The sequence below is a fragment of the Bubalus bubalis genome, chromosome 24 (genome assembly GCF_019923935.1).
Source record: "Bubalus bubalis isolate 160015118507 breed Murrah chromosome 24, NDDB_SH_1, whole genome shotgun sequence".
Lineage (NCBI taxonomy): Eukaryota > Metazoa > Chordata > Mammalia > Artiodactyla > Bovidae > Bubalus > Bubalus bubalis.
In genome coordinates this window covers 14,120,859-14,250,008 of record NC_059180.1, presented here as the reverse complement: position 1 = coordinate 14,250,008, position 129,150 = coordinate 14,120,859, and the positions used below count along the sequence as shown (strand labels likewise).

Genomic DNA, 129,150 nt, shown 5'->3' with positions numbered 1-129,150 from the left:
GTGGCTAAGACGTCACACTCCCAATGCAGGGGGCCCAGACTCGATTCCTGTTCAGGGAACTACATGCCACTTGCTGCGACTGAGAGTTTGCACCCCGCAACTTAAAGGTCCTGTGTGTTACAACTAAGATCCGGCACAGCCAAATAAATGAGTATTTTTAAAAATTGCTTCTCCAAGCATTGAAACATATACGTTACCATATGTAAAACAGATAGCCAGTGGGAATTTGCTGCATGATGCATGGAGCTCAAATCAGATGCTCAATGATACCTAGGGTGGTGGGATGAGGTAGGAGTTGGGAGGGAGGTTCAAGAGGGAGGGGATATATATATATATATATATATATATATATATATATATACACACACACCTATGGCTGATTCATGTTGGTGTATGGCAGAAACCAACACAATATTGTAGTTATCCTTCAATTAAATAAATAAAGAAAAATTGCTACTCCAGTGAATACATAAATGATGAGAAAGCAAAACAGCCTTACTGCTGATATGGAAGAAGTTTCACTAGTCTGGTTAGAAAATCACATCAACCACAACATTCCCTTAAGCCAAAGTCTAACACAGAGCAAGACCCTAACTCTCTTCAGATCTGTCAAGGCTGAGAGGTGAGGAAGCTGCAGAAGAAAAATTTGAAGCTAGCAGAGGTTGGATCAGTTCAGTTCAGTTCAATTACTCAGTGGTATCCGACTCTTTGTGACCCCATGGATTGCAGCACGCCAGGCTTCTTTGTCCATCACCAACTCCCGGAGTTTACTCAAACTCATGTCCATCAAGTCGGTGATGCCATCCAACCATCTCATCCTCTGTCTTCCCCTTCTCCCACCTTCAATCTTTCCCAGCATTAGGGTCTTTTCCAATGAATCAGTTCTTCTCATTAGGTGGCCAAAGTATTGGAGTTTCAGCTTCAACATCAGTCCTTCCAGTGAATATTCAGGACTGATTTCCTTTAGGATGGACTGGTTGGATCTCCTTGCAGTTCAAGGGGACTCTTAAGAGTCTTCTCCAACACCACAGTTTAAAAGCATCAATTCTTCGGCGCTCAGCTTTCTTTATAGTTTAACTCTAACATGCATACACGACTACTGGAAAAACCATAGTTTTTGACTAGATGGACCTTTGTTGGCCAAAGTAATGTCTCTGGTTTTTAATATACTGTCTAGGTTGGTCATAACTTTTCTTCCAAGGAGCAAGTGTCTCTTAATTTCATGGCTGCAGTCCCCATCTGCAGTGATTTTGGAGCCCAGAAAGATAAAGTCTGTCACTGTTTCCATTGTTTCCCTATCTATTTGCCATGAAGTGATGGGACCAGATGCCATGATCTTTGTTTTCTGAATGTTGATCTTTAAACCAACTTTTTCCCTCTCTTCTTTCACTTACATCAAGAGGCTCTGTTGATGAGGTTGGCTCATGCAGTCTTAAAAAACAAGCCAGCTCCATAACATAAAAGTGCAAGGTAAAGGGTAAGGGCTGGTGTAGAAGCAGCAGCAAGTTATCCAGAAGATCTACCAGAGAGAATTGATGAAGCTGGTACACTGAACAACAGATATTTCAATGTAGACAAAACAGCCTTCTCAGGGAAGAAGACACTATCTGAGATTTTCATAGCTAGAGAGGAGAAGTCAATGCCTGGCTTCAAAGCTGCTCTTTTAAGGAGTTAACACAGCTGGTGACTTGAAGTTGAAGCCAATGCTCATTTACCATTCTGAAAATCCTAGGGCCCTTGAGAATTATGCTAAATCTATTCTGCCTATGCTCAGTAAATGAAACCATAAAACCTGGAATAACAGCACATATGTTTACAAATATTGAATATCTTAAGCCCACTGTTGAGACCTACTGCTCAGAAAAAAAGGATTCACTTCTAAATATTACTGCTTATTGACACTGCACCAAGTCACCCAAGAGTGCTGATGGAGATGGACAATGAGACTGATGTATTGTTTTCATGCCAAGGAGTAATTTCGACTTTCAAGTCTTATGATTTAAGAAATACAGCCATAACAGCCATAGATAGTGATTCCTCTGATGGATCTGGGCAAGGGAAATTGAAAATCTCTGGAAAGAATTCACATTCTAGATGCCATTAAGAATATTTGTGGTTCAAGGGAAGAGGTTAAAATATCAACATTAACAGTTTAGAGGAAACTGTTGATTGATTCCAACCCTCATGGATAAGTTTGAGGGGTTCAAGACTTCACTGGAGGAAGTAGCTGCAGGTGTGGTGGAAAGAGCAAGAGAACTAGAATTAGAAGTGGAGCCTGAAGTTGTGACTGAGTTGCTGCAACCTCAATATAAAACTTTAATGCACAAAAAGATGCTTTTTCTGGATGAGCCAAAAACGTAGTTTCTTGAGATGGGAACCTGCTCTTGATGAAGGTGCTGTGAAGATTGTTGACCAGACAATAAATGATTTAGGATGTTATATAAATTTAGTTGAGAAAGCAGTGGGAGAGTTTGAGAGAATTGACTCCAGTTCTGAAAGAAGTTCCACTGTGGGAAGGGTGCGATCAAACAGGATTGCATGCTACAGAGAAATCGGTCATGAAAGGAAGAGCCAGCAGCCTACATCATTGTCTTATTCTTAAAAAACTGTGCATTTTGAGACACTTCACTTTCTGTCTATGGAATGTGTACTGCTACTGCTAAGTCGCTTCACTTGTGTCGGACTCTGTGTGACCCCATAGACGGCAGCCCACCAGGCTCCCCCGTCCCTGGGATTCTCCAGGCAAGAACACTGGAGTGGGTTGCCATTGCCTTCTCCAGTGCATGAAAGTGAAAGTGAAGTCACTCAGTCATGTCTGACCCTCAGCGATCCCATGGACTGCAGCTTTCCAGGCTCCTCCGTCCATGGGATTTTCCAGGCAAGAGTACTGGAGTGGGGTGCCATTGCCTTCTCCAATGGAATGTGTATCTCTCTAAATAAACCTGCTCTCATTTTACTATGGTAACTCTTGAATTCTCTCCTATGCAAAGCCAAAGACCCTCACCTGGGGCTGGTCCCAGGGACTTGCCCGAGACCTGGAATGAGACCATTCTCCCGCAACGGTTGCACATCCCAAAGTGCGATTTTTGCTGCTCCTGGATTAATCCATTTTGCTGGTAAAAATAACTTGGTTGGTGCTGCTGCTGCTAAGTTGCTTCAATCGTGTCAGACTCTGTGCGACCCCCATAGACAGCAGCCCACCAGGCTCCTCTGTCCCTGGGATTCTCCAGGCAATAACACTGGAGTGGGTTGCCATTTCCTTCTCCAACGCATGCATGCATGCTAAGTCACTTCAGTCATGTCCGACTCTATAACTTGGCTGTTTTATTGTTAACAAATGTAATCCAAAGGGCATTGGAGATTGACTTGTTCACTGCTCTGTGCTCAGCACTTAGAAGAGTGACTGGTGCTGGACGTTGTTAAATTGCATGTGCTGGAGTCCCCCAGATCCTGTAGGAGTAGCAGGTAAGCGACCTGGGAGGGTGGCAAGAAACTGGTAGCCTGCGCAGCCTCTTTAACCAGGGAGGGAAAACCAAAGTCACAGGAAAGAATGTGCTGTTAATGTGTTAAGTTGCTTCAGTCGTGTCCAACTCTTTGTGATTCTATGGACTGTAGCCCACCAGCTCCTCTGTCCATGGAATTCTCCAGGCTAGAATACTGGAGCAGGTTGCCATTTCCTCCTCCAGGGGATCTTCCCGACCCAGGGATTGAACCTGCCTCTCTTATGTTTCCTGCCTTGGCAGGCGGGTTGCTCACCACTAGTACCACCTGGAAAGCCCCTCCTAACTGCCTTCTGTGTAGCTTTTCTCTGCTGAGGGTCACAGACTTGCTTAAGAAGGGAGGCAGATCCTGTACCTACTCCAGCCAATACTCGAAAGCATCCAGCCTCTCTCTCTCTCTTTTTTTTCTCTTGTTGCAGAGCACGGGCTCTAGAGTGCAAGGGCTCAGTAGTTGCAGTGTGTGAGTTTCTAGTTATCCTGAGGCTTGAGGGATCTTAGTTCCCCAACCAGGGATTGAACCCACATCCCCTGCATTGGAAGATGGCTTCTTAACCACTGGACCACAAAGGAAGTCCCCCCTAGCTTCTCTCTTTTGTGTAACCTAAACCCTTCATCCTGAACCTCCAGCTCAGGTCTGAAACCTGGTAGGGGAGCAGGATTGACCTGGGAGCTTTTTTTTCCCTCTTAAACTGAAGTGTAATAAATGTACAGAGAAGTGCACATGTGTGTATAGTTTGATGAATTTTCACAAAGTGAACAAACCAGATAGTCCTCAATTCAGGAAACAGAATATCGTCCACCAGCCTTTCTGATGTTCCCGAAGTGCCACCTCCCCGTCACTACCCCCGCCTCTTTCCCTTGGGATTCAGGGGGATCCTTCCCCCAGAGCCTCTGCTTTATGAAGCTGACCAGAGGCCCGGTGTCAAAGCTGCACAGGTGGTTTACATGCATAGCGAGGTTTGGCAACTACTCCTGGAAGTCACATCATCTCTGTTGCAAGTGGAATCAGAAGCTGCTCTATTCCCAGTCTTGGGCTCAGCACCAGTAGCTGTCTGGCTAGGTTTCCCCATGAGGCAGTGGGCATTTCCTGTATCTGGGGCCTGCAGAACACGGGAGGGGCAACTCCTGGGCTCAGGAAGGCCAGTGGGTTAGTTCCAGCCTGGGCATGTGGCCCTCCTTCTCTGGCAGGAGGTGCATGAAGAGGTATTTTTGGAAGGTGCAGGAGTTCTGTAGCCATTTGGAAAATGCCTGCTCATAGGCTGGGCTGGATTTTCATTTTAAAATGATGATGTGGCTGAAGGGCCTGACCTGGCCAGTTTTCCTGGATCTACGGGTGGGGAAAGCGAAGAGACATGCTCATTTTTTTCCCCTTTTTCTTTAAATTGTGTCACCATTTTCTTTTTGTCTCAAATCCCTCTAACCCACAAGTTTCAAGAGAATCGTGAAGTGTCTCCTGCAGTTCATTGGCTCTTTGATGCTGTTTGCAGGTAGGTGTTTCATCTTGTCTCAAATCAGCCAGGGCTCTGGGGTCACTTTAAGTCGAGTGAGAGTTTAACCTTCAGTTCTCACCAAGGATTTCTGGCTCTGGAGCCCTCACCTGGAGTCCCCTGCGCTTCCAGGCGGGGCCCTGAGTGCCCTCCTACTCTCTCCCCTGCGTCTCTCTCTGCTTTGCCCCGCTGCCTTCATCCTCACTGAGAGCTGCAGCTTTTTTTTTTTTTTTTAAATTGTAATTGATTTACAGTGTTGAGCTAATCCCTACTATATAGCAAAGTGATTCTGTTATATATATGTATGTACATCTTTTTCATGTGTTTTCTATTATGGTTTATCACAGGATATTGAATAGAGTTCCCTGTACTGTACAGTCGGACCTTGTTGTTCACCCAGTGTATATATAATAGCTTACATCTGCTAACCCAACCTCCCACTCCGCCCCTTGCCCAGCCCCCTCCGCCTTGGCGATCACCAGTCTGTCCTCTGTGTCTGTGAGTCTTTCTGTTTTGTAGATAGGTTCACATTTTAGGTTCCGCATGTAAGTGATGTCATACTGTATTTGTCTTTCTCTTTCTGTCTGACTTAGTATGATCATCTCTAGGTCCATCCATGTTGTGGAAAAGGCATTATTTCATTCTTTTTTATGGTTGTGTAGTATTCCATATGGAGAAGGCAATGGCACCCCACTCCAGTACCCTTGCCTGGAAAATCCCATGGATGGAGGAGTCTGGTGGGCTGCAGTCCATGGGGTCGCCAAGAGTCGGGCAGGACTCAGCGACTTCACTTTCACTTTTCACTTTCCTGCATTGGAGAAGGCAATGGCAACCCACTCCAGTGTTCTTGCCTGGAGAATCCCAGGGATGGGGGAGCCTCGTGGGCTGCCGTCTATGGGGTCGCACAGAGTCGGACACGACTGAAGCGACTTAGCAGCAGCAGCAGCAGTATTCCATAAATATATACTACATCTTCTTTATCCTTTCATCTGTCGATGGACATTTGTTTTCTTGTCTTGGCTATTGCGAATAGTGCTGCTGTGAGCACTATTATAGAGGTGCATGTATCTTTTTGAACTGTGGTTTTGCCTGGATATATGCACAGGAGTGGGCTTACTGGACCATATGGCAACTCTAGTTTTAGTTTTCTGAGGATCATCCATACTGTTTTACGTACTGGTTGTACCAACTTACCTTCCCACCAACAGGGTAGGAGGGTTCCCTTTTCTGTACACCCTCTCCATCATTTATTTGTAGACTCTTTTTTTAATTGGAGCATAATTGTTTTATGAGGTTGTGTTAGTGTCTGTTGTACAATGAAATGAATCAGCTATATGTATACATATATCCCCTCCCTTTTGGACTTCCCTCCCCAACCCCCCATCCCACCCATCTAGGTCATCAAAGAGCAACAAGCTGAGTTCTCTGTACTGTATCACAAGTTCTCCATTTTGACCGGTATGAGGTGGTACCTTACTGTAGTTTTGATTTTCATTTCTCTAATAATTAGCAATGTTGAGCATCTTTAATGTGCTTATTGGCCGTCCATATGCCATCTTTTGGGATACCCTCATAGCTCAGTTGGTAAAGAATCCGCCTGCAATGCAGGAGACCCCAGTTCAATTCCTGAGTCAGGAAGATCCCTTGGAGAAGGGATGGGCTACCCACTCCAGTATTCTGGCCTGGAGAATTCCATGGACTGTATAGTCCATGGGGGTCACAAAGAGTTGAATACGACTGAGTGACTTTCACTTTCATATGCCTTTTAGAGAAACGTCTATTTAGCAGCTGCAGGTGTTTTTTATTTTAAATGCTTTAATTTATGGATTTATTGGCTGTGCTGGGTCTTGTTGCTGCTCAGGCTTTTGCTGTAGTTACTGTGAGCGGGGGCTACTCTGCAGTTGTGGTGGGCAGGCTTCTCATCACAGCGGCTTCTCTCGTTGCAGCACAGGCTCCAGGGCATGTGGGCTGCAGCAGTTGCGGTTCCTGAGCTCTAGAGCACAGGACCAATAGTTGTGGCACACAGGCTTGGTTGTTCTGCTTATGGGGGGTCTTCCCGGATCAGGGATCAAACCCATGTCTCCTGCATTGGCAGGCAGATTCTTTACCACTGAGCCACCTAGGAAGCCCCAGTTGCAGTTTTTGCTAATCATCTATCCATTCACTCACTCATCCATTCATTTGACCAGTGCCAAGCCCTGTCCTGGAAACAGGATGGAGGATCAGGTAGACAAATGACTTTGTATCATCACCATTTTTGCCTTCACCCTTGAGAACTCTTTGTCCCCACTTCTCCACTTCCTCCCAAGGCCATTTCCATGCTCTCTGAAGAACCTCTGCTCCTGCACTTGCATAGCAAAGGGAGCCTGTCCTCCTCATTATCTGTGTCCAAACCCCTTGCTCAGTTCAGTTCAGTCACTCAGTCATGTCTGACTCTTTGCGACCCCATGAACTGCAGCACACCAGGCCTCCCTGTCCATCACCAACTCCCAGAGCTTACTCAAACTCATCTCCATTGAGTTGGTGATGCCGTCCAACCATCTCATCCTCTGTCGTCCCCTTCTCCTCTTGCCTTCAATCTTTCCCAGCATCAGGGTCTTTTCCAATGAGTCAGCTCTTCGCATCTAGTGGCCAAAGTATTGGAGTTTCAGCTTCAACATCAGTCCTTACAATGAACACTCAGGACTCATATCCTTTAGGATGGACTGGTTGGATCTCCTTGCAGTCCAAGGGACTCTCAAGAGTCTTCTCCAACACCACAGTTCAAAAGCATCAATTCTTCGGCGCTCAGCTTTCTTCACAGTCCAACTCTCACATCCATACATGACCACTGGAAAAACCATAGCCTTGACTAGATGGACCTTTGTTGGCAAAGTGATATCTCTACTTTTCAATATGCTGTGTAGGTTGGTCATAACTTTTCTTCCAAGGAGCATGCGTCTTTTAATTTAATGGCCGCACTCACCATCTGCAGTGATTTTGGAGTGCAAAAAATAAAGTCTGCCACTGTTTCCACTGTTTCTCCATCTATTTCCCATGAAGTGATGGGACCAGATGCCATGATCTCAGTTTTCTTAATGTTGAGCTTTCAGCCGACTTTTTCACTCTCCTCTTTCACTTTCATCAAGAGGCTCTTTACTTCTTCTTCACTTTCTGCCATATGGGTTGTGTCATCTGCATATCTGAGGTTATTGATATTTTTCTCAGCAATCTTGATTCCAGCTTGTGCTTCATCCGGCCCAGCATTTCTCATGATGTACTCTCAGTTCAGTTCAGTTCAGTCACTCAGTCGTGTCCGACTCTTTGCAACCCCATGAATTGCAGCATGCCAGGCCTCCCTGTCCATCACCAACTCCCGGAGTTCACTCAGACTCACATCCATCGAGTTAGTGATGCCATCCAGCCATCTCATCTTCTGGCATCCCCTTCTCCTCCTGCCCCCAATCCCTCCCAGCATCAGAGTCTTTTCCAATGAGTCAACTCTTCGCATGAGGTGGCCAAAGTACTGGAGTTTCAGCTTTAGCATCATTCCTTCCAAAGAAATCCCAGGGCTGATCTCCTTCAGAATGGACTGGTTGGATCTCCTTGCAGTCCAAGGGACTCTCAAGAGCCTTCTCCAACACCACAGTTCAAAATCATCAATTCTTCGGCACTCAGCCTTCTTCACAGTCCAACTCTCACATCCATACATGACCACAGGAAAAACCATAGCCTTGACTAGACGGACCTTTGTTGGCAAAGTAATGTCTCTGCTTTTCAATATGCTATCTAGGTTGGTCATAACTTTCCTTCCAAGGAGTAAGCGTCTTTTAATTTCATGGCTGCAGTCACCATCTGCAGTGATTTTGGAGCCCCAAAAAATAAAGTCTGACACTGTTTCCATTGTTTCCCCATCTATTTCCCATGAAGTGATAAGCCCGGATGCCATGAGCTTTAAGCCAACTTTTTCACTCTCCACTTTCACTTTCATCAAGAGGCTTTTGAGTTCCTCTTCACTTTCTGCCATAAGGGTGGTGTCATCTGCATATCTGAGGTTATTGATATTTCTCCTGGCAATCTTGATTCCAGCTTGTGTTTCTTCCAGCCCAGCATTTCTCATGATGTACTCTGCATATAAGTTAAATAAGCAGGGTGACAATATACAGCCTTGACGTACTCCTTTTCCTATTTGGAACCAGTCTGTTGTTCCATGTCCAGTTCTAACTGTTGCTTCCTGACGGGCATACAGATTTCTCAAAAGGCAGGTCAGGGGGTCTGGTATTCCCATCTCTTTCAGAATTTTCCACAGTTTATTGTGATCCACACAGTCAAAGGCTTTGGCATAGTCAATAAAGCAGAAATAGATGTTTTTTCTGGAACTCTCTTGCTTTTTCCATGATCCAGCAGATGTTGGCAATTTGATCTCTGGTTCCTCTGCCTTTACTAAATCCAGATGCCATCTCAGCAGCAGATGCCCTTGCTGCTGACCCTCATTTCTAGCTCTCTTGGTCCGAGACAGAGAATAAAAAAGTGATACCTTTGGCATGAGTTTCTTCCCCAGCTTTCCCTTTCTGAGACCCTCTCTGTCCCCCATCCTCTCTCTATGCCAGATCCTGGAATGGAAGTGCCATTTGTGGGCGCGGCTGTACTTTTGTCCTTCCAGAAACCAAAGCAGGGAGTTCCCCAGTTGCCTAATGGTTAGGACTCAGAGCTCTTACTGCCCAGGCCCCAGATTTGATCCCTATTTGGGGAACTAAGATCCCATAAGCTGCATGGCTCAGTCCAAATAAAAGAAACCAAAGCAAAACCAAAGAGTGGTGGCAGAGGTGAGAGGAAGGGATGGAGAGGGTCTCAGAAAAGAAAAGCTGGGGAAGAAAATAAAATAAGAGCTCTGAAGGGCTGGGCTGCTTGCTGGGAGATGACTCTCTGAGGCAGGAGCAGGGTAAAGGTTGACCTCGAAGATGGCAGTGGCTTCCGGGTGCTCACCGGGGTGTCAGTGAACACTCGTCCACTTCTTCTCTTTTCTTGGACCTGCCAGACTGTTTGAAAGAAGCAGTCTCTGAGTCCTTTGAACTGCCTATTGGTCAGAGGGAGAAGCTGTCTAGGCTCTCAGGTAAGGTCTCTGAATCTGAGCTGATCACCTGGAAGAGGTATATAGCTGGGGAGGGAAAATAGATCCAGGGCATTCAGAGAATATGTGCTGAACCTGAGAGTCACTAAATGACACAGAGCAATACATATGCCATGTGAACTGGATGTTCATAAAGGCTTGATCAGTGAGTTTTCCAGAAAAGAGTCTTTTAAAAAATTACATATTTATTCATTTCAAATAGATAATCCAAGCACAGGGCACAACATTTCAAAAAGTGCCAGAAGGTATGCATAGTAAAAAATAGATGTCTTTCCCTCTTCTGTGCTCAAGTTCTTCAGTTTCCTTTGCAGAAACAACTACTGTTGTCAGTTTCTATTATTGTTGTTCAGTTGCTAAGTTGTGTCTGATTCTTTGCAATCCTGACATGGATTGCAGCACGCCAGGCTCCCCTTCACTATCTCCCAGAGTTTGCTCAAACTCATATCCATTGAGTTGGTGATGCCATCCAGCTTATCCTCTGTCACCCCTTCAATCTTTCCCAGCATCAGGGTCCTTTCCAATGAGTTGGTTCTTTACATCAGATGGCTAAACAAAGTATAGGAGCTTCAGCTTCAGCATCAGTCCTTCCAATGAATGTTCAGGGTTGATTTCATTTAGGATTGACTGATTTGATCTCTGAAAATCACAAGTGTGTTTGTGTGTCTGTGTGTACTTGAAAAAATACAAATGGGCATATTATATATACTGTTTTTAACTGTGTTCTTTTAAGAGTATATTTTGGAGTCTATTTTCTTAACATATACTGTATGGGTTGGGGTAGCTTTGAAAAGCAGAAAAACTTTGTTCCCATACAGCTCTGGAGCTTTACTTCAGATCAAACAGCTCCTTATTTGCAGCTGTTTTTTGTTTTTTTTTTTTTTTAACAGACAGTGTGGTCCCTGGGCGACCTGAAGCTGTCTTGCTCAGGGAAACATCCTGGCATGGGACAGGCAAGGAGCTAACATCCCTGCCAGATTTCACTGGGATTCACGTCCACCATTCATATGGAATTCCCTACATCTGGAATTTGTTCTCAGAGTTTATATAAGAGATACCAGCACCAAGCTCCTACCTGGCTACTCAATTTTTTTCCCCCCAGGTCTTATAGGTGGGTGAAGTGTTTTCTGGGTGTTGTGGAGGTCATTTCACAAAGCTGCATTTCTGGCTCATGGAGAGAGGCTGGCAGGGGCTGTGTTTAAGGGATTAATGCCCCATGGTGCTGTCTGTGGCTTCAAGATTACTCAGGTCAGGGTGAGCTGTTTGCCTGAAGCGGTCTGGAATGCAGGAAGTGGAATGGGACATAGCTCTTAATGTTAAAAGACTGGTTAATCAAACCACTTTGGGTGCAGGTGTATCTGAATCACCTTGTAGAATGCTGTGTCCTTTCCCTTTCCTCTTGCTTTCTGCCTGCCAACGTTGTTCATTTTCTTTTCTTTTTCATATTTATTTTATTCATTTATTTGGCTGTATTGGGTCTTAGTTGCATGGCACAGGGAATCTCTGATCTTTGTTGTGGCATGTGGGGTCTTTAGTTGTGGCCTGTGGGATCTAGTTCCCTGACCAGGGATCAATCCCGGGTCCCCTGCATAGGGAACAAAGAGTCTTAGCCACTGGACCACCAGGGAAGTCCTGCTCCTTTTCTTTTGATGAGCTTTCTAATACTAGTGGTCCATTTCTGCTGCCCCAAAGCAGCTTGGGTCAGATTAGATCAGCTTCCTATTTGATTTAATGTTCCAAAGAAAAAATATCATGGTGGGTAGTTCTTTAAATTTCGTCAGATCGAATTGCTTACAAGATTTTGTCAATCAAATAAAGGGAAAACAACCAGATATAGTGATCCCTTGTTCTTAGAGTGGCACCATAGCCTGAGGCTCTTGGAGGTTTATTACCTTATTTGCTCTTTAAAAAAAATAACAGCTTTATTCAGATATAATCCACATACCATGTAACTCACCGACTTCAAGTAAACAGTTCAGTGGGTTTTTTTTTTTTAATATATTCAAAGAATTGCACAACTATCACCTCAGTCAATTTTAGAACATTTTCATCAATCACTCCCTCCCATCAAAAAGCCCCATAGCCATTAGCAATTACTTCCCCCTCAGTCCAAGGCATCCACTAATATATTTGTTTTTTCCTATGGATTTGCCTGTTCTGGACATTTCATATAATGGGGCTCATATAATATCTGGTCTTTCAAGACTGGCTTCTTTCATCTAGCAGGACATTTTCAAGATTCAGCCCTGTTGTAGCATTTATCAGTACTGACTGGAAGAAACACAAGCTGGAATCAAGATTGCCAGGAGAAATATCAATAACCTCAGATATGCAGATGACATCACCCTTATGGCAGAAAGTGAAGAGGAACTCAAAAGCCTCTTGATGAAAGTGAAGGTGGAGAGTGAAAAGGTTGGCTTAAAGCTCAACATTCACAAAATGAAGATCATGGCATCCGGTCCCATCACTTCATGGGAAATAGATGGGGAAACAGTGGAAACAGTGTCAGACTTTATTTTTCTGGGCTCTAAAATCACTGCAGATGGTGACTGCAGCCATGAAATTAAACGACGCTTACTCCTTGGAAGGAAAGTTATGATCAACCTATAGCATATTGAAAAGCAGAGACATTACTTTGCCAACAAAGGTCCGTCTAGTCAAGGCTATGGTTTTTCCTGTGGTCATGTATGGATGTGAGAGTTGGACTGTGAAGAAGGCTGAGCGCCAAAGAATTGATGCTTTTGAACTGTGGTGTTGGAGAAGACTCTTGAGAGTCCCTTGGACTGCAAGGAGATCCAACCAGTCCATTCTGAAGGAGATCAGCCCTGGGATTTCTTTGGAAGGAATGATGCTAAAGCTGAAACTCCAGTACTTTGGCCACCTCATGCGAAGAGTTGACTCATTGGAAAAGACTCTGATGCTGGGAGGGATTGGGGGCAGGAGGAGAAGGGGACGACAGAGGATGAGATGGCTGGATGGCATCACTGACTCGATGGATGTGAGTCTCAGTGAACTCCGGGAGTTGGTAATGGACAGGGAGGCCTGGCATGCTGCTGGGAGGGATTGGGGGCAAGAGGAGAAGGGGACGACAGAGGATGAGATGGCTGGATGGCATCACTGACTCGATGGACTTGAGTCTGAGTGAACTCCGGGAGTTGGTGATGGACAGGGAGGCCTGGCGTGCTGTGATTCATGGGGTCGCAAAGAGTCGGACACGACTGAGCGACTGATCTGATCTGATCACTCTTGTTTATGGTCAAGTAATATTCCATTGTGTGGCTATGTCATATTTTACTTATTCATTAATTAGCTGATGGACATCTGGGTTTTTTCCACTTTGTTGGCTATAATGAGTAACGGTTCTATGAACATTCCTGTAGACATTTTTGTGTGGACCTCACTTGAACTTGGACATCCCCAGTGACTCAGCGGTAAAGAATCTGCCTGCAATGGAAGAGATGCGGTTCCATCCCTGGGTTGGGAAGGTCCCCTGGAGGCGGAAATGGCAACCCACTCCAATGTTCTTCCCTGGGAAATCCTATGGACAGAGGAGCGTGGTGAGCTACAGTCCATGAGGTCACAGTCAGACATGACTGAGCACATAGGTACACTTAATCTTTACAGCAACTCTCAGAGGTTTACAGACCTAGTTCTATAGACAACAAAACTCATTCCAAGATTGTAGACAGAGCCCATGCTTTTTCCAGTCTATGTACACAGAGCTGAAATAACTGCTTCGACAGAACGTGCTGTGGATATGTCCGCAGGAAGGACCTGTGAACAGGAATGGTTATTTTTCAGTTGTGAAATTTCAGCCCTCTCCCCAATGTCCTCCTTCTCTTTGCCTTTTCCCTCCTCTCCTAGTTTTCACTTTCAGGTATCGGGGTTTCCGCCTCTCTGGTGGGTACAGAATCCACTCTCACTCATTTATACTTTGGTGTGGGATATAATTTTGTGCGAATGTGATATTTGCACTTTCGAATCACCCCGATGAGGTGAAATCTCCTCTGCTAGTAGCAAGCACTGAGGTGCTATTTGAAGCAGGGACAGGCAGAGGGAGGATTTCTTGGAAAAGCTCCTTCTCCTGTCGGGTCCCAGGTTTCCAGGATGAAGGCCACCCACCGTGGGGGTTGGGGTTGCGTGGACCGCCACCTGTCCGCGGCCTCCCCCCTACCCCCAGCTAGGCCGCGCGCACCGTTGCTCGGCAACCACCCGCTCACGCAGGTGGCGGCCCCAGAACCCCGCAAGGAGCGCGCGCACACACCGGGACTCAGGGCCGCCCGCGCGGCCCGGACGTCAGACCCACCCCTCTCCTCAGTGCCTGCCGGGCCCGGCGGGAGGCCGAGCCCCGCCCCCCTCGGAGGGCAGCCTGTGGAACCCACGAATCAGAGAGACCGACACATCGCCCGGCTGGGAGCCGGGCAGCCAATCGCCGCACGTGTGTGATCCCGTGCCCGCCGGGGAGGCCGGCTGCGGGCGCTGAGGCGGCGACCGCGGGAGTCGCTGCTGAGGCGGCCGCGGTCGCGGGTCGTGTCAGCGCAGCTCCTCTGGGCCGGGCCAGGCTGGCAGCAGCTTGCGCCTGGCGGTGAGGGCGGGCTCCCGGGGTGGGCGGAATGGCCCCCACCTAGGGCCGTGGCAGTAGTGGCTGAGCCCAGGATGCTGAGGAGGCGGCGCGGCGGCTCCTCGCTCATTCCAGGTAAGGGGGACGCCGCGCTCGTGGCGGCGCGCCGCCCCGGCCCCGCTGTCTCCCTGCCGCCGCTCACCTGGCTCCGAGTCCCGGCCGCGTCTGTCCTGGCATCCCTCGGCCCCAGTCACCGCCGGCCCGCGTATCTCCCCTGGGGCTACTCCAGCCCCGCCCCCTCAGCGCGGAGCCCCGTGTCCCGGCCCTGCCGGGCCCGGCTCCGGAGCCCGCACCCCTGTCCTCGGCGCCCGCGTTTCCCGGTCTCGGGCTTCCCCGTGGCCCGACTCGCCCCCGCCGTGGTCGGCCTCCGCTCTCTCCCGCCCCCTCCTCGCCTTCCTGTCCCTCAGGCAGGGCCGGCACAGTTTCCCAGCCTCCGCAGTCCTTCGGGGCGCCTTCCGGGGATGAGCCGCCAGGGCGCCCCCCGGATCGGACTTCTGCCCTCGTCTCTACCGGGACTTCCCTTCCCCAGGCTCACCCCATCCTTGCCCCCCTGTACGGGGTCCTCTAGGCATTTCACTAGCGCCCTCCCGCCCCCCACCCCACGCCCTGTGTCCCTGGGTTTTGCCCTTTTGCCCCCAGATGCTTTCCTTTCCCAACTCGCCCCTTCTCTCTCCATTTTCATCCCCCACCGTCGCTAACACATCTTTTCCTCTACGCTTAAGCCTTCAGACATTGTTCCTCTCCTGAGTGCCCGGTCTACAGTTTTAGCGTAAGTCGTCTTTAAATGAGCTACACCCATAACATGTAAAGTGTGTTGCTTAGAGTTTGGCACACGGTAGGTCTGGTATGTGGTAGATGCTCACGCGTGTTACCCTCTTCCTCCTTTGAGGCCTTTGTGCCCTCCAGATAGTGGTAGCAAGACGTCCAGTATCCAGTACCTCAAGAGTAGAATGGGAGGTGGCAGGATGAATTAGGCACCTCCAAGTGTGATGATGAGATAGCATTGTCAGTTATTTACTTACAGCAGTCATTCCGAAGAATTGAATTTTGCCATCTTTGTGCCATGTATTGTTTTCTAATAATTGGCTTTGTAAAGAGTTCTTAGTAAGGTTTGCAACTTAGTCCCACCACCCCATCTCCTTTGCTGAACTTTTATTTTTAGGGAAGGAAGAGCCCCCACCTCCTAGTTGAAATTGCATTGTGTCCAAGAAGGGTTTAGAGTGTTTATCTCCCAGCTGGATAGTCCAGTCCCGCAGTGAATTTTCATCCTTTAAAAACCTAGAGAAATCAGGTTTAGATTTCTTGGAATCAACCGTGGAAGGGATCAGAAATGCTTAGGAGTGGAAGTTCTGACAAGTTCTCTCAGAGAGAAGGAGGAATTAGCCACTCCTGCCCCCCTTTCTGGCTATCAGAGGAAATAACTAGAGTCGATTTTTAAAAAGAATAAAATAAGTTTGACTTTTGAAAATTATAAGCCGTGTTACTGGCCTCCAGCCATTCTTGCTCATTTGCTCTGATGATTTCCAAGCCTGGATGAATCCAACAGTTGGCTTTTTCTGCTCCTGGAGGCTTGAGGAAAGCTTGTGACTGAACTGCTGGTGCTGTTCTAAACTTTTGGATTCCAGCTTTGCTTGAGCTGCCTGGAGATCCTTTGACTGACTCCCTATGTACCTCTTATGTACCTAGACCTCATTGCTATTTCTAGATCTTTACCATTTTCCTCATCTTGACTTGACTTATCTTACTCTTGATTTCTTTACATTTCTTATTTTGCCTCTTACTTCGCAGAATTGGTAGGCATCAGCCCTGAACCCTTAAGGGTCTGTCGTTTATCTGTGTGCTTGTACCTATCTGATTTCTGATCGCCTTTTCTTTTATCAGAGGAAGAAGGTATTATTTTCTGAGGCTAACATCTTTCATGTTCTATGTTCTCTTTTTTTCTCAGCTTGCACACATGCTCAGGTTTTCACCATCCAAAACAAACCAAAATGAAACATTGCCTTGATGTTCTTTCCCTCAGATTAATGTGGTATTCATTAGGATTTTGTTTTCTGTTCTTTCCCCTGTCCTCTAGTTTGTGTTATTACACTTTCATTCATGGCTTCTAGTAGCACCTGTATATTTTTGGTTTCAGTTCAGTTCAGTCGCTCAGTTGTGTCCAACTCTTTGAGACCCCATGAATCGCAGCACGCCAGGCCTCCTTGTCCATCACCATCTCCCGGAGTTCACTCAGACTCGTGTCCATCCAGTCAGTGATGCCATCCAGCCATCTCATCCTCTGTCATCCCCTCTCCTCCTGCCCCCAATCCCTCCCAGCATCAGAGTCTTTTCCAATGAGTCAACTCTTCGCATGAGGTGGCCAAAGTACTGGAGTTTCAGCTTTAGCATCATTCCTTCCAAAGAACACCCAGGGCTGATCTCCTTCAGAATGGACTGGTTGGATCTCCTTGCAGTCCAAGGGACTCTCAAGAGCCTTCTCCAACACCACAGTTCAAAAGCATCAATTCTTTGGCGCTCAGCTTTCTTCACAGTCCAACTCTCACATCCATACATGAGCACTGGAAAAACATGACCAAAAAAAATATTTTTGGTTTACAATGGTATATATTCAGTCCTCATTTTTCTTGACCTTCAGGTATTTCATATGTTTGTCTGTTGGATAACTATACTTGGATACTTGTACTTCAAACTTGGGTATTTTTTCCTTTCTCTTCTTACTCATAGCTGCCTCAGGGACATCCACAAACCTCCTATTTTAAGTTCTGTACCCTAGAAACTTTAGAATCCTCTTCTTCTCTCCTATCATTATATCTGCCATAGATCCTGTTGTTGCTACCTGAGATCCTTTTCTTTTCTCTCCTTATTGCCAGAAGATTGCTTGTGGCCTGGGTTATGTTTTTCCTGAACAGATTTCAACCCAGGCTCTACTTTAAAACCACCTGGGAGTTTCAAAGGTTGAGGATGAAGGGATCAAGGCCTCCATAGAGATTCTGAGTCTTGGTCTGCTGTGGGGCCAGACCTTTTCATTTAAAAAATCTTTCTCATGCAGCAGTAATAGGCAGCAAAGGCTGAGAACTGGCTTGAGAGCTCTAAGAGGGACTGAGAATGGTGAGGAGCTATATGTAGCATTTAACTCATCCTTTAAAAATCAATGTAAATGTCACTTTTGTTGGCATGGTTACTTTCCTGACTTTGTACATTTACCTGTTAAAGTACGTATCACATTAAAAAAATTTTTTTTTAAATTATAGGGTAATTTCTTTACAATGTTGTGAGTTTCAGCCATACAACAATGCAAGTCAGTCATCATATTTATATGTATGTATATATCCCTTTCCTCTTGAGCCTTCCTCCCACCTCTCATCCTACCCCCCAAATTTTATTTAAATCATTTCTCATGGGCCCATTTTTCTCATAACTAGGATTTTCTTGAGGCCTGTGATTATGCCTAAAGGTAAATTATTGTTTCTTACACTATTCACAGCACTTCTGATACCAAATATGTAGATTTTTCCCTCACATTAAATAGTTCTCCAATTCTCCAGACAGCAACTGAGTATTCTACACTTTAACTTAATTATTACTATTAATACCTGGATTTAGTGTAGACCCCATAGATTAAGGACTCAGTCCCACAAGACTCCTCTCAACTTCAGACCAATTCCAAGTCCTAGGTTGTGACCTGTACTTGAAGCCAATTGGCAATAAATTGAGGCTTCTCACAACTCCCTCCTCAGGTGTGTATAATTTGCTATAAAGGCTCACGGAATTCAGGAAAGCTCATTACTTCCTTTTACCCATTGACTAAACAATGAAAACAGTGACATATTTTATTTTCTTTGGCTCCAAAGTCACTGTGGACTGCCACCATGAACTTAAAAGATGCTTGCTCCTTGGAAGAAAAGCTATGACAAATCTAGTCAGTGTATTAAAAAGCAGAGACATCACTTTGCCAACAAAGGTTTGTCTAGTCAAAGCTATGGTTTTCCCAGTAATCATGAGAGATGTGAGAGTTGGACCATAAAGAAGGCTGAGCACTGAAAAATTGATACTTTTGAACTGTGGTGTTGGAGAAGACTCTTGAGAGTCCCTTGGACTGAAAGGAGATCCAACCAGTCAATCCTAAAGGAAATTAACTGTAAATATTCTTTGGAAAAACTGGTGCTGAAGCTCCAATACTTTGGTTACCCGATATGAAGAAATGACTCATTGGAAAAGACCCTGATGCTGGGAAAGATAGAAGGCAGGAGGAGAAGGGGATGACAGAGGATGAGATGGTTGGATGGCATCACCAACTTGATGGACATGAGTTTGGGCAAACTCTGGGAGATAGTGAAGGACAGGGAAACCTGGCATGCTGCAGTCCATGGGGTCACAAAGAGTTGGACACGGCTGAGCGACTGAACAACAAAATTCTGGAAGCCATTCCATATGCTATTAAGAGGTTCCAGGGAAACTGAGAATCCATTGTTTCCTGGGTTAAATTTGTGGCTAAACACACTTTTATACTGGCTTTTGATGACTGACTTTTGATTGTATCCTGGACCTTTGTGGTATTTTGTTAGGAGACTCTGGATCCTATTTAAATCTTTTATAGGTGAGGGAGATTAAGAATTCTAGTTATAAAATAAATTTTGGGGATGTAATATATAGCATAGGAAATGTAGTCAAATATTCTAATAACTTTGTATGGTGACAGGTGGTAACTAGACTTATGGTAGTGACCATTTTGTAATGTTTAAAAATATTAAATCACTATGTTGTACACCTAAAATTAATATAGTAATGTAAGTCAGTTACCCTTCAATAAAAAGAAAAGTCTTCTGTTTTAGTAGCAGTTGCCCTAAAAAGTTTCATGCATAGGGCCCAGTCTACTTTCTTTTATTTTTGGTAGCAGCTTTATTGAGCTATCATTCACATTTCATATGTTCGCCCATTTAAGGTATAATTTTTTTTAGTATGTTTGGTATATTTTAGTTGTTTAGTTGCTATAGTTGTGCCAGATTCTTTTGCAGTCCCATGGACTATAGCCCGCCAGGTTCCTCTGTCCATGGGATTCCCCAGGCAAGAATACCGGAGTGGTTTGCCATTTCCTTCTCCAGGGGATTTCCTGACCCAGGGATCAAACCTGGATCTCCTGCATTGGCAGGCAGATTCTTTAGCACTGAGGCACCAGCGAAGTCCTGTGCAACCCTTATTACAGTCAACTTTAGAACGTTTTCAAGAAACTGTGCACTCCCTACCTGTCACTTCCAACTCCCATTTGTCATCCTGTCAGTTTAGGTCAGTTGCTCAGTTTTGTCCGACTCTTTGCGACCCCATGGACTGCAGCACTCCAGGTTTCCCTGTCCATCACCAATGCCTGGAACTTGCTCAAACTCATGTCCATCAAGTCGGTGATGCCATCCAACCATCTCATCTTCTGTTGTCCCCTTCTCTTCTTGCTTTCAGTCTTTCCCAGCATCAGGGTCTTTTCCAATGAGTTGGTTCTTCGTATCAGGTGGCCAAAGTATTGGAGCTTCAGCATCAGTCCTTCCAATGAATATTCAGGACTGATTTCCTTTAGGATGGACTGGTTGGATCTCCTTTCAGTCCAAGGGACTCTCAAGAGTCTTCTCCAACACCACAGTTCAAAAGCATCAATTCTTTGGTGCTCAGATTTCTTTATGGTCCAACTCTCACATCCACACGTGACTACTGGAGAAACCATAGCTTTGACTAGACAGACCTTTGTCAGCAAAGTAATGTCTCTACTTTTTAATATGCTGTCTAGGTTGGTTATAGCTTTTCTTCCAAGGAGCAAGCGTGTTTTAATTTCACGGCTGCAGTCACCATCAGCAGTGATTTTTGAGCCCAAGAAAATAAAGTCTTTCACTGTTTCCATTGTTTCCCCATCTGTTTCCCATGAAGTGATAGGACCGGATGCCATGATCTTAGTTTTTTGAATGTTGAGTTTTAAGCCAACTTTTTCACTCTCCTCTTTCACTTTCATCAAGACGCTCTTTAGTTCTTCTTCGCTTTCTGCCATAAGGGTGGTGTCATCTGCATATCTGAGGTTATTGATATTTCTCCCAGCTGTCTTGATTCCAGCTCGTGCTTCATCCAGCCTGGCATTTTGCATGATGTAATAAGCAGGGTGACAACATACAGCCTTGACGTACTCCTTCCCCAATTTGAAACCAGTCCGTTGTTCCATGTCTGGTTCTAGCTGTTGCTACTTGACCTGCGTACAGATTTCTCAGGAGGCAAGTCAGGTGGTCTGGTATTCCCATCTCTTTCAGAATTTTCCACAGTTTATTGTGACCCACACAGTCAAAGGCTTTGGCATAGTCAATAAACCAGAAATAGATGTTTTTCTGAAACTGTCTTGCTTTTTCCATGATCCAGCGGATGTTGGCAATTTGATCTCTGGTTCCTCTGCCTTTTCTAAAACCGGGTTGTACATCTGGAAGTTCTCAGTTCACATACTGTTGAAGCCTCACTTGGAGAATTTTGAGCATTACTTTGCTAGCATGTGACATGAGTGCAATTGTGTGGTAGTTTGAACATTCTTTGGCATTGCCTTTCTTTGGGATTGGAATGAAAACTGACCTTTTCCAGTCCTGTGGCCACTGCTGAGTTTTCCGAATTTGCTGGCATATTGAGTGCAGCACTTTCACCGCATCATCTTTTAAGATTTGAAATACTGGAATTCTATCACCTCCATTAGCTTCGTTGGTAGTGATGCTTCCTGTGGCCCACTTGACTTTGCATTCCAGGGTGTCTGGCTCTAGGTGAGTGATCACATCGTTGTGATTATCTGGGTCATGAAGATCTTTTCTGTATAATTGTTCTGTGTATTCTTGCCACCTCTTCTTAATATCTTCTGCTTCTGTTAGGTCCATACTGTTTCTGTGTTTATTGTGCCCATCTTTGCATGAAATGTTCCTGTGGTATCTCTAATTTTCTTGAAGAGATCTCTAGTCTTTCCCATTCTTTTGTTTTCCTCTATTTCTTTGCATTGATCACTGGGGAAGGCTTTCTTATATCTCCTTGCTATACTGTGGAACTCTGCATTCAGATGTGTATATCTTTCTTTTCTCCTTTGACTTTAGCTTCTCTTCTTTTCCTAGCTATTTGTAAAGCCTCCTCAGACAACCGTTTTGCCCTTTTGCATTTCTTTTTCTGGGGATGGTCTTGATCACCGCCTTCTGTTGTGCAGTGTCACGAACGTCCATCCATAGTTCTTCAGGCACTCCGTCTATCAAATCTAATCCCTGTCCCTTGGCAACTGCTAATGTGTTTTCTCTCTCTACAGATTTGCTTGTTCTGGACATTTCATATGAATGTAATCATACGACATGTAGTCCTTTGTTACTGGTTTCTTGGACTTTGCGTGTTTTCATGGTTCTTCCATGTTGTAGAATGTATCAGTATTTTATTTTTTCTTGCTGGATAATATTGTTTTGTGTGTAGACCACATTTATATATTAATCAGCTGATGGGTGTTTGGGTATTTGTACATTTTGACTATTACGACTAATGCTGCTGTGAACATCTGTGTACAAATTTTTGGGTGCGCATGTTTCATTTCTCTTGGATATACACCTGTGGGTGGAATTGCTGGGTCATATAACTCTAGAACTGTAGGTCTAATATCTTGAGCAACTGCTAGACTGTTTTCCAAAATGGCTACTCTGTTTTGCATTTCTGTTAGCAATGTATGAAGGTTCCAATTTTTCTACCTCCTTGCCAAAACTTGTTATTGTCTGACCTTCATGTTCTAGCTATCCTAATATGTGTGAAGTAATATCTCATTGTGGTTTTGATTGCATTTCCCTGATGGTTAAAGATGTTGAGCAACTTTTCATGAGCTTTTTGGCTATTTGTTTATCTCTGGAGAAATCTGTGTTCTTTGTCCATTTTCAGATTGAGTTATTTGTCTTTCTGTTTCTGAGTTGTAAGGTTTCTTTATATATTCTGGATAGTAGACCCTTATCAGATATGATTAACAGATATAAATCTCCCATTCTGTAGGTGTCTTCACTTTCTTGATGGCATAAAGTTTTTACATTTTGATTAAGTCCAATTTGTCTTTTGTTCTTTTGTTGCTTGTGTTTTGTGTTTCATATTTAATATTTAAGAAACTGCTGCCTGTTCAAAGTCATGAAAATCTCCTCTTATGTTTTCTTCCAGGAGTTTCATAGTTTTATTTAGATCTTTAATCCATCTTTGTGAATTTGGTATAAGGTATGAGACAGGGGTCCAACCTCATTTTTTGCTTATAGATATTCAGTTGTCTTAGCACCATATGTTGTAAAAATACTCTTTTACTCTTTTACTTGATTTGTCTTGACACCGTTGTCTGATTGGAATTTTGATAGAGATTGCGTTGAACAGTTTGGGGAATATTGGCATCTTAATTCTTATTAGTCTTCTAACTCATGAGTGTGTGATGACTTTTCACTCATTTAGATCATCTTTAATTTACTTCAAAAGCGTTTTCTGTTTTTCAGTGTACAAATTTTGTATTTTTTCTGGTTAAATATTTTTCTTTTGTTTGTTTCATTTATTTTAAACTAAGGAGCATCTTAGATTAGTCATTACATACATGTATTTTTATCCACTTTCCAGTTTTTCTTTTTTTTTAATTTTTGTTTTGTTTTGGAGTATAGTCAATTAACAATGTTGTGATAGTTTCAGGTGGACAACAAGGGGATTCAACCATACATGTACATATATCCATTCTCCCCCAAACCCCCTCCCATCCAGGATGCCACATATCTCTGAGCAGAGTTCCCTGTGTGTATTTCTTAATGTTTCATTCTTTTGGTGCTATTGTGAGTGGAATTCTTTTGTCAATTTTGTTTTTGGATTGTCAGTGATAATATATAGAAATATAATTGAATTCTTTATATTAGTCAAGTATCTTAAAATCATACCGAACTCATGTAACAGTTCTGATAGTTTTTTAGTGTTTTATTAGAATTTTATATATATGATCTATACTCTCTGAAGAGAGGTAGTTTTACGTCTTCCTTCCAATCTGGATTGCTTTCTTTTTCTTACCTACTTGCCCTGGCTAAAATTTCCTGTATAATACTATTAGAAATGGTGAGAGTGTACATCTTGTCTTGGTCCTGATCTTAGAGGGAATTGTTAAATGTGAAGTTATCTGTGGGTTTTCTTAGTTGTCATTTTTCAAGTTGATGATGTCCTCTTCTATTTCTAGCGTATTCATTGTGTTTATTGTGAAAGAGTGTTGTGGTGGTGGTTTAGTCACTAAGTCGGGTCCGACTGCATGACAGGCTCCTCTGTCCATGGGATTCTCCAAGCAAGAATACTGGAGTGGGTTGCCATTTCCTTCTCCAGGGGATCTTCCCGACCCAGGAATCGAACCTGGGTCTCCTGCACTGCAGGCAGACTGAGCTATGAGGGAAGCCCGAAAGAGTGTTGGATTTTGTCAAATGCTTCTTCAGCGCCTATTAAGATTTATCAGGTGGTTTTTGGTCTTTTATTCTATTAATAATGGTGTGTGACATTAATCGATTTTCATATGTTAAGTCAGCTTTACACACATGGGATATACCACATTTGGTCATGGTGTTTGATCCTTTATATATGTTGCTGGATTGATTTGCTGCTATTTTGTTGGAGATTTTTGCATTTATATAGTGAATATTTGTTTATAGTTTTCTTGTATTGTCTTTGTCTGGTTTTGGAATCAGGGAAAACTGGCTTCACAGAACGAGTTGAAAAGTGTTCCTATCTTTTCTGTATTTTGGAAGAATTTATAGGTTGGTGTTCATTCTTAATGTTTCATAGCATTCACCAGTGAAGCCATCTAGTCCTGGACTTTGTGGGAAGTTTTGTTTGCTAATTCAATTTCTTTACTTGTTATAGCTTTATTCAGATTACTTCTTTGTTAGTTCATTTTAGTACTCTGTGTTTTCTAGGAATTTGTCCATTTCATGTAGGTTTTGTAATTTGTTAGACTATAGTTTTTTATAGCATTCCCTATAGCCCTTTATAATCATTTATGTAAAGTCAGTAGTTATTTACTGATTTTAGTTTTGGGTCTTCTCTCTTTTGTTCTTGTTCAGTCTAGCTAAGTGATTGTCAATTCTTCTGATCTTTTCAAAGAATCAACCTTTTATTTTGTTGATTTTCTGTATTCTTTTATTCTCTTCTGTATTTATTTCACTAATTATTTCCTTCTGGCTTTGGGTTTAGTTTGTTCTTCTTTTACTAATTTCTTGAAGTGGACAGTTAGGTTGTTGATTTGAAATCTTTTTAATTTTTAAAATTTAAAAGTTGAAAATGGAGATATAATTTACATAACATTGTATAAGTTTAAGATGTATAACATGCTAACTTGAGATCTTTTTTTATGCCATAAGTTTATTTACAAACATAACAAGGCTGCTGAGTTCAAATGTTTGATCCTTTTTTCAGAGATGGCACCTCTTAAAATGATCCTCTTCATAACTGTCTCATGGATAATTTTTTAAGCAATTAATGTCTTACTATAAAGAAAAGTGCAGCAAATCCAGTCCCAGAACACAAAATCATGCTAGTAACTTACACTTGTTTTCCACTGAAAATGGTATATTCTTCCCTGGACTTTCTTCCTAGTGGCTCCTACAGACCACAAAGATTGTGAACCTCTGAACGCTGTGTCCCATCATAGTGCCAAAGGCGCAGAGACTGAAGGCACAAGAAATGGCAGCAGCGTACCATGCGCTCCTTTCCTCACGACCTTGTTCCCCTGAGTTGAGTTTTTTTTTTAACTACAAGTGTTTACAGCTATAAATTTTCTCATAGTGTGGCTCTTGCTGCTTTTGTTGCATACCATAGGTTTTGTGTTTTTATCTTAAAGTATTTTCTAACTTCCCTTATGATTTCTTCTTTGGCTCATTGGTTATTGGCACCCCACTCCAGTACTCTTGCCTGGAAAATCCCATGGACAGAGGAGCCTGGAAGGCTGCAGTCCATGTGGTCACTGAGGGTAGGGGACACGACTGAGCGACTTCACTTTCACTTTTCACTTTCATGCACTGGAGAAGGAAATGGCAACCCACTCCAGTGTTCTTGCCTGGAGAATCCCAGGGACGGGGGAGCCTGGTGGGCTGCCGTCTATGGGGTCGCAGAGAGTCGGACACTACTGAAGCGACTTAGCAGTAGCAGTAGCAGTGTTTATTTTCACATCTTTGTGTGTATTTCCTAAGCTTTTTTTCTGCTGTTGTTTTCCAGTTTCATTCCATTATCTTTGGAGAATATACTTTGTATGATTCCAATCCTTTAAATTTACCAAGACTTCTTTTATGGCCTGTTTTAGAGAATGTTAACATGTGCACTTGAAAACAAAATATATTCTGCCATTGTTGTTTGGACTGTTTTATAGATGTTTGCTATATCTAGTTGACTTGAGTGTTGTTCAGGTCTTCTGGTTCCTTGTGAATCCTTTGGTTATGTTATCCATATTGAAAGTAGAGTATTGAAGTCTCTAACTATTATTATTATTGAATTATCTATTTCTCCTTTCAATTCTATCAGTTTGTAGTTGTTGCTTCTTATATTTGGGGTTTCTGTTAGGTGCATATGTGTTTACATATGTACCTAATATGTTGACATACTTTCTACAAGTATGTCTTAATAGAAAGCATAGATTTGGATTTTTTTAAATTGTTTTTTATTTCTGTTTTGATCCATTCTGCCAATCCTCACCTCTTGAGTGTTTAATCCATTTACATTTAATGTGATTACTGGTATATTAGGATTTATTGGGTTGACCAAAAAGTTCATTCAGGTTTCCTGGTAACATCTTATGGAAAAATCCAGTGAACTTTTTGGTCAACTGAATGTGCTGTACTTGGTTGCTGAGTCATGCCCGACTCTCTGTGACCCCATGGACAATAGCCCGCCAGTCTTCTCTGTCCATGGGGATACTCCAGGCAAGAATACTGGAGTGGGTTGCAATGCCCTCTTCCAGGGGAGCTTCCCAACCCAGGGATCGCAGCCAGGTCCCCGCACTGCAGGCAGATTCTTTACTGTCTGAGCCACCAGGGAAGCCCTGGCCAATCGAATATGTCTCCCATTTTGCTATTTGTTTTCTATATGTCTTAACGTCTTTTTAGTTTCTCTATTCCTCCTATTCCTGTACAAGAAATAAAGGGAGCCCTTAGTGCTGAAATGAAAAGACACTAGACAGTAACCCAAATCCACACGAAGAAATAAGCACTAATAAAGGTAACTGCACAGATAAATACAAGAGACAGTGAACATATTTTTGCTTGTAACTTGTTTCTATTTGAAAGAAGACAGCTGCATAAAACAATAACTATAACACTGTTGACAGGATTAAATTTTTTTGTATTAAATATTTTCCAGTGTATGTTTTCATTAGCTTATTTCTTTTATTATAATATTTTTTATTTTTCTGGAGATTATAGTTAATATCTTAGAGCAATCTACTTTGGATTAATATCAATTTAATTTCAATAGTACACAAAAACTTTGTTTTAATAGAGTTCTGCTCATTTCCTCTTTCTTTGTAATCTTATTGTCAAGGTACATACTTTGTATTACAAATCCTGTCAACAGTTTTATAGTTATTGCTTTATGCAGTTGTCTCCTTTCATATAAAAAATAAGTTACAAGCAAAAATATGTTTACTGTCTTTTGTATTTATCTGTGCAGTTACCTTTATTAGTGCTTATTTCTTCATGTGGATTTGGGTCACTGTTTAGTGTCTTTTCATTTCAGCATTGAGGGCTCCCTTTATTTCTTGTATAGGAAGAAATCTACTTTTTTCCTTAAAAAATATTTTTAAGGAAAGGAAGCAGCCCTTCTAGCATTGAATTTTTTCCGTTTTGTTTACTGGGAATGTCTTAGTTCCTCCTTCATTTTTGAAGGATAGTTTTACTGGATATAGAATTTTTGATTGATATTCTTTGTCATTTAGCACTGTGAATATGTCATCTCACTGTCTCTGGCCTCTGGTTTTGACTGAGAAGTGAGCTCATTATCTTACTGAGGATTTTGAATGCAGCAAGTCACTTTTTTCTTGGTATCGTCAATATCATGTTTTTGGCTTCTGACAGTTTGATTATAATGTATTTAACTATACATTTCTTCGATTTATCCTACTTGATGTTTAGAGATTAATATTTTTGAATTTAGGGTGTTTTCAGCTATTTCTGTAAGTCTGATTTTTTGTTTTTGTCTCTTCTGAGACTTTGGCATATTTTGGTATACTTGATGATATCCCACATATCTGAGGCTGAATTCATTTTTGTTCATTCTTCTTTCTGTTATTCAGACTGGAAGATTGATCTCTCTTTAAGTTTGCAGATTCTTCAGCTAGCTTGAATCTACTGTGGAGCCCCTTTAGTGAATTTTTCATTTTAATTATTGTACTTTACAACTCCAGAATGTCTGCTTTTTTTTTTTTTTTTTTGCATTTCAAAATCTATGTATTTCCATTTGATTGGGGTTTTTTTGTTTTTTTTTTAAACTTTACATAACTGTATTAGTTTTGCCAAATATCAAAATGAATCCACCACAGGTATACATGTGTTCCCCAACCTGAACCCTCCTCCCTCCCCATTCCATCCCTCTGGGTCGTCCCAGTGCACCAGCCCCAAGCATCCAGTATCGTGCATCGAACCTGGACTGGCAACTCATTTCATACATGATATTTTACATGTTTCAATGACATTCTCCCAAATCTTCCCACCCTCTCCCTCTCCCACAGAGTCCATAAGACTGTTCTATACATCAGTGTCTCTTTTGCTGTCTCGTACACAGGGTTATTGTTACCATCTTTCTAAATTCCATATATATGCGTTAGTATACTGTATTGGTGTTTTTCTTTCTGGCTTACTTCACTCTGTATAATAGGCTCCAGTTTCATCCACCTCATTAGAACTGATTCAAATGTATTCTTTTTAATGGCTGAATAATACTCCATTGTGTATATGTACCACAGCTTTCTTATCCATTCATCTGCTGATAGGCATCTAGGTTGCTTCCATGTCCTGGCTATTATAAACAGTGCTGCGATGAACATTGGGGTACACGTGTCTCTTTCCCCTCTGGTTTCCTCAGTGTGTATGCCCAGCAGTGGGATTGCTGGATCATAAGGCAGGTCTATTTCCAGTTTTTTAAGGAATCTCCACACTGTTCTCCATAGTGGCTGTACTAGTTTGTGCTTATTTTTTTTAAAGAATAATTTTTATTTCTATTGATACTCTCTATTTGGTGAGAAATCATTTTCATAATTCCTTTTAATTCTTTAGACATGCTCTCCTTTAGTTCTTTGAATGTATTTACAATAGCTTATTTAAACTCCTTATCTACTAAATCTAACACCTGGGCTTCCTCGGGGATAGTTTTTATTGACTGCCATTTTCCCCCTGTGTTTGGGTCATACTCTCTTGTTTTGGTGTGCCCTTCATGGTTTTTGCTGAAAAATGGACATTTTAAATATTGTAATGCAGCTACTCTGGAAATCACCCTCTCTCCCAGGGGTTTGTTGTTTTTGCTATTTGTTTTTTACTTTTTTGGACTAATTCTGTTAACTCTGTAGCCTTTGTCCTGTGTAACCACTGAAGCCTCTGCTTGGTTTTCTTAGTGGTTAGCAAATGATTGGGCAGATTTCCTTAATGTATTCAATCCGTAAGTCCCCCAGCCTAGTGGAGGGGCTCTGTGTGTGTGTGTGTCTCTCCGTGTGTTATGGCTCCCTTCATGCACCAGCAGTTTACATTGACCTTAGCCTTTACTTTCTGCTTGTGTAGAACATCAAGATCAGACAGAGGTGAGAATAGGGCCTTCCTAGGCCTTTCCTGGGTATGTACTGCCTTCCAGATTCCTAAAAATATGTTGAAGCTTTTCTGAACCTTCTATGTACATCTCTTTCCTCAGTTTTTCCTTTTAAGTTTTTGAATCAATGTGTTTGCCCCAGTTGTTGTTGCCACTGCAGACAGCTGTGGCATTAAAAAAAATGTCTCTGATAATTTTAACAAATGCCCTGGGATAGGATTGTTCACATTGAGGGTGCTCTGATTCAGGTCCAGTAAGGATAAGCCCTGAGAATGGAGTTTTTCCAGTGAGCTGCTGGACAGGTTAAGTAGTACAATTCTTTTTTAAAATAATTTTATTGATTTATTTTTGGCTGTACTGGATCTTTGTTGCTGTGCAGGCTTTTCTCTAGTTGTGGCAAGTGGGCGCTACTCTCTAGTTGTGGTGCTCTAGCGTCTCAATGCAGGGGTTTCTCTTGGGTCAAAACAGGCTTTAGAGCACGTGGGCTTCAGTAGCTGCAGCTCCCGGCCTCCAGAGGGCAGGTTCAGCTGTTGTGGCGCCGGCTTAGTTGCCCCACAGCATGTGGGATCTTCCTAGACCAGTGATCGAACCTCTGTCTCCTGCATTGGCAGGCAGATTCTTTACCACTGAGCCACCAGGGAGGCCCTAAGTAGTACAGTTCTTTAGAGATGTGGTTTTGAAGGGGCCTGCTAACCTCTTCTGCTCCTTAAGTGGCTTCTGGGCTGCTGTTATTCACAGCTGCCATGTTTACTGGTTGTTGGTTTCCCAGGCTTCCATGGAGCTGGGAAGAGGGAAATAGGGCAAATTGAAATGCCATAAAGCTTGCTTTGCTTACTGAAAGTCAGCTGCTTTTCATGAATAAATGTTTCTTAAATTGTTGCAAGCTTTTGGTTAGTTTTAAGATCTCTGAAAAAGTTGGTTTTGACCATTTGTGCCAGGCTTCTCATCAATTTTATTGAAGATCACGCTTTTAGAGGTCTTTCCTCTGCCATGCTGGATGTGTTACCTTTAGCCTTTTCTTATATTTATGTCATAGAAGTGTTTCATACGTTAGTTTTAGCACAGTTTTTAGGTTACTGATAACTTCAAGACATTTTTGTTTTTCCTGTTTGCTTTTATTTTTCTGCACTCTGATTAAGCTGACTACTTGTATTATTTTCTGAATACATGCTATCCCTTTCTAGTTTGAGGCTTCTTATTATCTTATTTTCTCTGCTCAAAACACTCTTTCTTCCATCACTCCCACAGTGGGAGTTCTGTTTATCTTCTAAGATTCATTTATGAGCCTATGGATGTGATCCTTTCTTGGAAAACTTGTATTTTTTCACATCTTTTGTATGACCTTATAATTCCATCATATATATATAGAGAGAGAATATGCATCCTAATTTCTTGTCTTTTCCACCCTCCTGCTAAATGCTAGTTCTTTGAAGGCAAATGATGAATCATACTCATTTATATGCTCAGTAAATATTTGTTTAATTGAAGTGTAAGAGTAAGTTTTATAGCAAGAATGCTCCACATTTGGAGTATTGTTACTGGGAATTGCATTTTATTCATTTATTATTGAACTAAAGGAAGAGGTCTACTCTGGAAAAATATACCAACCACACCCTATACTATATAATCTTTAGCAAGGTACAGGAATATAAGAGTATAAAGGCAAAATTCAATTTTTCTCATAGAAATTATTTTAATAGTGATTTCTAATCAAAGATTTGATACCCAAATTTTTATGAAGAAGGTCGCAGAATTCCAGCTCTGAGTAACTTTGTGTCAGACACATAATTTCTCTTGACAGAAGTGGGGATTTATTTACATTTGAGAGTGATTGTACTGAAGCAAAACTAAACTGCAGAAAAACACAGGAATTGTAGAGCTACTTGACGCCTTTCATGTACGTCTGTTATCTCTTAGGACCAGATCTAGCTCTCCATTCTTGATCCCATCTTGATGAAGTCATCAGGGACTTGCAGAAAGTGTGCAAAAATGCATGGTATTCGTTTATGCAAATAAAGCAGAATGCGTACATGGATTTAGAGTTTTCTTCTAACATTCTAATTAGATCTGAGATGACAGAAATAGGATAATTCAAGAGCTAGGTGCATTTTTTAAACCATAGGCTGATGAAAGCCTTATAACACTGCCAGAGTTTTAAGTTCACTTCATTTGCATATTCATGTTGTCTATGTTGCTTTTTGTTTATGCCAAGCCTAGGGAAGCACTATGGAATTGTCATCATAGTTTTAGAGCCAGACCTGGGTCCAGCTTGGTTTGCCAGGTATTGATATCTTAAATGAGTTGCTTATTCTTTCTGAGCTTCAGTTTCCTTGTATGTAAAATGATTCTGGGACAGAAGTGTTACTTTATCTTCTGGTTTGTTGCAGTGAGACTACGAGAGTACAAAAAAAAAGTAAGATTCTGATTTATTCATCAATGAGAGTGTGAAATGATAGATGAAATAGACTGATCAATAAAGAAAGTGGATTAGAAGAGCAAGGGCCAGAGGGGGAAAAACAAGAATTGAACTTTGTACTTTAGTCTTTCTGAATATAGTCAAACTGTATTTTCACATTGGAATCAGGAAGAAAGATTGATCAATATTCTAATTATAGTGAAATGTTAGCTGTCTGGGATTTTAGTGAGAAAAAAAGTTTAGTGGGTTCACGCAACATTTACTGATGCTCAATATGCAGGTAGGATAAAGATGTAGTCAGTATCTTTATAGCTAATTACACTCATAGAATCTAGTTATATTAACTTGTTGGCAATCAAGAATCCATTAACGCATTCAAAAGTCCCTACTTTCAAGGAGTACACAATCTACTGAAAAAAGACGAATTACTTAAGAAGAAATAAGATATGGGTAAGTACAAGGGCACTAGGAAGGACACCTGTGTCGTATGAAGCAGAGAGCTGTGAGGAAAGCTTCCTAGAAGGGATAGTCTTGAAACTGAATATTGAAGGACGAGTGGGAGTCATAAGTGGTGCTTCAGGTTGTTAAGATGAAGGCAGCATTGGGTGAGAGAGAGAGTGTGTGTGTGTGTGCATTGGGGGTGTTGGTGATGTGGAGTAGTAAAAGCAGAGGCTGAGGGCCAGGTGAGGACTAGATCATGAAGGGCCTTATGTTATGGTGAGGACTTTTTTCTGAAAGAAGTAGAAAGCCATTGAAGAGTTTTAAGCAGGGGAGTGTCATAAGTTTATTTACATTTTAGAGAGATCTCTCCTGAAACAGGATAGTGAATGAATTGACTAAAGGAAGTCAGAGAGTACTAGTCAGTAGGCTGTGGAGTTATCTTTGAGAATAAGATGAGGGTGAGAATTAAAGCCATACCAGCAAGGGAAGAAAAGGAAGAAAAGATTCAAGAGCTATAAAGGTGGCAGAATTGATAGGACTTTACTTGCTGTGTATGAAGAGATTAAGAAAGGAGCTACAGAAAGGCTCCCAGATTTTTAGCTTGTGCATTTGGGAGGAAGTGGTTCATTTACCAGTAGAGAAAACTGAAGAGGAGGATTGATTTACTAGAGAAGATATGTTCCATTTTGTGTTCTTTGAATTTGATAGGCCCGGTGGAAAATCCAGATAGAGTTTATCCCTTGGTTTTTGAATGATCAGTTCTTGGGATTTAGCATAGAAGTTTTGGCTGCATATAGATTTGTGAGGCATCAAAAAATAAATAGGGGGCTGCCATAGATGAAGCTGGGTGAGTGTAGGAGTGTGGTTGAGGGAACCCAGTTGTTCTTTGTTGTTCAGTCGCTAAGTTGTGTTCTGACTCTTTGTGACCCTGTGGACTGGAGCATGCCAGGCTCCTCTGTCTTCCACTGTCTCCTGGAGTTTGCTCAAATTCATGTTCATTGAGTTGGTGATGCATCTCATCCTCTGCTGCTGGCTTCTCCTTCAATCTTGCCAAGCATCAGGATCTCTTCGCATCAGGTGGCCAAAGTATTGGAGCTTCAGCAGCAGTCCTTCCAATGAATATTCAGGGTTGATTTCCTTTAGGATTGACTGGTTTGCTCTCCTTGCAGTTCAGGGGACTCTCAAGAGTCTTCTCCAGCACTTCTCCAGTTTGAAAGCATCAGCTCTTTGGTGCTTGGCCTTCTTTGTGGTCCAACTCTCACGTCTGTATATGACTACTGGAAAAACCAATGGTGGTAGTGGTTTAGTCACTAAGTCGTGTCCAACTTTTGCTGCCCCATGGACTGTAGCCTGCCAGGCTCCTCTGTCCATGAGGTTCTCCAGGCAGAAATACTGGAGTGGGTTGCCATTTCCTTCTCCAGAGGATCTTCCCTACCCAGGAGTCAAACCTGGGTCTCCTTCATTGCAGGCAGATTCTTTACTGACTGAGCTACAAGGGAAGCCCCAGAAAAACCAATGCCATAAGGTAAATGATGTTTTGTGACTGGTTTAAAAATTTATATACGTAGTTGGGGCTGTTTTTTGAGGCTTTCTATTTTGTTCCATTGATTAATATTAGTATCATAACAGTTAAAATATTTTTGCTACCACCTTAATATCTGTATGGTTCTTTCCAAAGTGTTGGAAAAGTTGTTTTCCCTATCTTCTATGAATTTTGTAGATTCAATTGAAAAAACTCAGTTGGAATAATGACTGGGATTGCAAAATTGTTTCATGGCCTCCAGATTACTTTGGTTTTGTTTATTTGTAGTTCCTGGTTTCATTTTTGACATTATTTGTTGAACATTTGCTTTCTTTCAGATGACTCTGTAGGCATTTTAAGGAGATTTAAGAAAGAAGATTTCACTAGTGCTTATTCATCTATAAATTCCTTTATATTTTATTTGATAATAATGCACCTGCTGCATGAGTGACGAATGGGTTTTAATTTGTGCTCTAAGGGAGCTTATAGTTTAGTGGGGGTAAACTAACCACAATACAGTGTGTGAGTGTGCAAACCAATGTGTTTTTACCAAGGCTTGAGGTTACAGAAGAGGAAGCAATTGATTTTGAGGGGAAGGGGAATGAGTAAAGAGCACTGAGGAGGCATGTACAACAGAGAATGGGGCTTGACACAGGAGGCAGCAGCGTGGGCAGGGGCCAGGTGTGTGTGGAGGGCCTGGTGTGGATGCAGGGTGGTCCTGAAAGGGGCAGGCTTCTGGGGGGAATGCCAAGACATGAAGCTAGAGGAAGAGCCAAAGCCAGTGTATGAGGGGTGCCACAGGCCTGTGTTCTTTAGAGGTCCTTTCACAGGGTGTTCACCTGATGGTCACAGCAGCCTGGGAAACAAGAGAACTTGCAGGTGTTCCTTTATCTTTGCGTTGTCTCTTTGGTCTTACTTCTTATACTTTCTACTCTAATTACATCTGGAAAAGAGTTTATCATTATCCCTGTTTTATGAATGAGGAACTTGATGCTCAGTGATTTATCTAGTTCCATGTGGCTAAGATAAAATGAATTTCAGATTAGAGCCCAAGTCTTCTTTCTAATATACTAGGCTGCCTTTATATTATTTCACTGGCATCTTCTTTTCTATTTTTCCTATTGTAGTTACTTGAATAGTTTCCTATTCTAAACTTGAGAGGTTGGTGGGAAAATTGCCCAATTGAATAACTGAATAAGAGTGTATAGTTTGAGCAGAGTTGTTTTTTCTTTTCTTTGTGTTCTCATGGGTGACTTAAAAAGACAATAAACGTAAGTGAAGAATCTAGGATAGGAAGGTTAGCCTGCCATGGCCCTCTGATTTATAAGTCTGAGAAGGTTAGAACTTGGTAACTTGAACTTTTTATTTTGTTTTATTTCATTTAACCCTTTTATTATAAAAATTTTCAAACATACACAGAAATAAATTATGTTGAGCCCTCAAGTACTCATCGCTCAGCTTCAACAGTGATTAACTCATAGTCATATAATTTCTCTCCTTCCCACACATCTGCCTTCAGATATTTTTGAAGTAATTCCCAGACATCATTTCATTGGATTTGAACTTTAGAAATGCCATGCTTGAGTTTAACATGTGCTCTTGTCTCTATTTGTGTCCTAGACATTCAGTTCAGTTGCTCAGTTGTGTCCGACTCTTTGCGACCCCATGAACTGCAGCACGCCAGGCCTCCCAGTCCATCACCAACTCCCAGAGTCCACCCAAACCCATGTCCATTGAGTCAGTGATGCCATCCAACTATCTCATCCTCTGTCATCCCCTTCTCCTCCTGCCCTCAATCTTTCCCAGCATCAGGGTCTTTTCAAATGAGTCAGCTCTTCACAGGTGGCCAAAGGATTGGAGTTTCAGCTTCAACATCAGTCCTTCCAATGAACACCCAGGACTGATCTACCCCAGGATGGACTGGTTGGACCTCCTTGCAGTCCAGGGGACTCTCAAGAGTCTTCTCCAACACCACAGTTCAAAAGCATCAATTCTTCGGCGCTCAGCTTTCTTTGTAATCCAACTCTCACATCCATACATGACCACTGGAAAAACTTGGCCTTGACTAGACGGACCTTTGTTGACAAAGTAATGTCTCTGCTTTTTAATATACTGTCTAGGTTGGTCATAACTTTCCTTCCAAGGAGTAAGTGTCTTTCAATTTCATGGCTGCAGTCACCATCTGCAGTGATTTTGGACCCCCCCAAAATAAAGTCAGCCACTGTTTCCACTGTTTCCCCATCTATATGCCATGAAGCGATGGGACTGGATGCCATGATCTTAGTTTTCTGAATGTTGAGCTTTAAGGGAACTTTTTCACTCTCCTCTTTCACTTTCATCCAGAGGCTCTTTAGTTCTTGTTCACTTTGTGCCATAAGGGTGGTGTCATCTGCATATCTGAGGTTATTGATATTTCTCCTAGTGATCTTGATTCCAGCTTGTGCTTCCTCCAGCCCAGCGTTTCTCATGATGTACTCTGCATATAAGTTAAATAAGCAGGGTGACAATATACAGCCTTGATGTACTCCTTTTCTATTTGGAACCAGTCTTTTGTTCCATGTCCAGTTCTAACTGTTGCTTTGAGACCTGCATACAGGTTTCTTAAGAGGCAGGTCAGGTGGTCTGGTATTCCCATCTCTTTCAGAATTTTCCACAGTTTATTGTGATCCACACAGTTAAAGGCTTTGGCGTAGTCAATAAAGTAGAAGTAGATGTTTTTCTGGAACTCTCTTGCTTTTTCGATGATCCAGCGGATGTTGGCAATTTGATCTCTGGTTCCTCTGCCTTTTCTAAAACCAGCTTGAACATCTGGAAGTTCACAATTCACGTATTGCTGAAGCCTGGCTTGGAGAATTTTGAGTATTACTTTACTAGCGTGTGAGATGAGTGCAATTGTGCGGTAGTTTGAGCATTCTTTGGCATTGCCTTTCTTTGGGATTGGAATGAACACTGACCTTTTCCAGTCCTGTGGCCACTGCTGAGTTTTCCAAATTCGCTGACATATTGAGTGCAGCACTTTCACAGCATCATCTTTCAGGATTTGAAATAGCTCAACTGGAATTCCATCACCTCCACTAGCTTTGTTCTTAGTGATGCTTCCCTAAGGCCCCCTTGACTTCACATTCCAGAATGTCTGGCTCTAGGTGAGTGTGAACGATCACAGCATTATCTGGGTGATATCACATTATCACAGTGATTATCTGCATTGTGAAAATCTTTTTTGTACAGTTCTTCTGTGTATTCTTGCCACCTCTTCTTAATATCTTCTGCTTCTGTTAGGTCCATACCATTTCTGTCCTTTATTGAGCCCATCTTTACATGAAATGTTTCCTTGGTTTCTCTAATTTCTTGAAGAGATCTCTAGTCTTTCCCATTCTATTGTTTTCCTCTATTTCTTTGCATTGATCACTGAGGAAGGCTTTCTTATCACTCCTTGCTATTCTTTGGAACTCTGCATTCAAATGGGTATATCTTTCCTTTTCTCCTTTGCTTTTCGCTTCTCTTCTTTTCACAGCTATTTGTAAGGCCTCTTCAGACAACCATTTTGCTTTTTTGCATTTTTTTTTTCTAAGGGATGGTCTTGATTCCTGTCTCCTGAACAGTGTCACAAACCTCAGTACATAGTTCATCAGGCACTCTGTCTATCAGATCTAGTCCCTTAAATCTATTTCTCGCTCCCACTGTATAGTCATAAGGGATTTGATTTAGGTCATACCTGAATGGTCTAGTGGTTTTACCCACTTTATTCAATTTAAGTCTGAATTTGGCAATAAGGAGTTTATGATCTGAGCCACAGTCAGCTCCTGGTCTTGTTTTTGCTGACCATATAGAGCTTCTCCATCTTTGGCTGCAAAGAATATATAATCAGTCTAATTTCGGTGTTGACCATCTGGTGATGTCCATGTGTAGAGTCTTCTCTTGTGTTGTTTAAATAGAGTGTTTGCTATGACCAGTGTGTTCTCTTGGCAAAATTCTATTAGCCTTTGCCCTGCTTCATTCCATACTCCAAGGCCAAATTTGCCTGTTACTCCAGGTGTTTCTTGACTTCCTACTTTTGCATTCCAGTCCCCTATAATGAAAAGGACATCTTTTTTGGGCGTTAGTTCTAAAAGGTCTTGTAGGTCTTCATAGAACCCTTCAACTTCAGCTTCTTCAGCATTACTGGTTGGGGCATAGACTTGGATTACTGTGATATTGAATGGTTTGCCTTGGAAACAAACAGAGATCATTCTGTCGTTTTTGAGATTGCATCCAAGTACTGCATTTTGGACTCTTGTTGACTATGAGGCATTAGGTCCAGCATTTTCCCTTCTGGCCATGGGGTTTATTGATACCAAAATCCCAGTACACTCCCAGAGTCCCAGTAGATTCCCAGAGATCAGCAGTTGTGTATACTGTATTCTTCTTACCATTTGTTTTAGTGCCAGTCAGTCACCAGGGGGTGGCTAGAAAAAGATGTTCCTATGTTGGTACTCTCATCATGAGCAGACATAAAGATTGGTTTTACAGCAGTGGGTTTATTTGAAGTTTCTGCTAAATGACAAAACTCATTCAAATTAACCCCTGGACACTTACTAATCATCAAGTTCAAAGACATGAATTTTTCCTTTTGCTAAAAAGCTGGAAGCAAATAGAGAAACCATCTCTGGACAGGACTTTGGACAGGAGGCAAGGTAGCATTGGCTGTTTCTGTTTGCCACATTGGTTGGCATGAATAAGCACAGAAACCAAGAAGCTAATGATTAACAAAGGAAAGAAAGCTTTTAGGGGATTGTTGCATTCCTATAATTTATCTTTTGCTGGAAAATCTACCCAGAATATCTTTGTATGTAGCACATGGCTACTTTCCGGATTTTAAAGGAAGGATGTAAAGAATGTGCTCATGAGCACATGTGGGCCTGTGTGTATGTGCCGAGTGTTGGGCATGGTCTGCTGACTACCAGTCTCTTACACCCCTATGTTTGTTGACTGAAACTGTTTGCTTAGAAATCTTTATAAAATTTACAGTGATCCAAGTATGAAGTATAATGTCAGCCTTTTCGTTTTCTCCAGAACTTTATTTCTTGGAGTCTTTCATTTGGCTTTCTGGGGAAGAGAAGTCTTGTTAATAGTAATTTTTCAGATATGTCTGAGGCTGTGCTTCTTCTTCCTCCTGGAGATAAAAATGAGACTGAACTTTCTCATGTTTCCTTCTAGCTCAGCCTCAGCTTTGTAAATGTCCCATTTGAGAAAATGTTGAGCCTCCTTGTCTAAAAATACAGTGATGTGGACTTTAGGAAATGGAAAGAGGCCAGTGTAAGAGTGCATGTGTGTGCATATGCAGGCGGACAGTGCTCAAATATGTAATGGTAATTATCAGACAAGCTTTCTTCTTAAATTATAGAGCTACTTTTTCCCAGAGATTGAGAAGACTCAGTATTGAGGTATGAATAGAGGCCTCAAGCTCTGCAGAGTCTCTTTTCTATAGATGTTTTCTTCTGAGTCTGAGTAGTTTAATGATGCTTTTTGAAGGCTCAGTGTACACTGCGACCTTGCGCTCTGTGAAGCATGCTGTGGTAGGGAACGGGACGTAGACAAGGTTTCTGAGCTTCAGGACTTTAAAATCTTTTGGAGTAAGTAAAATATACCCAATAAATGAAGAGTGACCTTTGAAGAACAGGTAAGATTTAAAGAGGTGGTGAGAAGAATGTGCTACTTGGGCCTTGGACCAAATGATGTAAAGTAGCATTCATGCTCTATGATTCTTCAAGTTAAGAAACATCTAAAGGACAGGACCTTAGGCTTCATAAACTTAGTAAAAAGTAATGAGAATATTTCTGGGGAAGCCGAGAATCCTCTTCTTTTCCTTTTCTGTATCTCTTACAAGGCCTTTGACTACTGTCTTACTTGCTTTTGAACATTTGGAAGGGGAGATAGAACATACTTTTTTTCCCTAAGTGTGTTGGGGAAGACAGTGTTCAATTTAAAATACAACATTAATGAAGGCTTGAAAAAAATCACCTCAAATTATGTTAATTGACTCAACCATCAAGTTGTGAGGACACATGCTGGGATACATGGCAGGGTTTTCTTTACCCCAAACTGTCCCTTAGTGAAGAGGAAGTTGCCTTCATTTGAGTCCTTATTAAGCCTCTAATGTGAAGAAGCCTCTACTATTTCACTTTGAACAGCAAACTACTGTTTTGGAATAGTGTTAAGAAGCCTGACTTCCATCAGTGCTTTTGATGACTATTGACAGAATCAGTAGAATGAGACAGAGGAATTTAACATGAGATTTAGTGTTGGATGTCTTCAAGTAAACCTTTTCAAGACCATTTTGAAGGATAATACCAGGCTTTGAGCAAAGGATTGACACGTTCTGACTTAAGTTTTGGAAAGATCTCTTTGGCTGTTGAGTTGAGAACAGACTGTGGGGGGCAGGAGCAGAAGTAAGGGCACCTTTCAGAAATCCTGGTGGAGAATCTGGATGGTCCTAGTGGAAGTGTTAAGTGGTGGGATTCTGACTATATTTTGAAGGGAGAGCTGGCAGAAATTTTGTCAGATTTGAATGTAGGGTAATGAGAAAGAGGTAAATAAAATATGTATTAAAAGTTTTTAAATAAAGCACATCTTACACTCTTTGACCTAGCAATTCCTCTTTTAAAAATTCAGAGTAGAAGGACTTCCCTGGTGGTCCAGTGGTTAAGAATCTACCTGCCAGTGCAGGAAGATCTCACATGCCACGGAACAACTAAGCCCGGGCTCCACAACTACTGAGCATTCTGGAGCCTCAGGCCGAAATGTAGGTTTCATTTCTATAGAACTCAGGAGTGCACTTGTTAGGTTGTATAAGTATATGTTTATATTGATTAGACTCTGCCAGACTCTTTTTTTCTTTAATTTTTATTGGAGTATTGTTGATTTGCAATGTTGTGTTAGTTTCTGCTGTACAGAAGAGTGAATCAGTTATGCATATATCCACTCTTTTTTAGATTGTTTCCCCATATACGTCATTCGACTCCACAGACTCTTTTTTATAGTGGACGTACCATTGTGCAATGTATGAGAACGAGTTGCTCCTTATCTTTGTCAGCACTTGATATTGTCTGTCAGAATTTTTTATTTGAGCCATCCTAATAAGTGTGTAGTCCTTTTTTTTTTAAGCTGTATTATTGAGATGTAATCCACAAACCAGAAATTTTCCCACAACCTGGGTTTAGAACACTTTCATCACCCCAAAAAGAAACCACATGTTTGTCACTGCCATCTTCCTTTTCCCCTCAGCCCCAGGAACCTACTAATTTTTGTCTCTACAAGTTTGCCTTTTCTGCATATTTTGTATAAATGAGATCATACAATATGTGATCTTTTATGAGCTTCTTTAGTCAATTAGCATAATGTTTTTAAGGTTCATCCAAATTGTAACATGTATCAGTACTCATTTTTATGACTGAATAATACTCTATTGCATGGATACACCATTTATTATTTACTCATTTATCAGTTGATGGACATTTGGGTTGTTGCTACTTTCTGGTGATGAATAATGATGCCACGAACATTTGTGTACAAGTTCTTTTTGTGGGCACATGTATTCAGTTCTCTTGGGTGGAATTGCTGGATGGTATGGTAACTCTATGTTTAATTTTTTGAGGAACTGACTTACTGTTTTCTGAAGTGACTATGCCCTCACCAGTTTACAGTCCCACCCACTGGCATATATGAGGGTTTCAGTTTCTCCACATTTGTTACTGTCTGTGTTTTTTATTGTTGCTGTTTAGTGGGTTTGAAGTGGTATCCCATTTTGGTATTGATTTGCATTTTCCTAAGAGTAACATTGTTGAGCATTTTTTCATGTGCTAATTAACTATTTGTATGCCTTCTTTGGAGAAGATCTGTTTAGAGTTTTTGTCCATTTTTTATTGGGTTATTTGTCCTTACTGATGAATTGTAAGTTCTTTATATTTTCTGGATACAAGTCCCTTACTGGAGATGTGATTTGCATATATCTTCTCCCAGTTTTTGGTTTGTCTCTCACTTTTAGGATATTGTCCTTTGAAGTACAAAAATTTTAAATTTTGATGAAGTCTAGTTTATCTGTTCTTTCTTTGTCTCTTGTACTTTTGGTGTTGTATCTAAGAAACTATGACCTAACACAAGGTCACAAAAATTTGCACTTTTGTTTTTGTCGAAGAATTTTATCATTTTAGCTCTTCCAATTAGGTCTCTGGCTCATTTTGAGTTAATTTTGGTGACTAGGTATTCCACTTCCTTCCTTTACACGTGGATATCGAGCTGTCCTAGTGTCAGTTGTTGAAAAGAGTGCTCTTTCCTCACTTAGTTATCTTGGCATCCTTGTCAAAAGTTAGTTGACCATGAATCTAATGGTTTGTTTCTGGACTTCCAGTCATCTGTATGCCTGTTTTATAATGCTAGTATTGCATTAATTTCATTACTGTCATTTTGTAGTAAGTTTTGTGTTTTGTTTTTAATTTTTTCACTGCATGGCATGCGGGCTCCTAGTTTCCCTGGCCAGGAGACAAACCTGCACCCTCTGCACTGGAAGCACAGTCTTAACTCTGGACTGCCAGGGAAGTCCCTGTAGTAAGTTTTGAAATTGGGAATTGTGAATCTTACAACTTTGTTTTTTAAAATAGTTTTGGCCAGACTGAGATCATATAAACCTAAATAGAATTAAGTAGCTCCCTGCTTAGAATCTTTATATGAGTCATATCTGATGGTATCTATGATAAAATTTTATATCCTTAACCTGATCCACAAAATGTTTTTATTTTTAAAAATATGTATTTATTTATTGAGGTCTTAGTTGTGATATGCAGGATCTTTCATTGTGGCATGCAGACTCAGGAGTGGGTGGACTCTGTAGTTGTGTTATGTAGGCTCTCTAGCCGCAGCATGTGGGGTTAGTTGCCCCACAGCATGTAGGGTCTTAGTTCTCTGACTAGGGATCAAACTTGTGTCTCTTGCATTGAAAGGTGGATTCTTAACTACTGGACCACCAGGGAAGTCCCTGACTCATAAGATCTGACCCCTGCCCATCTTTCCAGTTTCATTTCTTATTCACTTTCTGTCTTATTTACTTAAGCCTTAGCCTGCTCCTTGAAAGCCTGAAAAATGCCTTTCCATCGCAGGGCTTTTGTGTATCCATTTAGTTTTGTTTAGAGTGCTCTTCTTAGCATTCTTTACCTAATTCCTACTCATTCTTCAGATTTTTACCTATCAGTTTTTAAAAGGCTATGCCAATTATTTTTAAAATACTTGTTTTTCTTTTCCTACTTAGAAAGGTAGTACATGTTCACTGTAGCAAATTTGAAAAATAAGGAAAGGTATCTTACAAGAAAACCAGAGAATAAGCATTTAATGTTGTAGAGACATCTAATGCTACCTTGTTATTTGGTCCTTTGGCTTTATTTTCTTTATCTGTTTGGAAGCCTGCAGAACTGTTTCATTCACATTTGAAGTTGAACTGTATTTGAAATTTGAAATCATCGTATTTGAAATTGCCAGGATGTTTCCAGATTGAGTTTGTTGTCATTTGTTTTGCTTGAAAGGTAGGCCCTCACATGTATAAACTAATGTCTCTTTTCTTCATTTCAGAAAGATTTTTTTCCCCTTTGTGCTTGTGATACAGTTTTAGTTTCTTCAGCCAAAATGTCATTTTCCTCAGGTTGAATCTTAATTCTCCATTCTTTATATTACTATCTTTTCTCTCCATTATTTTCTTTCCTTCCCACTTACTCCCTTTTAAAGTAAATACTGGTGTAACATCTGAAGTGTGCCTTCTATGTTATGGATACAGTTTTCTGCATAGATATTTCAATGCTATATTGCTACCAATTATCTTAATTTTTTCTTTGCAGTCTGTTTTAAAAAAAGGTTTTATTTATTTATTTATTTATTTTTGGCTGTGCTGGATCTTTATTGCTCTGCTTGGGCTTTCTCTAGTTGTGGCAAGCAGGGGCTACTCTTTGTTATGGTGTGTGGGCTTCTTCTTGTGGCGACTTCTCTTGTTGTGGAGCATGGGCTCTAGGTGTGCAGGCTTCAGTGGTTGCAGCCTGCGGGCTCAGTAGTTACGGCAAACAGTTTTATGAGCTACAGCCTCAAACTTCTCAAGCTCTTCTTGCTCCTTGCACACGTGCCGGCTGGAATGTCACACTGGCAGCACAGTGGGGCATGTGCACTACGCTCCCATTCAGCCTGTGCAATCTCCATTGATTCCAGCTTCAAAGGCTCTAGGCCTTGTAGTTTGTTCTGCCTTGCCCTACTCTGCCGAACCTCTGCATCTGCTGAGTGTATGAATGGTGGGGTGGGAGTAGTCAGGCACAAACACTGGAGGTTCTCACTGTTCTTACTCAGTGTTGAGCAGTTTTTAAAACATAAATGCTTCTTGGGTTGTTGTATTTCTTTGGTCAGTTTCATCCTGTTTTATAATTTGTTTTTGAGGCCCGGGGGTAGGGGAGGGGGCAACAGGGAGCAAGAATTAGCCTACCTTCTCATTAGTTCATAGCTAGAAGTCATGCTTCTTAGAATGTATTCTTTTTCCAGTATAGTTAGTAATTTCCCCAGGTGTACTCACTGTCAGTCAGGATTGTTGTTGTTCAGTCGCCAAGTTGTATCTGACTGTTTGTAGCCCCTTGAACTGCAGCACGCCAGGCTTCCCTGTCCTTCTCTATCTCCCTGAGTTTACTCAAACTCATGTCCGTTGAGTTGGTGATGCCATCCAACCATCTCATCCTCTGTTACCCCTTTCTCCTCTTGCACTCAATCTTTCCCAGCATCAGGGTCTTTTCCATGAGTCAGCTCTTTGCATCAGGTGGCCAGAGTATTGGAGCTTCAACATCAGTCCTTTCAATGAATATTCAGGGTTGATTTCCTTGAAGATTGACTGGTTTGCTCTCCTTGCAGTCCAACGGACTCTCAAGAGTCTTCTCCAACACCACAGTTCAAAAGCATCAATTCTTTGGCACTCACCTTTCTTTATGGTCCAGCTCTCACATCTGTTCATGACTACTGGAAAAACCATAACTTTGACTATAGGGACCTTTGTCAGCAAAGTGATATCTCTGCTTTTTAATATGCTGTATAGATTTGTCATAGCTTTTCTTCTAAGGAGCAAGCATCTTTTAATTTTGTGGCTGTAGTCACCATCCACAGTGATTTTGGAGCCCAAGAAAATAAAATCTGTCACTGTTTCCACTTTTTCCCCATCTATTTGCTGTGAAGGGATAGGACCAGATGCCATGATCTTCATTTTTTGAATGTTGAGTTTTAAGCTAGCTTTTTCCACTCTCCTCTTTCACTTTCATCAGAAGGCTCTTTAGTTCCTCTTCACTTTCTGCCAGTAAAGGGGTACCATCTGCATATTTGAGGCTGTTGATATTTCTTTTGGCAGATTCCAGTTTGTGAGTCATCCAGCCTGGCATTTCTCATGATGTGCTCTGCATATAAGTTAAATAAGCAGGGTGACAATAAACAGCCTTGATGTACTCCTTTCCCAATTTTAAACCAGTCCATTGTTGTTTCTTGTCCTGCTTACAGGTTTCTCAGGAGGCAGGTAAGGTGGTCTGGTATTCCCATCTCTTTAAGAATTTTCCATAGTTTGTTGTGATTCACACAGTCAAAGGCTTTAGCATAGTCAATAAAGCAGAGGTATATGTATTTTTAGAATTTGCTTGCTTTTTCTGTGATCCAGTGGATGTTGGCAATTTGATCTCTGGTTCCTCTGCCTTTTCTAAATCTGGCTTGTACATCTGGAAGTTCTCGGTTCACATACTGCTGAAGCCTAGCTTGAAGGATTTTGAGCATACTTTTGCCAGCGTGTGAAATGAGTGCAGTTGTACAGTAATTTGAACATTCTTTGGCATTGCCTTTCTTTGGGATTAGAATGAAAATTGACCTTTTCCAGTCTTGTGGGACCTGCTGAGTTTTCCAAATTTGCTGGCATATTGAGTGCAGCATATATATATGCATACACACACACATATATATATATATATCTCCAAGAGTTTTTAAGGAATGTGTTTATGGCACTGGCATTTCTAAAATCCATACAACAGTCTGGCAGGTAAGAAGTGATGTTATGTTAGCCTTGAGTCTAAATTCTTCAGGGCAGCAGGCTGGAAACTCAGGGTTTCTGTATTGTTGTCTTGAGGAAAATCTCCCTTTTCTTCAGGAAATGTGTCTTTTCTCTTAAGGACTTCAGTTGTTGGATGAGGCCCACCTATGTTTTGTAGGATAACCTACTTTACTCACAGTTCAGTCTGTTGATGTCAGTCATTTAAAAAAAACAAAACCTTCACAGAAACATTAGACTGGTGTTTGACCAAACACTGGGCACCATAGCCTAGCGAAGTTGACAGATAAAATTAAACACCACGCTTGCTCTCTGAAATTAAGGTTAAATTTACATGCACATAGTATATGTGTCTAACGTGTATGCCTCTGCTCTTATGTGTCTGTGTCTTTGGTCATGGTGTATCTTCAGTTTAGAATATTTTGTGCCCAGATCTTATCTGTTTTTCTGAAGGCTAGATCACAGACACACACAGTTTTCTTTGCACCCTATACTAGCTCTTCTGAACTACTTCTTGTCACCTAATTACTCTGTGTTCTGTCATGCCATTGTGCTTTTGCACACAAATTTCTGTTGCTTAGTGTAGTCTTTCCTCTCGTTTTATATAAGGCTTTTGTAGCTTCTTGAGGCATGCTTTGTGTGCTTTTTCATTACACTCCCCTGGTCTCCTCTGCTTATTTCTGTTAAGGCACTGATCGCATTTTGCTGTCATTGTATATCTGTCTGCCTGTGAGACTGTGTTTCTTGAGAGCAGGGGTCATTGCACTGCTGTCCTTTTCAAAGCTTATCCTCAGCCAAGCCCAAGTATCTGGACTGTATCTAAATAAATACTTTATAGAATGAATAAACTGAATCTGTCTTAAAAATTTGATAGTTGTATATTTCTTCTGTAATTTCTCTTTAAAGTATAATGTGGAGATAATGAATTCTTGGTGATGAAGCAGCTCTGACTATCACAGATGAACCTTGAGTTAGACTTGAAACATACTTGGGAATATTGAATATTTGCTTGGCTAACTAGAAATAATTTTATTTATTTTTCCATTCTGTGCAATGTCTGTAGCTTCAGTATTGTTACATAAAGAAAAGCTATTTCTGATTAGAAATGTTGATTTATTTTTGCTTTCATTTATATATGCTTGTATTCTAAGAATATCAGTGTACTTAGGACTGCTTCAGCTTCTTTCTAGCTCAAATGTAATGGTGATAACTGATTATTAAATTTGTCAACAACCTCAGTGTGATGGTAAAATAACTTTTTCCTTCTCTGTTAGATGTTGGTCATCTTTCTGAAGTACACTGTCCATGGCCTGAATGTTTTCTGAAAATCATTTGGAGCAAAATATCTGTTTAATAGCAAGATAATCACATCAAGATGGTTGGAAAACTGAAGCAGAACTTACTATTGGCATGTCTGGTGATTAGTTCTGTGACTGTATTTTACTTGGGCCAACACGCCATGGAATGCCATCACCGAATAGAAGAACGTAGCCAGCCCCTCAAACTGGAGAACATAAAGACCACTGTGCGAACTGCCCTGGACATCAAAGCCAATAAAACCTTTGCCTATCACAAAGATATGCCTTTAATATTTATTGGAGGTGTGCCACGGAGTGGAACCACGCTCATGAGGGCCATGCTAGATGCACACCCTGATGTTCGCTGTGGAGAGGAAACCAGGGTCATTCCTCGAATCCTGGCTCTGAAGCAGATATGGTCACGGTCCAGTAAGGAGAAAATACGCTTGGATGAGGCTGGTGTCACCGATGAAGTGCTGGATTCTGCCATGCAGGCCTTCTTACTAGAAATCATTGTGAAGCATGGGGAGCCAGCCCCTTATTTATGTAATAAAGATCCCTTTGCCCTGAAATCCTTAACTTACCTTGCTAGGTTATTCCCCAATGCCAAATTTCTCCTGATGGTCCGAGATGGCCGGGCATCAGTGCATTCAATGATTTCTCGAAAAGTTACTATAGCTGGATTTGACCTGAACAGCTATAGGGACTGTTTGACCAAGTGGAATCGTGCCATTGAGACCATGTATAACCAGTGTATGGAGGTTGGCTATAAAAAATGCATGTTAGTTCACTATGAGCAACTTGTCTTACATCCAGAACGGTGGATGAGAACAGTCTTAAAGTTCCTCCAAATTCCTTGGAACCACTCAGTATTACACCATGAAGAGATGATTGGAAAAGCTGGGGGAGTATCTCTGTCAAAGTGAGTAGATTTTATGTTTTTTATTTGACCCTGTATTCAGCTAATAAAGGGGTGTGTGTGTGTGTGTAAACTATAGCCCTTTCCTGGAATAGAGAGAGCTTCATCAATGAGTTCTTAAAAAGTTCTCTAACTGGTTCATTACACTTTCATTTACTTAATTCATTTTTAAATTTATGAATTATCCTTTTTATGTACTTGATGGAGGCAAAAATGGAGGCAAACCCAGTTTATAGCAGTAAAAGCACGGCAGACTTTCAAGTCCATCATTCAAATTTAGTGGCTTCTGATATTTAATTTCCAGATATTTTTGTTAATAAGGATAGTTGACTTTTGTGTAGAGTATAGTCAGTATGAGGAAAAGCATCTACCGTATTGAAAGTGAAAGTGTTAGTTGCTCTGTGACCCCATGGACTGTAGTCCTTGAGGCTCTTCTGTCCCTGGAATTCTACAGGCAAGAACACTGGAATGGGTTGCCATTTCCTTCTCCAGGGGATCTTCCCAACCCCGGGACTGAACTTGGATCTCCTGCATTGCAGGCAGATTCTTTACCATCCGAGCCACCAGAGAAGCCCATAGATAGTAAATTCTAAGTATATAGAACATTTTAGTGAGAGGAAAAATTAAGGTAAAATTATCTAACTCAGTCCCTTCATTTTATAGGGAAGAGGTCTGAGTCAATCAGTCTGAAAGATCAAAATGATTTACTCAAATTTAGGTGGCAGGGTCAGAATTAGAATCTGTCAGATCAGATCAGTCACTCAGTTGTGTCCGACTCTTTGCGACCCCATGAATCGCAGCATGCCAGGCCTCCCTGTCCATCACCGACTCCCGGAGTTCACTGAGACTCATGTCCATCGAGTCAGTGATGCCATCCAGCCATCTCATCCTCTGTCGTCCCCTTCTCCTCTTGCCCCCAATCCCTCCCAGCATCAGAGTCTTTTCCAATGAGTCAACTCTTCGCATGAGGTGGCCAAAGTACTGGAGTTTCAGCTTTAGCATCATTCCTTCCAAAGAAATCCCAGGGCTGATCTCCTTCAGAATGGACTGGTTGGATCTCCTTGCAGTCCAAGGGACTCTCAAGAGTCTTCTCCAACACCACAGTTCAAAAGCATCAATTCTTCGGCGCTCAGCCTTCTTCACAGTCCAACTCTCACATCCATACATGACCACTGGAAAAACCATAGCCTTGACTAGACGAACCTTTGCTGGCAAAGTAATGTCTCTACTCTTGAATATGCTATCTAGATTGGTCATAACTTTCCTTCCAAGGAGTAAGCGTCTTTTAATTTCATGGCTGCAGTCACCATCTGTAGTGATTTTGGAGCCCCGAAAAATAAAGTCTGACACTGTTTCCCCTGTTTCCCCATCTATTTCCCATGAAGTGATGGGACCAGATGCCATGATCTTCGTTTTCTGAATGTTGAGCTTTAAGCCAACCTTTTCACTCTCCACTTTCACTTTGATCAAGAGGCTTTTGAGTTCCTCTTCACTTTCTGCCATAAGGGTGGTGTCATCTGCGTATCTGAGGTTATTGATATTTCTCCTGGCAATCTTGATTCCAGCTTGTGTTTCTTCCAGTCCAGTGTTTCTCATGATGTACTCTGCATATAAGTTAAATAAACAGGGTGACAATATAAAGCCTTGACGAACTCCTTTTCCTATTTGGAACCAGTCTGTTGTTCCATGTCCAGTTCTAACTGTTGCTTCCTGACCTGCATACAAATTTCTCAAGAGGCAGATCAGGTGGTCTGGTATTCCCATCTCTTTCAGAATTTTCCACAGTTTATTGTGATCCACACAGTCAAAGGCTTTGGCATAGTCAATAAAGCAGAAATAGATGTTTTTCTGGAACTCTCTTGCTTTTTCGATGATCCAGCGGATGTTGGCAATTTGATCTCTGGTTCCTCTGCCTTTTCTAAAACCAGCTTGAACATCAGGAAGTTCACGGTTCACATATTGCTGAAGCCTGGCTTGGAGAATTTTGAGCATTACTTTACTAGCGTGTGAGATGAGTGCAATTGTGTGGGAGTTTGAGCATTCTTTGGCATTGCCTTTCTTTGGGATTGGAATGAAAACTGACCTTTTCCAGTCCTGTGGCCACTGCTGAGTTTTCCAAATTCGCTGGCATATTGAGTGCAGCACTTTCACAGCATCATCTTTCAGGATTTGGAATAGCTCAACTGGAATTCCATCACCTCCACTAGCTTTGTTCGTAGTGATGCTTTCTAAGGCCCACTTGACTTCACATTCCAGGATGTCTGGCTCTAGGTCAATGATCACATCATCATGATTATCTGGGTCGTGAAGATCTTTTTTGTACAGTTCCTCTGTGTATTCTTGCCATCTCTTCTTAATATCTTCTGCTTCTGTTAGGTCCATACCATTTCTGTCCTTTATCGAGCCCATCTTTGCATGAAATGTTCCCTTGATAACTCTGATTTTCTTGAAGAGATCCCTAGTCTTTCCCATTCTGTTGTTTTCCTCTGTTTCTTTGCATTGATTGCTGAAGAAGGCTTTCTTCTCTCTTCTTGCTATTCTTTGGAACTCTGCATTCGGATGTTTATATCTTTCCTTTTCTCCTTTGCTTTGGTACTAAATGAGCTGTTTCTCTTAAGATACACACCTAAGCGTAGGATTGCTGGACCATGGGGGATGTTAATATTCAGCTTCACTAGGTAATGCCAAATTGTTTTCCAAAGAGTTCACAGTAGCTTACACTGCTACTGTCAATATACAAATCCCCAGAAATCTATATCCTCATCAACATGGCTTTTTAAAAAAGAAACAGCAAACCATCTTACTTAATGTTACTATAGAGTACAGCCTGGCTTTTTAATTTTTCTAATTGAGTAAGAGTAAATGGTACTTCATTGAAATTTCAATTTGTAGTTCTCTGTTAATGAATTTGAGCACCTTATATTTTCATTGGTTATTGGTAGTTCTCTTTTATTCCCACTTAAAAGGTTGCATTTAAGAAAGAAAATCGAGCCATTCTTAGAAAGGGTACAGATGAAGAAGTACATAGGGTGACGTCTGTAAGGGTCCCAAAACAGGAGCTTCTGGCCCCATGATATAAGGATACTCTGCTCTCTGCATATGGATATGTTCACCAACCTGGAAGTTCCTAAAAATATAGTGACTTTATGGCAACCCACTCCAGAACACTTGCCTGGAAAATCCCATGGACGGAGGAGCCTGGTAGGCTGCAGTCCATGGGGTCGCTAAGAGTTGGACACGACTGAGCGACTTCACTTTCACTTTTCACTTTCATGCATTGGAGAAGGAAATGGCAACCCATTCCAGTGTTCTTGCCTGGAGAATCCCAGGGACGGGGGAGCCTGGTGGGCTGCTGTCTATGGGGTCGCAGAGAGTCGGACACGACTGAAGTGACTTAGCAGCAGCAGCAGCAGTGTTTGCTTAAAATAGCAAATGTGTATTTTGTCACAGTTTCGGTGGGTTGATAATATGGGCTTGTCTTAGCTGAGTCTCATAGCTCAGAATCTCATACAGGCTGCAGTCAAGGTTAACTGGTAAGGGACTGTTTCCCAGCTCATGTGGTTTTGGGCAGGATTCAGTTCCTCATGGGTGTTGGATGGAGGACCTCGGTTCCTTGCCATGAAGCTTTCTCTCTATGGTTACTAACACAGCAGCTGACTTCATCAGAGCAAGCAGATGAAAAGAGTCAAGGAGAGTGAGCAAGACAGAATTTACATCTTCTTAACCTAATCTCGCAAATGACATCCTGTCATCTTTGCCATATTCATTAGAAGCAAGTCTCTAGGTCCAGCCCCAATCAAGGGGAGGGTATTACACAAAGGAATACCTGGAGTAGGGAATCATTTTAGAAGAAGTCAACCAATCTGCCCTCTGGTTGCCACTGCCTCATATGCAAAATATGTTTTCCCCCTCACCAAGTGCCAAATTCTTATCTTGTTACAAGCTCAGAGTCCTTCATCTTGCCATCTAAATCAGGTCTAGTTGTGGTTGAGGCTTTTGGGTGTAGTTCCTTATTAAATACAGGTCCTTGAATACAACAGTTTTCAATCTGAAGATATGTCTAAAGATACAAGTTATGTCCCCACCCCGCCCCCAATGCTAGTATAAAATGGTGAAACAGGCGTAAGATATAGACCTTTTTATTCAAAATGAAGGTAAATGGGGGGAGAGGGCAAGGTATCACTGTTTAGTCGCTCAGTCGTGTCCGACTCTTTGCGACCCCATGGACTGCAGCACACCAGGCCTCCCTGCCATCACCAACTCCTGGACACCAAACCCGTGTCCATTGAGTCGGTGATGCCATCCCACCATCTCATCCTCTGTCTGCTTCTCCCGCCTTCAATCTTTCTCAGCATCAGGGTCTTTTCAAATGAGTCAGTTTTTTCGCATCAGGTGGCCAAAATATTGGGGTAAGTAAAGTATCATGCTGGGAGGGATTGGGGGCAGGAGGAAAAGGGGACGACAGAGGATGAGATGGCTGGATGGCATCGCCGACTTGATGGACGTGAGTTTGAGTGAACTCCGGGAGATGGTGATGGACAGGGAGGCCTGGCGTGCTGTGATTCATGGGGTCGCAAAGAGTCAGACACGACTGAGCGACTGAACTGAACTGAACTGAACTGAAGGTATCACCGGTTCATATCAATTCTGAAATCCATCTGGGAAAATGTTAGACATTCTTTGATTAGGTCTCAATTGAATATAAATAATTCTAGGAATTATTTTCCTTGTCTCTCAGCTCTGCTCTTTGGGCTCTTGAGTGATCGTTTCTTTTTCATGAAAGATAGCACATATTTTGTAGCTGTGTGGTTTTATCAGACTATCTCCTGCCAGAAGAATTCTGGAAATCCAATGTGTGTTTTCATTTTGTACTGTTTCTGTCTCTTTCAGTCCAAGTTGGTAATGTTGCTGCTGATAAACTTCTCAAAAACTTTATGGGTCCTCTGTAAATCTTACTGGGGTTCATTCCATTTGGATAGTAGTTTTCCCCACAAACCTCTGAGATAAACCGTTCTTTGCTTTGGACTCCTGCTGAGATGCCTAAGGGATAGTGGGCTTAAGCTTCCTAGAGGCCTTACTGTTAAATTGAGACCTGTGAGGCACACCTTTAATTTGTTTAAATGACTCTGTGTGACTGAATAATTGGGAGCCATTTAGAAGTAACCTACCATTGAGGTTATTTGATTAAAGCAGTTATATGACTCCTTTTTCCCTCCTTGAAGCTACTATGTAAGTTACATTAATACATTTTGTAATGTTGATTTAACCTTGAATTTCTGGTAAATCTTCAACTTAGTGGAGCACTAATTATCTAATTAGTGCTGGATATGATATGCTAACTTTTAGTTTAGAATTCTTACATCTATTTCATGAGTGATACTGACCTGTAGGTTTTATTATTCTTACACTCTTTGTCTGGTTTTGATAGGGATAGAGTAGGTAGACAGGTAGTTTTAGAAATCCCACTACGGGATTATAGATAGAGAGGGAACCTGAGGGAACTTTGGGAGATCCCTGTCCAAAATAAGGGACTTTCCTGTAGCTCAAACAGTAAGAATCTGCCTGCAATGCAGGAGACCAGGGTTCGATCCCTGGGTCAGGAAGATTCCCTGGAGAAAGAAATGGCTACCCACTCCAGTATTCTTGCCTGGAGAATCCCATGGATAGAGGAGCCTGATGGGCTTGCAAAGAGTCCATGGGGTTGCAAAGAGCAACTAACACTTTAACTATAAAGCTTTTATCAATGAAAGCATGAGATGTGCCTCAGACCATTAAGTTAAAAAAATGAGGCCTGCATCCTGCTAGTCAAGTCTAGCAAGATAATGATCCTTAGAACCAAGGACAGGACTATAAGGGAAAGATGACATTCCAAAGTAGAAGACCCTCATTATAATGAAAACTGAGATGATTTGACGTATTTTAGTATATGTTACCACCCTTCTGATTTGAATAAGAACCAGGACAGTCCTGGTTTGACCTTACACGGTCAGTCTTCTGCCTGATGTGGAGGATCTAGTGATATAAGCCTAATGTCTACTCATAGAATGAGGAAGAAGGTAGTCCTCTTCCCATTCCCACTTTCCTTTGATTATAAACATGTAACTCACTTAATTCTTGGGCCAGAGCCCCCTTGCCTACCTGCTTGTATCCCTCACAAGCATCCTATATTAATAAATCTGAAGTGAAGTCCTTGTCTATCACTTTGCCTTTCACTGAATTTCTTCTGCACTGAGACATACAGAACCTGAGCCTCAGTAAGTTCTGACACCAGGTGAGTGAGTCTAGTTAAAAAATATGGGTTCACATCCCAGTCTGGGGTTTGGCTGGGTTCAAGTCTCAGCCTGTGGGTTCAAGTCTCAATCTGAGGTGTGAAGTTTCAGTTTCGTTATATCATACTGCTGGCCTTACAAATTACTTAGAGGGTGTTCCCTCCTGTTCTGTGCACCTTTTGGTTGTCTTTTGCATTATTATTGGATCACATTTTCTTGGTTCTGTGTATCTGAGTAATTTTTGGAGTTATGTTTTGAGTCTCTGAGTCCTGCTAAAATCCTCTGGAGAGTGAAGATTTGTTTTGTTTTGTTGAGTAATCAGTCTGGTTAGTTTCTAAACCTCAAGTTTGTGTCTCCTTCTATGAATAATGTTTCCAGTATCATTTTACTTTTCAGAGTTTGCTATACTGCTTTGGGTTTTGTCACTGACAAATCATTTGTGAATTTGGAGCATCAGTGGCAGTTTATTTCATAGTTTAATTCTCAAAGCCTTTGCTGTGCTACTTCCATCTCTCCCAGGTGTGAGTTGGAAGTTGTGCTAACTCGTATGCAAAATTATGGGACATGTTCTCTGGCTCTCTCTTTCCCTTGATTTCCGCCCCCACCCCCACCCCACATACTAGCTGGGGCTACATTTCTTGTTATTCTGGCCTGAAGTATGGCTTTCTCTCAGTTTTAGCTGCGTGCACCATCACTGTGTATTTCTGCATGCTGGGTGTCACCATGAGGGGAAAGAGATGAGAGAAAACTGTCAAGAATAACAAGGATGTTTCCTATATTCTTTAGACCCCAGGGCTCCCTTTTCCCATTATTTTTTGCCTAAAAGATGGGATTTTGTTCAGTTTTTGCTGCTTACATTTGTGCATCGGGTGTACTAATTTTTCTTTTATTCTAAGGATTTTAATGTTTCTAAGTTTTATTTGGAAAAGTCTTTAATTTTTGGAAGATTATTTTTGTTCAATTCAGTCTGGGTTGGCAGCAATTTTCTCTTAGTACTTTGAAGGTATTATTCCACTGTCCATTAGTTGCAGTTGTTGCTCTTGAGAAATCTGCTGTCAGTCTAATTGTCAGGGTTTTTTTCCCAGTTCTTTTTTTATATGACATTTCCATGACCATTTTAAGGTCTCTTCTTTTGTGTTCTGTGTTTTTACTAATATATTTTGTGAATAGGTATCAATTTCTTTAAAACACAGAAAGTGAAAGTTGCTCAGTCGTGTCTGATTCCTTGCGACCCCATGGACTGTATAGTCCATGGGATTCTCCAGGCCAGAATACTGGAGTAGGTAACCTTTCCCTTCTCCAAGGGATCTTCCCAACCCAGGGATCAAACCCAGGTCTCCCACATTGCAGGCATATTCTTTACCAAATGAGCCACTAGGGAAGCCCAAGAATACTGGAGTGGGTAGCCTATCCCTTCTCAAGGGAATCTTCCTGACCCAGAAATCGAACTGGGGTCTCCTGCATTGCAGGCGAATTCTTTACCAACTGAGCTATGAGAGAAGCCCTTAAAAGATAAAGGTTATTTAAATAATTTCTTCTTGAATATGTTTTGTGTCTTTCAGAAGGAGTTTGTCCATTTTTTCTGAGTTCTTGAACCTATAGGCATAAATTTTTTATAGCGTTCCTTTATTGTCATTTTTATATCTGTCGAATCTGTAACAATCTGTGGAAACTGTCATTCCTGAAATTGGTAATTTCTACTTGGAGTCTGTTGGGCTTTTTGAATCTGGATTTTATAGTTTCTATACAATGTGGGAAAACTTGTACATTATTTCTTCAGGTATATTTTTTTCTCTTCTCTTTTGAAGGCCCCCAACTATAAATATGTGAGATTGTTTGAAATTGTTCCAGAGCTCACTAATGCCTTTTAAAATTTAAAAAAACTTTTAATTGAAGTATAGTTGATTTATAATGTTGTATTTCTACTGTATAGCAAAATGATCCAATTATGCATATATACTTCCTTTTTTATATTCTTTTCTGTTATGGTTTACCACAAGGTGTTGAATATAGTTTCCTGTGCTATCCAGTGTGTGCATGTGTGCTCAATCGCTAAGTTGTGTCTGACTCTTCGTGACCCCATGGACTGCCAGGGTCCTCTGTCCATGGGATATCCCAGGCAAGAATACTGGAATAGGTTGTCATTTTCTACTCCAGGGGATCTCCCCAACCCAGGGATCAAACCTGTGTCTCCTGAATTAGTGGATGGATTCTTTATTAGTGAATCAGTAGGGCCTTGTTATTTATCCAGTCAGCAATTTGCATCTGCTAACCTCAGACTCCCACTCCATTCCTCCCCCACTACTTCTCCCACTTGGCAACTGCAAGTCTGTTCTCTGTCTTTCTTCTTCATATATAGGTTCATTTGTGTCATATTTGATTCCATGGGCTCCAGGGTGTGTGGGCCTCAGTAGTTGCGGAATGTGGGCTCAGTAGTTGCAGCTCCTGAGCTCTAGAACACAGGATCAGTAGTTGTGCTCCATGGCATGTGGGATCTTCCTGGATTGAACCTGTGTTTACATATTTGCCGGTGGATTCTTTACTGCTGAGCCACCAGGGAGGCCCTCCAGGAATGGAATTGCTGGATCATACAGCAACTGGTTTTAGTTTTTTTGAGGAACCTTTGTAACTGTTTTCCATACTTGCTGCACCAGCTTACATTCTCGCCAATAGTGTAGGAGGTTTCCCTTTTCTGCACACCCTCTCCAGCATTTGTTATTTGTAGACTTTATTGATGGCCATTCTGACCAGTACGAAGTGTTGTCTCATTGTAGTTTTGATTTGCGTTTCTCTAATAATTTATTCAATATCACAGTAATCCAAGTCTATGGCCCAAAAGCAAAGGAGAAAAGGAAAGATATAAACATCTGAATGCAGAGTTCCAAAGAATAGCAAGAAGAGATAAGAAAGCCTTCTTCAGCGATCAATGCAAAGAAATAGAGGAAAACAACAGAATGGGAAAGACTAGAGATCTCTTCAAGAAAATCAGAGATACCAAAGGAACATTTCATGCAAAGATGGGCTCGATAAAGGACAGAAATGGTATGGACCTAACAGAAGCAGAAGATATTAAGAAGAGATGGCAAGAATACACAGAAGAACTGTACAAAAAATATCTTCACGATCCAGATAATCACAGTGGTGTGATCACTGACCTAGAGCCAGACATCCTGGAATGTGAAGTCAGGTGGGCCTTAGAAAGCATCACTACGAACAAAGCTAGTGGAGGTGATGGAATTCCAGTTGAGCTATTCCAAATCCTGAAAGATGATGCTGTGAAAGTGCTGCACTCAATATGCCAGCAAATTTGGAAAACTCAGCAGTGGCCACAGGACTGGAAAAGGTCAGTTTTCTTTCCAATCCCAAAGAAAGGCAATGCCAAAGAATGCTCAAACTCCCACACAATTGCACTCATCTCACACGCTAGTAAAGTAATGCTTAAAATTCTCCAAGCCAGGCTTCAGCAATATGTGAACCATGAACTTCCTGATGTTCAAGCTGGTTTTCGAAAAGGCAGAGGAACCAGAGATCAAATTGCCAACATCTGCTGGATCATGGAAAAAGCAAGAGAGTTCCAGAAAAACATCTATTTCTGCTTTACTGACTATGCCAAAGCCTTTGACTGTGTGGCTCACAATAAACTATGGAAAATTCTGAAAGAGATGGGAATACCAGACCACCTGACCTGCCTCTTGAGAAATATGTATGCAGGTCAGGAAGCAACAGTTAGAACTGGACATGGAACAACAGACTGGTTCCAAATAGGAAAAGGAGTACGTCAAGGCTGTATATAGTCACCCTGTTTCTTTAACTTATATGCAGAATACATCATGAGAAACGCTGGACTGGAAGAAACACAAGCTGGAATGGAATCAAGATTGCTGGGAGAACTATCAATAACCTCAGATATGCAGATGACACCACCCTTATGGCAGAAAGTGAAGAGGAACTCAAAAGCCTCTTGATGAAAGTGAAGGTGGAGAGTGAAAAGGTTGGCTTAAAGCTCAACATTCACAAAACGAAGATCATGGCATCCGGTCCCATCACTTCATGGGAAATAGATGGGGAAACAGTGGAAACAGTGTCAGACTTTATTTTTCTGGGCTCCAAAATCACTGCAGATGGTAACTGTAGCCATGAAATTAAAAGACGCTTGCTCCTTGGAAGAAAAGTTATGACCAACCTAGATAGCATATTCAAAAGCAGAGCATTACTTTGCCAACAAAGATCCGTCTAGTCAAGGCTATAGTTTTTCCAGTGGTCATGTATGGATGTGAGAGTTGGACTGTGAAGAAGGCTGAGCGCTGAAGAATTTATGCTTTTAAACTGTGGTGTTGGAGAAGACTCTTGAGAGTCCCTTGTACTGCAAGGAGATCCAACCAGTCTGTTCTGAAGGAGATCAGCCCTGGGATTTGTTTGGAGGGAATGATGCTGAAGCTGAAACTCCAGTACTTTGGCCACTTCCTGCAAAGCGTTGATTCATTGGAAAAGACTCTGATCCTCGGAGGGATTGGGGGCAGGAGGAGAAGGGGACGACAGAGGATGAGATGGCTGGATGGCATCACTGACTCGATGGACATGAGTCTGAGTGAACTCCGGGAGTTGGTGATGCATAGGGAGGCCTGGCGTGCTGCAATTCATGGGGTCGCAAAGAGTCGGACACGACGGAGTAACTGAAATGAACTGAATACTTAGTGATATTGAGCATCTGTTCGTGTTCCTGTTGGCCATTGTATGTCTTCTGTGAAGAAATGTCTATTTAGGTCTTCTATTTTTCAATTGGGTTATTTGTTCTTTTGTTGTTGTTGAGTTGTATGAGCTGTTTGTATATTTTGGAAATTAAACCCTTGTTAGTTGCATCATTTGCAATTATTTTCTTCCATTCTGTAGGTTGTATTTTTATTTTGTTTATGGCTTCCTTTGCTGTGCAAAAATTTGTAAGTTTGATTAGGTCCCATTTGTTTCTTTTTATTTCTGTTACTTTGGGAGACTCACTTAAAAAACATGGATATGATTTATGTCTGAGAATGTTTTACCTATGTTCTCTTCTAGGAGTTTTATGATGTCCTGCCTTACATTTAAGTCTTTAAGCCATTTTGAATTTGTTTTGTGTTTTCTAACTTCATCAGTTTACATACAGCTGTCCAACTCTCCTAACACTACTTGCTGAAGAGACTTTTTTCCATTGTGTATTCTTACCTCCTTTGTCAGAGATTAATTATCCATAGGTGTATGGTTTATTTCTGGGCTGTCTATTCTGTTCCATTAATCATCTATATGTCTGTTTTTGTGCTAATACTGTGCTGTTTTGATTACTGTAGCTTTGTAGTATTGTCTGAAGTCTGGGAAGGTTATGTCTCCTGCTTTGTCCTTTTTCCTCAGATTGCTTTGGCAATTCTGGGTCTTTTATGGTTCCATTTAAATTTTAGGATTGTTTGTCCTAGTTCTGTGAAGAATGTCACTGGTAACTTGATAGGGATTGCATTAACCCTGTAGATTGCTTTGGGTAGTATAGCCGTTTTAACAATATTAATTCTTCTAATCCAAGATGATTTTTTTTTTAATTTTTAAAAATAGACTTTTTAAAAGAGAAGTTTCAGTTTCACAGTAAAATTGAGCACAAAATACAGGGATTTCCTATATAGTCTCAGCCCCCACACAGGAACAGCCTTTTGGGATCAAAATCCCAAACCGGACTGGTCCATTTGTTACAGTTGATGAACCAACATTGATACATCATTATCATACAGAGTCCATATTATACAGGAGGGTTCAGGCTTGGTGTTGTTCATTTTACAAGTTTTGACAAATGTGTAGTCACATACCCACAGTTACAGAATCATCCAGAGTAGTTTCACTGTCCTAAAAGTTCCCTGTGCTTTGCTTGTTTGTGCCCCTAGTGCCTGGCAACCACTGATATTTTTATTGTCGCCATAGTTTTGCCTTTTCCAAAATGTCATTTTGTTAGAATCATACTGTATGTAGCCTTTTCTTACTACTTCTTTCACTTAGTATTAACAGTGTGCATTTAAAGTTCCTCCCTGTCTTTTCATAGATTGATAGCTCATTTCTTTTTAGTACTGAGAGGAACATTTTATTGCTCTTTCCAAATAACTAGCCTCTGATTTTGTTGATTTTTTCCTACTGATTTTCTGTTTTCAACTTTGTTGAATTCTGCTGTAATTATTATTGTTTTTTCTTTTCCTCTGCTGCCTATTTTTTTAATTTATTTTTTATTGAAGGATATTGCTTTACAGAATTTTGCTGTTTTCTATCAAACTTCAACATGAATCAGCCATAGGTATACATATATCTGCTCCTTTTTGAACCTCCTTCACTTCTCCCTCCCCATCCCACCCCTCCAGGGTGACACAAAGCCCGTGTTTCAGTTTCCTGAGCCATACAGATATCCATCCTGTTGGCTGTCTATTTTACATACGGTAGTGTAAGTGTCCTTGTTACTCTTTCCATATGTCTCACCCTCTCCTCCCTTCTCCCCATGTCCATAAGTTTATTTTCTATGTCTGTTTCTCCATTGTTGCCCTGTAAATGAATTCTTCAGTACCATTTTCCTAGATTCTGTATATATGCATTAGAATATGGTATTTATCTTTCTCTTTAGTCACTTAACTCTGTATAATAGGTTCTAGGTTCATCCACCTCATTAGAACTGACTCAAATGTATTCCTTTTTATGGCTGAGTAATATTCCATTGTGTATATGTACCACAACTTCTTTATCCATTCATCTGTCAATGGACATCTAGGTTGCTTCCATGTTCTGACTATTGTAAATAGTGCTGCAATGATCAGCAGCATACATGTGTCTCTTTCAATTTTGGTTTCCTCAGGGTATATGCCTAGGACTGGAATTGCTGGGTCATATGGTGGTTTTGTTCCTAGTTTTTAAAGGAATCTCCATACTGTCTTCCATAGTGGCTGTGTCAATTTACATTCCCACCAATAGTGCAAGAGTGTTCCCTTTTCTCCACACCCTCTCCAGTATTTATTGTTTGTAGACTTTTTGATGATGGCCATTCTTGAGAGTCCCTTGGACTGCAAGGAGATCCAACCAGTCCATTCTGAAGGAGATCAGCCCTGGGATTTCTTTGGAAGGAATGATGCGAAAGCTGAAACTCCAGTACTTTGGCCACCTCATGCGAAGAGTTGACTCATTGGAAAAGACTCTGATGCTGGGAGGGATTGGGGGCAGGAGGAGAAGGGGACGACAGGATGAGATGGCTGGATAGCCTCACTGACTCGATGGACGTGAATCTGAGTGAACTCCGGGAGTTGGTGAGGGACAGGGAGGCCTGGCGTGCTGCAATTCATGGGGTCGCAAAGAGTCGGACACGACTGAGCGACTGATCTGATCTGATCTGATTCTGACCAGTGTGAGGTGATATCTCATTGTAGTTTTGATTTGCATTTTTCTAATAATGAGCCATGTTGAGCATCTTTTCATGTGTTTGTTAGCCATCTGTGTGCCTTCTTTGGAGAAATGTCTGTTTAGGTCTTTTTCCCACTTTTTGATTGGGTTGTTTGTCTTTCTGGTATTGAGTTGTATGGGCTGCTTGTATATTTTGGAAATTAATCCTTTGTCAGTTGTTTCATTTGCTATTATTTTCTCCCATTCTAAGGGTTGTCTTTTCACCTTGCTTATAGTTTCCTTTGCTGTGCAAAAGCTTGTAAGTTAATCAGGTCCCACTTGTTTACTTTTGTTTTTATGTCCGTTTCTGTAGGAGGTGGGTCATAGAGGATCTTGCTTTGACTTCAAGTGTTCTGCCTGTGTTTTCCTCTAAGAGTTTTATAGTTTCTGGTCTTACATTTAGGTCTTTAATCCATTTTGAGTTTATCTTTGTGTGTGGTGTTAGGAAGTGTTCTAATTTCATTCTTTTACGTGTAGCTGTCCAGTTTTCCCAGCACCCTTTATTGAAGAGGCTGTCTTTACCCCCATTGTATATTCTTGCCTCCTTTGTCAAAAACAAGGCACCCATAGGTGCATGGGTTTATTTCTGGGCTTTCTATCTTGTTCCATTGGTCTGTATTTCTGTTTTTGTGCCAGTACCATACTGTCTTGATGACTGTAGCTTTGTAGTATAATCTGAAGTCAGGAAGGCTGATTCCTCCAGCTCTATTGTTCTTTCTCAAGACTGCTTTGGCTATTCAGGGTCTTTTGTGTTTCCTTATGGATTGTGAAATTTTTGAACAAAAAATGTTCTGTGAAAAATGCCATTGGTAATTTGATAGGGATTGAATTAAATCTGAAGATTGCATTTTGTAGTATAGTCATTTTCACAATATTGATTCTTCCTCCCCAGGAACATAGAATATCTCTCCATCTGTTTATGTCATCTTTGATTTCTTTCATTAATGTCTTATAATTTTCTGTGTACAGTTCTTTTGTATCCTTAGGTAAGTTTATTCTTAGATATTTAATTCTTTTTGTTGCAATGGTGAATGGAATTGATTCCTTAATTTCTCTTTCTGATTTTTCATTGTTAGTGTATAGAAATGCAAGTGATTTCTGTGTATTGATTTTGTATCCTGCAACTTTGCTGAATTCACTGATTAGGTCTAGTAATTTTCTTACACTATCTTTAGGGTTTTCTATGTACAGTATCATATCTTCTGCAAACAGTGAGAGCTTTACCTTTTCTTTTCTGACCTGGATTCCTTTTATTTCTTCTTCTTTTCTGATTGCTGTAGCTTGGACTTCCAGAACTTTGTTGAATAATAGTAGTGAAAGTGGACACCTTTGTCTTGTTCCTGATCTTAAGGGGAATGCTTTCAGTTTTTTGCCATTGAGAATAATGTTTGCTGTAGGCTTATCATATATGGCCTTTACTGTGTTGAGGTAGGTTCCTTCTGTGCCCATTTTTTGAAGAGTTTTAATCAAGGCAATGGCAGCCCACTCCAGTACTCTTGCCTGGAAAATCCCATGGGTGGAGAAGCCTGGTAGGCTGCAGTCCATGGGGTCGCGAAGAGTCGGACACTACTGAGTGACTTCACTTTCACTTTTGACTTTCATGCATTGGAGAAGGAAATGGCAACTCACTCCCGTGTTCTTGCCTGGAGAATCCCAGGGACGGGGGAGTCTGATGGGCTGCCGTCTATGGGGTAGCACAGAGTCGGACACGACTGAAGTGACTTAGCAGCAGCAGCAGCAGTCATAAATGGGTGCTGAATTTTGTCAAAGGCTTTTTCTGCATCTATTGAGATAATCATATGGTTTTTATGTTTCAATTTGTTAATATGGTGTATCACATTGATTGATTTCGTATATTGAAGAATCCTTGCGTCCCTGGAATAAACCCAACTTGATCATGGTGTATGTGCTTTTTGATGTGTTGCTGAATTCTGTTTGCTAAAATTTTGTGAGGATTTTTGCATCTATGTTCATCAGTGATATTGGCCTATATTTTCTTTTTTTTCTGTTATCTTTGGTTTTGGTATCAGGGTGATGGTTGCCTCATAGAATGAATTTGGAAGTGTTCCTTCCTCTGCAATTTTTTGAAAGAGTTTTAGAAGGATAGGCATTAGCTCTTCTCTAAATGTTTGATAGACTTCTCCTGTGAAGCCATCTGTTCCTGGGCTTTTGTTTTCTGGGAGATTTTTGATCACAGCTTCAATTTCAGTGCTTGTAATTGGGTTGTTTATAATTTCAATTTCTTCTTGGTTCAGTCTTGAAAAATCAAACTTTTCCAAGAATCTGTCCATTTCTTCCAGGTTATCCATTTTACTAATAGAGTTGTTCATAATAGTCTCTTATAATTCTTTGTATTTCTTCATTGTCTGTTTAACCTCTCCTTTTTCATTTCTAATTTTGTTGATTTGATTCTTCTCTCTTTTTTTCTTGATGAGTCTGGCTAAGGGTTTGTCAATTTTGTTTATCTTCTCAAAGAACCAACTTTTAGTTTTATTAATCTTTACTATTGTTCCTTTATTTCTTTTTCATTTATTTCTGCTTGGATCTTTATGATTTCTTTCCTTCTATTAATTTTGGGGTTTTTTTGTTCTTCTTTTTCTAGTTGTTTTAGGTGTAGTGTTAGGCTGTCTATTCTATGTTTTTCTTGTTTCTTGAGGTAGGATTGTATCGCTATAAACTTCCTTCTTAGGACTGCTTTTGCTGCATCCCATAGGTTTTGAGTTGTCACGTTTTCATTGTCATTTGCTTCTAGAAATTATTTTATTTGTTCAGTAACCTGTTGGTTATTTAGAAATGTGTTGTTTAATATCCATGTGTTTTTGTTTCTTACAGTTTTTTTCTCATAATTTATATCTAGTCTCATAGCATTGTAGTCAGAGAAGATGTTTGATATGATTTCAATTTTCATAAATTTACTGAGGTTTGATTTGTGACCCATGATGTGATCTATCCTGGAGAATGTTCCATGTGCACTTAAGAAGTTATATTCTTCTGCATTTGGATGGAATGTCCTGAAGATATCAATTAGATCCATCTCATCTAATGTATCATTTAAGACTCATGTTTCCTTATTAATTTTCTGTTTTGATGATCTGTCCATTGGTGTGAGTGGTGTGTTAAAGTCGTCTACTATTATTGTGTTACTGTCAATTTCTCCTTTTCTGTCTGTTAGTGTTTGTCTTATGTATTGAGGTGCTCCTATGTTGGGTGCATAGATATTTACAGTTGTTACGTCTTCCTCTTGGATTGATCCCATGATCATTATGTAGTGTCCTTCCTTATCTCTTGTAATCTTCTTTATTTTAAGGTCTATTTTGTCTGATATGAGGATTGCTACTCCAGCTTTCTTTTGCTTCCCATTTGCATAGAATATATTTTTTCATCCTCTCACTTCAGTCTATATGTGTGTTGAGGTCTGAAGTAGGTTTCTTGTAGCCAGCATATGTATGGGTCTTGTTTTTGTATCCATTCAGCCAGTCTGTGTCTTTTTGTTGGAGCATTTAATCTATTTACATTTAAAGTAATTATTGATATATCTGTTCCTATTTCCATTTTCTAATCGTTTGGGGTTGATTTTGTAGATTTTTTTTCTTCTATTGTATTTTTTGACTATATAAGTCTGTTTAACATTTGTTGTAAAGCTGGTTTGGTGGTACTAAATTCTCTTTCCTTTTGTTTGTCTGAAAAGCTTTTTATTTCTCCCTCAATTTTGAATGAGATCCTTGCTGGGTACAGTAATCTTGATTGTATATTTTTCTCTTTCAGTACTTTAAATATATCCTGCCATTCCCTTCTGGCCTGCACAGTTTCTGCTGAAAGATCAACTGTTAAGCATATGGGGTTTCCCTTGTATGTTACTTGTTGCTTCTCCCTTGCTGCTTTTAATATTCTTTCTTTGTGTTTAGTCTTTGTTAGTTTGATCAGTATGTGTCTTGGTGTGTTTCTCCTTGGGTTTATCCTGTATGGGACTCTTTGTGCCTCTTGGACTTGATTGACTGGGGAAATTTTCAACTATAATCTCTTCAAAAAATTTCTAATACCCTTTCTTTTTCTCCTCTTCTTCTGGGACCCCTATAATTCAAATGTTGGTGCGTTTGATATGGTCCCAGACGTCTCTGAGACTGTCCTCAGCTCTTTTCATTCTTTGCTTTATTCTGCTCTTCAGAAGTTATTTCCACCATTTTATCTTCCAGCTCACTGATTTGTTCTTCTGCTTCAGATATTCTGCTATTGATTCCTTCTGGAGTATTTTTAATTTCAGTAATTGTGTTGTCTCTTTATGTTTATTCTTTAATTCTTCTAGGTGTTTGTTAATTGATTCTTGCATTTTCTCCATTTTGTTTTCAAGGTTATTAATCATCTTTACTATCATTATTCTGAATTCTTTTTCAGGTAATTTTCCTGTTTCCTCTTCATTTATTTGAACTTCTCTGTTTCTAGTTTGTTCTTTCATTTGTGCAGTATTTCTCTGCCTTTTCATTTTTTTTTTTTTAAGTTATTGTGTTTGAGGTCTCCTTTTCCAAGGCTTCAAGGAAAGTTGAATTCATTCCTTGAAGAAGGTTGAATTCTTTCTTCCTTTTAGTTTCTGCCCTCCTAGGGCTGGTCCAGTGGTTTGTGTGCGCTTCCTATAGGTGAGATTTGTGCTGAGTTTTTGTTTGTTTGTTTTTCCTCTAAAAAGGCTGAGTAAGGTGGTAATCCTGTCTGCTGATGATTGGGTTTGTATTTTTGTTTTGTTTGTTGTTTAGGGTGCTTACTGGTGGTTGGGTGATGCCAGGTCTTGTATTCAAGTGGTTTCCTTTGTGTGAGTTCTCACTAGTTGATACTCGCTAGGGTTAGTTCTCTAGTAGTCTAGGGTCTTAGAGTCAGTGCTCCGACTCCAAAGGCTCAGGGCTTGATCTCTGGTCAGGAATGAAGATTCCACAAGTGGTTTGTTATGGCATTGAGATTAAAACAAATATCCAAAAATGAGAAATCAGAGATGAACCCCAGATTAATGGCAGTTACAAAATCAGGCAACTAATAATTAAAATAATGGCATATACACATATACATATACACCCATGAGCATAGTGAAAACAGTCCAACAAAAATACAGTAGATTGATCCGGTGAACAAAGGAAATCAAAAATTATATTTACCAGTTAAGAACAAAACTAACTTAAGCACAAACTGGAAGACAAAACTAAAGCAAGGTGCCAAGTGGGGAATAAAGCAGTCAAGTATGTTGAGAGGAGAGGAAAGAAATAAAGAATAGATATGCAAAGTTAAATAGACATAGATAAAGAAGATTTATATACATTAAAGATTAAGTGCAAGGGGAAAAGAACAGTAGGAAAGGCAAACAAAGGGATAAATGTTGAAAAAATATAATAGGTTTAAAAAAATTAAAAATATAAAAAAGAAAAAAGAGAAAAAAACAGAACAAGAAAGGGAAAAGGAGGGAAAAAAAGGAAAACTCCACAGAACTGCAAAGCCCAACGTAGAGGCAGAGTTTATAACAGTAGAAAATGTGACACAATATACACATATACATATGCACCCATAGGCAAAATCATAACAGTTCAACAAAAATAAAGTACAATAGATTGACCAGGTGAACAAAGGAAACCAAAAGTTATGTCTACCAGAACAAAACTAAAGCACAAACTGGAAAACAAAACTAAAGCAAGGTGCCAGTTGGGGAATAAAGCAATGAAAATAAAACTAACAAATATGTTGAGAGGAAAGGAGAGAAAGAAAAGAATAGATATGCAAAGTTAAATAGAGGTAGATAAAGATTTATATACCTTAAAAATTAACTGCAAGGGGAAAAGAACACTGGGAAAAGCAAACAAAGAAATAAATGTAGAAAAAATAATAATAGGTTTAAAAAATTAAAAAAAGAAAGAAGAGGAAAACTCCATAGAACTTCAAAAGCCCAACATAGAGGCAGAGGTTTATGGCAACAATTAAAAATATGACTGAGGAAAAAAAAAAAAGCTCAAAAGCTTAATAGGGGTTCTTAGTACCAATAAAATCAGTAACTACAACAGAGGGGGAAAAACGGAAACCAAAGGAAAAAAAAATCCAAAAGAATCTACAGAACAAGTCAAAAAATAAGAATAATAAATGTTTTTCTTGAGTCACTGCTGTCAGAGTCCTTTCCCGAGCTGGGAATCACAGTCCATCTTACCTCCCTAGGATGCCCTCCAATACTGCTCATCTCTGGACCTGCTGTGGGGGCTGCTCAGATTCTAATCTGTTCCTACTCCTGTGTGTTCTTGCCTCCAGTGTCCACAGCTCTCAGAGCTAGTGCGTTTTCTTTTGTGGGCACTTTCAATGGCCTTTTATATATTCCATAGACAGAGTCTGCTTAGTTGATCATGTGGATTTAATCTGCAGCTTGTACAGCTGCTGGGAAGGTTTTGGATTTGGATCTTTTTCCTTAGCCACGCTGCCCCTGGATTTCAATTGTGGTTTTATTTCCACCTGTACATTTGGGTCATCCACTGGGGTTTAGCTCTTGAGGCTGCCCTGGAGGGCTTGGGTTTGCCCCTTTGGGGGCCAGGTGTGGAGGTGGTACAGCTGCTTGGGTCACAGGGTTTGGGTGGCACCAGGTACTCAGGAGGGGTTGGCGGCCAGGGTAGCAGGAAATACAGTGCTCTAGAAGGGTATGGCAACCAGTCTTGGCCAATACGCTCCAGTATTCTTGCCTGGAGAACCCCCTCTCTGACAGAGAAGCCTGGCAGGCCACAGTCTACAGGGTCACAAAGAGTTGGACATTACCGAAGCGATCCTGTGTGCATAAACGCGACTATTTTGCCTGTGGCGGCTCTGCCTCAGTGAGAGTTGAGTGTGAAGGTGGTCCAGCTGTTTGGCTTGCGGGGACCCTGGTGGCACCAGGTGTGCAGGGCTACGGACTGTCTTCGTTGCAGGAGTTATGACCCTATCAGAGTCTTTTGAGCCAGTATGTAGCTGGCGATCAGAAAGCCTCTTTGGCCAGTCTTTCTCCGTAGCTCCACCATTCAGGCACTTAGAGGGCTCCCTTGCCTGGGGTCCTTCTCTGTTGTTCGGGGCATCAGGGACATAGAGGGCCCCCCCGCCCCTGACTGGGGTCCTACTCTGTAGTTCAGTGCATCAGACATTTGATGGGCCAGCCTCTGTATTGTTCAGCTACCAATGCTGGTGTGTGTGGGGAGAGAGAGGCTGTAGGCTTCACCCCCTACGCCACTCAGCAGTATCGCCCTGCTTCCATGGCTGCCTGGCTTTCCTCCACCAGCATTTCCCACCACGATCTCTTCCCTCACATCTCCACAGTCAACAGCAGCCCTTGCCCTGGGATTGCTCCAGAATCCCTAAACTCCAGCTCCCAGCCGCTGCCCCTTCCAGGAGATCAGTGTTTCTGCCTGGGGTGTATATGACTGCGGCAAGGACTATCTGATTCTCGTTCTGTTTAGGCTGCCACAGATCAGCTGTTTCACGCTCAGCCTTAAATGTTTCTCCTCTGACTCAGACAGTTGCCCTTTTGTGGGGATCGGACCCCTGCTTCAGTTCCCCCACCCGCCAAGGGCAGGTCCAGTCTTACTAACATTCCTGTTTTTTCCCCTAGTTCCTTCATCCTACTGAGTTTTTCGTGGTTCTATATATTCTTTTCCACTGGTCAGGTACTCCTGTCCACTCTCAGCTGGTGTACTGCATGCACTTCTGTGTCTGAAGGTGTATTCCTGATATATCGGTGGAGAGAGATGTACTCCATGCCCATCTACTCCTCCTCCATCTTGTTCTCTCTGCTGCCTGTTTTTTAACCAGTTTTTTTTAAATATAACTAAATTTTTTTTTTCTTTTTGGCTGCACCACTTGGGATGCAGGCTCTTCATTTCCTAACCAGGGATGGAACCTGCCTTCCTTGCAGTGCAAGGGTGAAGTCTTAACTGCTGGTCCGCCAGGGAAGTCCCTAACCAGTCACCTTTTATTGGGTGTTAATTCTCCATTACTATATGAAAGGATTCAGGGTGCTGGGCTAAGGTTATGGTCAGGAATGCAGAGTGCCCCTCTTCAGTGGTAGTTGCATAGCTGCTCATGTTTGAGTCCTTGTAGGAACTGCATTAGTTGAAAAGCTAGCACCATAGAAAGCCCAGCGATGCTCCCTTTATTCACATTGATGTACTTGTTTTAATACCAGTAGTTTCCCTGGTGGCTCAGGCGGTAAAGAATCTGCCTGCAATGTGGAAGACCTGAGTTCGATCCCTGGGTTGGGAAGATCCCCAGGAGGAGGGCCTTGCAACCCATTCTAGTATTCTTGCCTGTAGAATCCCCACAGACAGAGGAGTTGGTGGGCTACAGTCCGTGAGGTCACAAAGAGTCGGATACAACTGACCAACTAAGCACACAGCCTCTTTGAAACACTCCAGCAGTGCCTTTATGGGTGAATCCTACATCAGTATCCAGCTTGGCAGCTCCCCTAGTTTGACTTTCAGGAGCTTCTTGTCCTTCAGTAGTATGATTGATGCCATCTTGGAGTCCTGGCAGTCCACTCGACCAGGCTATGTGAAGACTGCTGCTGCTTTTCTTAAATATGCATTCTCTGTGATGTAAAATTTTCCTTCTAAGCACTGTTTTCACTGTGTTCCACATATTTTGATAAATTGTATTTTCATTTTCCTTTAAAGTATTTATAAGTTTTTTTCTTGAGATTTCTTTTTTGATCCATGTAATACTGAGCAGTATAGTTTAGTCTCCCAAGTATTTTGAGATTTTCTAGCTGCCTTTTTGTTACTGATTTCTAATTTAAATCCATTTTAGTCTGTGAGAATACCTTGTATAACTTCTCTTTGTTTTTTATAGCCCAAATGTGATCTTGTTGTTTGTTTCATTTGTGCTTAAAATGTGTGTATTCTGTTGTTGAGTGAAGTATTTTATAAATGTCAGTTATACCCAGTTGGTTGATCATTATTTTTCTCTCAGCACTTGAAATGTTTTACTCTACTCTGTCCTTGCTGATTTTCTTCCTATAGAATCTGTCCATTTCAGTTAGAGACATGTTAAAGTCTCTAACAATAATGGTGAATTCATCTTTCTCCTTGCATTTTTATCCTTTCTTGTCTCATGTTTTTTTGTAGGCACCTACACATTAAGAATTGTTACATCTCTCAGAGTTGAGCCTTCTATCATGAATATGGCTACTCTAGCTTTCTTTTGATTATTGTTCAACATGATGTATCTTTCTCCATCTGATTACTTTTAATATATATGTGTCTTTGTATTTAAATTGCATTTCTTGTAGACAACAAACAGTTGGGGCTTGTTTTTTGATCTACTGTCACAGTCACTTTCTTTTAATTGGTGAGTTTAGACCATTGATGTTCAAAGTGATTTTTATCATTGTTGGATTAATGTCTACTATAGTGATACTGTTTTCTATTTGCTGCCCTTGTTCTTTATTATTCCTATTTTTGTTTTCCACTTTTTTTCTGCCATTTGTGGTTTTAATTGACCATTTTATATAATTTGATTTTGTCTCCTTTCTTAGCATGTCAGTTATACTTTTTAGTGGTTGCCCTAGAGTCTCCAATATACATTTACAACTAATGTAAATCCACTTTACCACACTATACCACTTCCTGGGTAGTTCAGGTACCTTATAATAGCAAAGTATTCCTGATTCCTCTCTCTGTCCCTTGTATAATTGCTATCATTAATATCACTTATACATGCTGTTTAGTGGCAAAGTCATGTCTGACTCTTTGCTATCCCATGGACTATCGTCCATGAGGCTTCTCTGTTCCTGGGATTCTCCAGGTAAGAATACTGGAGCAGGTTGCCATTTCCTTCTCCAGGAACTAATACTTAAGCATATATAATCAAATACATAGTTGCTATTATTATTTTGAGCAAATTCTTATCTGGTAGATCAATTAACAACAAGAAAAAAATAAAAAATTTGCTTTACCTTTTCTTACCTCTTCTCTAATGCTCTTCCCTCCTTTATATGGATCAGGTTTCTAACCATATCAATATCTATCTCTCTAAAGAGCTTCTTTTGGCATCTCTTGCAGGGCAGGTCTACTGGCAACAAATTCCCTCAATATTTGTTTGTGAAAGTCTTTTACCTCTTCACTTTTGAGGAATAATTTCACAAGATACACAATTTTAGGCTGGTGGCTTTTTTATCTCAGCACTTAAAATGTTTTACTCCATTCTACTTGCTTGCGTGGTTTCTGAAGAGGTCACATGTGATTCTTATCTTTGCTCTTCTATAGGTAGGATAATTAATCCTCTGGCTTCTTTCAAGAGTTTTTCCTTATCTTTGGTCTTCTGTTCAAGTACAGTCTTTCTCTGTCTCTCCCTTTCTTCCTTCTCTCTCTCTTTTTTCTTCTTACTCCCTTCCTTTCCTTCCTTCCTCTTTTTTCTTCCTTTCTCCCTCCTTTTTTTTTTTTTTTGGTAGTAGAATTTATTATCCTTGTCAGAAAGAATATTTGAAGAAATAATGAATGAAAACCCCAATTTTCATGAAACATATGTATCTAAGCATCTAAGAAATAGTGAACTCTAGGATAAAACCAAAGAAATTCATTCCCAGACATATCATAGTCAAACTTTGAAAGATAAAGAGAACCTTTAAAGCAGCATGAGAAAAGGGCTCATGGCATGCAAAGATCCCCAATAAGAGGAACAACTGCATTTTCATTAAAAATCATGGATTCCTAAAAGGGAGTGGGATGGCATATACACAGTGCTGAAAGGAAAAAAATCAATTAAACCTTTCATTGGGTTGACCCAAAAGTTAATGTTACAGAAAAACCTGACTGAACTTTTGGGCCAACCCAATATGCCTGTCAAAACTATCCTTCAAAAATGAAGGAGAAATGAGATGATCCCCCCAGAACAAAAAGTTATAGGATTTGTCATCTGTAGAACTGCCTATGTACTACTGCCACGTCCAAGGTAAGAGAAACCCAAGTAAGATGGTAGGTGTTGCACGAGGGCATCAGAGGGCAGACACACTGAAACCATAATTACAGAAAACTAGTCAATCTAATCACACTAGGAATGATGCTAAAGCTGAAACTCCAGTACTTTGGCCACCTCATGCGAAGAGTTGGCTCATTGGAAAAGACTCTGATGCTGGGAGGGATTGGGGGCAGGAGGAGAAGGGGACGACACAGGATGAGATGGCTGGATAGCATCACTGACTCAATGGACGTGAGTCTGAGTGAACTCCGGGAGTTTTGTCTAACTCAGTGAAACTAAGCCATGCCCTGTGGGGCCACCCAAGACAGGCGGGTCATGGTGGAGAGGTCTGACAGAATGTGGTCCACCAGAGCAGGGAATGGCAAACCACTTCAGTATTCTTTCCTTGAGAACCCCGTGAACAGTATGAAAAGGCAAAATGATAGAATACTGAAAGAGGAACTCCCCAGGTCAGTAGGTGCCCAAGATGCTACTGGAGATCAGTGGAGAAATAACTCCAGAAAAAATGAAGGGGTGGAGCCAAAGCAAAAACAATACCTAGTTGTGGATGTGACTGGTAATAGAAGCAAGGTCTGATGCTGTAAAGAGCAATATTGCATAGGAACCTGGAATGTTAGGTCCATGAATCAAGGCAAATTGGAAGTGGTCAAACAGGAGATGGCAAGAGTGAACGTCGACATTCTAGGAATCAGCGAACTAAAATGGACTGGAATGGGTGAATTTAACTCCAGTGACCATTATATCTACTACTGCAGGCAGGAATCCCTTAGAAGAAATGCAGTAGCCATCATGGTCAACAAAAGGGTCTGAAATGCAGTACTTGGATGCAATCTCAAAAATGACAGGATGATCTCTGTTCGTTTCCAAGGCAAATCATTCAGTATCACAGTAATCCAAGTCTATGCCCCAACCAGTAATGCTGAAGAAGCTGAAGTTGAATGGTTCTATGAAGACCTACAAGACCTTTTAGAACTAACACCCAAAAAAGATGTCCTTTTCATTATCAGTTCAGTTCAATCGCTCAGTCATGTCCAACTCTTTGCGACCCCATGAATTGCAGCACGCCAGGCCTCCCTGTCCATCACCAACTCCTGGAGTTCACTCAGACTCACGTCCATCGATTCATGGGGTTGCAAAGAGTTGGACATGACTGAGCAACTGAACTGAACTGAATTGAAGAACTGCCTACAACAAGTGCTAGTGGGAGTCCTTCAAGCTGAAATATGAAGGAACAGTAGATTCAAATCTGTATTTAGAAAATAATAAAGAACGTGGGAAAAGTCACTACCTACGTTGACTTAGCACTGGCCAAACTGGTCCCTAGAAAAAGGACATCTTCAGAAGATCACTTACTTCAAAACGGCAAAGATAAAGCCACACTTCTCCCTTCTTTCATTCAGTACATGATTTCTGAATAGATTAATGAGGTGAGATCTGTTCTAAATCTACTTAAGTAAATAGATATAGTGAATGAATGAGTTAGTAGGGTTAATATTAGTCAACAGGAGTTAAAAATTAAAACCATAGTGAGATACCCTTACATTTCCACCAGAATAGTTAATATTAAATGAGTAGGCAATACAGTGTAGGCAAGGATGTGAAGCAACTGGAACTCTTATTGTTAATGTAAAATAGTAAATTCACTTGGGAAAACTATTTGTTACAGGTGTTTAGCAAAATATATGCCTCTCTTATGACCCATCGTATTTCTCCAGGATACATACACAACAGTAGAAGTTATAAACTTAAGAAAATCACACCAAAAGACTTTACAAAATATACATAGCAGCACTATTTATACAAATAGCCCGAAATTGGAAATAAATCCAAATGTCCATCATCAGGGGAATAGATAATGTGATATATTCATGTGATAAGATACTATTCAACAAAGAACAAATTGCTAATACAACATGGTTGAATCTCACAAATACTGTGCTTTTCATAAAAGTCCAGACACAAATGAATTTATAATGTGTTTTCATTTATATGAAGTTCAAAAGTAGATAAAACTGATGTATGTAGTAGTTAAAACAATGGTTATCATAGGGCTACTACTGTGATGTAACACAAAGAAGCCAGTTTGGAGTCTGGAAGTGTTCTTTATCTTATTCTGGATGGTGGTTACACGGGCATATTCATAAAAATTTAAGTTAAACACCTTATAAAAGTTACTGTTCTTGAAATTCTGCTTGCACTTGTGAAAGATAATAATTTCAGACTTTGAAGAAATATATATATCCTTCTTGCTTTTCAGTGTTATTTAAATAGAGATAAATAATACTATACAATTCAATCACTGTGTAAGAAAATTCCAACTACAGTTTCATTACTTCTAATTGCTAAAAGCCTGAAATTAAAATATAACATATTAAAACAATTTACCTTTAGGAGATAAAAACATATACCTAATTCTAATGATGAATCTGCCGATTACCCTATTTGCTTTTAGGTAATAATTAAATAGGGGGTTACCGGGTGGTTCAATGGTAAAGAATCCACTTAACAATGCAGAAGACATGGGTTCCATCTCTGGTTCAGGGAGATCTCCTGGAGAAGGAAATGACAACCCACTCCAATATTCTTGCCTGGGAAATCCCTTGGACAGAGGAGCCTGCCAGGCTAGAGTCCATGGGATCATAAAGAATAAGCAACGACTTAGCAACTGAGAATGCATGCGTGTAATAATTAAATATTTTATTCCTGAAGCCCAGAATAGACTAAGGACAGTTATTAGCAACCTTTAACCAACTTGGGTCTGTTATTTCATGCTGGAGGAACAAAGCAGAATGAACAAGTGAGGGAACTTTCAAGAAATGAAGTGCCAGTGTTTTTACAACTACTTGTGGGCCATAAAGAAGAAATGAAATGTGTTCGTTTTGAAGAATGCAAGTCTGGCCAAACACCAGGATGTTGCTACACAGAGAAAACAACCAGAGACAAAACCACAACAGAGCTGCTTTCATCCCAGAATGTCAAGGAACTGAAGAATAAGGCCTGAGATATGACCAGGAACAGTGGAGAGGAAGGGTGATCAGGGGAGGGGAGAGATTTTTTTATTGATCTTGTGCTAACTATTAATCTAAACCTAAAAATGCTGCTTTTATCTGAAGAATCGGAAATGGATTTATTCAATAAATACTTATTGACCTCTTATTATGTGCCTAGGACTATTGTAGACAGTTTATGTATAGCGACAAAAGAGACAAAAAATCCTGTCCTTATGGAACATATATTTTCTGGGTGGGGGATAGCCCAGGAATGCATACACACATTATCATGCTGCAGTGAGCTTACATTAGATACCTATGTTTCTTGCTTAGCCTCAACTAAACATACATTATGGGACCTCTGGTTTTATGCTACTATCAAAGCCTCATTACCCCTTCTAATGAGACCTTGCTCAGTACTTCAGTAGTAAAATATTCTTGTGTATGAATCAAGATTGATCTGTCCTGATAAATGATAAATAAGAAATAGACCCAAATTATATGGGAACTTAGGACAGTGGCATATCTTTCACAAAGGATTAATGGTATTGGATCCTAAAGTCAATGTAGCTAAGAGCTGAAATTAATAAAAGAGAGAAAAATAGTAGAAAGAATAAAAACCAAAGTCGGTATTTGAGATGATCGATTAAAAGGTAAACCCTTTGCAGTATTGATAAAAGTCTAAGAGAGTAAATATATATCACATAAAGGATGAGAAAGGAGATATAATCACAGATAGAAAAGAATGTATGAGAATGCTACATGGAAGGACCTTTGTAATAAATTGAAAGCCTAGAGACAATAGCTGATTTTTCAGGATAGATGGAGAACTTAAATAGGTTGATTAGCTTCACAGAGCTTGAAAATGTGACTAAGAGATACCATTAAAAACGTTGTGAATGATCAAGAACTGAATTATTTCTAACTTTTCAAAAACAGATGAACCCAAGCCTGTTTAAATTAATTTAGGTCATAGAGAAAAAATTGGAAAACTCCCCAGTTCATTTTATGAAACCATGATTTAATGACAGAACCCAACAGAAGTTACAGAGAAGAAAACCTGACACCAATCATCTTATACACATTGATGCCAAAATCATAAATATTAGTAAACAAAACTCAGCAGTGTATCAAGACTGATCAGCAATTATCATCAAATAGTTTTCATTTCAAAAATGAAAGAATGGTTCCTATCAGAAAATCTTTTAAATCACTACATCAATAAAGAGAAAACGAAATGATCGTATCATTCAATGCTGAAAAAGCTCTTGGCAAAATTCAGTTGTCATTCATTAAAAAAAACTTAAAGAATAGAAAAATCTACTTGAATTCCACCTAAATGTTTTTACTGAGCACCTATCATGTGCCAGGTAATGTTTTACAAGCTGGCATTGTATTTGCATGCTAAGTTGCTTCAGTCATGTCCGACTCTGTGCTACCTTATGGACTGAAGCCCACCAGGCTTCTCTCTCTCTATGGGATTCTCCAGGTAAGAATACTGGAATGGGTTGCTATCCCTTCTCCAGAGGATCTTCCTAAGCCAGGGATCAAACCCACGTCTCTTATGCCTCCTGTGTTGGCAGGCGGGTTCTTTACCACTAGTGCTACCAAAGTTCTACATGTTGGGGTTATAGCAGTTAACAAAACAAAATAACAAATCCTTTTTTTCATGAAACTTACATTAGCATTTGCGAGTTACCCATAAAAAAATAGACAAGTTAAATGTCTCTTTTGTCAGGTAATAATAAGTGCTAAGGGCTGCCCTGGTGGCTCAGATGGGAAAGAATCCGCCTGCCATGCGGGAAACCTGGATTTGATCCCTGAGTTGGGAAGATCCCCTGGAGGAGGGCATGGCAACCCACTCCAGTATTCTGGCCTGGAGAATCCCCATGCACAGAGGAATCTGGCAGGCTGCAGTCCATGGGGTCGCAAAGAGTCAAACATGACTGAGCAACTAAACAGAGCACAATAAATGCTAAAGAGAGAAAGCAGAAAATAGGTAGTTGCCAAGACCTGGGGTGTAGGAACAGAAGGAAGTCTTCATCAGTAAGGTGACAATTTGAGCAGAGCTCTGTGGGAAAGCAAGAGCAAATGAACGAAACACAAAAATTCCTGCCTTCATGAGAGGAGGCACCAAAACTCTATACTACATAAAAAAAAAAAAAAAAGTATATTAGGAGGTTATAAACGCAGAAAAAGGATCAGAAGAATGAAGGGGACCATGACCTAGGAGATTTTGAGGGTTGGGTTGTATTAGTAGTTAAATAGAGTGGTCAGGGTATGCCTCATTGAGAAGGTGAGGTCTGAGGAAAGTCTTGAAGAAGGTGAGGTACTTAGCTAAGTGGATATCTGGGGAGTGTTCCAGGCAGAGGAAACAGCCTCTGTGAAGATGCCAGTGAGGAGATGCGTGGCCTAGGCAAGCAATTGCAAAAAGGTCAATGGGGCTGAAACAGGATAGATACGGGAGTATGTAAAAGTCAGCTTATTTTATGTAGGGCCTTGCAGACCATCATAAGAACTATTTAAAAGTTAGTTTAAGGGAGACTTTCCTGGTGGTCCTGTAGCTAGGACTCCATGCTCCCAATGCAGGGAGCTGGGATTATATCCCTGGTCAGGGAACTAGTTCCCACATGCCACAACTAAGACCTCATGCAGCCAAATAAATGATAAATACGTTTTAAAGTTAGTTTAATAATTTTAATAAGGCAGACACCCTTATAACTATCACCAATATCATGAAATTGGACTATTAGTCAGTCCAGAAACCTTTCCATGTACCCTAACTCAAATCTTCTCTTTCCCCACCAGACTATCCACTACTCTGGCACTTTTATAGAAATCAACTTCTTATGTTCCTTTATAGTTTTAGGAACTATATATATACATCTCTATATGTTATCTATATATTATATATGTTATCTATATATTATAGTCTCACTCATTAAAAGTAATTTAATGTGTCTTTTAAGTTTCTTTTAATCTAAAGGTTTCCAGGGAGTTCTCTGGTTGTTCAGTGGTTAGGACTCTGTGCTTTCACTGCGGTAGCCTGGGTTCAGTCCCTGGTCAGGGAACTAAGAACCTACAAGAGGTGTGGCATGCCAAAAACATTCTTTACCATACATTTTATTTTTTGAAGAGCTTGAGTCATTTAGCCTGTAAAGTTAATAATCTGAATTTTGATTATTGCAAAATTTTTTCAGTCAAACTGCTGATTGTTCAATATATTCTTTTTTTTATGGTACTGTGGTTTATCATTTTATTTATTTATTTTTGGCTGTGCTGGGTCTTTGCTAATGCTCAGGCTTTTCTCTCATTGCAGTGCCTGGGCTGCTCACTGTGCTGGCTTCTCATTGCAGAGCACAGGCTCTATGCGAGGGCTCAATAGTTGCGGTGCACAGACTTAGTTGCTCCATGGCATGTGGGATCTTCCTGGGCCAGGAATAGAACCTGTGTCTTCAGCGTTGGCAGGCAGATTCTTTAGTGCTGAGCTACCAGGAAAGCCCCAACATATTCTTCTGATTCTGTACTTTGTGCAAATTGGCAGCTGAATCCAAAGGCTCAAGATCTGTAGAAATCTGATTTGGCAAGGCCATCATTATGTGTAGTTTTCCTTCTTTTTGTAATTTTAGCAACCATTGGTCTTCAGTGCCTGGATTCACCAATTTTTTGGATCTTGCAAAATTTTTGTATTCCAATTCAGATTTCTGTTTATTAATTGTAAAAATTTTATAACAAGATACCTTCTTGTATCTTTTATTTGGTTTTCCAGGGTTACAGTTCACATAGGAAAAAAGCATGGTAAATACTTGATTCTTATTCTTTTTTTTCCAAAACAGATTGTTTAATGTACATTCTTAGCATCTTATTTTTTATTTTTATCTTTTTGGTCACACTGTGTGACATGTAGGAACTTAGTTCCCCAATCAGGTATCAAACCAGTGCCCCCTGCACTTGGAGCATGGAGTCTTAAACACTGGACCACCAGGAAGTCCCTAATTCTTATTCTTAATTTGCTAGTTTTTAAGGTAATGAGTTTGGTTCCTTGGTGTATCTTCTCAAGAGACCAATTTAATGATTTCAGTCTATTGCAGTTATTTTTATTGAAGTTCAAATTGTCCCATCTCTGGCCACTAGAAACTTCTTCAAATTGGTGTCTGTGTACTTTTGCCATGACCATAATAATGTCTAATAACTTCCTTGCTCTCTGGCATGAAGAGCTATTACAGGCTCATCTCAGATCTGGAATCATTTCTTCAATATGTCCTAGTTTCATTTGGCAGAAAATGGTGTTTCGGGACTTCTGCCTGGTCAGGATATTTGAGTCCTCTGTCATACCTCTAGTTATTTTAGTCTGAAACTCATTTTATAGTACAGAGATTGGCAAACTGGCTTGCTACCTGTTTTTGGATGACCTGTGAGCTAATAATGGTATTTTGTGTTCATGTTCAGTCACTCAGTCGTGTCTAACTCTGTGGCCCCATGGACTCTAGCCTGACAAACTCCTCCTGTCCATGGAATTTTCCAGGCAAGAATACGGAAACCCATTGCCATTTCCTACTCGGGGGGATCTTCCCGACTCAGGGATTGAACCTTCGTAGGTGAATTCTTTACCACTGTGCCACTTGGGAATCCCCAGTAATGATATTTACTAAGTTTTAAAAGGTTGTAAATTTTTTTTTAAAGGAGGATGTACAACAGAGAATGTGGCTTGAAAGTCACAAAACATTTGCTGTCTAGTCTTTTACAGAGAAAGTTTGGTTTGCCAACTTATGCTCTAGTAGATTCTTCAGAAGGTGTCCATGGAAACAACATTCCCTGAGTCCTTAATTTTGATAACAGTTTCTCTGTGCCCTTTATATGTGAAAGTCAGTTTTGCTGGATATAAAATTCTTGGCTTAATTTTCTTCTATGTGAATGTTAAATAGATTGCTCCATTTTCTTCTGGTAACAAGTATTGATGTTGAAAAGTCTGATAATCTAATTTTGATTCTTATTCTTTATTTGTACCTTTAATTTTACTGGAACATGGCTTGATACTCATCATTAAAAAGCAGATATTCTCAGATAGACCATGTACATTGTCAATCATGTAGTTAAATTTTTTTTAAAGAGTGTCTTCTTTGAATTTTCGTTTTTAGTATTTCTTAACTTTCATTTTCTACTTCCTATTATTCATATGCTGAATGCTGTTTTGTTCTTTATTTGACCTTCATAATTTGATCACTTTGTCTTGAATTTTTTCTCTTCATTAATTTTTTATTTTTTAGTATTTCTTCTATTTCCAGTTTTTTAAATTAATTTAAAATTGGAAAACATTTAAGTCTTTTGAAAGCATTATTCTATTTCACTTTTAATATCTTTTAAGAGTATCTATTATATTTATTTTTCTTTCAAGATTAGTCTTCATTTATGAAATAATCTTTTTTCATTTCTGATTTTCCCGAGTTCTGTCACTTCATTTCTGAGTTTTTATACTTATGATTTATGTTGTTCTTTCCTATCTTATATCATTTTTTAAATGTCTTTTAGCTCCAGTACTCTTGCCTGGAAAATCCCATGGATGGAGGAGCCTGGTGGGCTGTAGTCCATGGGGTTGCTAAGAGTCGGACACGACTGAGCGACTTCCTTTTCACTTTTCACTTTCATGCATTAGAGAAGGCAATGGCAACCCACTCCAGTGTTCTTGCCTGGAGAATCCCAGGGGCGGGGGAGCCTGGTGGGCTTCTGTCTATGGGGTTGCACAGAGTCGGACACGACTGAAGTGACTTAGCAGCAGCAGCAGCAACTGTTTAAAAATAATAAGTTATGAGGTGTATATACACACACACACACACAAATGGCTGAGTCCCTTTGCTGTCCACCTGAAACTGTTACAACATTGTTAATCAGCTATAATCCAGTACAAAATAAAAAGTTTTAAAAAATGCAAAAAAAAGTCATGTTTACGCTAAGAAAAAACTTAGTAAGTTACAGACTTCCCTGGTGGTCCAGTGACTAAGACACCACACTCCCATTGCATGGGGACCAGGCTTCAATCCCTGGTCAGGGAACTAGATCCCACATGCTGCATCTAAGACCTGGCCCAATCAAGTAAATCTTTTTTAAAAAATAAAATAGTAAGTTACAGTTTTAATATTTTGTGGCCATGTCTTTCTGACTGCTTTTCCTTATCCATACAGATGTTATTTCCTTTTTTCCTTATAATAAAAAAAAAACCCTCTATTTTCTTGTTGTTCATTTGTACATAAAAATAATTTTCTTAAACTTTTAGAAGGAGTAATGGTTCAGGATATCTTTATCAATTGCACAGATCACCCTCTTCTCATTTTTTGGTACAGTATTAAATGGCTTGCTTTACTGAGATTCCTGGCTCTGTACCCCTCTGTCAAAGGTTTCTGAACTTGCTCACTCCTTTGTCTCTCTCCCTATTCTAATTCTTCTCCAGAAGTTTCCCTTCAGTGTGGTGCCCTGTCTTGGATAGGAGCTTTGGCTGGTTGGTTTTAAGAATTTATTTTTCCCAGCCTACTGATCCCTTTTTCAACTTACGAGGGCCTCTTACTCTGATCTTTTGGTTTGGGTGAAACCCTTCCACTTTAGTGTTTCAGACTGGTCTGTTCTGGTTTTCAGAGTATGGCTATCTTTCATATGCCATGTTGCTTCCCTCTCTTTCCTCCCACAGAAACATTCCTTCTATGCAGGTATTGCGGCTGTGCTGGCTGTTTCCACACTTGCATTTGGGGGTTTGTGGGGCTACTTTGTCACCTACTTTTGTTTTAAATGTTGGTTATGGGGTTTTGGTTTTGCTATATGGTTTCTTCGTTTTTAGGGAATATTTGGCAAGATGAAACAATATTCTGTGGTTTCTCAGATTCCCTCTCATTTGCAGGATGTGGATTCAGAATACTTTGACATTGGGGGCGGGGGAACGGGTGGAGTTTGCAGGATTTTGAGTAGAAGAGTGACAAGATCTGCCTTGTATTTTTAAAGGCTCTGTCTGCTTGTGTAATGAGAATAGACCACAGAGACATAAAGGAAGAAGCAGGGAGACTATTAGAAGAATATGATAGAAATCCAGGCAAGAGACAGTGTTGGCTTGAATCGGGAGTAGCAGTGACATTAATGAGAAGTGATCATATTTGATACATTTTAAAGGATAGTTGACAAGCTTTTCTGAGGAAGTGGATGTGGAGTATGAGAGAAAGAGAGTAGTCAAAAGACAATTCCACTTTTACTTTGTGTTATCCTGCACAGCCAGAAGAATCGAGCTGCTTTTAACTGAGATGGGGAGGGCTGTGGGCATAGTAGATTTGGGAGATAAGAGTAGGAGTTCAGTTTGGACTATGTTGAACTTGAGATAATTATTAGACTTTGGAGTGAATCTTTGTGATCCTATGCATCCCACTATTACATGGGCTTAAAAAAGAAAGATGATTTATCATAGAAAATAGGAAGATGCTGAGAAGTCAGATGAGAATGTATTAATAAAAATCACACTTAATCATATCTCATTGTGAGCATTTTACTGTGCTTCTATGCATATATGTAAAACACACATATATTAATTTTAACACAGTTTTACAAAATTGAATTTCTGTTGTGTACACATTTAAAAATCCACTTTCACAAGACATAACCTGAACACTTTCTAAGAGTGAAATAGACTTTGAAAACATGACTTTTAATGGTGTTTCATCTTTTTACTGTATTAAGTCTAGCTGTGTGGATTATGTTACCCTTTTACCCATTCTGTTTTGCATGTCCATTCCAGCCCTGATGCTTTAGTCCAAGGATTTGGTTTCCTGTAGTAGTTGCTGCATATCATAATTCAGACCTGTGGTTTGGCAGCCTGCCTAGCTGTAGTGTTTAACTAAGATGCGTAGAAGCTCCATGCTTTTAAAATGAGTGTCTTGGAGAATAATGTTCATCTCAGTCATTCAAGACTTTGGCACTTTCTCCATTCCCTGAGGAAGAATGCCTTCCACTGTGAATGCTGCAGAGTAGGGGAGCCTGGACAGTTAAGACTCCTGCTTCAAGCTCCTCACCTGCAGATTCACAGATATCTTGCCTTGCCTTGCAGTGCTGTGCCTAGGATGTGGGTGTTGAAATACATATGATTCATAGATATCTTGCCTTGCCCAGAGTCACAGATACCTTGCCTTGCCTTGCAGTGCTGTGCCTGGGATGTGGGTGTTGAAATATATATCTCTCAGGCTCTGTTTTATGGCCCCTGTGAGACTAAAGGGTATGGGAGTGAGAACTAATTTATACTCAGGTACTCTTCAGGCCTAAGTGTTAGTTAACTTCTGGAAGGACTGAAGGAGTAAAGGAGATTGCGTGAACTCCATCCTGCCTGCAGATTGTTGTCTGGAGAAGAAAATTCGATTCTTTGGAGGAAGTTCATAGCTCTCAAATAACTGTTTTCTTTTTACAAATATTTATTTATGTTTTTATTTATTTATGCTTGGCTGCTCTGGGTCTGTCATTGCTGTGCGCAGGCTTTCTCTAGTTGCCACAAGCAGGGGCTACTCTCTAGTTGCGGTGTGTGGGCTTCTCCTTGCTGTGGCTTCTCTTGTTACAGAGCACAGGGTCTAGACACACGGGCTTCAGTAGTGGTAGCACACGGGCTTAGTTGGAATCTTCCCAAACCTGGGATTGAACCCCAGTCCCCGACATTGGCAGGCAGATTCTTAATCACTGGACCACCAAGGAAGTCCTAACTGTATCCTTTTGAACAGAGAATGACAAACTTTTTCTGTAAAGGACCAGACATTTTTGACTTCATAGGCCATATAATTTCTTTCATAACTGTTCAGCTTTGATGTCAGCACAAAAGCAGCCATAGATAGTATAGAAACAAGTGGATGTGGCTTTATCCCAATAGCACTTTGATTTGTAAAACAAGAAGCAGGCCAGATTTGGGTCATAGTTCGCCAGTCTGTGCTTCTGAGCAGTGTTACAAACTGTCTCTACCTACTAGTGGCCATTATCTCCAGTCTCTGAGGGTCAGAGTTTTCATAGATCACAGAGCTAGAGCACACAGGCCCAACTTCCAGGTCCACATTCTTACCATTACATCTTGCTGCCTCTTAGAAAAAAAGGCAGACTAAATACCTAGAAACCATGGAAAGAGAGAAAAAAAAAATAAGCCAAAAGGGATGATTTGGAACTACAAAGCAATTCTCTGAGTTTAAGAGTGGGAAGTTTGTGTGGCTCCCCAACCAGCAGTGACCTCCTGGAGGATTGGGATCACACTGTCTCTTGTTTTTCAATTTATTTTCCCCTATCCTATTCATCACACAACAAATGTCTTTCTTGAATCTGATAAGTACAAAGTAAACACTATGTTTCTTTCCTCCTCCCTCTCCCTCTCCACCCAAAAGCTGCTCCAAATACATCCTTAGCTTTCCTTCTCTGTCGCTCTCTAATGTACCAGGCTCTCAAGTGTGTGAAAGTTGATGTGGTCCTTCTTGAGGAAGGCTATCATGAGACCACCACCTGCCACAGACCCTCCGTGCCATTAAGATACAGTCTTAGATTGGGGTTGATGAATTTTTTCTGCAAAGGGCTGGATAATAAATATTTTAAGTCTGGGGAATCGTATGGTCTTTTTTTTCTTTTTTTTTTTTTTAAATGTTTGGCTGCGCTGGGTCCTCATTACCACGCACAGGCTTTCTCTAGTTGAGATGAGACAAGCCAGGGCTACTCGGTAGTTGTGGTGTGCGAGCTTTTCCTTACGCTGCTTCTCTTGCTGCAGAGCGCAGGCTCAGTGACTGTGACTCATGGGCCGCAGAGCACCGACTCAGTGCTTGTGCATGGCACACTATTAGTAGCAGTTGTTGTCTCGCAGCATGTAGAATCATCTTGGACCAGGGATCAAACCCGTGTCCCCTGTATTGGCAGGCAGATTCTGAACCACTAGACGACCACAGGGAGGTCCAGCCACAGGGCTTTACCTCAGCTACTCAGCTGTGCCGTTGTGGCACAGAAGCAGCCATGGACAGTATGTGAACAAATGAGTGTGGCTGTGTTCTAGTAAAACTTTAGAAATTTGAATTCCATATGATTTTCACATGTTATAAAATACTCTTTTGATTTTTTAAAAAAGCATTTAAAATATAAAGCCCTTCTTAGCTTGAAGGACAGATAAAAATAGACAGTAGGACTGGATTTGGGCTGTGACCCATAGACTGCTGACATTTGCCCTAGCTGTTGGTAATTTATGCTGACTCATGTCCCACTCCAGGAGAAGAACGGCCTAGTTCTGTTATCTACATTCCCATAATATGATTTCTAACCTCTGACATCACATTTATCATGCTGCATATTAATCATGTATATGTTTATCTCTCTTAAGGGACTCGAGCTTCTTGAGAGGAGGGCCATGACCTCGTCATGTCATGTTTGCATCCTTAATATCTAACACTTGACACATAGTGGGCTCAAAATATCCAAATATTTAATTTGGATTTTATGCTCAACAACATAAAATGCCATCGCTGCTCCTTTAAAGAGAAGCACCTGATCACTATGCAGTAGGCCTTCCCAAGTTCTTCCCCTTAAGAAGTCCGTTGCCGGGGTCCAGCCCCGGCTGATCCAGGGTATTCGAAGGAGAGACGGCATCAGAGATCATCAGGAAACAATAGATCAATTAAGTGTTAATTAAAGATATAAAGAGTGGTTAAATAAGGATAGCTCAGTGAGGAAATTCAGTGGAGAAAAGAGGCTGAATAATTCAGCCAGAAGGTGAGAGAAAGAATGACATGGGGAGACGAAGTTTCGGTGAACAAGGCCCGCACTTTATTTTCCAAAGTAGTTTTTATACCTTAAGTTGTGCATAGAGGATAATGGGGGAAGGGGTGGAGTCATGCAAGGACAGCAGTTCCTGATCCTAATCGAAGCCAGGCTTTCAAACTTATCATATGCAAAAGTTTAGGTCATTTACATCATCTTCTGGCCAGGAGGCCGGTTAACATTTTAAGAAACTTATTTTTCTCTAAAGGTGATTGATTATTCCAAAGTCAGGCGCCAGCCTCCAAAAAAGCATTGGACAAAGCTGCATTCCTATAGGGCAAAGGTGAGGTGGGCTCAATCAAGAAAACAATTAACTCAAGGGTCCAAGGTTACAAACATTGAGGCTACTACTTAAATTTCTATACACCCATTATATCAATCAATACACTGCCAAGGACACAGTAGGTAAGGGGTATGGAGACTTAGCAGCAAACATTGGCCCAATAAGTGAAAAACCCTTCACCAATACAATTTCTAATCAATCTTTTAACTACTCAAAGGAATCTGTGTTTAGACAGTTTAGAACATCTCCTGCCTCTCACAGTTGGGAGGCTCTGAACAATCACATGTGGCCAGAAAAACCTATTCAGGCAGGCTAGAGGATTTCCAAAGGAGTTTGTAGGTTGAAACACTGTCACACCCAGGAATTATTAACTGAAGCTGTATGTTAATTCTTTTTTCAGAGAGAGGTAGTGGGGGACAGCCCCCCGTAAAGTCAGAGGTGTAGGTGAAAGCACAAAGCAGAAAGTAGGCAGACTCTGGTTTTGGGGGTAGATGCTCGAGAATTTCCAGGGGGACTCCTGAGGCTCGATTCCGCCTTTGCGTATGCCGAGCCTCCTTCCTCATGACCTTTGTCACGGGCGGAGTTCCTCACGCTAGCTCCTGGCAGTAATAGACTTCAGTTGAGCTATTCCAGATCCTGAAAGATTATGCTGTGAAAGTGCTGCACTCAATATGCAATATGCAACATAGCAACTGCATTCATTACCAATGGAGCTTGTGACTCAGTGGTTACATAACAAAAAGCCTTTTCATTTTAGAATTCTGTCTGTCAGACAGGAGATGGTTGAACTTTATCTGTAAATCATTTATGCAATCATAATAAATAATGACTCACTTTTCTTCTGAATCAGTGCTACGATCTGGACACAAAAATAATAATAGCTGTTTTTTACTGAATACATACTACATTTCAGTCTCTTAGTCAGCTCTAGTTTTCCTTTAGACTTTTGGAAACTTCCTGACTACTAAAAAAATTTATCTCTTCTCCTTTGTTCCCTACATCTGAAATGAAACTAAACAATAATACTTAAGCTTTCCCTCTATGTTGTCTATTGATCATTCTATTAGTGAATGATAACATTGTACATTCAGTCCTTCAAGTCAAAAATGAATTCATCTAGACTCCTTTCTCTCCTCCCCATATCTAATTGGCCACTGTCTTAGGTTTAAAAAAATTTGTGCAGATTTTCTTCTTTCCATCTCTATGCCATTTACAGTAGTTGAAGCTTTAATCATTTCTCAGTTCTTTCAGTATATAGTTGAACGTCTTCATTGGTTTTTCTGACTGCAGTTACCTCTTCCTTCAGTCTACTCTTCCCACAGTTATCAATATTGAATGCAGATAAGGATGATCTGGTCTTGTTGGTTCTGTAATAAAATCTGGTCTTGTCAGTTCGGTAATAAAAACCCTTATATCATTCCCCATCATTTTCAAGATAAAATCAACTTCCCAATCATGACATATAAGACCCTATCTATGTACGACTTCATTGGTTAACACAGATGTGTTTTAGAATTCAGAAATTTTTGGATTCTAGAAAGGTCATTTGATGTACATAACACATAACATCCTCTGTGCATTCTAGGTCAGCACTCTGTAATCAAGTACATATTTCTGCATCAAAGACTGATTGTTTACTCCAAGAAGAATAAAGACTATAAATAGGTTCTTATCAGTTCAGGTTTTGCTCCCATATGAGTTACAGGAAAATGTTTAGTTTTGGAAACTTTTTAGATTTCAGAATTTTGGATAAGAGACTGTGGCCCTATATACCCAGTGGTCTGTTGGAGCTGGATTGCTTCAGCTGTTTGTTGTTCAGTTGCTGAGTCATGTCTGCCTGTTTGTGACCCCATGGACTGCAGCACACCCAGCTTCTCTGTCCTGGAGCTTGCTCAAATTCATGTCCATTGAGTTGGTGATGCCATCCAACCATATCGTCCTCTGTTGTCCCCTTCTCCTCCTGCCTTCAATTCTTTCCCAGCATAGAGAAACCTTTTTTGTGCATCTCTTCTCAGCTCTGTGGTTGATGACATTACGTTGGTAGCTTGAAATTAGCCATAGTGGGAGTATTTACACCGTTGCATGCATATGTGTTCATTGTCACTCAGTTGTGTCCAGCTCTGTGACCCAATGGACTGTAGCCCACAGGTTTCTCTGTCCATGGGATTATCCAGACTGGGTTGGAGTGGGTTGCTAATTCCTTCTCCATGGGACCTTCCCTACCCAGGGATCCAACCCACGTCTCCTACTTCTCTTCTTTGGCAGGCAGATTGTTTACCACTGAGCCACCCAGGAAGCCCTTTTTAATAAAACATTGCCCTCCTTATATTCTAGTGGAAGGATAAGATAGTTGGACAGGGAAGCCAGCTACTTAAATGCAGGGAAATTAGGAGACTTTTGTAGTAATCTGGGTGAGAAATGATGGTGACATGAACTAAGGTTAGTGGCAGTAAGACCAGTGGGAGAGATTTTCCTGCTCAAAGATAGAGCCTCCAGCACTTGAATAATTTGGGAGTGATCTTGCTTTCTCCCTGTCCCATCTGAGATCTCTGGGTTTGCTTTGTAGACAGGTGGTGGTGCCATTTATCAGGATAAGATGTATATGAAGAGAAGTAGATTTTGAACAGAAGATGAGGGGTTCAGTTTTGGACTACCTTAGTTTTTGGGTGTGTGCAGGGTATATGGGTAGGGTGACCATATAATGTATCATACAAACTTGGACGTTTATGGGTGTGAGTGTGATGTGCTGTTCATCATTAAGCTGGGGGCAATTGATTTAAATTGGACCTGTCCTAGACATACTAGGATGTTCTTCACTCAGGTAAAAAAATATCAAGAAAAGATCATAGAGATGAAGCCATACAGGGAAAATGCATAGAGTGAAGAGAGCATTGGAGTCCTGGAGAAATTTTTGAGAGAGAAAAAAGAAGATGGCCATCAAGACAGGGAGGAAACCTGGGTCTAGTGGCCTCACAGAATCCCAGGGAAGAATCATTTTATTTTCTCTTGTGTATTTTTGAAGGAGTGTAGCCCCTTTGAGGGATTCTTTATTAGATAATGTTTATCTTCAGTGAGAGATTGAAAAAGGAAAAGGTTTTTTTTTTAACCTTTTATCAGAATACTGTGTTTGAATGACTTCTAATGTATTATGATATTAATATAAAACTCTTTTAGGCATTTTTTTTGCCACTTTTATTTGATAGTCATTAGGCCTAAATCTGCTAGTTCAGATCCAATTTAAATACAGATGTCTTTTTATATTATATTTTGCACTAATGTTATGAGTTTTTGATCAAACATAGTATCACTATAGGCTTAAAGTAAATATCTAGGTCAAGATTTAGAACACTTTTATTTTGTAATAGCAAAAATCATAAAAGCACTTTTCTTCCTTAAAAAATAGAGTTCTTTAGGAAATCAACAAAAAAATAAGACATAGGAATCTTTTGCATTGTTAGTGGATAGTGGTTGACTATTTTCCCCCTAATATTGTATTATGAAAAATTTCAAACATACAAAAAACTGAAAGAATTATATCCACTAGCTACAATTAACATTTTGCTGTATTTACTTTTTCACATAATGTGTACATCTTTCTGTCCCTTTGGTCATCTTTCATCAAGCCATCTTATTTACCTGTGTTTTTTGGATAGATTTCAAGAAAGTTGATCAGCTGTTTTTCTGAGCATCTTATGTTATTTTTTTCTGAATGTTGTAATCAAAGTGTCAGTAATACATTTTTGTGCAGATGTTTTCAGCTAACACTTTTTCCTATTTCTAGAAATCTGAGACTGCCAATAATTGCTGTGAAATTGAGAACATTAAAAAAAAGTCTAGTAAATAATGTTAAGCCTGAAAAATGTGCTCCTTTTCAATAGCTTTATAATCCAGAGACTTGTAATTTTTAAAGTCATCAAAAATAATTTCCAATACTGTTTTTGATATTGTAAATACATATTTATTCAGATTATATTGTTTTCAGAGTGGAGAGATCTACAGACCAAGTCATCAAGCCAGTCAATGTGGGAGCTCTATCAAAATGGGTTGGGAAGATACCTCCAGATGTTTTACAAGACATGGCAGTGATTGCACCCATGCTTGCCAAACTTGGATATGACCCATATGCCAATCCACCTAACTATGGAAAACCTGATCCCAAAATCCTTGAAAACACCAGAAGGGTAAGTGAGACCTTCCAAGTGAATTGAGAAAACTGGGTATGGAATTTGGGTCTGGGAAGGTTTTTTGTTTTATTTCTTGCTTTTTTTATGATCGGAAAATTATTTTAAATTAGAAAAATCCTATTTGTAAAATGCTTCATCGTCAGAAATCTTCCACTGCTTTTTAAGGATAACTATGGCTCTTTCCAGGGACTGTGGGGACAATTCTTCAATCTCTTTTTTCCCATTTTCTACGAGTAGTGCTTACTGTTGAAGAGATTTATCCTATTAGCTGATTATCATAAACTAGTCTAAACACCAGAATTGTTAGTGACCTCACTTCTAGTTTCTTTTTATTCTGAATCTAATGGCTGCTTTACTTTGGTTAGATGAGGCATGATTTCTTGGTATTTGAAAACTAAGCATTGACTACATGAGAAGAAGAATTATAAATAGGTACAATAAACTACCCTCTGATCGAGAGAAAGTTGCTAGTAAAGTATGACTACAACTATATCTTTTAATAAGTTATGCTCACATCTCTATAATCTTATTTGAGAAAAGCTCAAAACTCAAAAAATCTGAATATATACCTTACCTGAATAATCTATCTCAAATCGGATCTTAATGTATTCTTTTTTTTATTGTGGTAAAATTCAAATAACAAAATTTACCATTTTAACAATTTATAAGTATACAGTTCAGTACATTTGCATTGTTGTACGGCTGTCACCACCATCCATCTCAAAGACTTTTTTCATCTTTCAAATTTGAAACAACATACTCGTTACACATTCCCCCTTCCTCCAGCCCCTGGCAACCACAATTCTACTTTCAATCTCTAGATTTAGTCTTTTTTGAAACTACAGTTTAAATAAGACAAACATGTTAGCATAAGTCACTGATAGGCTATTTGATTTTCAAGTTTAAAATTTCTTTTTTTGGTATTCTCTTTTTATGCAGTGTTCTCCCCTCCCCACAATCTTATATCATCTCTTTATTCTGTCCTTCTTTTGATACTTTTAATTGACTAACTTACATTTCATGAGGCTGATTTCCATGTGGATTTTTACCTCTTAGATATTACTTTTGTTTTCTTTTTTCAAGTCATTAGTGGCTATTTGGAATGAGCTATTTTCTTATAAACCATCATATAAGGAGGCAGATTTTTTTAGTTTTAAAATTATCTTTATCCTTTTAATATTTTTCATATATATAAGCATTATTATAAAATTATAAGCTCAGCTTATAAAACTTACAAAATTAAAAAGATAGGAAAAAATTCACCTATAATGTTACCACCCAGACAAATACCATTGTTAGTATTTTGATGAATTTTCCTTTCTTCTGTACATGTTAAACAAAGGTAAGATTGCATAACTTTTAATCTTACTTTTGCACACACAAAATCTTATATCCCACCCTTTCCACTTAATATTCATGAGCATTTTCTCATCGTGCACATGTTTTTTAACATAATTTTTCATGGTTGTATAAATAACATTATATGAACCACTTTAAATCCTTTTGAAACACAGTAGTAAGTGAATGAATGAATGAAAAGTGAATGAATGAATGAGGTTTCCCTAGTATATGTTATATATTCATTTCACTGTTTTTCTTTTGTTGTTTATAATTTTCTCTTCGGCAAACAGTGCTACAATGAACATCTTTGCACATACTGCATTTTAGTGGGTTCTCTTTTTAAAGGTTAGAATAATGAAAGTGGAATTAAACTATGTCAGAGTATCTAAAATTTTAAGGTGCATGATATATGTTGATAAAGTTTTTTTAATCTTTTGAACTATCAGCATAATATAGGTGATTTTATTTTAGATTTTTGCTAATTTTAATAGGTTTCATTAATATAATCAAACATTTCCAATTATTACCTACATGCATATATTCTTTTATGAAACTATTTCCTAAGTTTAAAAAAAGTTTTATGTGTGTTAAAGTTTTGTCAATTATGTTCTGCTAAAGACAGTACACAGTCCAGCATCCATTATCATAGTCCTTTTTAATCTCTTGGTAATTGGTAATTCATAGCTTTTGCTTTTGTACATACTAAAATGGTTTTTATAAACCAAGGTACATGTATAAATGATATTTAGAGGTTTCCCAAGCAGTAGACATTCTAGTTTTCCTACATGTGAGTTGGCTGGTTAGAGTGTTCTTGGCTTGCTTGAGTGGTTAAGTAGGGAAGAATGCTGTGGTTTGAATCCTTGTGACTAGAGAGTTTGTTTCATACACATTTGTGGCTTTTGAAGAGTTTCAAAGTATACACTGGAAAAAACCTCCCTAGTCTATCTCTAAAGTTAACAAGTAATTTTGGGAGAAAAAAGATAAAGTATGAACCAAAGTTGCATTTTTGAGCTTTTTGTGATAAAGCATACAAGCCGACATCCTTGTTTCCTGGAATTTTCCAAAGCTATATATTTTCAAGGCTTTTTTCTGTAAAAGCTCAGATGCTAATATCTCGAGCATTGATGATCGTGAAGTTTCATAAGGTAATGCTTAAAAATTGTTCTTCGCTTGTCAGCTGTGACATAAGATTGACTCCAGAGAAAGAAGATGGCTGGGGAGATTGTGCCTTTTATTTATGGGATGGGAGTAGGGGGAAAATTCACGTTTTGACTGGGAATATAGAATTCAAAGTTCTAGGCCTAAAAATTGTTGTTTTTCATGCAACTTTGTATAGTCTTGAAGTATTGGTGTCTGAGTCAGTGTATTTTGGAGACATGTTGCTCAATTTTGAGTAGAAAATCATGTGCTTCATGGCTTCTCTGACTCAGATGGTAAACTGGAAATGAAATGGGAACATATTCCATGTCCTTTCCCATCACTGAGGTCTCTAATCCCCAAATTGTAGCACATTTCAGTAAATAGCGCCCTCTGGGTTACATTCCAGCAGTCTCCCTCCCCAGGTTACATTCTAGCAATCTCCTTGCCTGTGGGTTTTTAATCTTTTTAGATTTATAGACCTTTGAGATCTAATAAAACTATGGGTCCCTGTCTGAGAAATAAGACAACATATACATAGAGAGAATTTTATTCTGTAATTTTAATGGATTCATAGATGCCTCTAAAGCCCATCAGATTAAGAACTTCTGTTTTATAGTCTCCTTGAAAAGCTCATTCACTCGTGTAACTTTGATTACAATCTATTTGCTGATTATCATAAATCTGTATCTCCTAGGGTCTCTTTCTTGAGCCCCAAGCTCGTTTTTTTCAGCTTTCTGTATCTCTCCACCTGGTTGTTCACAAGGACTTCAAACTCAATGTCCAAAATGAATTTATTGTCCATACCTGTTCCCTGATAGAAGCTCAACAGATTATTCTCTAAACTGAGCAAGAATATAAAATAGGGGCGAGATTAGGCTGTGTTTATCTATATTTGCACTGTCTATGAGCCAGGGAGCAGAGTCCCTCAGGACACATGGGTCAAGCCCCAAACAGAGCAGTAGCAGACCTGGTTACTAAACCTGAAGAGTGAGCTGAAAAGCAAATCCAAGTGTGAATGGAATATCCAGTTGAAGACCAGATTAGATAGTACTAAGGAAGAACAAATAGTCAAATAGAAGAGCACGTCTCAGTGTACAGAACCCACAGAGCAAACAAGAAGGAACTTGAATATTAGTTAGGTGGGAGAGGGAGTTGGTTTATATTCCTGAACCAAACAATAAGGGCACCCAAAGCTGGTGCTCAGTGACATCCTGGAGGGATAGGGTAGGGAAGGAAGTGGTGGGGGCTTCAGGATGGAAGGGACACATGTATACCTGTGGCCAGTTCATATTAATATATGGCAAATACCATCACGATATTGTAATTATCCTCTAATTAAAATAAATTTTTTTTAAAAGGACACACTGAAAAAAAGAGAAGCTACAGCTGTTGGAATCAATGTTCTTGCATTAACGGGAGAGCCTGTACTGCACACCTGTGTTTTCAAAAACTTCTCTGTGTTTTTCCTGTCTCCATCATAGCATTTCTGTTTGTCTAGTGATCAAAGTTAGTTAGAATTACCTAGCTTTGCAGATGACATGTAATTAATTAATCACCAAGCCCCCTTGATTATATATTTGAAATTATCTTGACTCAGCTCTTCTTTTAGCTACCTTATTTATTTCAGTTTCTCTTCATTTTTCACATGAATTATGGTTTATTCTCCTTTGTGTATGTGAGTGTATTCATTCTTCAACATTTAAAAAAATATTCAATGACAGTTACTTTTTTTAAAAGTTCAAATCTGAATGTATCTGAACATACTATTCCCTTGTGTAAACCTTGAATAGCTCCACTAGTACTATAGGATAAAGCCCAGACTTCTTAGAATGGTACTTTTCAACCAAATCTTGGGAAATTTTTTGATGCACTTTTTATTGTTGGTTTCTAAGTTAATTCCATTACAATTAGAGAATACACTAGTGTGGTTTCAGTCCTTTGAAATATATTGAAAATTGCTTTATGGCCAGCATATGTTCTCACATGTCACTTGAGAGGATGTATATTCTGCAATTGTTGCAGAATTCTATAAATATTGATTAGGTCATATTGTTTCACAGTGTTGCTCAGATCTTCTAATTCTTATTGCTTTTGGGGGGGTCTAATTTTATCAGTTTTGGATAAAGATGTGAATTTGTTCTTTTATTTCAATCAATTTTGCTTCATGTGTTTTGAATCTGTATCATTAGGAGCATACCTTTTTATATATTTGTAAGTAGTTAGCTCTTATTATGAAGTGTGTCTCATCATCTCTGATGTTTCTCTCTGGAAATCTCCTTTGTCTCATATAAGCATAGCCATTTCATTGTTTTTATGCAACCATCTTGAAAATGTCATTATTTCTCTTTCATTATATGAGAATATTTTGCTTGGTGTAGAGTTCTATATTGACAAGTTTTTTAGTTTTGTTTGCTTGTTTGTTTTACTTTCAGCACCCAGAATATGTTATTTTATTGCTTGTCATTGTTTTTATGGGAAGTCAACTAAAATTCTTATGAATGTGATAGATTTTTTTGTTTGTTTGTTTTTTGTTTTTGAGTACTAAAGTTCAGCAGTTCTGTACTTCTCTGACACATAGTTCACTTGATAGAATTTGTCGTTGTTTAGTTGCTAAGCTGTGTCCAACTCTTTTTGATGGTATAGACTGTAGCCTGCCAGGCTCTCTTGCATTGGCAGGCAGATTCTTTACCGCTGGGCCATCAGGGAAGCCCTGTTTTTTGTTTTTGACTGCTATAAGATTTTTCTCTTCAGTTTTTGCCAGTTTGACTAAAAAGTGCCAGATTCATTGATCCTCTTTTTGCCATCTCTCGCTTCAGGTTTAATTTGCTTTTAATTAACTTACGTTTGAATTCATTGATCCTTTCTTCTTCTGTGTCCAACCTGCTATTAATCCCATCCAATGACTTCATTTCAGATAATTTATTTTTCAGAACTAGAATTTCTGTTTCTTTGCTGGAATCCTCCATCTCTTCACTCATTCTGTTCATCTTCTCCTCTGAATTCTTTTAACATTTTTATAATTATTTTAAAGTTCTTATACATGGGTCTTTCTTTTGGCTCTTTTTCTTAATTATGAATTATGCTTATTTACTTCTTTGCATATTTTAGAGTTTGTTTCATACTGGACCTTTTTTATAAAAGAAGTAACCTAGATAATATTTTTCCTTTATTTTTCCCAGATAGGGCATATTCTTTCCTCTCTCAGGCAGCTGGGGTATTTGGCTGATCATTCACATTTCAGTGAGTCAGACTGAGCTGCATCTGAGCAGCAGTTTTAGTCCATTTACTTCTAGATTTAAATGAAATTATGGAGATTTGACCTTTAGCCCAACCCGCAGTTTCCTGTGTTCTGAGGATGAAAGGCTGATTTCTTTGGCTTTTTAAAAATAGCAGCTGGTAGGGAGTGGGTTGAAGCTTAAATTAATTTGTTTCACCTCTGGATTGCAGCTGCAGCAGGGCCCTGGAATCTAAGGACCACACAAGTTTGGGAGATCTCTCTCCTTTCTCTGCTTCCTCTGCTGCTTACTCAGCAGAAGTCCCTTGGGTTATAGTTATTAGACCAAGAGATTTATTTTTACATCTGGGCCTCTTCTAGATTGAATTCATCATACCAGTTCACACTGCCACTTAAAGTTCAGCTTCTTTTTGTCTTATCAGCAAAATCTTTCACCTCTGGTAGGCCTGCTTTTCTGCCTACCTATATGCAGATTAGGCAGTTGATTCAAGATAGAGACTCTTCGCTCACCTTTGAAGAACTCATCCTTCTCTGGAAGTCATTTAGACTTCATTGCTTCTTTGCATCCACTGCTCTTTGATGGCTCTAAAGAAAGGTTTATCCGATGTTTTCTTATCGTTTCAATGAGATCTTCTGTTTCATAACCATAATGGAACTCCTTAGAACAGCATTAAGATTCTTCGTCTGCTGCATTCAGTCTTCCTTTTCAACCTCATCTCTCTTTATCCTTCTAGTCACACCACACTACCTGCCTTTCATTCTCTTGGCACATTTTTATAACAACCCTGTACCTTTGCTCTTCTTGCCTTGATTAACTTGCTTCTCTTCTTCATTTTACAACTTCGTCCTTTAAGACTCAGCTCACATGACGCCTCTTATGTGCCACAGATTCTTCTGCTATTCTTCGTGCCTGTCTTTGCTCTTGCAGTTATAGTATCATTTATATTATTTACTACTTCTTTTATACTAAGGGTTTTTCAGAGGCATGGACCACATATACACTTTGTATCTTGAGCACTTGAGAGTTAGTAGGTGTTCAATAAAATGATTGTTATTAGCAAAAATAAACCTTAGACAGAGGAAGAAGAATATTTCTTTGACCAAAAATACTGTGTCCTAATATGAAGTTCTTGTAGGCAACATTTGAAGTCATAGCCCAAACAATCTGGAAATTAACACACTTCTGAATAATTAATGAGCCAAAGAAAAAAAAATCATAAGAGATATTAGAAAATATTTTAAACTGAATGACAAAGAAGATACAACATATCAAAATTTGTGTTGATAATTGTTTTATAGTCCTGCATCTGTTCTATCTCAGGGAATGTACAATGTGCACGTGCTAAGAATGTGTATTTTGCATGTGTTGAATGTAGTGTCCTTTAAGTATCAATTAGAAATTAAATCAAGGTTGTTGATAGTGTTATTCAGAGCCTGTATGACATTACAGTTTCATTCATACTGATCATTGTGCCTGCAGAACCTCCAGAAAGAAATAGTAATGCACTGTTGTGTATGCATTGTTATATTTCTTGTGATCTGTGATCAATGATATTTGATGTTACTGTTGTGATTGTTTTGGAAACCTCAAGCCATGCCCATTTAAGACAGTGAACTTAATTGACAAATGTTCTGCGTGTCCTGATTGCTCTACTGATTGGTGATTCCCCCATCTCTCTCCCTCTCCTTGGGCCTCACTATTTCCTGAGACATAGCAATATTGAAATTAGGCCAATTTATAACCCTACAATGGCCTCTAAGTGTTAAGTGAAAGAAAAAGTTATATACCTCTTACCTTACATCAGAGTTGGAGATGATTAAGCTTGGTGAAGAGAGCATGTAGAAAGCTGAGACAGACCAAAAGCCAGACTTCTTGCACCTTCAGTTAGCCAAGTTGTGAATGCAAAGGGAAAGCTCTTAAAGGAAATTAAAAGTGCTCCTCCAGTGAACACACAAATGTTAAGAAAGGAAACAGCCTAGGTCTCCCACATTGCAGGTGGATTCTTTACCAGCTGAGCTACAAGGGAAGCCCAAAATATTCCTTTCCAAATATTACTTCTCATTGACAATGTACTTGGTCACCCAAGAGATCTGATGGGAATGGACAATGAGATTGTTTTTTTTTTTCATGCCTGCTAACACAGCATTCATTCTGAAGCCCATGGGTCAAGGAATAATTTTGATTTTCAAGTCTTATTTAAGAAATACCTTCATAATACTGTATCTTAGATAGAAAGCAATTCCTCTGATGGAGCTGAGCAAAGGAAATTTGTATTAAGTGAAAAATATATGAAGAATTCACATGAAGCCCACTGATACTTATTCAAGATTTCAAGTCCCAAAAATGAACGATTCAAGATTTCAAGTCCCAAAAATGAGCAAGTCCTTTGCTCAGCTCCATCAGAGGAATTGCTTTCTATCTAAGATACAGTATTATGAAGGTATTTCTTAAATAAGACTTGAAAGTCAAAATTATTCCTTGAAAAATCTGTGTGAAAAACCTCCTAGAAAGGATTCACCATTCTAGATGCTGTTAAGAACATTCATGATTCATGGGAAGAGCTCAAAATATCAACATTAACAGGAGTTTAGAAGAAGTTGATTCCAACTGTCATAGATGACTTGAAGGGGTTCAAGACTTCAGTGGAAGAAGTAACTAGAGATGTGGTGGAAACAGCAAGAGAACTAGAATTAGAAATAGAACCTGAGGATGTGACTGAATTGCAGTAACCTCATGATAAAACTTTAATTCATGAGGAGGTGCTTCTTCTGGATGAGCAAGAAAAGTGGTTTCTTGAGATAGAATCTACTACTGGTGAAGATACTATGAAGATTGTTGAAATGAAAACAAAGGATTTAGAATATCATATAAATTTAGTAGATAAAGCAGCAGTAGAGTTTGAGAGGATTGATTCCAGTTTTGAAAGAAGTTCTACTTTGTGGGTAGAGTGCTATCAAACAGTATTGTATGCTGCAGACAAATCGTTCATGAAAGGAAGAGTCAGTGCAGCAGACTTCATTGTTGTCTTATTCTTAAAAATTGCCATAGCCACCCTAACCTACAGCCACCACCACCCTGATGGTCAGCAGTCATTAGCGTTGAGGCAAGACCCTCTACCAGCAAAATGATTATGATTCACTGGATAGTGTCAACATAGCTTTTATAGGCACTGGGACACCAAAAAAATCTGTGTGACTAGCTTTGTTGCAATATTTGCTTCATTGTGATTGTCTAGAACCAAACTCACAGTATCTCCAAGGTGTGCCTGTATTATTTCCTGTTGTTGTTGAATCAATGTAGTGACACTGATAGACATTCAACATTGCTTTTTTCAAATGTTCATTTTTGGGACTTGAAATCTTGAATAAGTATCAGTGGGCTTCATGTGAATTCTTCATATATTTTTCACTTAATACATTTTGCATTTCAACAAGTAACTGCTGTTGTTTTATCACTAAGTCATGTCCAACTCTTTGCAACGCCATGGTCTGTAGCCCGCCAGGCTCCTCTGTTTGTGGGATTTCCCAGGCAAGAATACTGAAGTAGGTTGCCATTTCCTTCTCCAGGGGATCTTCTTGACCCAGGGATTGAAAATGCGGCTTGTGTTGCGTCTCCTCCATCTCAGGTGGATTCTTTACAACTGAGTGACACGTTCTCCTAAATAGTGATTTGACAGACAAGCAAGCATACAAAGACTTCATCTTGTAGTGAAAGCCTATTGACCGTGTTTTATCACTGAATGAAGATTGTGCAGACTACTGCCAGTTCCTTTCTATTTTTCCACCACTTTTCAACCCAGAGATGCTGCTGCTTTTCAAGGAGACAGTAGGAGTACTCAGAAGCCCTGTGTCTGCACCTCCAAATTATTTCTTCCTCCTCTTTCCTTCTTTCCACGGATAACTTCTATCCCAAATTCTGCCATCATGGATTTAATTTTGCTTGCTTTTAAATTTCATATAAATGAAATCATACAGTTTATTTTGAAGAAAGGAAAAAAGCAGCCTCAGACATCAAAGAACTGATCTGACACAACCTCTAGCCCATGGTGATTAGAAACTGACTTTTTGTGCTCACCACTAAAATATGATGGTCTTCACCTGGGTATCAATGATCTCACAGAACCCCAACACAATACAGGAGTCCTCTTTAACCACGATGAACTGAGAAAAGACAAGACCACTTTGTAGTAACAATGAAATACCAAATACCCACCTCTTGCTTCTTAACCAAAAACAGCCTTATTCTCACTGCTATTGTTCCTTTCTTTTAGATAAGATTTATTAAGATACCCATTTAGAGAATAATCACTGCTTGCTGGCAGCCCCCAGTCCAGAGAAAAACCCTGTTTCCTTGGACTTTTCCCCAAATCACCTAACCAAAATCATGAGAGTCCTTCCTGATGCTCTTTTCCTGAGACATCCCACATTTCCATGGTGTGTGTGTTCCCTTGCTTAAAGGAGTAATGAATTCAACATGTTCAACTACAGCTATATTCCTGGTAGTCTTTAGCTGGAGGGTATTGACAGTATTCTTTTGTGTCTGGTTTCTGTCGTTCTGAGTTTCATGTTGTTGCATTTCACAGTAATTCATTTTTGTTTTTAAATGTGATACTATAGTTGCACAACTGTTTGGACATTTGAGTTGTTTATAGTTGTAGGGATGTTTTAATGTTGATATGCAATATCCTTGTACATGTCTTTTAATGTTGATATACAATATCCTTGTACATACAATATCCTTGTACATGTCTTAACTCATGTATGCACTTTTGCTAAGAATATGCCTGAGAGTTACATTAGGATTTTCCAAGACAGTAGTCTTAAAATTCTTATGCTTCCAAGTGTAGCTGATTATAGCAAAAAGATGGAAAGTAAAACTTACAAAGGGAAAAGGCACATGGGGTAAAAACTCTGGAGGAAACCAGGTGCTGTCTTTGAAATGTCCCTCACAGTGGAGTCACATAGGGTTTGCTTCATTCACCCAGCAACACGTGTGACAACACATGTGAATTGTTCCCAACCAGGTTGCTCACCAGAGCTTTTGAATCCAGGGTTTTTATTGGGGATTGGTCATGTAGGCATGTAGACCCCCCCCCACCCCCAGAGAAAAAACAGATGTTCACCATAAATAAATTACTAACATAAACTAGCTGCTCAAACTGGGACAGGCCAGCCCAAGGCCTCAGACATGCATTCCTATAGACAGAACACTCTAGGCTCAGATCCCTGGAGCCAGCCAAGAGCAGTCCTGAAAATAGGCCTTTCTTGGGAATGTGCAACATTTGAGCAAAATAGCCCTGCTAAGTTAATCTTTTCCATCACAGAATGAATGAATGTATGGGTCAGAGGGCATTTGAATGTGCAAATTTAGGAGATAATGCTAAGTGACTGTTTTCTCTCACTAGCAGGTATATGAGAATTTCAGTTGTTCTACATCGTCAATGTTAGAGTCAATCTTAAAATTTTAGTCTTTCTTATAGGAGCGTAGTGATGTTTTATTATGGTTAAAATGAGTATTCCTTAATAACTAAAGAGAGCAAACCCTGTTTCATGCTATTTGCCACTGAACTATGTTATGAAATGCTTTTTCAAGTCTCTTACCCAATTTTCTACGAAATCATTTGCTTTTTCCTTAATGATTTTTAGAAATTCTCTGCGTATTTTGATGTGTGATGTTTTTATGTATCTCACATATGTTCTCATACTTATCTGCTTTGGCTTTTCTCTCCGTTAAGGCTGTCTTTTTAAGAATAGAAATTCCTGGGACTTCCTGGTGGTCCAGTGGTTTAGGTTGTTACCTAATAATGAACAGAGTTCCCTGTGCAATATTACAGAAGGTTAATTTTAAATATAGCAGTGTGTACATGTCAATCCCAAACTCCCTAACTATCCCTCCTCCCGTAAACTTAAATTCATTCTGTAAGTCTGTGAGTCTATTTCTGTTTTGTAAGCAAGTTCATTTGTAACATTTCTTTTTCTGTTCTGCTTATACATGGTATCATACGATATTTCTCTTTCTCTGACTTATTTCACTCAGTATGACAATCTCTCGGTCCATCCATGTTGCTGCAGGTGGCATTATTTCATTCTTTTTAATGGTTGATTCTTGAATTCATTTATTTCCAAAAATAGAATTGAATAGAATTGAAAAGTAGAATTGAATTGAATAGAATTGAAAAGTAGAATTGAATTGAATAGAAAAGTAGAATTGAATAGAATGAGTTAACAGTATTCTATAACATAATGTCATATGTAGCCCTCAAGGTTCAGTAGGTTCCAATCAGGGAGGGCCCAATGAAGTTGCTTCTTCTGCTTCTCTGCTTAATCTGTACTGTAAATTGGCCTCATCGGTCCATCATCTGTAAAAATGGAGACCATTATGAAGGAATCTCTTCATTCATTTCTTTTTTTGTCCAACTGTCCATTCATCCCTGCATCCAAGATATACAGATAATTAAGGATCTGTCCCTCTCCTTAAGAAGTATGCTGAAAATAGATGTGTAACTAACTGTAGTTCAACATGATAACTGCCATAAATTTAAGGCATTTGGGATGCTAGGTGAACACAGAACTGGCTCTACTGGATTGTCATGTTTAAAGGATAAGTTAAAAGTTCCTAGTTTGAGAAAAGAAGGAAAAGCACCCCAGTGAAAGGAAATTGATAAAATTATTATTGACTGTACCTGTGTGTATTAACTGTCCTTCAGTGTTACTGAAAATTATGTTCAACACATTTACCTTTGAATAGAGATGTATTCATTCTTGCCTGGTAAGTATCCCGTGGTAAACTGATACAGTTTCTTAATCATCCTGCATGTTAAACTTTTCTCCCCTGGAAATCAATCCCCTGATGCTAAGTTTGCTCTATTTATACTGCTTTCTTGTAGAGGTTCCTATGTCACTTTTATTACACATTCCCAATTCAATTTACGTTCCAATCCATCTTGTCCAGCCTCACCCAAAAGTCAATACACTTTTTCTTAAAAACATTTTTGGAGGAGTAGATGATGCTTATGAACTGATTAATATATTTCTTCTTGATATAGGGAATGTCCTAATAGCATTTGTCCATTGTTTGTAACACACGATTGTTGAATGCTGCAGAAACCCAGTCTGAGGTTTGCAAAGCTGCCAGAATACTTTTAAGGCAAATGAGAATATGTAAACATGCATGTTATCAGCTGTTTCATGTTTGTATTTTAGCGATAATAAGTCTCTAGTGGGCCAGAAGAGCCCAGTGGGATTAAAGATGTAAATTTCAAAATCTAGATTCCTTTCTGCATTATCATATCTGGCTGGAGTTGTGTTTTCTCTGCATGTGAAACTAACATTGTTTCTCGAGAGGAAATGCTTTTTATATTATTAAAAATAGTGAATTGCATAACAAAAAAAATAACGGGCCATGCATGGACCAATGATGAAAGTTTGTCGTGAACTAAGAAGTAATCCAATTCTGTGCACTTGAGCGCTCTTGGAAAGAGGATGGAAAGAAGGAAGAAGGCAGAAAGGAGGAATAAATTAGATTTGAGCTTACAATGAAATTTGAATTCATAACCAGAGGTTAAAAGACTAATCTTTTAACCCTTGGAATGTGTATATACACATATGTGTATACATACACACACTTTGAAGAAAACAATGAGCAAAAGTAGCACTTTAAAATCCGCAGTGCATGTAGTATGGTCATTAGTATGTGTTTCTGGACATTGTTTAAAATTTTCTTATTTTGAAAGAATGTTTTGAGTTAAGTCATTGTTCATCTTGAGTACCCAAGCCAGAAGAAACAGACTTTTGTGACCTAATCTCAGAAATAACATTCATCACTTTTGCCATATTCTAGTTGTTAGAATCTAGTCACTAGATCCAACTCACACTTAAAGGAAGGGAATTACACAGGTCTTAAATACCAGACACAGGGATCATCAGGGAATGTGGCCACAAACACTTTTAGCATGAAAATAATTTAGAAATAGTTTCATATTCTCCATAAGATCAAGCCAGATTCAGAATTAGGCCTCATAACATGTCTGCCACCTTTTCCTGTAAATTGTAGACACTTGACTGTCTGAGATCCTTGGGGAACCCATCATTCTAGAAAGTCAGGTTTCTGGGTAGATGTGTCTCGTTTAGGACCAAACCTTAATATTTTGATGTAGAATTCCTCTGCATTTTGATGATTTATTTCGTTACCTTCTTAAGTAAATTATTAATCATAACTTGAATTTTTATTTCATCCAAAGGAAATTACTGTTTGTGTTAGAAAATGCCCATCCTCTCTTTATATAGGATATAGAACTGTGGGTCCCTTTCTTAAAGAACTCAAGGCTTCCTATCTGCCTTTTACAATTTCTGTGTCTTCCTTTGTTTCATTTGTCACTTCTCAGTTATCAGTACTTGCCCATTACCTTCCTGTTTGCTGTATCTGATTGCTATAGGTTGAAACCAGATAACTTGTGATGGTTAAAAATGTGTATAAAGGAAAAGGGACCTAAAAGACTTGATTAAATAGAAGACTCAATCTTCAGTCTGCAGGTATGTTAATAACATCCATTTTAGCTCCATGGAGACTTTTGTTTACATCTTAATTGTAAACTATTACTATAGGTGAGGCTGTGGTAGCAGGTGAAGTGGTACTGGGCATGGCCGGTCAGCTTCTAATTAATCTTGTAAGAAAATGGAAAGTGGCCTGAGGACAAATAACAAGAAGATGCATTGCTACTTCAGTCAGTATTCAGAACCTCTTCTTTCTTGGGTTTTTGAAGCTTCACAGGCAGCTTAGATAAATTATCTTCCCTTCTCTAGCTTTGTATTCTAGGTAATCCACAACTGAAGGGTTTGCTTATAACGGAGTTGGTGATACCTCACTCCACAAATTTGAATCTGACATTAGTCAGAGTTACTTGACTTCTAAATACCACTTCTTAAAATTTTCCTTCTCTGTCATTGGTGGCCTCTTCTCAGTCTTTGCTGGTTCTCCCTCTTCTCCCCGACCTCTTTATGTTGGAATACCCCCCTGCTTCAGTGTTAAGCCCTCTGCTCCCTCTCTCTACCCTGAGCACCTAGGTCATCTCATCAGGTATCAAGTTTTAAATACCATCTATAAGTTGATGATTCTCAAATTTATATATCCCAGCACAGACCTCTTCCATGAATCCTAGATTTGTATTTCTGACTACTTGATATTTTCATGTATTGTCCAGTAGATGTCTCAAGCTTAACATTTCCAAATTAAACCCCTGAAAATCTGTTATATCCCAGAACCTTTCCCAGCTGAGTTGATGGCAACTTCATATTTCCAGTTGGTAGTTGCTTAAGCCAAAAACTTTGTCATCCTTGACTCCCTTCTGCTCTTTAACTTTCCACATCTAGTCTATTAGGAAATCTAGATATGATTAGGGGGGAAAATCCACAAAGGTACTGCTTTGCACCACCTCCACCACCACCTCCCTGTCCTGTCTAGATTACTGCTGTTGCTCCAGACTCTGTTCTTTATCCTCTGCAGACTAACAGAGCAATTAAGATGACCCTTTTAAAATGGAAGTTCAATCATGGTACTTAGTAACTTGCCATTTTACTACATTGGACAAATTAATGTCTCTGTGCCTCAGTTACTTCATCTGTAAAAAGAGAATAATACCTCCCTCAGAGGACTGTGGGATTCGATAAGGGGAAACATGAAACGCATGCTCAGCACCAACCTGATGCAGAGAAAATCAAATTTAGCTGCTGTTATTATTTTTATTTCCAGTGCACCCTCTAAATCAGAAGCCTACTTTTGTTTCCTTGGTTTGCAGAGCTTGAGGTGGGAGAGTTCTCTAGGAACGTTTAGATTCTGAGTACCTAGCTCATTTCTGTCTAGTAAAATCCTCAGTTCATTAGTACCAGAGGATAGAATGTCCAGAAACACTATTCCTTTAGCCAGAGGAAATTCCATTTCTAACTTCGCTGTTTTTATAAGTGATTCTGTACTTGGTTTCCTGCACTAAATAGAAATTGCTTGGTCAATAGAAAGTTCCTAACTTCTGTCAGTACCATAGCTCCTAACTTTTGAAGCATTTTTTTCCCTAAAGGATAATGAGGAGACACAGTTTCCCACTTATTTGTTGATTGAGCCTTTTGTTTGATGTCTTAGCCTGACCCCTTTTTGTTTTTTTTTATTAAATTTGCGATGTCACATATTTAGGGTTTTGGTGTGTTTTTTTCCCCTTTCATATGAGCCTTACCTCTCTGAACGTATTGATTCCTGGAAGACACTTATAATATTTAATGTTCCCACTCATATTTTCTGTTAGGTCTTGCTGGTTTTTACAACAAACCAAAAAGAGAAGGAAGAATTTAACAATAAGAATTTTCTAATAGTAATAAGATGCAGAGCGTAGTATAAAGGGAGAGTGCTGAGCTGGGGACTTCTGAGCCTAATTCTGCCACTGACTAGCCATTTGACACTGTGGGCTTGTGTTGCGCCTTCTACTTGAATTCTAGCAGAAGAGGCTCAGAGAAAGAAGACTCGGTTCCTGAGAGGATGTGAGGAATATAAGAAAAGTTTGTTAGGGACCAAACCCGCTAACAGTGGAAGGGGTACTAGAGCAAACATACTGGTTTTGGTTCATAAAGGACCCAGGGTGCAGGACCCTAGGCCTGAGCAGCTTATGCCCAGGGCTTGGAGAGGGGGGCTTCGGACTCAATTCCCTGAATAGAGGGAGAAGGAAAGACTTGAGAATCTGGTAAAAAGCAAAAACAAAAAGCCCATTCTGATAACTTGAGCCCCTGTTTTGATATAGTGTCTGCTTGCCCCACAGATAGTAGACAGAAGCACCGTGAAGTCAGTGTTAGCATGATATAGACACTTCCTATGTCAGAAGCCTGGAGCAGTAATACAGTGTTATATGTCAGTTGTATCTCAGTAAAACTAGGGGGAAATGAACAGAACTGAAACAATCTCTGGACTCTGAGGCTGGGGTAAAGCAAATAGGATTCTTACATGTAGATTCTTTGGAGAGCAGTTAGACCAGCTCTCCAGTGACCTGGGACTGTTTGAAGATATGAAGGAGATGGGGGCAGCTTTTGAGACCCTCCTAGCAGCTGCACTTTTGTTATCCTGCACACCCACCTCAGTTTCCAGTGTGATGCATTGCTAAAGAAATATCAAGTCTCTTTGTGCTTTAATTTAGGCTTCCTAGGACTGTAGCAGAGACCCTAAAGAATAGACTAGGTTTTAGAAATTGCAGAGGAAGAGACAGGAAAAAAGTACATTCATTCTCTGAGTCTCAGAAGGAATACTGCTACTTTTAGAAGTGAAAGTCATCTTATACCCAAGTGAAATCCTTTAAGTTAGTAGGCTTTAGTATTCACCATTTAAAAGGTTGTTCTGTGCTCGGAGGGGCTACCCACTGACTCTTCTCAGTAACAATCCATAGTTTCTTTCTATAGTTTCTCAACAGTTATCAAAGCTGTTGCTGATGGAAACCTTCCTCACTTGATTAACATGAATAGTTCCCAATTTTTTGCCGTTGTTGACAGTGTTGAAAGAGACATCTTTGTACTTAAATAAATTGTGTGTGTGTGAAAGAGCAAGCCTAGTAAATTCTTAAGCTACTGGCTTAATTTGTTCAGTTTTTTTTTTTTGAAGTATAATATATATACAGAAAAGTATACAAACCACAGCTCAGTAAATATTCACAAAATGTTTATAATCACTACCCATATCAAGACAGAAAATCATCAGCACCCTACAAGCTTCTCTCATCCTTCTTCCCAAGCTCTGCCACCCCACTCTTCCCCACAGTAAACACTATCCTGATTTCTAACATCAGAGTTGCTTTGCCTGTTTTTGAGCTTTAAAGGTTTTAAATGGAGGAACTTGCCTGGTGGCCCAGTGGTTGAGAATCTGCCTTGCAATGTAGTGGACACGAGTTTGATCCCTGGTTGGGGAACTAAGATCCCACATGCCTTAGAGCAACTAAGCCTGCATGCCACAACCAGAGAATCCATGACCCACAACTGAAAGATCCCGCATGACACAACTAAGACTCAGTGCAGCCAAATAAATAAATATTAAAAAATTTTAATGGAGACACATGTTATATTATTTTTTGGAGATCATCATTATGTATTGGGATTCATCTAGGTTGTTGGTATAGTATTACTTCATTTCTAAAACTTCAGGATGGTATATCATTATATACATAAACACATTTATTTATTCATTCTAACTGCACTGCTCTGCAGGGCCACCTTTGTCATAAATCATTTATCTGTAAATGAGGGTCTGTTTCTGGACTCTTCATTCTGTTTCATTAATATATGTGTCTGTCTTTGTGCCAAAACCTTACTGTCTTGATTATAGCTATATTTTTTGTATGTATGTGTTTTTTGTATGTTTTGTTGTTGTTCAGTTGCTAAGTTGTGTCTAACTCTTTGCAACCCCATGGACTGCAGCACACCAGGCTTCCCTGTCCTCCACCATCTCCTGGAATTTGCTCAAGTTCATGTCTGTTGAGTTGGCGATGCTATCTAACCATCTCATCCTCTGCCTCCCTCTTCTTTTGCCTTCAGTCTTTCCCAGCATCAGGGTCTTTTCCAGTGAATCAACTCTTTGCATCAGGTGGCCAGTGTATTGGAGCTTCAGTTTCAGCATTAGTCCTTCCACTGATTCAGAGCTGATTTCCTTTAAGATTGACTGGTTTGATCTCCTTGCAGTCCAAGGGACTCTCAAGAGTCTTCTCTAGTACCACAATTCAAAAACATCAATTCTTTAGCACTCAGCCTTTTTATGGTACAACTCTCACATCCCTACATAACTACTAGAAAAACCATAGCTTTGACTGTGTCTTTGCTTTTTAATATGCTGTCTGGTTTGTCATAGCTTTCCTTCCAAGAAGCAAATGTCTTCTAATTTCATGGCTGCAGTCACCATCTGCAGTGATTTTGGAGCCCAAGAAAAGAAAAACTTTTACTGCTTCTACTTATTCTACTTTTCCTGCTTCTTTTGTATGTTTAATGTAACTTAATTATAGCTGAATAATAATGTCTTAACTTCCCTGGTGGCTCAGACAGTAAAGCATCTGCCTACAGTGCAGGAGAACTGGGTTCAATCCCTTGGTTGGGAAGATCTGGAGAAGGAAATGGCAACCCATTCCAGTATTCTTGCCTGGAAAATCCCATGGATGGTGGAACCTGGTAGGCTACAGTCCATGGGGTCGCAAAGAGTCCGACATGACTGAGCAACTTCACTTTCAATAATGTCTTAATATATTTTAGAATAAGCCCTTCCACCTTGTTCTTTTTAAGATTACCTTGATAATTTTTGGCCCTATGCATTTCCACAAAACTTTTATAATCAGCTTGAAATTACCCCTCCCTCTTCCCCCAAAAAGCATGCTAGAGTTTTTATTGGAAATCCTGTGAGGAGAATGGACAGCTTTATTATATTGAATGTTACAATCCCTGAAAGTGATGTGCCTATCTGGTCTTTGATTTCTCTCAATAATATTTTATGGTTTCCTATGTAAAGATCCTACACATCTTTTTAAAAACTATTCCCTAATTATTGCTGCTTTTAGAAACATAGCTTTACATATTGAAAAGTGCAAGTTTTTAATTATAAGATTTCATGAGGTTAAAAGTATATATCATTTTAAGAACCACCTAATATTCAAATTACTATGGGAATATTGGGTACATTAAGAAAAGTAAAGCTGGAGATTTCAGAAGGAAATCAGGAGGAACCTGTTCCTAAATTGTGTGAATTCTTTGTTGGATGCTGGAGAGAAATGGCCAAGGGCTTACTTTCTCAGCTATTAATAAAATAATTGGAACTTGGAATATTAGGATGCTTTTCTTTCTTCTTCAGAGACTCTAAGCCTTCTCCCAGGCAGCCCACATTTGGGAGCACCTAGGCAAGAGTAGAGCAGGTGGGGTCAGAGTGAATAGAAATTTCACTCAGTCCTCAACTCTGGCTGCTCTTGAACTGACAGACTTCCTTCCTATTCCAAAACTCACCAAGAATGAAGCAGTGAACCCACCCACCATCAGGCAATGCAAGCTTCCCAAAGCGATGATAACAGTGAATATTTCCTTAAACTTATACTTGGCTTTTATTTTTTTTCTAGGTCTATAAAGGAGAATTTCAGCTACCTGAATTTCTTAAAGAAAAACCTCAGGTACTGTATCTGCTTCCTCCTCTTGGTGTAATAATAAATGGGCTCTTGCACTGAAGTCATCCTCTCAATGAGATAATGATATATGCTGGGGGTAGAAAGACTGGCTCCTGGTAATTGTTGGACAATCACTTAACATAGTCTCAATTTCAGAGGGCTCAGTGTCTTCCAAAGCTAGGGAAATACTTTATTGATAACTAAAATCTGATTGCTTGAGGTCACTCACAAACCGCACAGCATCCCACCAATAAGGAACCTGCCTTGGTGAATCTGCTCCAGGCTTCTGATACCTTACTTGAAATAATAATGTACAGCCACCCTTTGTTCATATTACATGTACATCATTGCCTTTTAGTTTTCCTCATTTGGAGCCTAGAAGACTTATGAATACATGTTACACACAGCCATTGGCCTTCAGCTACCGAGTTCACCAAGCTGGGAGTGGGTGATGTGAGTTTGAAGCTTATAACTTTTACTTTTTAAAAAAATTAAAGCAGATCCGGAGGTCTCCTTGTCATGTTACACCATCACTCACTTGGATTCCAATATTGTTTCTTGAGTTGAAGAGGAATAGGTGATGTTATGGCCAACAGATGTAGAGTAGCCCAGAGTGTCCTGCGAGAGCTTATCTTCTGCCATTCCTGTGTAGTCGTAGGAAGAAGTCAGTGACTATTGCCTGAGCCAAGAGAAAACGTCCCTGTCCTGCATGGTGATAATGCATGTTGCTTCCAGGTTGCTGCTAACAGCAATTAGCTTGTTAATAGGAAATGAGGACCCAGCACTGAATTCAGTCGCTAAAAGTGTTCCAGATCTGGGTTGTTGAGGGGAACCTCACAGACTGTATGAAGTTGTGTTGCCTGAGGCAAGACTAGAGTAAACAGGCTTTTCTCTAAGAGTAGCTGTATCTCAACCAAGGTTGAAAACTCTGTCTTCTCAGATCCTTGTCTTAAAACAACCATTAATAATTGATACGTATTACTTGAGTATTTTAAACTACTTTCATGGTATATGCTATGCTAAGTCGCTTCAGTCGTGTCCGACTCTGTGTGACCCCTTAGACAGCAGCCCACCAGGCTCCACTGTCCCTGGGATTCTCCAGGCAAGAATACTGGAGTGGGTTGCCATTTCCTTCTCCGCTGCATGAAAGAGAAAAGTGAAAGTGAAGTTGCTCAGTCGTGTCCGACTCTTAGCAACTCCATGGACTGCAGCCTACCAGGCTCCTCTGTCCATGGATTTTCCAGGCAAGAGTACTGGAGTGGGGTGCCATTGCCTTCTCTGATGGTATATGCTTATTAACAAATATTTAATTTTAATCCATCCATCCATTCATTTAATTTATTCAACAACTGTCTACTGAATTACTTTTATGTATGAGAAATTGGAATGTGTCCTCAAGAGTCAGAGGGAAAAGAGATCTTCTCAAGGGGACTCCTGGTCTATCCAAAGACTGATCAACTTTTGCAACAAGGGGGCACAGGGGCCCTGAGCCTTGGCTGGGCAAGATGCACCAGAAACCTGGATGAATTCATGAACAAGTGGTCACTTACAGGCTATGGCAGCTGGAGCCAGAGAATAATCAAGAGGCAGTCTTAAAGAAATGTCCAATCCAAAGGCTGTTTTGTGTAATACAATCTGAAGGAGTCAAGAAAGAGACTTTGAGACTGAAATTAATGGGACAGCCCTGATTCACAGCATACATAAAAATCCTTTCCAGGTTGATTATAGAACTCAATGTGAAAGGCAAAATAATAAAGTGTTTAGGAGGCAATAGAGAATATCTTTATGACCTTAAGAGGGAAAGATTTCTTAAACATTATAAAAAATACTAATCATTAATTTTAAAATGGATAAGTTGGACTACATTAAAATTGAGAAGGTTTACTTATTAGAAAGCATCATATAAAAAAGTACACCTTAAGTAGAAGAAAATTTTGAAACAAAAGATTCATCAGTATAGAGAATTTCTGTAATAAATAAGGAAAAGATAACAAAAAATAGAGTAAAAGGCTTAATACAGGCACTTCAAGCCCCCTGTTCAGGTTAGTTTCATTTAAGGCATCACATAGGTACTTAGAAAAGAGCCTATAAAAGGCTTTGATTTAATTCCTAATAAAGAGAAAACTGAAGTCCACAGAACCCTCATGTTTGATCTTTAGTTAGAATTCTCACAGAACTCAAGAAAGCACTGTACTTAAGGTTACAGTTTTGGGAATTCCCTGGCAGTCCAGTGGTTAGGACTCAACGATTCCACTGCCAGGGACCCGGGTTCGATCCCTGGTCTAGGAACTAAGATTACATAAACCTTGCAGTGTGGAAAAACAACAACAACAAAAAGATTATAGTTTTACTATAAAGGAAACAAGTCAAGACCAACCAAATGAAGAAACAAATAAGACAAGGTCTGGGAGTGTCTCAGACTCAGAGCTTCTGTGCCCTTCTCCGAGGTGGGCGGGTATGTCTCCCTCACAGTACATCCATGTGTTCACCAACCAGGGTGCTCCACTGAACTTCAGCATCCAGAGTTTTTATTGAAGTCTAATTACATAGGCGTGATTGACTCACTGTTGTAGAATTGAACTCAATCCCCAAAGTCCCCTACCCAGAAGCTGGGCTGGGGCCCTGACCCAGCCCAGCCTTCAAATCACAGGTTGGTCTTCCTTGTGATCAGCCCTCATACTGAGTCATCTTATCTCTTAGCAGACACTCAGGTATAATCTCAGGGGCTCATAAATAACAAAGACATTCATGTTACCTGGAAAATTCCCAGGGTTTAGTCTCCCTACTAAGAACCAGAGACAAAAGCCAGTCTTCTTTACTGTCAGCAGTAGCAGACAGAATTCATTAGGAAGTCTAATCAGAGCCTGCAAGCCACATCTGATATTTCAACAAGAGCAGTCATTTCTCATGCTGACTGACTTTAAAACATCTTTTGCTTCCTTCCACAGTCTGAGCAGGTGGAGTAGCAGAGCCAGGAACCTCTTACATACATGAGGTGAGGTTGGGGACACTGCTGGCCTGGACCTTTGGGTTTCACTCTCGTAGGAGGCAGCACGGTGGGGTGGGGAGCACAGCTCTGGAGTCCGTTCACCTGGATTGGAATCTTGACTGTGTTTGGCATTGAGCAGACTACTTAACTTCTCTGTGTCTTTGTTTCTTCATCTGTACAGTGAGGACAATGTAAATAAGAGATTGGTAGAATGAACCATAGTAATGTCTGCCCGAAGCCTGACACACAGTGAGCACTCAGCATTAGTTGTTATTTTCAGTATGAGGAGGGGTGTTAAATGGTAAAATATTTTAGCTGAAGAAACACCCTCAACCACCTGTTTTCTGATAAGGAAACTGATCCTAGAGAGGTCGGAAGAACCCAGTGGTAATGAGCACCGTCTTCTGACGTCCAGCCAGGGATTCTTTCGCCACCCATGCTGCTTCCTCTGTGTGCGGCATGTGCCAACATTTTTGCGCTAATACTTTTGGGAGTTGCTTGGTTGGTTTTTCAAGTCTGCCCTTGCTGATGTTAATGCATTATGGTGTTATATGTTTATAAGCCATGTTGTCTGGTAGTTAAGGGCTACTGTGGGGCAGGCCTTCTTGGCCCCCTTTCTATCTGAGTGATCATCAGGTACATGTCTTGGATTCCAGTGGCAAAGCTGGTTCTGAACCTAGACCTCCTGACATGGCTGTTCAGACCTCACGCCACTCTCCAGATTTTAAGATTCCATTTTGGTCTGAATAATGTGGTTATGTTGTAGACCAGGGGTCCCCAGCCTCTGGGATCTAATGCCTGATGATCTGAGATGGGGCTGATGCAATAATAATAGAAATGAAGTGCACAGTAAATGTAATGCTCTTGAATCATCTCGAAACCATCCCCCACCCCTGGTCCATTGATAAATTATCTTCCATGAAACCAGTCCCTTGTTTGCTTGTTGAGGTCCCTGGTGCCAAAAAGGTTGGGGACCATTACAACCATTTGGAACTTGAAACTTTCAAGCTTTCATTAAAATCTGATTTTTGTCATAGTTTTGTTTGCTGTTCTGTTTTTACCTTATATAATAGCCATGTATTGACTGTGTACTCCATACCAGGCATGAAATACCAAGCATCACGTATATATAGTATATAAATAATATATGATAAATGATATCTTTAAGATTTATGAATTATTCATATATATATGTGCACACACATATATATGAATGATTTCATTCAAGTCTGGCAAGTAGGTGCTATTTTTTCTGTTCTACTGATGAGAAAACTGAGATTGAAAATTCAGTCTGAATAAGAAACTTTTATGACATGCTGTGTATTAATAGATTACAGATAGAAAAAAGTGAATACTGCTATACCATGTCAAAATTACCAATGATAGTGAATTTATACTATTCATAGGTTTTAGGATATATGATTGTCTTTTGCTAAGGAGCAAAATGTTTAGACTTAAACTCAGTGGGCATACAGGTATAACAGCATTTATCAGGCCTTGTGTAATTTTGTTTATTCAAAATATTTTCAAAAGTATAGATGAGAGACTTCTCTGGTAGTCCAGTGGCTAAGACTCCATGCTCCCAATGCAGGGGGCCAGGTTCAATCCCTGGTCAGGGAACTAGATCCCACATGCCGCCACTGAGTTCGAAAGTTCAAATGCTACAACTAAAGATCCCACGTGCGACAACTAAGATGCAGTGCAGCCAAAAAAAAAAAAAAAAAGTATAGATGAATTCCTTCCTGGAAACATTCATACAGGGCTGCATTGGATGCATTATCTGCCAGCTGTTTGCAGGTCAGATGACTCCAGCTTTGAGTTACCACTACAGCAGCAATACACCCTGTTTGCTTGTCGAGGCCTGTCGTGGCCCTCATGCAATCAGAGAAGAACTCAGGACAAGCTAGGAAGACACCAAGGTATCTCAAGACAAATCATAGTCTTCCGTCTTGTCTTTGGGATCCCTTCGGTGTATGAACAGCAGTCAGCATATCTCCTAAAGTTTGCTTTAAAGAACCTCAGTATCCGCCTTTTGATATTAAACAGTCAGCCTTCGACCCCTGGACGTTTGACATCCCTGTCAAATGCCCCCAGAGTTGCTTCAATTGCAGATCACAGTTGCAGTCATTTGGAAGTGGGCAGGAGCAGCCCTTGCTTTGGCTTCCATCCTTTTGTTTTGCATATCAAAGCTCCTGGCAGGCAGCTAAAAGCATCCCAAACTGAGGGGGAGTGCGCCTCTCCAGTAGTCCTTCTGAAGCAGCTGTTCTCAGTGGTCTATCCCCCTGCTTGTCTCCCCTGCTGTGCTGGGCTCACAGCTGGAAAGGAAGTGGTGTCGTGCAGGGAAGAACAAAGTGAGATTAGAGTACACACCTCTGATGCATTCTGTTTGTCTGCCCTAGGGAAGACGGCTGCCTTTTTGGCCACAGAGAAATTTCTAGGACTGGCTGTCCCCTGCTGAGATGAGTGGAGTGTATGTAGCATGCCTACATCTCCTGCTTATTTGCCAGTCTCCTTCCCCTGAGAGGGTGGGATGTCAGCACACGTTGGGACCCTCCTGAGTGACCTGCTTCCCATGTACAGCGCTCTCGATCCTAATTACATGCACAGCCCTGCGGAGAAGGAACCCAGCTGGGATGTATGCTTTCTGTTAAAACTGCTCTGGCCCTCATCTTTTCTTACCAGAGTCCAAACTTTGTTTTCAAGGGGAAGGTTTAAAAATGGGATCCTGTAAGCAAAATTGGGCAGTTTCATCTTGGACTAGGTTGTCTATACATGTTCTAATGTTTTGTAGAACGCTTGTACCTGTTGAAATGTTTGATGTGGATAATGTTAAATGTCTTAATTATTTAAATAATTCATTGTATTGTTTCTGAGAAGTTGAGGAATTACCACATACATTTACAACTTGATGACTTTTGTATTTTATTTTTCAAAATAAAAGCTTTAAATGTGAAGCACTCTGCTAGTTTACATGTTTTCATTGCCGTGATTTTAGAGAAGCAATAAGACGTATCAGATGATGATCTAATAAACCAAAGTTTCTTCAGTTGCTGTATTTCAGATATTCTGAGTGGAGTTTTTGCTGTAATTTATTTCAGAGACACCCACTACCATGCTTTTGTCTCAGAATCCTGTTCTTGTGTTTCCTTCTCAATTGTCTGGTCTCCATAAAGTCTAATTTCAGAGAGACTTCCCCTGATGCCCTTTCTGCCAACCTCATTCACAATATCATCTTATCACACTTTGCAGTTTTTAATGTTTCTTGACTTCTTAAATTGTCTCTTATGTTAGATGGTAAGATCCTAGAAGGCAGAGATGTGTCTTTTGTGTCCATTTTTGTACCCCTGACACCTAGCAAAATGTCTGGCACATTGTAAGAACCTAGTAAAATATTTGGTAAATGATTAATCTTCCCAGAAGCCTCTAACGTATCAGTTTCAGATGAAGAAACAGAGGCTGGCCTGGTCAAGTCATTTACACGAGGCCCCTCAGCTAGTGCCACGGACATGGTTTCAAGCCTGACCCTACAATCCTTCTTTCCACTCCACTCCCCTAGCCCTGTCCCCTTCAACTGAAAATGAATCCTGCTGCCAGAGCAGTCCTTTGTTCAGCACTATGTCTTAAGTCACTCTTTTGTTCAAAAACCTTTGATTCTCTAATGCCTCACACATGACATCTGAACTGTTCTGCCTCCACAGTGTGGCCTTGGCACCCCTTGTGAACAGTACACTTCCTCCCGGGGCCCTTACACTATTTTCTGCTTCTTCCAGATGCCCAGAAACCCAGTCCCTCTCCTGTTTCCCTGGGAAATCCCAGCTCTGTTACGGGCTCAGCTGTCTTAAGTCCCATTGCTTGTTACTGCTCTAATTACTGCTCCAGCCTCCAGAAAGCAATAAAATCAGCTTTAGCATAATGTAATTCGTGTTTTTGTTTTTTCCTTATTTCCTGTATTAGTCTTATGTTACCAGCATTGTAGGGAGGAGGTCACACACCCTTCCAGAGCCTATTAGAATGGGAGGCAAGGACATTTGTAAACTGTAGCCCAGCCTGACTCCAATACTCAGCCCTAGGTGAACATACGGAGAAGGCGATGGCACCCCACTCCAGTACTCTTGCCTGGAAAATCCTATGGATGGAGGAACCTGGTGGGCTGCAGTCCATGGGGTCGCAAAGAGTCGGACATGACTGAGTGACTTCACTTTCACTTTTTACTTTCATGCATTAGAGAAGGAAATGGCAACCCCACTCCAGTGTTCTTGCCTGGAGAATCCCAGGGACGGGGGAGCCTGGTGGGCTGCCGTCTATGGGGTCACACAGAGTTGGACATGACTGAAGGGACTTAGCAGCAGCAGCAGCAGGTGAACATAAAGATTTTTATTCCCTATGGCTGCCCACCTCTGGAGACTCCACCTTCATGATTGGGATTGTATTGGAACAGGAAAAGGAACAATTGCACAAAACAGCTGGCTCAGGAAAGAAGAACCACTGCACAAGTGGCCCAGAGAAGCAGACGCTATGATGTCTGTATCCCCATTGACATTCCTTCCTTCAGAAAGCCTGATTTTCCCATCTGAGCACATTTCTTTTGAGCCCTGTAAAGGAAAGCATTTCTGTTCCATGGGACATCTTAGAGCACCCCTATGAAGATGACTATTATTTGTGAAATGTTATGATTCGATGGAATTAAATGGAACTCCTGTTGAACAAATGAAAGACACGTGGAGTAAAATTTAAAAAGGGGTAACCGGGTGAGGGACCAGGGGAAGATGTGTCTGTCACCTGTGAAGATCAGAGAGCTGCCTGGGGCCAGCAAAGCCGTGGCTGCAGCCATCAGGTGAACCTGTGGAGCCAGGGAGAGGCCTGGGTCCTCAGTGTCTGAGGAGGAGCTTGGAGACAGCAGCATCCATGACGAGTCATAGAATTTCAAAATGAGAGGAAAAAAATCTTAGTAATCACTAAGGCTCATAATCACTCTAGAAACATTTATCAAGAACTTCTCATGGTCCAAGCCCTGTGCCTGAATGCATGTGTCTAAACTCATTTAATTCTCAAAATCACACCAGAGGTAGGTATTATTTCTACCTGCATTTTCACAGTGGAGAAGGCAATGGCACCCCACTGCAGTACTCTTGCCTGGAAAATCCCATGGACGGAGGAGCCTGGTAGGCTGCAGTCCATGGGATCGCGAAGAGTTGGACACGACTGAGCAACTTCACTTTCACTTTTCACTTTCATGCATTGGAGAAAGAAATGGCAACCCACTCCAGTGTTCTTGCCTGGAGAATCCCAGGGACTGGGGAGCCTGGTGGGCTGCTGTCTATGGGGTCGCACAGAGTTGGACACAACTAAAGTGACTTAGCAGCAGCAGCATTTTCACAGACACTGGGTCAGGAGGCATTACTAGCTTTCCAGACCAGCTAGTAAGTAATGGAATCAGGATGCAAGTCCAGGCAACCTGGCTGTAGAGCCTACACCCTTACCCACCACTCTGCCTCTCAATAATCATCTTTTTACTAGAATAGAAACTTGTCATTAGCACTGAGTGACAACTATTTAAATACCCACCTTGTACTTAGTCATTTGCTGGGTATAATTATTGTGCCAAGAAGTGCTGCCTTGTAAATTTATGATCTTGGTGAAAATCAAGAAGAATGTACATAAAACAATGGGCTCTAGCTAACAAAACCTATAGTATTACCTACCACAACCTGGCTGGTAGGTGATGGATAAGTAATAGTCTAGGCAGGACTCCATGTTGCCCCCAAATTTGTCTTCCTAGGGACCTCCAGATCCTGGGGCTGTCTGGGCTTTTCTCTGGCAAGACCTGTATTTTGGGTATTGAGCTCCCTTCCCTGCTTGTTTATCACTATCTTCTGTGGGGAATTTAGGTCTTTGCATAAAGCTGAGCTCTCCTTTTCTGAATTGGGCAAAAGAGATAATTTGTATTCATTTTGGGTTTAAGTCTTAATAAAGCACACTATTTGAGGGTTTGTTTGTTTGTTTTGCAGGGAGGAGTTCTGGTTATATATAAAAATAAATGACTTTGATTCTCCCTTTGGAGTTTGCTGATTATTACTGGACATCCAAAATTATATTTTTCACAATCAGATCAGATCAGATCAGTCGCTCAGTCATGTCCGACTCTTTGTGACCCCATGAATCGCAGCACGCCAGGCCTCCCTGTCCATCACCAACTCCCAGAGTCCACCCAGACTCACGTCCATCGAGTCAGTGATGCCATCCAGCCATCTCATCCTCTGTCGTCCCCTTCTCCTCTTGCCCCCAATCCCTCCCAGCATCAGAGTCTTTTCCAATGAGTCAACTCTTCGCATGAGGTGGCCAAAGTACTGGAGTTTCAGCTTTAGCATCATTCCTTCCAAAGAAAACCACTATTTTGTTATGTCTGGTAGAAATGGCTTTATGGCCTTTCCCTGAGATGGAAAGCTCTAAATGCCCTCTGTTGGTCAGACATGGAATAACTGCTGAATGTACAGAAAAGTTTTTAAGTTGAAATATGGAAATATAGATATGTGTAAAAGTTTCCCCACAAAGATGTCCACTGCAATGAAGTTTAGAGAAACAAAAAACTGGAAAAGAAAACTAATGAAAGGCAGGTTTAGTTAAATGATTTATGGTACATCCACATAACAATATTCAGCTAATATACTGTAGAAAATGTTCATAACACGGAAAAATGTTCACATTACATTAAGTGAAAATTTGAAGTCACAAAGCTGTTTGGTTGCTCCCACTTCTGTTATTTAAAGGATGGATAGAAAACTAAATGGAGTCACTAAATTGAAAGACAACAGAAAGGACATGTGCCAAGATATTAACAGTCTTATCTCTTTGTGGTGGAGTTGTGGGTATTTTTATTGTCTTTCTGCTTAACCGTGTTTTCTAAACGCTACAATCAGCATGAATTACTTTCAGTAAAGAAGTGAAAAACAATGAGAGCTTTATAAAAGAAATAAATCAAGAGTTTGAATGCCCTAATCTTAGAAAATCTGGGGTCTAGAGTAGTGCTGTGACTTACCCAAGATGAGCCATCTAGTTAGATTTAACAGGAACTTTCCATTCACTTATTTTCTGATGTCTCATTATTTAGCCATTCCTTTTGATGAAAAATCAGTAAAATTAATAATCAAGTCTTGGCTATCAGTTGTTCGTCACAAATGAGTAGCTGAGACTTGAATTAGAAATGAAGGTTTGGTATTTCTGTACATAACAAGCAGCCCCCTTGTTGCAGTCTATTGAAACTCAGCCCTTGACACAAGTGTTTATAAAAAAGAAGAAAAATTTCTAAAAAGACATGAAGCTGGGTATTAACTATTAAGGCATTTAGATGGAGCAAAAGATCACAATGCACTTAGATCTATTTCTCTTGTGTAGGGATTCAGTTCAGTTCAGTGTCTCATTTGTGTCCGACTCTTAAGACCCCATGGACTGCAACACACCAGGCTTCCCTGTCCATCACCAACTCCCGAAGTTTACTCAAACTCATGTCCATTCTGTCAGTGATGCAATTCAACCATCTCATCCTCTGTCATCCCCTTTTCCTCCTGCCTTCAATCCTTCCCAGCATCAGGGTCTTTTCAGATTGAGTCAGTTCTTCACACCAGGTCGCCAAAGTACTGGAGTTTCAGCATCAGCATCAGTCCTTCCAATGAATGTTCAGGACTGATTTTCTTTAGGATGGACTGGTTGGATCTCCTTGCAGTCCAAGGGACTCTCAAGAGCCTTCTCCAACCCCACAGTTCAAAAGCATCAATTCTTTGGTACTCAGCTTTCTTTATAGTCCAACTCTCACATCCATACATAACTACTGGAAAAGCCATAGCTTTGACTAGATGGACCTTTGTTGGCAAAGTAATATCTCTGCTTTTTAATATGCTTTTTAATATGTTGGTCATAACTTTTCTTCCAAAGAGCAAGCATCTTTTAATTTTGTGGCTGCACTCACCATCTGCAGTGATTTTGGAGCTCCCCAAAATAAAGTTTGTCACTGTTTCTACTGTTTCCCCATCTATTTGCCATGAAGTGATAAGTCCAGATGCCATGATCTTAGTTTTCTGAATGTTGAGTTTTTCACTCTCCTCTTTCACTTTCAAGAGGCTCTTTAGTTCTTCTTTGCTTTCTGCCACAAGAGTGGTGTCATCTGCATATCTGAGGTTATTGATATTTCTCCCAGCAGTCTTGATTCCAGCTTGTGCTTCATCCAACACAGCGTTTCTCATGATGTACTCTGCATATAAGATAAATAAGCAGAGTGACAATATACATCCTTGATGTACTCCTTGCCCTATTTGGAACCAGTCCGTTGTTTCATCTCTAGTTCTAACTGTTGCTTCCTGACCTGCATATTTCTCAGGAGGCAGGTGAGGTGGTCTGGTATTCCTATCTCTTGAAGAATTTTCCATGGTTTATTGTGATCCACACAGCAAAAGGCTTTGGCATAGTCAATACAGCAGAAGTAGATGTTTTTCTGGAACTCTCTTGCTTTTTTGATGATCCAACACATGTTGGCAATTTGATCTCTTGTTCCTCTGCCTTTTCTAAATCCAGCTTGAACATCTGGAAGTTCATGGTTTATGTACTGTTGAAGCCTGGCTTGGAGAATTTTGAACATTACCAGAGTGTGAGATGAGTGCAATTGTGCGATACGCAGTTTGAGCATTCTTTGGCATTGCCTTTCTTTGGGATTGGAATGAAAACTGACCCTTTCCAGTCCTGTGGCCACTGCTGAATTTTCCAAATTTGCTGGCATATTGAGTGCAACACTTTCACAGCATCATCTTTTAGGATTTGAAATAGGTCAACTGGAGTTCCATCACCTCCACTAGCTTTGTTTGTAGTGATGCTTCCTAAGGCCCACTTGACTGCACTCCAGGATGTCTGGCTGTAGGTGAGTGATCACACCATTGTGATTATCTGGGTCGTGAAGATCTTTTTTGTATACTTTGTGTTTTGTTGCCACCTCTTCTGAGTATCTTCTGCTTCTGTTAGGTCCATACCATTTCTGTCCTTTATTGAGCCCATCTTTGCATGAAATGTTTCCTTGGTATCTCTAATTTTCTTGAAGAGATCTCTAGTCTTTCCCATTCTATTGTTTTCCTCTATTTCTTTGCACTGATCACTGAGGAAGGCTTTCTTATTTCTCCTTGCTATTCTTTGGAACTCTGCATTCAAATGGGTATATCTTTCTTTTTCTCCTTTGCCTTTTGCTTCTCTTCACAGCTATTTGTAAGGCCTTCTCAGACAAGCATTTTGCCTTTTTGCATTTCTTTTTCTTGGGGATGGTCTTGATCCCTGTCTCCTGTACAGTGTCACGAACCTCCATTCATAGTTCTTCAGGCAATCTATCAAATCTAATCCCTTGACTCTGTTTGTCACTTCCACTGTATAATCGTAAGGAATTTGATTCAGTGCCGGAGTCCAACTCCAGCAGCTAGGGATTCAACCTGAAGAGGTGAACGGTGTCGGTGAATGAGACATCCTCTCATTTTTCTTGGACTGCCTACTTATTTCAAGTTTAAGATTCTCTTTTATACTTTTACAGAAACATTAGGTCAGAGGTTTGACATTTTCAGTTCCCCCTCTCCCAGATTTATTATCTCCATAAATCATTGTTGCTCTTCAGAGTTCCTGCTTCAGTGATTATCTCAGAATCAGCCTTATCATCTATTATCTACCTCTTCTAATGTGTCCTATAGTTAACTTGTGATTACATTGTAACTCATGCTACATTCCTCAGTTTACTACTTATCTTCCTAAATCCTGTTTGCCCCTAACATCCTGAGCTCACTGTCTCTTAAAAAGGCTTCTAGCTATAGTGTCTCTAAAAATTCCTAACTTCTATAAGTATAGTAAAATATGCTAACTTTATAACATTCCTTAAATCTTTAACTTCTAACTGTTTTAATTATTTCTAAGCCCTAAATTCAGTAAACTCCTTTGCCATAAACATTCTCCTCACAAATAGGCTTCAGATATCAATCCCTCTCATGGCCTCAAGCTACAGCCTATGTGCTCATCCTGGAACACTCTTTTGTAAAAGTCCTTGAACAAATGTCAATGATTAACTTTATGAATTATTTTCTGAGCACAGCTGCAGAAGGCTTTGTGCCTTCTCATGCTCCTCTCAAGAACAATAAGCACCTTAATATTCCTTTTCAGTCAACTCAGCTGAGGAGAGGAAAAGACAAGTCAGAATTACAAGGCCTAACTCCTTCATCCCGGGATCCGTGCCTGAGGAGAGGGGCCTGGGGGCCGTGCCTCCATTTTGTCAGTAATGCCTAAGGCAGCTCCGGACAATTCAGGTCATACCTGAAAGGTCTAGTGGTTTTCCCTACTTTCTTCAATTTAAGTCTGAATTTGGCAATAAGGAGTTCATGATCTGAGCCATGGTCTGCTCCCAGTCTTGTTTTTGCTGACTGTATAGAGCTTCTCCATCTTTGGCTGCAAAGAATATAATCAATCTGATTTCGGTGTTGGCCATCTGGTGATGTCCATGTGTAGAGTCTTCTCTTTTGTTGTTGGAAGAGAGTGTTTGCTATGACCAGTGCATTCTCTTGGCAGAACTCTATTGGCTTTTGCCCTGCTTCACTGTGTACCCCAAGGCCAAATTTGCCTGTTACTCCAGGTGTTTCTTGACTTCTTACTTTTGCATTCCAGTCCCCTATAATGAAAAGGCCATCTTTTGGGGGTGTTAGTTCTAGAAGGTCTTATAGGTCTTCATAGAACCCTTCAACTTCAGCTTCTTCAGCATTACTGGTCGGGGCGTAGACTTGGATTACTGTGATATTGAATGGTTTGCCTTGGAAATGAGCAGAGATCATTCTGTCGTTTTTGAGACTGCATCCAAGTATTGCATTTTGGACTCTTTTGTTGACTATGATGGCTACTCCATTTCTTCTGAGGGATTCTTGCCCACAGTAGTAGAGATAATGGTCATCTGAGTTAAAGTCACCCATTCCAGTCCATTTTAGTTCGCTGATTCCTACAATGTCGACATTCACTCTTGCCATCTCCTGTTTGACCACTTCCAATTTGCCTTGATTCATGGACTTAACATTCCAGGTTCCTATGCAATATTGCTCTTTACAGCATCAGACTTTGCTTCTATCACCAGTCACATCCACAACTGGGTGTTGTTTTTGCTTTGGCTCTGTCTCTTCACTCTTTCTGAAGTTATTTCTCCACTGATCTCCAGTAGCATATTACCCACTCCAGTATTCTTGCCTGGAAAATCCCATGGACAGAGGAGCCTGGCAGGTTACAGTCCATGGGGTCACAAAGAGTTGGACACAACTGAGTGACTTGACTTCACTTCACTGACCTGGGGAGTTCATCTTTCAGTGTAGTATCTTTTTGCCTTTTCATACTGTTCATGGGGTTCTCAAGGCAAGAGTACTGAAGTGGTTTGCCATTCCCTTCTCCAGTGGACCACATTTTGTCCTGGATGGCTGCAGGCTGTGCCCTGTGAGCCACCAGGCGTCCTGACTGTGAGCTGGAGAAATAGCCACGTATGCCTCTGTGAACCTACTAGACCCTCTGTGAACCTACTAGACCCCCTGTGAAACAGACGTGGTCACAACTCCATTTGTCACTGGGACTCCATAATGTTTGTGGCATGCAGGATCTTTAGTGGGATTTAGTTTCCTGACCAGGGATTGAACCTAGATCCCCTGCATTGGGAAAGTTCTAGATTGCTTTCTCCTAAGATGGTAGGCACTGGAGTGGCAGCTGCATGGTGCTGGAGCAGCTGTGAGGAGATACCCCACATCCAAGGGCAGAAAAGCCCCAGCAAGATGGTAGAAGGGGTGAACTGCCATTTAGAATCAAACCCCATTCCCGCCAGAGACACTCAGAGGGCTCAAACAAAGCTTCTGTGCACCAGGACCCAGAAACCCCACAGGGACTGAGACAGAACTGTGTTTGAGTGTCTCCTATGGAGGTGCAGGTCAGCATTGGACTGCCACAGGGGCAGGGGCTCTGGGTGCTGCAGACTTGGGCATGGCATAAGCCCTCTTGGAGGAGGTCGCCATTAACCCTGCCATTAACCTCACAGAGCTGCCAGAACTTACACAGAACTGGGGAAACAGACTCTTGGAGGGCACAAACAGAACCTTGTGCACACCAGGACCCAGGAGAAAGGAGCAGTGACCCCACAAGAGACTGGTCTAGGAGTCTCTGGTGGAGGCGTGGATCGGTGGTGGCCTGCTGCAGGTTGGGGGCACTGAGTGCAGCAGTACATGCATGGGATTTTTTTAAGGAGGTCGCCATTATCTTCATCACCTCCACCATAGTTTGAAGTTGAAGTGAAGTTGCTCAGTCATGTCCAACTCTTTGTAACTGCAGGGACTGTAGCCTACTAGGCTCCTCAGTCCATGGAATTTTCCAGGCAAGAGTGCTGAAGTGGGTTACCATTTCCTTCTCCAGGGGATCTTCCCGACCCAGGGATTGAATCCTGGTCTCCCACATTGCAGGCAGACGCTTTACCTCTGAACCACTAGGGAAGCCCTCCACCATAGTTTCAGTTCAGTTCAGTTCAGTTCATTTCAGTCACTCAGTCATGTCCGACTCTTTGTGACCCCATGAATCGCAGCATGCCAGGCCTCCCTGTCCATCACCAACTCCCGGAGTTCACCCAGACTCACGTCCATCGAGTCAGTGATGCCATCCAGCCATCTAATCCTCTGTCATCCCCTTCTCCTCCTGCCCCCAATCCCTCCCAGCATCAGAGTCTTTTCCAATGAGTCAACTCTTCGCATGAGGTGGCCAAAGTACTGGAGTTCCAGCTTTAGCATCATTCCTTCCAAAGAAATCCCAGGGCTGATCTCCTTCAGAATGGACTGGTTGGATCTCCTTGCAGTCCAAGGGACTCTAAAGAGTCTTCTCCAACATAGTTTGGCCCCAGGTAAATAACAGGGAGGGAACACAGCTCCACCCATCAACAGAAAATTGGATTAAAGATTTACTGAGCATGGCCCGGCCCATCAGAACAAGACCCAGTTTCCCCCTCAGTCAGTCTCTCCCATCAGAAAGCTTCCATAAGCCTCTTATCCTTCTCCATCAGAGATCAGACAGACTGAAAACCACAATCACAGAAAACTAACCAATCTGATCACATTGACTACAGCCTTGTCTAACTCAGTGAAACTATGAGCCATGGTGTGTAGGGCCACCCAAGATGGACAGGTCATGGTGGAGAGTTCTGACAAAATGTGGTCCACTGGCGAAGTGTTGGGGTTGGTAAACTACAACCATTGAACCAAATCTGACCACACCATTTATGTCTTATGACATAATTTACTACAAAACCTATGACATCACTTGCGTCTTGTCTATGGCTGCTTTTCCTCAATAGCAACGGAGCTAAATACAAACTCTGTGGCCTGGTAAGTTGAAAATATTTACTCTGGCCCTTTACAGAAAAAGTTTCAGACCCCCTACTCTTATAGATTATTTTAATCCTATATTGCCACAGGATATTTTAATGTTTCACCAACCCACTCCAGTATTCTTGCCTGGAGAATCCCAGGGACGGGGGAGCCTGATGGGCTGCCGTCTGTGGGGTTGCAGAGTCAGACACAACTGAAGAGACTTAGCAGCAGCAGCAGCAAAGGACTCTTAGCTGACAGTTCCAAACAAATGGAACAAATATAAGCGCTAGGAAGCCCCCACATGGCAAATTGTTTTTTTCCGATACTCTTTTACTGCCTTAGAGAAGCAGGCCACTTCTAACCTCAAATCTAGGGCAGTTTCTAAGTGGGCAGGGGTCCCTGCGGGGGAGAAAGGCTGTGGAATGGTGGAGCCGTCCCAAGAGATGGGGACACCAGCAGACAAGGTGCATTTTATCAGGGCACAGGGGATTATATTTCCCGATAAACTCTTTTCCCACTTGATGGAATCATATTGAATAAAAGATTTTTTTTTGATGTCTGATCTTATTTGTTACTCTTAGAACATCTCATTTTTGACTGGACTCAGAAGTAGAACCTCTCAGAAAGGACAGCCTCTGTCTCTTGGCAATCTGTTCCTGCCGTTTTTCTTTGGCCTCCTTCATTCTCTTGGCCAGAAGTTTAGCATATTCTGCAGCCTCTTCTTTAGTTTTCTTAGTATGCTATTTCTTCAGAGCAATACACTGGTGTTTGTGTTGCAGAACTTGTGGAGTCACGAGACGCTGAATCTTGGGTGCTTTAGTCCTAGGTTTCTTACGGTCTTTGTTTAGTGGCTTTTGCACAACATACTGGCGGACATCATCTTCTTTAGAGAGATTGAAAAGTTTGCGGATTCTGCTCGCTCTTTTGGGACCCAGGCGATATAGCACTGTAGTATCAGTGAGTCCAGGAATATCCTTCTCCCCTTTTTTCACGATGACCAAATTGAGAACACTCAGACTGGCATCCACAATGCAACCCCGTACAGATTTGCACTTTCTCTCTCCAGTCCTCCTTGGTCTGTAACAGGAATGCCCCTTACTCAGTAGCAGGTGAACTCAGCCATGGGTCAAGACACCCTGCTTCATGGGGAAACACTGCTTATCGTTCCTGCCACTGATTCAGACCACATAACCCTTCCATTCTTCACCCAAAGCATCAGCAGCAACTTCTGTGGCCATATGCTTCTCGTAGAAGGTACGAAGTTTTCATTCATCATCCGCTTCATTGAGATTCCTGCAGCCAGTGGGCGGGAAAGAGATGTTCAGCTTCATTCTGAAGCAGCCGACAGCCTCCAAGGCGCCACAAAGAGCTGACTAAAAGCTTTTTAAACTGTGAAGTGCTTAAACCTGAACTGATAAGACTAGTGAAAATGCCAGTCAAGAGAGTGGGAGGGAGAACTGGGGATGTGGCTCCAGGTAACTCAGCCAGCCACCAGTGAGATTTGACCGTAATGCTTCCAGAGGTGCCTGGAACAAGAGTTCACTTAGAGACATAAAGGGGTGGGAGAGTAATCGGCAGCAGTTGGTAGGACAGCTACCAACTCAAACCAAATTGCGTGCATGCTAAGTCGCTTCAGTCTTGTCCGACTCTATGACCCCATGGACTGTAGTCCACCAGGCTCTTTTGTCCATGGGATTCTCCAGTAGGGAATACAGGAGTGAGTTGCTATGCCCTCCTCCAGGGGATCTTCCTGACCCAGGGATCGAACCTGCATCTCTGATGTCTTCTGCATTGACAGGTAGGTTCTTTACCACTAGCACCAC

The 129,150-nt window shown here is 40.4% G+C and overlaps 1 protein-coding gene and 2 pseudogenes across 2 annotated transcripts; 1 reads left to right on the top strand and 2 right to left on the bottom strand.

Annotated features, from left to right (window-relative positions):
* The first annotated feature begins 14,539 nt into the window (after positions 1-14,539).
* Positions 14,540-116,896, top strand: TPST1 (tyrosylprotein sulfotransferase 1). Of its 2 annotated transcripts, XM_025275685.3 has the most exons (7): positions 14,540-14,790; positions 15,438-15,484; positions 47,244-48,189; positions 90,880-91,078; positions 110,909-110,959; positions 113,902-113,948; positions 116,342-116,896. In XM_025275685.3, exons 3-6 carry the CDS (start codon positions 47,345-47,347, stop codon positions 113,917-113,919), a joined length of 1,113 nt encoding a protein of 370 aa, XP_025131470.1. In that variant the 5' UTR covers positions 14,540-14,790; positions 15,438-15,484; positions 47,244-47,344; the 3' UTR covers positions 113,920-113,948; positions 116,342-116,896. The 2 variants fall into 2 exon arrangements, with proteins under 2 accessions (XP_025131470.1, XP_006070397.1); XM_006070335.4 differs by lacking the exon at positions 15,438-15,484.
* Positions 25,177-25,382, bottom strand: LOC112581782 (annotated as a pseudogene).
* Positions 116,897-127,914: 11,018 nt separating the features above from the next.
* On the bottom strand, positions 127,915-128,658 carry LOC102409786 (annotated as a pseudogene).
* Positions 128,659-129,150: the final 492 nt, after the last annotated feature.

What these genes read in the sequence shown, in the direction of transcription:
- TPST1 (XM_006070335.4), top strand. Translation starts at nt 47,345, where the DNA reads ATGGTTGGAAAACTGAAGCAGAACTTACTATTGGCATGTCTGGTGATT. An exon ending in GGGGGAGTATCTCTGTCAAA is followed by an intron (nt 48,190 to 90,879) that starts GTGAGTAGATTT and finishes TATTGTTTTCAG; the next exon opens with AGTGGAGAGATCTACAGACC. An exon ending in TCCTTGAAAACACCAGAAGG is followed by an intron (nt 91,079 to 110,908) that starts GTAAGTGAGACC and finishes TTTTTTTTCTAG; the next exon opens with GTCTATAAAGGAGAATTTCA.